This window comes from Panthera pardus, unplaced genomic scaffold (genome assembly GCF_024362965.1).
Source record: "Panthera pardus isolate Hobbes unplaced genomic scaffold, ASM2436296v1 HiC_scaffold_17, whole genome shotgun sequence".
Classification (NCBI taxonomy): Eukaryota; Metazoa; Chordata; class Mammalia; order Carnivora; family Felidae; genus Panthera; species Panthera pardus.
This window is the reverse complement of record NW_026526732.1, coordinates 75,757,660-75,896,523: the sequence shown is the minus strand read 5'-3', so window position 1 is coordinate 75,896,523 and position 138,864 is coordinate 75,757,660. Positions and strand designations below refer to the sequence as shown.

The following is a 138,864-nucleotide window of genomic DNA, read 5'->3' as shown; positions in this document are numbered from 1 at the left end:
AGCAGCTCTGTGTGCACAGAAATGGGGGTGCAGGGAGCCAGCTCCAATTTTCCTGAAAATGATGTGAATAGCTAAATCTTCACTGAATGATATACTCAGGAGAAATACAATAGATTTGCATTCCTGAAATGACAAATACCCAGTTGATGAAGGCGCATGTGTGCAGGTGGCTGGTGGAATCCTTTCCTGTGCCTTCCTCTTCGGTATCCACCTCCAGCCACACTGTCATTCACCCAGGCAGGACAGAGGCGTCCTGAGCCCTCGTGGCTAACACGAACGTTCTCCAGCTTCTGCCTCCCTGCCACCTCCTTTTTCTCCTCTAAGAGAGATCATGAACTCTCTAGGCATGCCTGTTTTGTAGTTTATTAGTAAATCTATCAATTCCACCTCACCCAACAGTTGTCTCATCTTTTCTGTCCTTTTTTGTCTCCAATCCTTTTCTAATGACCTCAAACAAAATCCTGTTTCTTTCTTCCACATTCCTCTTCTGTGTTTTAAAGCAAAAGGGAACCCATAATAAGCATCTTCTGAACCTGTGTGTTCCTTATTCCCAAATTGGAGTCTCTGAGAATCATTGAACTTCAGTATTCCATATCCAGACATCTGGATGCCACATGGATGTTCCACAAGTACCCCCTCCCCCATAATTAACTCCTACCATGGGCATTGCTCCCCAAGCCTCTCCTCTTGCATTCTCAGATTCACTGGGATTACCTTCCACGTAACTGGCTCTTCCAGAACCATTTGGAACCAGTGTCTCTCTTTCCAAACTGACTTCACCACAGCAGCTAACCCTGCCCTATCGTCCCTTAACTGGATTAGGACAGTAGCCTGGTTACAGTCTTGATCTCACTGAAATCCATCCTCCACTTTAGGGTCTTCTAGAAGGCCTTAGAGAGAAAATACCCTGCATAGAGCTTCATTCTCCCATTGTATACAGCCATATACTGAGGGGCACAGGTGGAAATATGGATTGTAACTTCTTTTTTGATCAAACATTAAGACTCCTACATCACATGTTTGCAATAAGAAAAGGGAATTCAAAATCACTTTTGCCTAAGAATTCTGCTTGCTTGCTTTAAAAAAAAATGTTGGGGCACCTGGGTGGTTCAGTCGGTTAAGCGTCTGACTTTGTCTCAGGTCATCATCTCGAAGTCCGTGGATTCCAGCCCCATGACAGGCTCTGTGCTGACAGCTCAGAGCCTGGAGCCTGCTTCAGATTCTGTGTCTCCCTCTCTCTCTGACCCTCCCCCACTCATGCTGTCTCAAAAATAAACATTTGGGGTGCCTGGGTGGCTCAGTTGCTTAAGCGTCCAACTCTTAGTTTTTGGCTCAGGTCATGATCTCATGGTTTGTGAGTTTGAGCCCTGTGTTGGGCTCTGTGCTGACAGCACGGAGCCTGCTTGACATTCTGTCTCTCTCTCTCTCTGCCCCTTTCCTGCTCACACTCTCTGTCTCTCTCTCTCAAAAAATAAATGAATTAAGTTTATGTATTAGTTTTCTACTGCTGCCAGAACAAATTACCACAAACTTAGTGGCTCAAAACAGCATCCGTTTATTATCTCACAGTTTCATGGCTCAGAAGTCTGGGCACAATGGGGCTCAGCTGGGTCCTCTGCGGAAGGCCTCCCAAGGCTGAAATTAGGTTGTTCAATTAGGCTGCACTCTTCCCTAGAGGCTCTGGGGAAGATTGTGCTTCTAGGTCATTGAGGTTGTTGGCCGGATTCAATTCCTTGCAGCTGTAGGATGGAGTTCCCCATTTCCTTGTCCCATTTCCTTGCTAGCTGTCAGCTGGGGGCTGGTCTTTTTGTAAAAGCTGCCCACGTTTCTTCCCGTGCTTTCTTTGTGGCCACTCCAGCACCGGCCCAACCAGTCCCTCTCGGGCTTCAAATCTTCAAATCTCGCCCAATTTCCCTTCTGCCGTATTTTTTGCCCCAGCTGGAGAAAGTTCGCTACTTTTAAGGGCTCACATGATTAGATTGGGCCCACCCACAAACCAGAATAATCTCCCAATCATAAAATCTTGTTTAACAGCTGCAGAGTCTTTTGCTATTTAATGTAACATATTACAGTTTGCAGGCGTTAGGGATTGACACTTAAGGATGAGCATTCTGCCTACCACAGTCTACAAAGAGAACAGAAATTGTCCAAGGTAAGACTATGTTCTGTCTAGACACTGCTATGGGCTCTCACTTTTTACCTCGGCATGATAGAATGGGACAGGAGTGCAGGGCGCTGTCACACTCCAGAATGCTCCACTTCCATATTCATTCTGGAGGCAAAGGCTCGGTCACACTTCTTCTGTGGTCTGCTACCTCTGCCACATAAACTGGTCCTGTCTGGGGCTGTATCTACTGAGGAACCACATGAACCAGACTCCGGCCTACTATATTTAAAATTCTAATAACTTAGAAAAGAGAAACCTTAACCAGTGCCAATCGCTTGGTATCTTTCGGCTCTGGTCTTACTGTGAATTCTTTTCACCCAGGGTTGCCAGTGTGACAGAGCTCAAAACAATACCAGAGCGATCCGTCCAAAATGCAAAAAGAAGGTTTTCTTTCCTGGTCAAGGTTCTCTTCTGCCACCCCGTCACCACTCGTGCATGGTGTGGAGGCTTTATCTGTGAGGCAACACACTAAGACTGGGGCCCTGCTGATGAGGCAATGGTTCCATACCAGGCAAGCTGAGAGCACCGTAGGCGGCCACATCCACGCTTCCCGCAAGCACTCGGTTCTTAGAATGAGATGTCACTCAGAGAAGTTTGCCATTCCCCAGAACAGTCCCTGGTCCCCAGAACCTTCATGTCCAAATCTTTCTGTGGATGTATTTTTTAATTTCCTTTGGACGGATAACGAGAAGCACAACTGCGGAGTCATACGGTAACTATATATTTGACTTTTTTTTAACCCTGTTTTATTCTGTATATATTTCTTAAAAAAAAATTTGTTTAATGTTGATTTATTTTTGAGAGAGACATAGTGCGGTTGGGGGAAGGGCAGAGAGAGAGAGAGAGAGACACAGAATCCGAAGCAGGCTCCCGGCTCTGAGATGTCAGCACAGAGCTCGACATAGGGCTCAAACCCACAAGCTGTGAGATCATGACTTGAGCTGAAGTCGGACGCTTAACCGACTGAGCCACCCAAGCGCCCCTGTATATATTTCTATCTCTGATGTAGAGACAAATACTTACTAGTTAGATAATTGTGCTTTTGAATATACTGTTCCAAACTTTTAAGGATATGCCAAGGTTTCTTCCCGAAAATATTTGTGCCATTTTACAGTCCCACCAGTGTTTTATGAGATTTTCCGGTTTTCTACGTCCTCATGAACTTCGAATTATTAATCTTTTAAATTTTAGAGTGTACTGGTATCTTACTGCGATTTTAATTTGCTTTTGTCTGATGCCTAGTGATGTTGAACATATTATCATGTGCTTATTGGACATTGGTGTGTTGTCTTTTGTAGGGTATCTGTTTAAGTCTTCTGCCCATTTTCATTTTTTTTTAATTTAAGTTTATTTATTTAAATTCAAGTTAGTTAACATACAGTGTAGTATTGGTTACAGGAGTAGAACCCAGCGATCCATCACTTCCGTATAATACCCAGTGCTCATCCCAGCAAGTGCCTGCCTTAGTGCCCATCACCCACTTAGCCCATCCCTCCACATTCTGCCCATTTTTAAACTGGATTGTTTTCCTTCTTGTTACTGAGTTGTAACTCAGCTAAAACTGAGTATATAAAGTTGTAACTTTATATACTCTCTATATAAGGCATTATCATATAGATTTTGTATTTTCTTCCATTGTGTGGCAGCAAATCATGTGTGCTTTCACAGCTATTAGTGCTTAGGGCCAAAATAAGGTTAGAGCTATTTAGATTTGACCAAAATAAAAATGTGAAATAAGAGTACAGGTGGCAACTGTGAAGTTGAACTGTGAGTGACTGAAATTTTAGGAAGAGAACTCTAATGGCAGAGTTGGGGGAGCATTCGAGAGCGGACAGGCTGAGAGGCAGGCAGCGGATGACAATTCTACTTCAATTCTACTTCAGTGGAAAACACATTAAATAAGAACTCTGTCACCATGTAGGCAAGTAAAATCCATATGCAATTTCTGTAAGCTTGGCTATCAAGAGGAACAAACCATTTATATGCAGTACATTCTGTCCATTGCTTTGTAGCAGCTGGACACGTGGAGTTAAATCTGCAAATGAGATGGCAACATTTTTTTCTCCAGTTCAAAGAGCTATGTTCTGAGTTGGGAATTTCTAATCAGCCATGTCAGCCCAATGTTGATTAGAATAGCAAAGGGAGTGTTTGTATCTGCAATACTTGCTGAAGCAGCCCGCGTAGACTTCATTACAATTCCATTTCCTCTCATTTAGACCATGCTGAGAAAAGCATAAATAACTGCTCTGCAGTTGCTCTTTAAACATGTCCAAGGGGAAAAGCCTGCTGAAATTTTTAGTAAAATATATTCAGGTGTTTGTTATGAGGATTTTCCACTTTCTGAGCAAGGTAATATTTTATTTATACAAGAAATGTCACAAGGCAATCTTAAGAAGAGCACATTCTTGTGCTGTTTAGAAAACAAAATCCCAGAAATCATTACACATCTAGATTTTCATCATTACCTTTCATATATTAAGTGTGGTGTTTTTAAACATATCTACTTAAAATTTAAAATCTTAAATGTATTATTGTTAACCTTCGATGAGGTGGGAATTCTGTCCAACGAACCTTTAGAAGAAGGTATTCTCCCAGCACCCAGCTAGGGAGTGGCAAAGGAAACAAAAGACAGGGTTCTCAGTACTCACTGGGGTTTCAGGAAGAACAGGGCACAAGGGTCAAAAGCAACGTGTTGCAGATACCATCAGCTCACTCATAACAAAACCCCGGAGCTCTGCCCCATTGCACTGGACTGACTTCCTGAGAAACCCACTGGTTCCGGGAGTCCCACCATACTAGCTTGGGATGCAGAGGAAGGCCTTAAGTTTGTGTACTGCACGAGGTGTTCTGCGAGATGTAGAACAATATTCTCATGGGAGACATTTTCACTCTTAAAAGTTCTCTTTTTTGTTCTGTTGGTCATGAAATCTTAAATAAGAGTAGCTAATGTTTATATAGTGCTTTTCAATTCGACAAAGCAGCTCCCAACAACACTTGCAGGGGGTGCTAGTAAATGCTTAACAACCAGCTGTCAAAAAATCCACAAAAACAAAAAAACCCTGAGATGTAGAAATAGCCAATTTCTATGGTATAAATCCTTCTTCCATGATGGTCCACTTCAAATGCAGGGCGACTGACTGTGGATTCGACAAAAGATGGGCATCATTGGCTCTGCCCAGAGGGTAACAGTCTCACGGAGGTTACAGACCTGGCATTATGCATGTTTTCATTTATCTCAGACAAACCTGAAGAGGTGGGTATTATTATTTCTATTTGGTGAAGAGGCTTAAGAAAGCCAAGTAATGAGTTGGAAATGGTAGAGCTGGGACTAGAATTCGCTTGGTCTGATGAGCTTGCCCACGGTCACACAACTGGTGGTGGCAGCTATTTCAGGGCCTCAGGGCCAGGTATTCTGATCGGGTAGCCTCCCTTCTCCTGAGGAAGCTCTCTGAATTTTGTCTTTCAGTCTATGAAATTACAGGGCTTTTCTCTATCGTCAGTTCCAGAAACCGTCAGAAGCACTTATTTCATCTGTACTTGTTTAAAAATTATTCAGAAGTGAGAAAGAAAAATAATGGCTGCTCTGCGAGAGGCAAAAGAGAAAGTATAGTGAAGACTCTGGACCCCAGTCTGTCCCTGCTCTTCTGGGTGGCTTTGGGAAATTGCCAGAGTCTCTTGGTGCCATGTTTTTCTCCTATAATATAGTGGGGGTGACTGGTGTCTTGTGCAGGGTAGGTGCTTAATAAGTGTTAGCCACTGATACTATCTCAAAACATTCTGGCTTTTTATGTACTTGATGAAACAAAGAAGCTGAAATGTTCAGAGGAAATCTCACAAGTTTTTGGTAAGTTCAGAAACATGTGGAGTCATTAATTAATGAAGAGGGGCGCCTGGGTGGCTCAGTTGATTGAGTGTCCAACTTTTGATTTCGGCTCAGGTCATGATCCCAGGGTCATGGGATTGAGCTCCACGTTCAATGTGGAGCCTGCTTGGGATTCTGTCTCTCTCCCCCTCTGCTGTTCTTCCCCCGCTTGTGCTCTCTCTCTCTCTCTAAAATAAAAATAAAAAAAATCAATTAATGGACAATGTATGAAGCATTGCTATCTGTTATACCAGCTGCATGTTATGAGTTGTTACAAACACATTGCAGAGTTTTGACAAACATTAGGTTTTGATGATAGTGCTTCCTTATCTTTTTAATAAAAACCAAATATTTCAGACACACCAAAAGGTAAAGAGAAAATGCAATGAACAAGAAAGTATTGCTTACCTAGCTTGAGAAACAAAGCATTTAAATATTGTTGAAGACTCCTGGGGACCTCTCCATGATCCCATTTTCCTCTATACCACTCCCAGAGTTACTATTACTCTGAATTTTGTATTTATCCTCCCCGTGTATCTTTTTTTAATTAAGTATTTAATTTTAATTCCAGTGTAGATAACATACAGTGTTATATTAGTTTCAAGCATACAATATGGTGATTTTACAATTCTACACATTACTCAGTGCTCATCATAATTGTACTCATATTGCCCTTCACCTATTTCACCCATCCCCCCACCAACTCCCCTCTAGTAACCATCAGTTTGTTCTCTACAGTTAAGAGTCTGTTTCTTGGTTTGTTTCTCTGTTTTTTCCCTTTATTTTGTTTCTTAAATTCCACATATGAGTAAAATCATATGGTATTTGTCTTTCTCTATTTATTTCACTTAGCATTATACTCTCTAGCTTTATCCATGTTGTTGCAAATGGCAAGATTTCATTCTTTTTTGTGACTAAATAATATTCCATTGTGTATATATGCCACATCTTCTTTATCCATTCATCTATGGATGGACACATGGGCTGCTTGCATAATTTGGCTATTGTAAATAATGCTGCAATACACATAGGGGTGCATATATCCCTTTGAATTGGTGTTTTTGTATTTTGGGGATAAATACCCAGTAGTGCAATTACTGGATTGTAAGGTAATTCTATTTTTAACTTTCTGAGAAATCTCCATAGTGTTTTCCACAATGGCTGTACCAGTTTGTATTCCCACCAACAGGGTATACAGGGTTGTTCTTCTCTACATCTTCACCAACACTGTTTTCTTGTGTTGTTGATTTTAGCCATTCTGACAGGTAAGAGGTGATATCTCGTAGTTTTGATTTGCATTTCCCTGATGATGAATGATGTTGAGCATCTTTTCATGTACCTGTTGGCTGTCTGCATGTCTGTTCATGTCTTCTCATTTTTTAAGAGAAAGGATAAAAATCATATGATCATTTCAATAAATACAGAAAAAGCATTTGCCAAAATACAACATCCATTCATGATAAAAAAAAAAAAAACTCAACAAAGTAGATTTAGAGGGAATATATATCAACAGAATAAAGGCCTTCTATGAAAAACCCACAGCCAACCTCATCCTCAATGGTGAAAAGCTGAGAGCCTTTCCCCTAAGGTCAGGAACAAGTCAAGGATGTCCATTCTCACCACTTTTATTCAATGTAGTACTGAAAGCCCTGGACACAGCATTCAGACAACAAAAAGAAATAAAAGACATCCAAACTGGTAAGGAAGAAGTAAAACTTTCACTAGTTGCAGATAACATGATGCTACAGATAGAAAACCCTAAAGACCATCAAAAAACTGCTATAACCAATGAATGAATTTGGTAAACTCAATATATAGAAATCTGTTGAATTTATATACACTAATATTGAAGCAGCAGAAAGAGAAATTTAAAAAGCAATCCCATTTACATGTATACCAAAAACAATAAGATACCTAGGAATAAGCCTAACCAAAGAGGTGAAAGACTTACACTCTGAAAATTATAAAACACTGATAAAAGAAATTGAAGATGACACAAAGAAATAGAAAGACATTCCATGGTCATGGATTGGAATAACAAATATTGTTAAAATGTCTATACTACCCAAAGCAATTTGCACATTTAATGCAATCCCTATCAAAATACCAATAGCATTTTTGACAGCTTGAACAAACAATCCTAAAATTTGTATGGAACCACAAAAGACCTCGAATAGCCAAAGCAATCTTGGCAAAGAAAAACAAAAATAGAGGTATCACAATTCCAGACTCATATTACAAAACTGTAGCAATCAAAACAATATGGCACAAAAATAGACACATAGATCAATCAACTAGAATAGAAAACCCAGAAATAAATCCATAATTATATGGTCAATTAATCTCCAACAAAAGAGGAAAGAATATACAATGGGAAGAGGACAGTCTCTTCAACAGATGGTTCTGGGAGAACTGGACAGCTACATGCAAAAGAATGAAACTGGACCACTTTCTTACACCAGACATGAAAATAAACTCAAACTGGATCAAAGACCTACTTGCGATACCTGAAAATAAAAATACTAGGAGAGAGCAGAGGCAATAATTTCTCTGACATCGGCCATGGCATCTTTTTTCTAGACATGTCTCCTGGGGCAAGGGAAATAAAATCAAAAATAAATTATTGGGACAACATCAAAATAAAAAGTTTCTGCACAGTGAAGGAAACAACAAAACTAAAAGGCAACCACTTACTGAATGGGAGATGATCTTTGTAAATGACATATCCAATAAAGGGTTGGTATCCAAAATATATAAAACCTATGTATATCTTTATACTTTTGCTATTTATGTACCTATCCTAAACAATGTTCCCCATGGAACATACATCTTTTGTTTTAAAACTTAATGTGAATGATATTGTGTATGGTTTTCTGCTTCTTGATTTAATAGCATGGTTTAGGAGATTATCGCGTGTTGATAGATGTAGCACTAGTTCATTCATTTTATCTGTGATATAGTATTCCATTATTAGTAGATAATATTTTAAAACTCATTTCTTCTATTGATGGACATTTCATTGGGTTCCAATTTTTTACCATCCTCAAATGGTTCATATTCTTGGACATGTCACCTTGTTCATACATGTGAGAACTTTCTCAGAAATTTATACCAAGGAGTAGAATTTCTAGGTCACAGAGGGTGTGTGCACCTTCAAGTTTAGCAAGGAAAACAACTCCACTTTCAAAATTGGCTGTGTCAGTTTCCCTGCTCACCCCAAGAATGTGAGAGTTCTCTTCATTTCATATCCTTAAAATGCTTTTTAATTGTTTAACTTGAGACGTATTCCAGGTCTGATGGATATGAAATGGTCTCAGTGTAGCTGTAATATGTATCCCCCTGATGTGCTGGGCATTTATTTACCTGTTTGCTCTCAGATCCTTACTCAGCCTTCCCCTCTTAGAGTGAGCTCATCTCTGAAAAACATTTCCCAAGGTCTCTTGCTGACGGGCTTCCATTTTCATTCAGCAAATGGGAAGCACAGATAGGAGACTGAAGAGGAGAAACCAGGCTCTTTCTCCCCACCCACTCTGCTTCTGGTGGGGTCTCTACCATTCCAGCTCCCTTTGTCCAGCCTGGATCATGGCTGCAACTCTGCTGAATGCCCCCCGCCCTTTCCATTCAGTGACTGCTGGGCAGCCGGAGCCCTTACCTTAGGTTCTGAGAATACCATCTCTCTTCTCTTTTCTTTCCCGCCTAGAGGTTCCTGCAGTCATGTCTCCTGGTTGCCTTACCTTTTACTTTTCAAAGCCTCTACTAAATTTGAGTAGTAACTTTTCCTATCATTTAAAATCCTTTTCTACCCAGGAATTTTTGTTTTTTACTTTTTATAACATGTGCATTTCACAGTCACATGTAATATTCTTCACATGTCGGGTATTTAGCTCACCTGAAATCAATTTTCACATGTGATGTGATGTAGAGATCCAATCATTTTTTTTTTTTTTCCATATGTGTAACCAGTTAGGCTCGAATCTCGGTGTTCTGAAGCTGCCTCCTACCAACTCATGAGAGTCCATTGTTAGATCCTCAGGAATTTTGTTAGCTGATTGGTAAACACACTGCTGGCTTGTAGTGGTCACGGGCCAACACTACTACCCAGCTCTCCCCCAAACCCTGGGGAAACTGTTCTTTTAACATACCAGCACTCTACTGCACAGAATTCTTTATCAAGAATGCTTTTTGTACAAGTGCAGATTTTCAAATCGAAGGCGACAACTCTGTCATGGTTATGAAATCAATTTTGTGGGTTGCAGCAGGAATTATTTGTTTAATAAAATGGGGATGAATAGAAAATGCCAGAATGCATGGCAGATAGTCATTGTAACTGTATTTCTTGAATCTTCTGTTTTAGTTGTATGCATATATTCGTGCGTGTACACACCACTGTTTGGTTTGTGATAAAAAATGCACTTGTTTTTTAAATTGTTTTTTATTTTTAATTTTTATTGAAGCATAATTAACATATAGTGTTATATTACTTTCAGGCATACAACACTGATTCAACAATTCTATGTATTACTCAGCGGTCGCTACAATGGTGCAGTCACCATCTGTCACCGCATGTTACTACAATATTATTGACTATATTCCCTATACTGTACTTTTATTCTCCATGACTTATTTTACAACAGGAAGTTTGTGCCTCTTAATACCTTCTGGGAGCCACCAGTTTGTTCTGTCTATTGAAGAGTCTGTTTTTTGGTTTATTTCTTTGTTCATTTGTTTTGTTTTTTAGACTCCACATATAAGTGAAATAATATGATATTTCTCTTTCTCTGTCTGACGTTTCATTTAGCACAATACTCTCTAGGTCTATCCATGTTGTCACAAAAAAGTAAGATCTCATTCTCTGTTTGGCTGCATAACATTCCATTGTGTATATATATTAACATCTTCTTTATCTATTAATAGACCCTTGAGTTGCTTCCATATATTAACGATCTTAAACAATGCTAAAATAAACACAGGGGTGCAGATTTCTTTTCAAGTTAGTGTTTTCATTTTCCTTGGGTAAATACCCAGTAGTGGAATTATTGCATTGTATGGTATTTCTATTTTTATTTTTTTGAGGAAACTCCATACTGTTTTCCACAGAGCCTTTACCAATTTGCATTCCCACCAACAGTGCATGAAGTTTCCTTTTTCTCCACGTCCTCAATAACACCTCTTGTTATTTCTTCTCTTTTCAATTCTAGCCATTTGGACAGGAATAAGGTGATACCCATTGTAGTTTTGATTTGCATCTCCCTGATTGATTAGTGACATTGAGCATCATTTCATGTGTCTGTTGGCCATCTGTATGTTTGGGGTTTGTTCGTTTGTTCGTTTGTTTGTTTTGAAAAATGTCTGTTCAGGCCGTATATCCATTTTTAAACTAGATTATTTATTTTCATTTTTGGTGTTGAGTTATATAAGTTCCTTATATATTTTGGATATATCATTTGAAAATATATTCTCCCATTCAGTAAGTTGCCTTTTTGTTTTATCAATGGTTTCCTTTGTTGTGCAAAAGCTTTTTATCTTAAAGTAGTCCCAATGTTTAACTTTGCTTTTATTTTCCTTCCCTGGAGAGACATATCTAGAAAAATGTGGCGAAGGCTGATGTCAAAGAGATTACTGCCTATGTTTTCTTCTATCATTTTTATGGTTTTTGGTCTCACATTTAGGCTTTTAATCCATTTTGAGATATTATCACGTATGGTGTAAAAAGTGGTCCAGTTTCATTCTGTTGCATGTAGTTTCCAGTTTTCCCAGCACCATCTATTGAAGAAACTGTTTTCCCCCCACTGTGTATTCCTACCTCCTTCATCATTAGTTGACCATTTAAGCATGGGTTTATTTCTGGACTCTCTACATTGTTCCATTGATCTACGTGTCTCTTTTTGTGCCAGTACCATAATGTTTTGATTATTATAGCTTTGTAATATAACTTTAAATCTGAAATTGTGATTCCTCCAGCTTTGTTCTTCCTTCTCAAGATTGCTTTAACTATTTGAGGTATTTTTGTGGTTCCATACAAATTTTAGTACTATTTGTTCTAGTTCTATAAAAATACTGTTGGCATTTTGACAGGAATTTCATGGAATCTGTAGATTGCTTTGGGTAGTGTGGACATTTTAACAATACTAATTCTTCCAAACCATGAGCATGGAATGGCTTTCCATTTATTTGTGGCATCTTTAAGTTCTTTCATCAATATTTTCTAGTTTTCAGAGTATAGGTCTTCTGCCTCCGTGGTCAAGTTTATGCCTAAGTATTGTATTGTTTTTGGTGAGCAGAACCAGGTGCTCCAAGGCGCCCCCATGTGGGCTGTGTGCACCTTCCATTGTGGCTGATCTGCGTTTGCCTTCAGCCCAGTTGGCTGCAATGACCCACTTTGGCTGCTGTGCCGTCCACTGGGAAGTTTTGTCCCTACACTGTTGAAGGGCCTGTCTGAGGCCACAGCAGGCTAATAGCGGGCAGGATCAGCACTCAAGCTAGCTGTGCACTGGTGTGTACAGTTAGTTATCTCCCTTGCTCCCCAGGACAAGAGTCCCTTTGGAGCGGCACCAGCCCTTGCTGGAGCTGCTTTGGAGAGATGCCTGCCTGCTGGGCAGGTTGGGTGAGGCGGCAGGTCCTCAGGGGGAGGAAGGTGGAGCATGTGGTGCTGGCACAATAGGTAGAGGGTGTTTGCACTGGTTCCGCTGTGGCTGGAGGAGGGAAAGAGAAATGGCACTTGCAATACTTTTGTTCTTGACCTTTCCTGAAGACTCTGCCCCTTCAGCTCACATTCTGAGATTAGTAAATAAATCTCCTCCACTATACCCCAGATGCTTTCCAAACTGCTGCTTCTGTACTGTGTCTTGGGCTGAGCTATTTATTATGTTGGCCCTTAAAGTCCCTTTAAGGGACTCAGTGTCCTATCCCCCTCCCCCAACAGCTCTCCCAGTTAAGCCTGCTGACTTTTAAAGTACCCAAAATTAAGCCCCACTGATCTTAAAAGCTACCATAGTTAGCCCGACTGGTTTACAAAGCCAGCTGTTATGGGGACTCAACTTCCCAACTCACGTTCTCAGTACTCGATCTGGATCCCTGGTGTGGGCGCTGATCCTCTTGCTTCTCCATGCTTGTAGTGTTCCCACCATTTGTGATTTGTCTCACCAGAGGTTTGGTTCCCAGTCACATCTCTGCCCCTCCTCCCCTTTTTGGTGTGGCCTTCTCGCTACAGTAGACCTGTCTATTCTGTCAGTCTTCACTTTGCTCTCTTAGTTGTGCAGATGTAGCTATTATTTCGGTGTGTCTGTGGGATGAGGTGAGCTAAGAATCCTCCTACTCCGCCATCTTCCTGACCACCAGAAAACATATTTCTTGCTGTGGGTTGTCAGTAAAACAAGATGTGGAAAACACTAGACTACTTTGTCCTTTGCTTTTTTATTTGCAAAGCCACTCTGTCATTTGCCAGGTTTTCATATATGAATGCATCCATGCCTGAATTCTCTATTCCGTTCCTAGGTCTCTTTGTCTGCCCCTCCCTCTGCACCACACTCTTTCAATTCTTCTAGCTTTAGAAACAGCAACATAGCTGCTAGGATGAAGAAGTTCTCCAAAATTGTCATGTCCACTCTTGGTTTTTTGCTCTTCTATGTAAGCTTTAAAACAATGTTGTCAAGTTCCATAAACAATACTGTTGAGATTGTGACTGAGTTACATGGGCTTTATAACTTATTTTCAGGTAATTAACAACTATACAATATTTATTATTATCATTGAACATGGTCTACATCTCCACTTACTTAGAATTTCTTTAATGTATTCCAATAAAGTTTTTTTTAAGTTTATTTATTTATTTTGAGAGAGTGACAGCATGAGCAGGGGAGGGACAGAGAGAGAGGGAGAGAGAGGGAGAGAGAGAGAATCCAGAGCAGGTTCCACACTGCCAGCACAGTGCGCAATGTGGGGCTTGAACCCACGAACCTGTGAGATCATGGTCTGGGTTGAAACCAAGAGTTGAATGCTTAACTGACTGAGCCACCCAGGCACCCCTTCAATAAAGTTTTATAGGGGATTCTGGCTGGCTTAGTTGGTGGAGCATGGGACCCTTGATGTCAGCATTGTGAGTTTGAGCCCCATGGTGGGTGTAGAGATTACTTAAAAAATAAAAAAATAATAAAAAATAAAGTTTTACAATATCCTTCATAAAGATGTGCACATTTTCATTAGATTTATTTCTAGTACCTTATATTTTGTTGGTCTTGTATATGATATACTTTAAAATATGTATATGTATATTTTGGTATGTAGGAATGCAGCTGGTTTTTATATGTTTATCATATGTCCAGTTTACATTCTAATCTCAATTACTAATTCTAATAATTGGTCTGTTTTTCTCTTGAGTTTCTATTTAGATAATCAATAGTATCTGAGAATAATGATGGTTTTGTTTCTGTCTTTAAAATTCTTACCTATAATTTCCTTTTTCTTTCTTCCTATACTTGAAGTTGACTCCACACCACCTCCCAAAAAAGAGTGATAGTGAAAAGTCTTTAGCTTATTCTTAATTTTAAAGGAACGCTTCTAATGTTTGACAACTTAAGATATGGCTATAGTTTTATGAATTTTATCAAGTTAGAGAAAGTTCTTTTTATTCCTAGTTGGCAAAGAGTTTTCTGTTTATTTATTTATTTATTTATTTATTATTTTTTATTTTTTATTTTTTAAAATTTACATCCAAATTAGTTAGCATATATATATAGTGAAACAATGATTTCAGGAATAGATTCCTTAATTCCCCTTACCCATTTAGCCCATCCTCCCTCCCACAACCCCTCCAGTAACCCTCCATTTGTTCTCCATATTTATGAGTCTCTTCTGTTTTGTCCCCCTCCCTGTTTCTATATTATGTTTGCTTCACTTCCCTTATGTTCATCTGTTTTGTCTCTTAAAGTCCTCATATGAGTGAAGTCATATAATTTTTATCTTTCTCTGACTGACTGATTTCACTTACATAATACCCTCCAGTTCCATCCATGTAGTTGCACATGGCAAGATTTCATTCTTTTTGATTGCCAAGTAATACTCCATTTTGTGTGTGTGTGTGTGTGTGTGTGTGTGTGTGTGTGTGTGTGTGTGTGTATCACATCTTCTTTATCCATTCATCCATCAATGGACATTTGGGCTCTCTCCATACTTTGGCTATTGTGCATAGTGCTGCTATAAATATGGGGGTGCATGTGTCCCTTCGAAACAGCACACCTGTATCCTGTGGATAAATGCCTAGTAGTGCAATTGCTGGGTCAGAGGGTAGTTCTATTTTTAATTTTTTTGAGGAACCTCCATACTGTTTTCCAGAGTGGCTGCACCAGCTTGCATTCCCACCAACAATGCAAAAAAGATCCTCTTTCTCCACATCCTCACCAATGTCTGTTGTTGCCTGAGTTGTTAATGTTAGCCATTCTGACAGGTGTAAGGTGGTATATCATTGTGGTTTTAATTTGTATTTTCCTGATGATTAGTGATGTTGAGCATTTTTTCATGTGTCGGTTGGCCATCTGGATGTCTTCCTTGGAGAAGTGTCTATTCATGTCCTTTGCCCCTTTCTTCCCTGGATTATTTGTTTTTTGGGTGTTGAGTTTGATAAGTTCTTTATAGATTTTTGGATACTATAGATTTTGGATACCCCTTTATCTGATATGTCATTTGCAAATATCTTCTCCCATTCTGTTGGTTGCCTTTTAGTTTTGCTGATTGTTTCCTTCACTGTGCAGAAGCTTTTTATTTTGATGAGGTCCCAGTAGTTCATTTTTGCTTTTGTTTCGCTTGCCTCCGGAGACGTGTTGAGTAAGAAGTTGCTGTGGCCAAGATCAAAGAGGTTTTTGCCTGCTTTCTCCTTGAGGATTTTGATGGCTTCCTGTCTTACATTGAGGTCTTTCATCCATTTTGAGTTTATTTTTGTGCATGGTGTAAGAAAGTGGTCATTCTTCTGTATGTCGCTGTCCAGTTTTCCCAGCACCACTTGCTGAAGAGACTGTCTTTATTCCATTGGATAGTCTTTCCTGCTTTGTCAAAGATTAGTTGGCCATACGCTTGTGGGTCTATTTCTGGGTTCTCTATTCTGTTCCATTGATCTGAGTGTCTCTTCTTGTCCCAGTACCATACTGTCTTGATGATTATAGCTTTGTAGCATAGCTTGAAGTCCAGGATTGTGATGCCTCCTGCTTTGGTTTTCTTTTTCAAGATTGCTTTGGCTATTCGGGGTCTTTTCTGTTTCCATACAAATTTTAGGATTGTTTGTTCTAGTCTGTGAAGAATGCTGGTGTTACTTTGATAGGGATTGCATTGAATATGTAGATTGCTTTGGGTACTATCGACATTTTAACAATATTTGTTCTTCCTATCCAGGAGCATGGAATCTTTTTCCATTTTTTTTGTGTCTTCAATTTCTTTCATTAGCTTTCTGTAGTTTTCAGTGTATACAAAGAGTCTTGTTTTTAATGTTTAATGATGTTGATTTTACCAAATGATTTTTAAATTCTTCTTTTTAAGTATGATTTTACTATTATGTTAAAAGTTTTATTAGGTTAAGGAACTTTCCTTCTAAGTTTGTAAAGAAATGTGCTTTTTAAAATTTTTTTATTTAAATTCTAGTTAGTTAACATATAGTATAATTTTGGTTTCAGTAGAATTTAGTGATTCATCACTTCCAACTTACAACACCCAGTGCTCATCACAAGTCGTCTCCTTAATACCCATCACCCATTTAGCCCATCCCCTGCCCATCTCCCCTCCAGAAACTCTCAGTTTGTTCTCTGTAGTTTAGAGTCTCTTGTGGTTTGCCTCACTCTCTTTTTTCCCCTCCCCTGTGTTCATCTGTTTTGTTTCTTAAATTCCACATATGAGTGAAATCCTGTATGACTTACAAATTCCACATATGACTGACTTATTTCGCTGAGCATAATATCCTCCAGCTCCATCCATGTCATTGCAAATGGCAAGATTTTATTCTTTTTGATGGCTGTGTAATATTCCTATATTCATATATATATGAATATTCATATTCCTATACATATACATATAATATATATGTGTATACACACACACACACACACACACACACACACACACACACACCACATCTTCTTTATCAGTTCATCAATGAATATTTGGGCTCTTTCCATAATTTGCCTATTGTTGATAATGCTGCTATAAATATCAGGGTACATGTGTCCCTTCAAATCAGTATTTTTGTATCCTTTGAGTAAATACCTAGTAGGACAATTGCTGGGTTCTAGGGTAGTTCTATTTTTAACTTTCAGAAGAAACTTCATACTATTTTCCAGAGTGGGTGATCCAGTTTGCATTCCAACCAACAGTGTAAGAGTGTTCCCCTTTCTCCACATCCCTGCCAACATCTATTGTTTCCTATTGTTAGTTTTAGCCGTTGAATCTACTGTTAATTTCAGACATTCTGACAGGTGTGAGGTGGTAGCTTATTGTGGTTTTGATTCGTATTTCCTTGATGATGAGTGATATTGAGGATCTTTTCATGTGTCTTTTGGCCATCTGGATGTCTTCTTTGGAAAAATGTCTATTCATGTCTTTTGCCCATTTCTTAACTGGATTATTTGTTTTTTGGGTGAAATCATAGTATTTTTAAAACATTTTCTTCCATCTACTAAGGCAATCTGATTGTTTTCCATTTTTTATTTTATTTATTTTAAGCTTATTTATTTATTTTGTGTGTGTATGTATGTGTGTGTGTGTGTGTGTGTGTGTGTGTAAGACAGAGAGAGAGAGAGAGAGAGAGCACCCAAGTGAGGGAAGGGTAGAGAGAGAGGGAGAGAAATAAGCCCAATCTGAGCATGGAGCCAGACGTCGGACTCGATCTCATGACCACAAGATTAGAACCTAAGCCCAAATCAAGAGTTAGACATTTAACTGACTGAGCCACCCAGGCACTCTTGTTTTTCATTTTAAATCTGCTAATGTAATCATTGATAAAATAAAATACAGACATATATTAAAAAGAGATTTTTCTGAACTTAACTCATACCTATGTTCTTGGGACCAGTTGGGTCATAATTATTGTTTGTTTTGTTTTTTTTAACATTGAGTTTGCTTTGCTAATGTTTTATTTAGGAACTTTATTGGTCAATGTTCATAAGTGAGATTAGCATGTTACTTTTATTATTTTTTTTATCATCCTAACTTGGTTTTAATATCAAAGTCATACTGGTCAAATAACAAGTGCTTTGAAGTAGACAATGTTTCATCTTTTTTGACTTTAAGGTAAAATCCTTATATGGCAGGAATCTGTTTTTTCAACTGTTGGTAGATCTCATTTGTCAAACTGTTTCACCATCTTTCATCAGCAGATTTTTATATTCCTGCTTGGTTGTCTTTAATATTTTTAAGTGTCTTTGGGGCTGTCTTAGTCCACTGGGTTGCTATAACAAATACCACAGACTAGGGCACTTATAAACAACAGAAATGTATTGCTCACAGTTCTGGAGGCTGGAAGTCCAAGGTCAAGGCACGAGCATGGTAGCACTTTTGGGGAAGCCCTCTTCTGTTTCACAGCCAGCACCCTCTCACTGGGTTCTCACAAGGTAGGAGGGGATAGAGATCTCTCTGGAGCCTTTTTTTCACAAAGTACTAATCTCATTCATGACGGCTCTACCCTCAGGGCTAAACCATCTCCTAAAGGCCCCGTCTGCTAATACTATCACTTTTTGGGGAGTAGGATTTAAATATATGAGTTTGGGAGGAAACACAAACATTCAGACTACAGCAGGGATTCTGTGGGTTTTTTTTTTCCTTTGAGTCACTTTTGCTGACGTATTTATCTACAAAATGGTTGTTTCATCTAACTTTTGTAATTCACTGGGAAAAATTGTTCCAAGTATTTTTCTTATTTTTGATATATCTGTAGTTAATGCCATTTTGTCATTATTTTGCTCTTCAGCTTTGTTATCTACTAACTGTGGCTGCTTCACCATGACTCTTTTTCTTCTTGGGACTAGAGAGCAGAGCTTGAGAGGAAGAAGAAGAAAATGTACTATTCTTGAAATGAAATTAAGCCAAGAAAAATTGAGGCTGGCATTTCCTCTGAGAAGTACTAGACTCAAGTCGTTTTTTAAAGGGAAAGTTTGAAACCCTTCTTCTAAGCTATTTGGAAAGCCCTAGAAGGTATTTTCTAGGGGGATGTAGTCACAGAATGCTAATGTTGTTTTTATTGTATAACAAATTTCTATGCAATCTTAGAGGCAAAAGAAAAAGGATATTCTATTTTATTTACATGCTATGACTCATTGCAGAGCTCGTAAACAATGCATTACAGCATGGCAGGCAAGGGAGAAGAAAGTAAGAGAGCAATGACTATCTATATAATTTATTTGTAAGTCACAGTCTGTGAGCTGAGCTCTTTTAGTATCTGGTATTTTGCCTACCTGAGGAGCCCCTTGGCATATGCAGCCAAGACCCATACAAATGGGTTTCCCTACCTCCACCATCTGCACGCACCCAAATGCTATGGAAGTATTAGGAAGAGTTTGTTTATGCAGTCTTTATTGTCACCTATCAATTTGGTCCCTTTTGTAACTCAGAATTTGATGTTGTTTGAGCCCACGTTGGGCTGATACTTCTATCTCTCAATATAATGGATTTTTTTAATGTTTATTTATTTTTGAGATACCAAGAGAGACAGAGCACGAGTGGGGGAGGAGCAGAGAGAGAGAGAGAGGGAGACACCAAATCTGAAGCAAGCTTCAGGCTCTGAGCTGTCAGCACAGAGCCCAATGCAGGGCTCGTACTCACAAACAGTGAGATCATGACCTAAGCTGAAGTCAGATGCTTAACTGACTGAGCCACCCCAGGTGCTCAATAATGGATTGGTTTTTTTTATTTGAGGGTCTGCTAGTTTAATGTACAAAATCAGTAGACCAACAATCAAGGTGGGTTACAATAAATGCTATGTCAGAAATATGCAAAGGATGCAACGAGAGATAGAAACACAATCCCTCACTCAGCCTTAAGGAGTCATAACAGAATTCCTGGAGGAAGAACGGCAGCTTAGGTTATCAAGCAGATAGAATCTCTTTCAGAGTGGGCATGGATGGGTAAGAGGAGTTACAGGAGGAGGAGAACAGGGTTTGGTAGGGCTGTATAATGGCAGTGAGGCCAGACCTATCAAGGAGCCAGTGTTCCCATCTGCTAAACAAGTCTAGGAATGAGGAAGGAGACATGAGAGGAGAGGCGAAGGGGGACGGGACAGGAGGGGAGGGGAGGGGAGAGAGGAGGGGAGGGGAAGGGATGGGAGGAGAGGGGAGAGGAGAGGAGAGGGGAGAGGAGAGGGGAGGGGAGAGGAGAGGAGAGGAGAGGAGAGGAGAGGAGAGGAGAGGAGAGGAGAGGAGAGGAGAGGAGAGGAGAGGAGAGGAAAGAGTGAAGGGAGGGAAGGGGTGAGTGGTGAAGCATTCCTTTCTTAATTGGAATGGCTGGTGGTGCCTTCCAGCACAGAAGATGCACACCAACTCTTGGGTCTCACACAAAGGGAGAGCAGTGCCACCTCTCTAGAGCAGAAACACCCTAAGAATGAGCCATCTGTTCCCATCTTACCTGCCTGGCTTGCCATCTTTGTGTGCTCTCAGATAACTAATTTGGAGATAAGATCTCTCTCCCTACCTATCCCTTGCCATTTGATGCCTTTTTCTCCTACCTTGTCATTACTAGAAGGGGGAGTATCAGCTAAGCCAGACCAGGGTGGTAGGAGATTGGGGCCCAGACTGACCCAATCAGGAAAAAGCCAGACATTAGGACATGAACACAGATGAGGGCTGTGTTGGCACACCAGCAGGCTGACCACACCATGTGCTTAGGGGCAGCAAATAGAGGACCTGACATTCTCAGAGAATGTTCTATTTCAAAATAACTTCAAAACTATTGCCATAAGAAATATAAGAACATACTGTTAGAATTTCTAATTTTTTTTTAATGTTTATTTCTTTTTTTGAGAGAGAGAGAGAGAGACGAGCCTCAGACAGCATGAGCAGGGAGGGGCAGAGAGAGGGGGAGACACAGAATCCAAAGCAGACTCCAGGCTCTGAGCTGTCAGCACAGAGCCCGACATGGGGCTCAAACTCATGGACTGTGAGATCATGACTTGAACCGAAGTCAGACACTTAACCAACCGAGCCGCCCAGGAGCTCTTGTATTAGAATTTCTTACACTCACATCAGTTTATATAAAGATCTTAATCTGGCCCTCTATGAAAGTGTGGTAAATTGGGACTAAGTCTCTAATCCAAAGGGTTTCTTGGGCAGAGAAGCTGTGATAAGCAGTCCCTGGCCGACCCAGTCACATGAATAACTGAGGTCTGTAGCAAATGATGCAAAACAATTTTGTAAGCCACATCTCCTTTATTCCTCACTAAACCCTATGTACTGCATTGTATTAATAATTCTTACTTTGTGGATGGGAAATCGATGCTAGGGGACATTACATAACTAACCCAGTTCCTCAGCTGGCAAGCGTAACATTCAGAACTCAAACCCAGATCTTCTCTCCTGAGCCAATGTTCCTTTCCCTCCCCCAAACCATGGCCTCGGGTAACTCTCATAAACCTCTCTTCACCTCAGCTCTGAGAGGATGGAGGTGAGGCAGGAAGCCTTGTCCTTTAAGGTCTGACATACCAAGTGGAGCCTCAGGCAAAGGGAAGCACAATGCAAGTCCAAAGCAAGAGCAGAGTCAGAGGTCAGAGGAGCTCAGGCCAAGGCAATAAATTGATCTTCAGCCAAGACCAGAGTCAGGGCAGCGGGAATGTTCAGGTAGGAATGAAGTGGCCATACGGCAGAGCGCAGGGGCAGGGAGGGGGCAGGACTCTGCTGTTTTTATCTCAAAGTTTATTTGCATGCTGCTCGATAACCAGGAAAAAATTATTCCATTTCCCTATTCCCCTAGCTGTGAAATTGAGTATATAAGTGCCTTTTCTGTCAGGATGTAGAGATGGTTCTAGTCCTCAAGGTATTGACATCTAGAAGGAAGATAATGCATTTAAAGGATTCCCATATAAAGCAGGATATTAAAAGAAAAATTTCTATTTCTTTAAAACACAGAGGGGAGGGAGCTATTTTAGATTATGAACACCAACAAAGATTTTGAATGGGTTTGGTATTTGAGTTGGCTGGCCTTTGTCAGGCAGTGGGTTTTGATGAACAGAAGTGGGAAGCCAACACAGTAGCTTGGAAGGGCCAGGGGTACAGTTTGGTTGTCTGTGTGAGGCTGCTTGATGGCAGGTGAAGTCTGTGGCCAATCACGGAGGGTCTTATGTGTCAAGATAAGGGGTTTGTCTATAACACTAAGGGCAGTGGAGACCCTAGAATGATTTCCAGCAGGAAAATGGCATCATGAGAAGATAAGTAGTGATCAGTGATACTCTCCCAGAGAAGAGCCAGTGATTTAGGACATAATGGCAGGGAATCAATACATTTTTTAAACTTTTTAACATTTATTTTTTATCATTTTTGAGAGAATGCAAGCAGGGGAGGGGAAGAGAGAGAGGGAGACACAGAATCTGAAGCAGGGTTCAGGCTCTGGGCTATCAGCACGGAGCCTGACCTGGGGCTTGAACTCACAAACTGTGAGATCATGACCTGAGCTGAAGTTGAATACTTAACCAACTGAGCCACCCAGGGTGCCCCTCGATGCATTTTTTGAAAATCGAGTTTGCTAGGCCCTGGTGCCCAGTTTGCTCAAACATTTAGTTTAGTTGTTGCTATGATGCTATTTTTCAGATGTGCTTAGTCAGTAGACTTTAAATAATATTGATTACCCTCCATAATGTAGGTAAACCTCATCCAATAAATAAGCTGCAGGCCTTAAGTGTTAACACTGAGGTTTCCTGAAGAAGGAGTTCTGCTCAAGGCTACAACATAGAAACCCTGCCTGAGTTTCAAGCCTGCTGGCATGCCCTGGAAGTTTTGGACTTAAGCCTTCACCATCAACTCTTACCTGAATTTCTAGCCTGCCAGCCAGGCCCACAGATTTTAGACTCACCAGCCCCAAGCCAGTTCCTTAAAATACATGTTGGCAGAGATAGTCTCGTGTGCACAGTTTTCTAGTTCCAATTTGGCCAAGAATGGACCTTGGCCTTTGAGATGAAGCTCATCACCTTGTGTGGAAACACGTTTCTGCTTCCCACTCTGTTGACTGCTCCTTTGTTCTGCTTAAGTGTGTTGTAAGTGGCCCTCAGGCACAACCCCCAGCTTCCAGTATTTCAGACTCCACAGGGGATGGGTCAGTGTCCTTCTATCGCGTCAGGAAAGAGAGGCTCTTAGGGCAATTGCCCTGTGTCGGCTGTGCTGGAGGCTGATCCACTTGCCACGAAGAACCAATGTGCACTATTGGAGCTAATCTTGCTCTGTCTCTTCTCTATGTGAGTGAAGACTTGTTCCATCCCAGTGCTTGACTGCGTTGTATTTTCACCCTTGGTACTCTGTTTGACACAGTACTCTGTTTGACGCTAAACATATATATATATATATATATATATATATATATATATATATACACACATATACACACACACACACATATGTATATATATATATACACACACACATACACACATATATATAATTTCATATCCATTCACCTATCCATTTCTATATCTCCTGTTGGTTCCATTTCTCTGGAAAACCCTAATACATGCTCCAACTATTTCCCAAAGTATTTTGAGATGGCTAAGCAACCACCTTTAGCATAATCTGGCTTTACATTTTGTAGGTTTAAACCATTTTTTACGGCAGTCAATGAACCTTCAGTAGATTTGGGTATCTCCTTTATTTCCTCCCAGTTCATGGCTTACTGTCCCCAGGTCACTGCCCCCCATCTGATGATCCTACAGCAAATTCACTAAAAGAATAGAAATGATGGGTCAGCAGACTGACCTCTGGAATCTGGAAATAAGATTTAGTCTGCAATTGATACTAAGAAGTATTAACATAGCCTACCCTGCTGCCCATTCTGCCTTAAGATTTAGGTATTATATGTTTATGAGAATTAGGTGGCATCTCTGAAGGAAACCAGAAGTTTGTGGAGTAAAACAGGATATACAGAGGTCTTAGAAGGTGTGACAAGAAGCTTACAGAAAGTGTGGTGATGTTGATAAGGGAAAAATGGAGAGGAAGAGATGGGACACTATTTCTCCAGGGCTAACAAACTATGGCTGTAATGAGGACTCTGTCTCAGGCCTCCCAGATGACACTGGTCCTTTCCATAGGCACACTCTGAGATTTCTCTGTGACATGGAAGACCTACTTCCTCCTCTTGGAGCCCCGTTGTCTTGTCTGTAACACGACAGCATTGGGCCAGATGATCTGGAAGTTCCTTTCTAGTTCTGGCTTTTTACAACTCTGTAACTTATTTTCCCAAGTCAGCTATGTGATTTGGAAGAGATGTTATTTCAGTGGACTTTGTGTTCTCTTAGTAAATGAAATTGAAATATTTATGTTTCGGTATTCAAATCCACCTTTGTGGGCTTTGATTAGCATGAACATGTTCTCCCTCCAAATTATGTCCAAGCAGACTTACCAAATCATCAAACTAGTCCCATTCACCCTTTACACAACATCCAAGATGTTTGCACAGTGACTAAGGGGAATGGAGGTCCCTCCCGTCAACAAACAAAGAAAATAGCTTTTAAAAGTCATAAATGATACATGGTAAAAAAAAAAAATTGGGCAATATACCAAATATAAGGAAAAAAAGCAAAAAAGGCTAGAATTTCACACATCAGTGATCATTCTAACATGTATTTTCTATGTTTAGATGTACACACATACATAAATTTATGTAAATGAGATCATATATATGTAATTTTGCAATATTTTTAAAAATTTTGCAGTATTTAAAAAAATTTTGAAAACCTATAATTAAAATTTTTATTTAAGGGGCACCTGGGTGGCTCAGTCGGTTGGGTGTCCGACTTCAGCTCAGGTCATGATCTCACAGTCCGTGAGTTCGAGCCCCGCATCGGGGTCTGTGCTGACAGCTCAGAGCCTGGAGCCTGCTTCAGATTCTGTGTCTCCCTCTCTCTCTGCCCCTCCCCTGCTCATGCTCTGTTTCTGTCTCAAAAATAAATAAAAACATTAAAAAAATTTAACAAAAATTTTTTTATTTAAAATTATTTTAGAGTTCAATAATTTTATTGAAAAATTTAAAAAATTATAAAATATTTAAAGGACATTGACATGAAAGGGAAGATTAACACATTTGCTTTCTCAACTCATAGTTGTACCATCCATGTCTAAAGATGCTGAAAAATGTGAAAATTGACACAATGGAGAATTCTCTGACTCTCCAAAGAGACTGGGCAAAACTGTAAATGAAACCAATGACAAAACCTTTGTTTGCCTTGCTTAATAGACATTAATAATTTACCCATTGGGTCTTACACAACGGAAAAATTTCAGATAATACAGAGTATCAACTACGTTGTCCCTCTATATTGCCAATTTAGAATTGCCAGTTTTCACACCAATAACCTAGTGTTTAAAGCAGAAATAATTGAATATCTTAAATGTGGACTTGATGAGCTCTTAAATGCCAAAACTTATGTTACAACTTTTTGAACTAGAAATGAAAACTCCATGGATCATCTTCTAGGATATTATGAGACCAAAGGAGTACAAAGAATAATTCAGAGATACAGCCTTTAACAATTTTACTATCAGACATTGCTCAATGTCTATTGGGTGAAGAGTAAGTCAAAGAAACAGCAGAAGTACCAGTTTCCAGTATTACGGCAACTCCGTGCAGACTTTACTACAGACATAAAGACTGAGTTAACATCTCCTCTGCAGAATTGCACGTTTGCCTTACAAACAAACAGCTTAATTAGCAGATAGGAGACAATGGCGCCTGCTGCTTGCGTCTTCTTACCAATCCTAGGCACAGAGAAGACTTCTTTTATGTGAATGCTTGGCCACGAGACACAGCAGCACTGAAATATTCAAAGTATTGAATAACTCTTTTTGAAATCTTATGGTTTATCCTTGGGACAACCGTGTGACATTTTACTGAAGATACAAAAGCAGTGGTGTGTGAAACCACACCACAGTATGACCTTCACAGAGTGATTATGAGCATTTCATGAACGAGTTTTTGATCTAATCACTTTTAAAAAATGTTCATGTATTTATTGTGTGTGTGTGTGTGTGTGTGTGTGTGTGTGTGTGTGTACGCGTGTGTATAAGAGAGAGAGGGAGAGAGAGAAAGACAGGGGAGGGGAGACACAGAGGGGGAGAGAGAATCAAAAGCAGGCTCCACACTGTCAGCCTAGAGACTGATGCAGGGCTCATGAACCTGGAGATCGTGACCTGAGCCAAAATCAAGAGTTGGACACTTAACCGACTGAGCCACCCAGGCGCCCCTTGATTAATCACTCTATTTTTTTTCGATCTTCATTTATTTATTTAGTTTTAATGTTTATTCATTTTTGACAGAGAGAGAAAGAGACAGAGCGCAAGTGGGGGAGGGGCAGAGAGAAAAGGAGGCACAGAATCCAAGGCAGGCTCTGGACTCTGAGCTGTCAGCACAGAGCCTGACACCGGGTTCAAAATCATGAATCGCAAGACCATGACCTGACCCGAAGTCAGACACTTAACCAACTGAGCCACCCAGACGCCCCGATCTAATCACTTTTAAAGTGATGAAAATGGTGCCTGGCCATAGTAAGCTCTTTATAAATGCTTATTAAATACATTTAAAAATAAATACGGTATGGCTTGTTTTTCCTTTAGAGGCCTGTCTGATTCACAGTGGGGCAGGATTGGGGATCTCCAAGTCCCAGAGTCTCTCCCCTCCAGCACCTGCTTGCCCCAGTGAGCTGCTCTCCGGACCTGAGTCCTGGCTCACCACAGACAGCCTCAGCCTCCCACACTGGGTTGCATCTGGCTACATCTGGAGATCGACCATCCTGCCTAGGAAGCAAAATTTCCACATTCAGGAAGTGGAATGATTGCCTTTCAAATACAACAGGCATATTTTCTGAGGTACCCTTCCACCTGTGTACAAATATCAAGAAGATCAAAAGAAGACTGAAAAGAGCCTCAGAACATTTCTGTTCTGTTCTCTCAGAACAGAAATTACTCAGAGAAACAAAATAAGGGAAGAAAACTAAGTTCAGACTGGGAATAAACATTTCTGAATTATGTTACAAATTTGGTTGTTGGGAAAAATCATCCTGTTTAAAAGGATTAACAAGTCTTCTTTCTTGTCTAGTGTTCTCTTCAGGCACTGTGAAGGCGTCTTGAGAAAGTTTGTCTCCTAAAAGCATATAATCTTTGCCTGCAGTTTGTTCAATAGAAGTGAGTAATTATTATACGCTTGAACCAGTCACATCATGTTGGCTGAGCCTTCAAATTACTTCAGACTGGATCAGTTGCAAACCTTTCTTTTTCCTATTTAAACCATAATATTTGGGGTTTACATATGTTTAATTTGCTATGAGCTGTTAATGAGGATAATGTTCTTCTTCTGAGTTGGAATAAAAGAAAAAATTTCTTAAATAAGCCCCTAAGGCCTAAGAAGTCTCATGGAACTTTTAGGCCCTACAGACAGGAACCAGGCACTGAAGAAGAAATATTTTATTTTATTTTATTTTACTTTATTTTATTTTATTTTATTTATTTATTTTTGGAAGAAGAAGAAATATTTTAAAATAGGTATCTTTCTAGGGCGCCTGGGTGCCTCAGTCGGGGTTAAGTGTCCGACTTCGGCTCAGGTCATGATCTCTCAGTCTGTGAGTTCAAGCCCCACGTCGGGCTCTGTGCTGACAGCTCAGAGCCTAGAGCCTGCTTCGGATTCTGCGTCTCCCTCTCTCTCTGCCCCTCCCCTGCTCTCACTTTCTCTCTCTCTCTCTCTCTCAAAAATAAATAAAGATTAAAAAAAATTAATTGAAATAGATATCTTTCATATGCTGCATCCACCATATTTTTTATACATAGGAACATTCCAGTAACTAAATTCACCTTTAAAGAATGAGTGGTCTTCAATAAACGTTTGAGAAGATGCTGTAATTGCTGCTTGTGCCAAGAGATAACATGAGTGCTAGTCCATCGGCCTGCACAAAGGACTATCGCTCACTTCCTGGTGTGTAGCAACAACAGTGACACCATCGGCTCAGGGGTAGAAGGAGGAAGCTATAACATGGCCTCCAGCGTGCCTGTGAAGAGTGACTTAGGATCTTCGAGTTAGTAGTTCAGGTGCTTAATACACGTTAGTGCCCTTCTTTGACGTCCCTACTTGACTCCAGTGACCAGAGAGAAAACTGGCAGTCTGTGTGATCTGTGCCCACCTGTGGGGACATTAGGGTCCCCTCTACATTCAGTACCACAAGTTTAGGAGCATAAACAACATTTACAAATGTCGTCTCATCGGTAGGCTCTCTTGCCTGGCATCTGACCTAACGTTGAGCAAGAAAAGCACGGTGGTCATTTTCTTTACAGTTCCCGCAGAAGGCTGGAGACATTCTCCAACATGCCCATTTCCCTCTATGCACTCATTATGGCTCACTGTCAAGTTACCCACATCTATCTGGAGTCTTGCAGTCTTCCGCACATTTCCTGCCCCGTGCGCAGAGTTGTGTTTCCTTTCATTTGTTCTGTGACTCCTGTGTGCAGACTTGGAGCGTGGCCTTCCTATCCTACTTGGGCATTCCCGAGCTCAGTGAGCAGATACACTTGCACTGCATCTACGTCCATGTAGTCGGAAAACCTCACCTGGATTTCCTCTCAGCTCTGGTCTTGCTACATCCATGAACCCTAGTCACTGCTCATTCATTTGGGGTTGTGCTCACACATGTTGTTTTTGTTGTTCAGAATATCTTAGTTCTAAGCACATGGGTGGGCCTCAATGAACACTTGTTGACCTGGCGCTGGGTTAGATTAAGTTGGCTTTCTTATTCACTCATCCCATCCATGGTCATGCAAGGCTGTGGTGGAGGCAGGGCGAGATTGTGAAAAAGCAAACAAACGTGGGTTTTGTAGTCAGACATACATAGTTTGCTTTCAACCCTTGCTCCTTGCAGGCTCTGTAACCTTTGGCAAGTTGCCGTAGAATCAGAATAACAATGGCTCTTAGTAGTGTGACAAAGAAATAAGATAATATGAGAGAGCCTCTAGCCCAGTGCCTATATCCTGGCTCCCCTGCCTGCAGCCTCTTCCTATCTCCACATCTTGAACCCAGTGCAACATGGAGGCACTGACTCCAAGCAGCAGGGACATCCTCTGACTTCCTCTGGCTCTTCTCACAGGGGGCTGTGCATCTGCAGCAATGGGCAGTTGACACAGAGGCTCCTGGCAGATTTGATCCCTCTAATTAACAGACCTCATTAAGGACTATGAGGAAAAAAAAAAACTATTTGGGGGAAAGTATTTGCAAGTCATCTGATTGATGAAGAATGTGTCCTGAATGTAAATAGAACTCTTCAAAACTCAAAAATAAGAGAACGCACTATTTCAAAAAATAGACAAATGATTTGAGCAAACATACCACCAAAGAAGATAGATAGATTACAAATAAGCACATGAAAACATGCTCAGCATCATAAGTCATTAGGGGGAGGCAGTTAAAATCATAGTGATACCACTGCACAACTCTGAGTGGCTAAAGTTGAAAGGGCTGACCAGCCCAGGGTTTGGTAAGGATGTGGAGGAAACAAAACTCTCACACACCTAGTGGTGAGAATGTAAATGGTACAACCACTTGTCATTTTCTTAAAAATAAAAGCCTGTCTCTACTGTATGACCTCATCATTCCTCTCCTTGATATTTACTCAAAAGAAATGAAAGCATAGTCACACGAAGATTTGTAAACAATTATTCGTAGCAGCTTTATTCATAATGTCTCCAAACTGGAAACAATACAAATGTCCATCAACAGGTGAATGAATAAACAAGCTGGTATATCCATAGAATGAAATTCTATCAATGAAATAAATAATACTAGCTCTAAAGAGGAATTAACTATTAATACTCATGGTAACATGGATTAAACCTCAAAATAATTTTGTTGAATGAAAGAAGCCAGATCAAAAGAGTACCTGCTGTAGGCTTCCATTTACATAAGGTGCTAGAAAATGCAAACTAATCAATAGTGACACAGCATATGGATCAGTGGCTGCCACGGGGTCTCCAGAGAAGGCAGGCTGGGATTATGAAAGGTCACAAGGAAACTTTTGCTGGTGGTGTATAGTTTACTCTCTTAATTGTGGTGATGGTTTCACAGGCGTATGCATACGCCAAAACTTTTCTACACTTTAAATATGGGCAGTGTATTCTATGCCGATTATACCACAATAAAGCTGTTAAAAATATTTAAAGGAATAAGTGGAGACAAAAAGAAGACTCTGAAGCAGTCAGTTCTGAGTGGCGCCGTAAGCATTTCCAATAACTAAACAGGCCACTGTGTCATCTGGTGACAAAAATGCAAGCACTTTTTAAGAACAATTCCTGATTTTTTGTTCCCACCCATCGGGACTACTCATGGTCCATTGCTCGGTGGCTCTGAGACTGCCCAGCACCACCCGACCCTGCGGGAAGGAGACCACACTCCAAATCGGGCTCAGGGCACCCATTCATTGTAGCCACCATCAAGTTCCTCTTCTCATCTTTGCATTTGAATGAGGAAAAAATGACATACAGTGTCCATTAGCTTCGGACAAAACCAACTTCATCTCCTCCTCTCCCCACAGAGACCTTTCCGTGTCCTTCTCTAACCCTGCCACAATCCTAGTGTCCCAATCCTCATGTGCCACAGTCCTCCGCAGTGTGTGTGCACAGGAAGTCGTTTTCTGAAGATCAGTTTTTACAAACTTTCTTTGATAAATTTAAAAATGAGTAAATTTATGAGCACAAGAAATCAGCCTGATTCGGAAGTTATGTGTGAACACTTGAAATAGTTAATAAGACACATCAAGGACAATTAAGACCAAAGCTTCTTTGGTGCAGCTGCTCAGAGGAAGATTTTGTGACCTCCATTCCAGACTCTTGACAGTAATAATCCTGAGTTCTGGCAAAGTCGACAAAGTCACTCTTCTAGAAGAGAAGCTAATAGTGTAGAAAGTGAATAAAGAAATGAATACAATATATAATGTGAATATCAGAAAAATAATTTCTAAAAATAGGGCTTTGGTTAGAAAAACACTTCAGGGCACCTGGGTGACTCAGTCGGTTAAACGCCCAACTTTGGCTCAGGTCATGATCTCATAGTCTGCGGGTTTGAGCCCGCATCGGGCTCAGTGCTGACAGCTCAGAGCCTGGAGCCTGCTTTGGATTCTGTGTCTCCTTCTCTCTGCCCCTCCCCCACTCACATTCTTTCTCTTTCTCTCTCTCTCTCTCTCTCTTTCTCTCTCAAAAAAGAAACATTTAAAAAATTTAAAAAAGAAAACATTTCAAAAAATAAAGCAGACTAGGTTTTATACCCTTGAGTATTAAGTCCTGGTTCAAAAAACTGCAAAACCTCATAAAGGAGATTCTCTCAGATGTCATACAGCAGAAAACTCCATTCTGGCAATTGTCTGGTACATAAAGAAAGACAAGCTGGTCTAACAGGGAAGAGCAAGGATCTTTGACTCCTGCAACTTAAGTTTGAATTCTGTCTCCACTGCTCACTAGCTGTGTGACCTCAAGTTATTTTTGCTAAGTCTCATTTTCTTCCTCCATAAAATAGGGATCACAATACCTCCTGTCTCATAAGATTTATTTTCAGGTGTGTTAACATAGGAAAACATTCAGCAGTGTTTAGTAGTAAGGACTCAATAAGTATCACCTTTGGTTTTTTTTGTTTTTTTTTTTTTAAATGTTCATTTATTTTTGAGACAGAGAGAGACACAGCATGAACGGGGGAGGGTCAGAGAGAGAGGGAGACACAGAATCTGAAACAGGCTCCAGGCTCTGAGCTGCCAGCACAGAGCCCAACGCGGGGCTCGAACTCACAGACCATGAGATCATGACCTGAGCCGAAGTCGGAAGCTCAACCGACTGAGCCACCCAGGGGCCCCTGTTTTTATAGAATCTAAATGACATGTGCTTTAAGCCATTATCTCCGTTCAGAGTTCCCCAAACTTGCCCCATCACAACAATCTTTTGGGATGCTTGTTAAACATATAGATCCCAGGACACCGCCTCAGACCTACTGAACCTGTATGTCCAAGGGAGGTGCCTGGGAATGTGCTTAACAAGAGCCTCCAAAGCTCCAGGCACATTTGGGAGACATAGACGATGTTAGCAAAATTCCATATTCCCTATATCCTGGTCTCAAACTTGGGGATCTGATTGAAATACAGACTCCCAGAATTCCCCACCCCCAGGAAATTCTGATTTAGCTTTGAGATGGAGTCCATGAAACTGCATTTTATTTTATTAATGTTTATTTATTTCTGAATGAGAGAAAGAGACAGAACGTGAGCAGGGGAAGGGCAGAGAGAGAGGGAGACACAGAATCCAAAGCAGGCTCCAGGTTCTGAGTTGTCAGCACAGAGCCCTACACGGGGCTCAAATTTATGAACCCTGAAATCATGAACTGAGCCAAAGTCGGATGGTTAACTGACTGAGCCACCCAGGCCCCTCTATGAAATCTATGCATTTTATTTATTTATTTATTTATTTATTTATTTATTTATTTATTTATAATTTTTTAATTTTAATTTTAATTTTAATTTTTTTCAATATATGAAATTTATTGTCAAAATGGTTTCCATACAGCACCCAGTGCTCATCCCAAAAGGTGCCCTCCCCAGTATCCATCACCCACCCTCCCCTCCCTCCCACTCCCCATCAACCCTCAGTTTGTTCTCAGTTTTTAAGAGTCTCTCATGCTTTGGCTCTCTCCCACTCTAACCTCTTTTTTTTTTTTTTCTTCCCCTCCCCCATGGGTTTCTGTCAAGTTTGAAATCTATGCATTTTAAATAAGCTTCCCATCCTCAGAAGAAAAGGATCCTCAGCCCACACTTTGAGAAGTGCTGCCCAGTGTTGTCATACCCCATTTAGACTAAAAAGAGAACTCTAAGAATAGTCTGTAATCTTGGGAGAAGTGTCCTATAGCTTTGCTTCTATTACCAATTCACAGAATACATGAATTAGAGAGAATTCATACCAACTTAAATTGATCCCTTCTATGCCAAGTTCTTTGATTTGGGGTCAAAAAGTAATTCAAAGTCTGTCATGCATTTGATGCGTCTGTTCGGGGTTTGCATGGTTGTGCCTACGTAGGCCTTTTTATCTGCTCGGATCACCGAATCTGATTTAATGACTTGTAGGCACCCTGAAGGTAAGGACTGTGCTTTCTTAGTCTGTGTGGGATGCTAGGCATTTCTTATGGGCAGAAGGCTCGAGAGAAGTATGAACAAAAGAGGTGAGAGCTGGCCTGAGCACAGCACTCAATTCCCAGTGAGGCTTTGGCTTTGGGGTGCTGGACTCACCAGCTGCCCCAGCGCCCCTCCTCATAGTTCTGGATTCACCTCATGTGCTGAGATAAAGCAGAAGACAGATCCTTATAGTGAGGTCAGGCTACGTGGACATTGTATATGTGGACTTGATCGCACGACACTGGATCGGTCAAAGAGAAACACACGTCATGTAAGCCGCCAAAGCATAGGTCTGGAAAGATGTGCCCGGATGTCTGAGCTGGAAAGTGTTGAGACCCGGAAGGGAAGTACAACTCTGGCAGAGAATAGCAAAGAGCATTTCTGCTGATCCAGTGGACCTTGGCCATGAACCAAGAAATACTTTCATTGGGATAAGCGCGCAGTCCTCCACATCAAGTTAAGAGCCATAACAAAACAGAATTTAGTGCATAAGTACGATCAAAACTGTGTCACCAACTTGGGGAAGCATCTTGCTAAGTAACTGACATTTCCAAATATGTATTAGTGTGTGTGACTCACAGACCTGAGGTTCGGATCACGTCATCCATCTCCTTTGGAAATGGACCTGCTCTACTCTTAAAAGCCAGCCCAGGCACTCAGTCTTATTTTTCATAACGTTCCAATTCAAAACTACAGTTCTTGAAGCTCATCTAAAATGATAATTCAGGGAGCTTTCATTTCCGTAGCTGTCTTTTTTAATATGACAACATAAGAGCTTGTAAGTTATCTCTGATAAGCAGCATCATTTAGAGAGGATGAAGGATAAAAGTTTGGGAAGCTCTGAAGTTTATTTCCATCTCTATTCCTCATTTGCTGAGAGAATTATGGCAAGTGATTTAAGCTCCTAGTTCCTGAATTTCTTCCCCCCATGGTCCACAACCAGTCACCGGGTGAATCATTTCACACAGCTCTCCTAAGAATGGAGAGTAACATGTCTTTCTACAACTCCACAGGAATCATACCTGCTGAATAATAAAGAGGACAAATAACTTATGTTTAGAATCATAGGTAATGTTGGAAATTATCAGGATGCAGGTCTTCTCACAAAAGTGCTAGGAATTTTAGTGTTCTGAATGAAAGGGTTTTTTTGCTTGTTTTTTAATGGCCACGCTGGTTTACACCAATAAACAGAAAATCTCATTATCCTTTTTCTCCCCACACACCTGCTTCATCTAGCTTAGAGGCAAAAGAAAGATTAATTTGTTTTGTATCATGGACAGAGAGTTATTCAGGAAATTAAACCATGGATCAATTGGAAACAGACATAGTCGGAAGTGATCTCATCATTAAGTTATGTTCCCAAAGACACACAACTCTCCCAACTTGCAGAATTCAAGCCAGTTTACAAACCTTATGTATTTCTTTCTTCCCAAACTTCCATCCATCTCCATTTCCCTAAATATTTGTTAGAAATGTTTTCAGCTGTAAGAAACAAAGCCCAACTAAGAGTAGCTTAAATCATGAGGGTATTTATTATTTCCTTAATAAAGAGTCCAGAAGTAGATGGCTTTAGGGTTGTGTGATATTTCAATAACGCCATTAAAGACCCAGACTACTTAATCTTTTGCTTCACCATCCATAGAGTGTGGGCCTATTGTCCTCTTGTTTGTTGTCATTGGATGCTCATAAAGTGCCCGGTATGACTCCAGCATCATATCCTTTACATTATTTTCAATGGCAGAAAGCAGAAAGATAGGGACAGGTGAAAAAAGAGGTGGTTTGGCCACTGTCGAGTTATACAAGGCATGAAAAGAAGAGGACTTACTCCTTAGCAGGTGTAAGTGAGGAAGAGTTAGAGATAAAGAACAGTAATGACATTGAGCACTTTATGTCAAGCACGGTGCTTTACAGTTGTTATCTTTTTAAATTCTCACAACAATGCTATGACATCAGTACTATTAAAATATGCATTTTATAGAAATAAAAATTTGATGTAACAAAACTAAAAGTGATTTAAAAAGTGCTTTCGAATGACATTTATCCTACCATTCCATGTGCAATGTTTTCATTTTTGTCCTGGATATGAGCATGTGTGACTCATACCCTCTTCAAGGAAGGAACTGTTGGCTCAGCTACTAGGAGCGTTGTCAGTGGACAACCTTCAGATGGAGGCCCCTGCAGGCAGACGATTGCCTTTCCCAAGGTCACCCCTCCCTGGAGTGTCCACATGTCCAATGACTGAGTTGGGTGGGAGTGTGCAGGACAGGTATTCTGGCCCAACAGGGGATAACTGATAGACTAATTTAGCTAGACTTCTCCCTCTGACCACCCTCCTTCTTGCCTTCCCTTTTCCACAGGTGATGATCCTAAGGCTCCCTGAAAAACATCTTAAACCCAATTCGGTCTCAGAGTCTGCTTCCCAGGAAAATCAAACTGCGACAATTTTGAATATCCTTTCTACCTCTTGTCTACAGGCATTGTATTTTTATTTTATATCATTGCAGACATACCCATGTACTTTGAGTTTAATTTTTAAACTTAACATTCTATCATGAACATCTCCTCATATTCATAGACTTTTTAATTTCCTGTTTAAGATGTAAAAATAAAATATAACCATATTACATATGTTTGAAGAAAGAAGAGAAAGTTACCCACAATCCTACTACCAAACATAGCTGATTGACATTTTGATATATTTCCTTTATTTTTTCTTCTGAATAGTTTTATAAGGTTATAATCACAATGTATAAACAGTGTCCTTTTTACATTCTTTAAATTTTATCTATGTATTTTTATGCTCTCCCTTGAGCCAGAAAAAATTAAAGGCAAGTTATTAAATTACATAAATTTAGTAAAATGTAAGCCAGACATCAGCTAGGGCCTCCTATTCTTCAGATATTTTGGTAAACATATCCAATACTTGAACACATGACAAATGAGAATTCGGAGCCCTTCTAAGGTTTTGAGAATTTCCTACTACTCACTTACTCACAATTCTTGTTGCAGCTTCCTGTCTCCCTAAGGGAGACAACTCCCTAAGGGAGACAATCCTGCCATGTCAACCTGGGTGATAAGCACCTTCTCCAGTTGTCTTACACAAAACTCCCACAAAATAAACCAAAACCAAAATACACTTTCAGAAAGCATTCTGTGACTTTTCTCACTTCTCTAAAGTTTGGGGGACCACTGGATGCAAAGCCTTCTGACATCTTGCTGTTCCCTAAGTCCTCTCTCTTCTCCTGGAGCAACTGACAAATTCTTCCCTTCACCTCACATACGACAGTTCCACCCACTTTTGGGCTATTCAGGATGAGCGTCTATACCCCAAAGCAGGTGATTCCAATTCAGATAATTTCCTCAACGAGGGCAGGTCTTGACCTAAAGGAGTTTTCTGTTTTTCCAGGCTAAGAAAAGAGAAATGTTTTTGGATATCTACATTAAAATTAGAGGGTGAGGAAATAGGTCAGAGAGAAAACAAAAGGGAAAGAATATGATACCAGGAGAGAGGACAGGACATAAAGTGTATGTTATAAAGTTTCTGCATTTGAAGACTTGCTAGGGAGGGCTGAGGAGGGGTCAAAGTTAAGCAACATGACAAGGGAGTATTCCAATAACTTAGCAGCTGGTGGGACCTGAAGACCAGAAGAGATGGTGAAATAAAAGGTAACACCAGAGGGGTGCCTGGGTGGCTCAGTCCATTAAGCATCTGACTTTGGCTCAGGTCAGGATCTCATGGATCATGGGTTTGAGCCCTGTGTTGGAGTCTGTGCTGACAGCTCAAAGCCTAGAGCCTGCTTCGGATTCTGTGTCTCCCTCTCTCTCTGCCCCTCCTTCGCTCACGCTCTGTCTCTCTCTGTCTCTCAAAAATAAATAAATATTAAAAAAAATTTTTAAAAAGAGAAAGGTAACACCAGAATTAGGAATCTGGGACTAGGGAAAGTAGCCCCACCTTGAGATAAAATGAGAAACTCTGGAAGGAAGTTCATTTTGGAGGGTAAGGCAATGCATGTACCTTCACAGGTAAGAATCCAGCTGGATTTGTTTGTAAATGGACTTGGAGTATGTATAAACAGGGTACTGAGGGTGTTGTTTGCTCTATTCTGGCTCCTGGCTGAATATAAGCTTACAAACATAAGCGTTTGTGAAGAACTATGGAATGACACTGTATCATCACATCAGTCCAAAGAGAAGGGAGATTTATAGTAAGAGGTGGGATGAATCAAAACATTTTTGGTAGGGATCAGATGATAGGGTGGTGTGGAGAGATGGATTAATGGGACTGGTAGAAAATTGTGTCTATGAATTCTAAAGTATCCACAATTAGGGTTTTTCTTTTTTGTTATTTTGCCCGTCAGAGTGTTGGTGTTATTTTGTGAAAGAGGAAAGCATCGTGCTGGGAATGAAAAACGATTTTCAGCCACTTGCTGCTTTAACTCTGTTACCCTGGCAACCAATTTTCTCAGCCAGGAGGGATGATTTTACTACAGAGACACCCTATATTGGACTATTGTGATTTCAAAGGAAAATATTTACAGCTCTGTCAGTATAGCTGTTCCAGTTGAGATTGTGACAGCATGGCCCAGTAAACTCAATTTCAATGATTTCTGAAGAGTTTTTCCATTATTGACTCCAAGTAACATCACTGTTTTAACCAAGAGCAAACCCCTGCAGCGTGCATAGCCCATATTGGTTGGGGTTTGTTTATCTTTTTCTTTCATCTCTATCAATGATGAAGTTAGTTGATCCCCTTTGAAGTTGAAATCAAACCAAAAGATTAAAATAATTATGTGAGACAGTTGTGGCTGGGCCCAATGGACAGTTTTGTCCTCATCCCATGACCATCTTGGAAGAGAACTCAGGGGGCTTCTCATTTTTCCAAATGAAAAGCCTATCCCTCAAGCATTGGTGATAAATGGACATTCCACTGCAGGCTTGGTGGGGAAGCTGGTTGACATCAGAGAGCTCGGAACCTTTCACTTCCTCCCCATCCTGGGCAATTTTCCTCTTGTCTTCTGCTGTAGCCTGCTGCAGTCTCCCCCTTCTTCTCCCACCTCCCTCCCTCCAGCGTTACCTTCCTGGGGTCCTCTCAACTCCCTCCACATCTCCATTCTTAGATTGACAAAGGGCACTGTAAACTCCTCCAGCTGGGCCTCATGCTCGTGTCCTCCAACTGTCCTATAAGGAAGCCACTGGTCACCATACTGCTGGCTTTGTGCTCAACAAATGAAAGCCATCTCTTACCAGAATCCTTCCTCCTTAGATAATAGGAGGTAATTATAAATTTTTTTTGTCAGTTGTTTGTGTTGAAACTATCTGAGTTGTTTTAGATTTCTCATGTGTTTGGTTTGAAAAGCAAGTTTCTTGGTTTTAGAAGTAAAGCACCTGTCCAGATTCCTACAGTAACAAAATCTGGATGTACTGTTCTGCACCAGAAGTATAAAGAGTGAGACTAAAAGACTGAGCCTCTCAGATCCAGATATTTTTCCTCCTTCTAGTGTAAGATTGCTTCCAATCTTAACTAGCAAGGTGTGGTTCTGATTTGAACTGAACATTTATTTGATGATAGCATTCAGATGATTGCTTTACTGTTTATTATTCTTCCCATCCCATAGTAGTATTTTTTATTTTGAAAGATGATCTTACTAATTAAATTAATCTGAATTGATAAATCATTTGTGTGTGACAGGGAGTTCGAAGGGGGGGTATACTGAGAATTCTTGCATATTTCCAGCCCCATTCTGGAACCAGCCTTACTCCACTCTCAGTGTAGTTCGTCAGAGAATTAAACACATAGAATCAGCTTGCATACCGTCACTACTGAATAATTTTTTACTTTTCTCCCAAACTTTCCTTAACTTCACCTAAAACAGAGGGTCTCTCATTCACTTTTTATTCATCCATAGACTTGTTGAGACAATGTTATACGCTTTGGCCATATGGACACATATTATGGAAAGTACGTTGTTCATGTTGCGCTTGAATTTGCTTGTGGCAGAGCTGACTTTTTTTTTTTTTTACTTATATTGCACTTCAATAAACCCCCTAGACCCAGAATCTGAGGTTCTTTATTTTTTTAAGTTTATTTATTTATTTGGTAATATCTACACCCAACATGGGGCTTGAGCCCATGTCCCCAAGATCAAGAATCATGTGCTCTTCTGGCTGAGCCAGCCAGGTGCCCCTGAGATCCTTTAGATTAACAGAAAACTACCACACTTTTATTTTTTGAGAAAAGCAAAAACTAACTCAGGACTTCAAAAATTTAAATATTTTACATAATAGGGGACTTTCCCTCTGGATTCTTAGTCAAAATACCATTAACATCAATGCTTTCTTTCAATTTTAGCTGTCTGAATTAAAATATTTTAAGAGCCCTTATTTTTACTTCCCTTTGAAATACATGGTGCTAGAAGATACTAGTATAACACAGATGAAGACACAATCTATTTTCTAAAGCAACTTACATTAAAGTAGGGGAGCTAAAGGAGTAAATAAATATTATAGTATAATAAAGGCAAAGACAGAGGTAGACCTACAATGTTAAGGCAGAAGACTCAAGAGTGACTAACTGGCCTGAAGAGGTGGGAGGAAGTCAGGAAGTTTTCTCAGGGGTGTTGACACTGGTATTTAAGGCCCAAGATGAGTTTACTTCATTAAGGTGAGATATGCATGGGCAAGAGTGCTCCACACTGAGGAAGCTGCAAGAAAGTAAATAAAATATTGACTGGCAAATGGAACCATGATTTAAAAAACAACACAACTTATTGAAAATCTATTATGTGCCAGGCATTATGTGCCACCAGTTTCTAGGTTATTCATAATTCAAAGCTCTCTAGGGAATGTTGTTATTATTCCTCCTTTCACAGGTGAGGACACAAAAGTTTAATGAGGATGAGTACCTGCCTAATGCTCAACAGTATGATTACACTGGCTGTTCAGCCCAATTGGGTCTGACTCCAGTTCTCTTGTGCAGATTCAAAATGAAACTGAACTTGCACGAGGACATAGGTATTTCTGCTTGATTCGTTGTCCCAATTAGTGATACAATAATTTATGACAATTATGGACAATTTAATCAATTATGATAAATGAAATGATTACGCAGGGACTTGGGTGTTCACACAAGCCTTTGAATGTAAAATATAGATTGAATTTGATTATTGGAAACTTTGGATGAAGCATAAATTCAAATGTATTTTTCTGACGTGTAAGAGACCATTTCTAAGACCAAGACTTCATAAAGAGGTCTTATTTCTATTTGTTTTATAATTAGAGATATGGTGTTGATGAGCTCAAGGTAGAAGCATTTGTGGACTTTTTCACCTTTTTATCCTTAAGGAAATAAGCCAAAATGCTAAAATAAATTAGTAGTACATTAAGTTTGGAAGTTTTAAAAACACATGTTATTAGAACACACACATACAAGTTATCATATTCTTCATGTAGGATATGCAACTGATGGAGCTTCACTTTCAAAGTATGCTTTTGCACATTTATATTCCAGACGGTACAATCGCATTGATGGCAAGCCCACTGTACATCGTTTGAAATAGCATGTATTCTGATGTATTCAGGATCTATTCAGCACAGCCCAAGGATTGCCTTGGATTTTGTCCCTGACATTGTAAATATAGTAGAGCAGACTAGTAATCATCCCATTTCTTCAAAGGGTTTGAAATATATAGGCACAGAATTACTGTCTGGATTTTCTCATTTCCAAGTGTGCTTTTATACCACACTCTCCATACAGTCAGCATAATTTGAGGTCAGGTACTGTGCTAGTTATAGGCCACAATATAGGTTTCTAAGGATAGAAAGATATATCTGCCAATTTTAATGGGGCATCAAACCTCTATTCCACTAACCATCATGTAGTCTAATGAACAATAAAAGACAGAAATGTGGGCATTTGGCATGGGAAGGCATGGGGAAAACAACAAATTGTGCCACAGAGAGGCTTCCAAAAGTATTTCACAAAGGTCTTACCTTCTGAGTCTCAAGAGTGAATAGGAGCTCTCTAGGAAGTGAAGTAGGATGATATTCCAGGAAGTGAGATGAGTATCAGTAGAGGAAAATGCACAGGTTTTAAAAACAGGAAGTTATCACCAGGCTGGAGGTGAGAGTATGTTGTATGGAAGGAGGAAAGCAGGAATGGCCCAGCAATAGCCCTAGATTTAAAGGCAGGCTGGTGCAGAGTAGGAATGGCTTTGTATTCTTTGTATTCTAAACTTTTTAAAAATGTTTATTTATTTTTGAGAGAGAGAGAGAAAGAGCACAAGCACAAGAGAAGAAGGACAGAGAGGAGGGGACAGAGTATCAAAAGTGGGCTTTGCACTGACAGCAGTGAGCCCAATGCAGGGCTCAAACCCACAAACTGAGATCATGACCTGAGCCGAAGTCAAATGCTTAACCAACTGAGCCACCCAGGTGTGGACCAAAAGCCAGTGCAGGGTATTTTGGCTAGTGAATGAAGGGTTCTGTATTTCAAGGAGTGGTGGGCTTCAGAGAAAGCAAGTCTGTGTATTCTTTTGATAACCTAGCCCTGTATTTGCAGTCTTATTTGGATATTGAAGTGAAATCATTCATGCTTTAACTCTCCTATCTCCTGTTTTCAGGGAAGATGGCAAATGGCTAGCAGCCAGTTTATATGTAGGAGTTCTGTTCTATCACCTCTCAGTTTTCTCTTTTCTAAGCTGAATTATACAGACTCACTCTTCATTCCTTGCGGGGCTTATTCTCAAGTCTTTTGATATTGCCTTTTTAGCATTCCACTGACCTTGTGCCAAGTTCTTTTCCTCTGCCAATCTTCTTCATCTGAAAACTCATTAATTTATTTTTGACTAGGGAACATACTTATGTAATCCAACCATAAAACCCAAGAGAATCTTTCTCTCCCTGTCCTTCATCTGCTCAATTCTTACAGTCCCCTCCCGAAGATAATCACTATTGTTAGTTTCCTATTTGCCTTTCTAGAATTTTTAGCAAATAAAAACTGATGCAATATATGTGATTTCTCTTTTTTTTTAAACAAGTGTTAGACTTCTCTACGTAAAGTTTTGCACCTTGTTTTTTTTTCACTTAATGTCTTGAAAATATGTCCAAAGCAGTTCACAGAGTTTTTCTTTATTGTTATTCTTCCTTTTCTAAATGCAAATTTTAGTTAGTTAACACACAGTGTAGTATTAGTTTCAGGAGTATCTAGCCTATCATAACAAATGCACTCCTTAATACCCATCACCCATCTAGTCCATCCTCCACCCACTTCTATCAATCCTCAGTTTGTTTCTCTGTCTTTAAGAATCTCTTGTGGGGGCGCCTGGGTGGCTCAGACGGTTGAGCGTCCGACTTCGGCTCAAGTCACGATCTCGTGGTCCGTGAGTTCGAGCCCTGCGTCGGGCTCTGGGCTGATGGCTCGGAGCCTGGAGCCTGCCTCCGATTCTGTGTCTCCCTCTCTCTTTGCCCCTCCCCCATTCGTGCTCTGTCTCTCTCTGTCTCAAAAATAAATAAACGTTAAAAAATAAAAATAAAAAAAAGAGTCTCTTGTACTTAGTTTCCCTTTCTTCTCTCTCCCCCTCTCCTTACCATATGTTCATATGTTTTGTTTCTTAAACTCCACATGTGAGAGAAATCATATAGTATTTGTCTTTCTCTGACTGACTTATTTCACTTAGCATAATACATTCTAGCTCCATCCATGTCATGGTAAATGGCAAGATTTCATTCTTTCCTATGGCTGAGTAATATTCCATTGTGTTTATATACACCACATCTTTATTCACTGATCAGTCAATGGACATTTGGGCTCTCTGCATAGTTTGGCTATTGTTGATAATACTGCTATGTGTTGGGGTGCATGTACCCCTTCTAATCTGCATTTTTTAATCCTTTGGGTAGATACCTAATAGTGCAATTGCTGGATTGTAGTGTACTTCTATTTTTAGTTTCTTGAGGAACACCCAGAGTGGCTATTCTCCAGAGTGGCTGCACCAGTTTGCATTTCCATCAACTGTGCAAGAGAGTTCCCCTTTCTCCACATCCTTGCCAACACCTGTTGTTTCTTATGTTGTTAACTTTAGCCATTCTGACAGGTGTGAGGTGGTACCTTCTTGTGGTTTTGATTTGTATTTCCCCGATGATGAATGATGTTGAGCACCTTTTCAACTTCTGTTGGCCATCTAGATGTCTTCTTTGTAAAAGCGTCTATTCATGTCTTCTGCCCCTTTCTTAACTGGGTCATTTGTTTTTCAGGTGTTGATTTTGAAAAGTTCTTTATGGATTTTGGATACTAACCCTTTATTGGATATGTTGTTTGCAAATATCTTCTCCCATTCCATAGGCTGCCTTTTAGTTTTGTTGATTATTTCTTTCACTGTGTAGAAATTTTTTACCTTGATGAAGTTCCAATAGTTCATGTTTGCTTTTGTTTCCCTTGCCTTTAGCAATGTGTCTAATAAGTATTTGCTCCAGTGAAGTCAGAGAAGTTATTGCTTGTGTTCTCTAGGATTTTGATGGTTCCCTGTCTCACATTTAGGCCTTTCATCCATTTTGAATTTATTTTTGTGCGTGGTGTAAGAAAGTGGTTCAGTTTCATTCTTCTGCATGTTGCTGTCCAGTTTTGCCAGCACAATTTGTTGAAGAGATTGTCTTCTTTCCATTGGATATTCTTTCCTGCTTTGTCAAAGATGAGTTGACCATACGGTTGTGGGTCCATTTCTGGGTTTTCTATTGTGTTCCATTAATCTATGTGTCTGTTTTTGTGCCAGACCATACTGCCTTAATGACTACAGCTTTGTGATATAGCTTGGAATCTGGAATTGTGATGCTTCCAGTTTTGTTTTTCTTTTTCAGGATTGTTTTGGCTATTCAGGATCTTTTGTGGTTCCATACAAATTTTAGGATTATTTGTTCTAGTTTGCAAAAAATTCTGGTGGTATTTTGATAGGGATTGCTTTAAATGTGTAGATTGCTTTGGGTAGTATAGGCAATTTAACAATGTTTATTCTTCCAATCCACGAGCATGGCGTGCTTTTCCATTTCTTTGTGTCCTCTTCAATTTCTTTCATAAGTATTCTATAGTTTTCAGAGTACAGATCTTTTAACTCTTTAGTTAGGTTTATTCCTAGGTATCTTATTGTTTTTGGTGCAATTGCAAATGGGACTGAGTCCTTGATTTCTTTTTCTGCTGCTTCATTATTGGTATATAGAAATGCAACAGATTTCTGAACATTGATTTTATATCCTACGACTTTGCTGAATTTATGTGTTAGTTCTAGCCATTTTTTGGTGGAGTCTTTTGGGATTTCTAAATAGAGTATCATGTTGTGTGCAAATAGTGTAAGTTTGACTTCTTCCTTGCCTATTTGGGTACCTTTTATTTCTTTTTGTTATCTGATTGCTGAGGCTGACTTCCAGTGCTATATTAAATAGTAATGGTGAGACTGGACGTTCTTGTCTTGTTCCTCACTATAGGGGAAAGGCTCTCAGTTTTTCCCCTTTGAGAATAATATTAGCTTTGGGTCTTTCGTATATGGCCTTTATAAAATGGAGGTATGTTCCTTCTATACCTACTTTGTTGAGGGTTTTTATCAAGAATGGATGCTGTATTTTGTCCAATGCTTTCTCTGATTCTATTGACAGGATCATATGATTCTTATCCTTTCTTTTATTAACATGGTATATGATTTGCAAATATTCAACCAGCCCTGCAACCCAGTAATAAATCCCACTTGATCATGGTGAATAATTCTTTTAAGGTACTGTTGAATCTGATTTGCTGATATCTTGTTGAGAATTTTTGCATCCATGTTCATCAGGGTTATTGGCCCGTAATTCTCCTTTTTAGTGGGGTCTTTATATGGTTTCAGAATTAAGGTAACACTGGCTTCATACAATGAGTTTGGAAGTTTTCATTCTATTTCTATTTTTTGGAAGAGTTTGAGAAGAATAGATATTAACTCTTATTTGTATGGTAGAATTCCTCTGGGAGGCCATCTGGCCCAGGACTCTTGTTTATTGAGATATTTCTGATTACTGATTCAATTTCTTTGGTGATTATGGGTCTGTTCAAATTTTCTATTTCTTCCTGTTTGAGGTTTGGTAGTGTATGAGTTTCTAGGAATTTGTCCATTTCTTCCAGATTGCCCAGTTTGTTGGCATATAATTTTTCATAGTATTCTTTTATAATTGTTTGTATTTCTGCAATGTTGGTTATGATCTCTCTCTTTCATTCATGATTTTACCTATTTGGGTCCTTTCTTTTTTTTTTTTTTGATAAGTCTGGCTAGAAGTTTATCAATTTTGTTAATTCTTTCAAAGAACCAGCTCTTAGTTTCATTGATTTGTTCTACCGTTTTTGTTTGTTTGTTTCTATATAATTTATTTCTGTTATAATCTTTATTTCCCTTCTTCTGCTAGCTTCAGGCTTTATTTGCTGTTCCTTTTATAGGTCCTTTAGGTGTAAGGTTAGATTGAGTATTTGGGACCTTTCTTGGTTCTTGATATAAGCCTGAATTGCAATATACTTTCCTCTTAGGACTGCCTTTGCTGCATCCTATAGGTTTTGGACTATAGTGTTTTCATTTTCATTTGCTTCCTTGTATTTTTTAATTTCTTCTTTAATTTCCTGGTTAACCCAACAATTCTTTAGTAGGATGTTCTTCAACCTCTATGTGTTTGAGGGATTTCCAAATTTTTTCTTGTGGTTTACTTCAAGTTTCATAGCATTGTGATCAGAAAATATGCATGGTATGATCTCAATCCTTTTATACTTGTTGAGGGCTGTTTTGTGACCCAGTATGTGATCTATTCTGGAGAATGTTCCATGTGCATCCCAAAATAATGTGTATTCTGCTGCTTTAGGATGAAATGTTCTGAATATATCTGTTAGGTCCATTTGGCCCAGTGTGTCATTCAAGGCCATTGCTTCCTTGTTGGTTTTCTGCTTAGGTGTCTGTTAGGTTTCTTGCTGTAAGTGGGGTGTTAAAGTCCACTACTATTATTGTATTATTATCAATGAGTTTCTTTGTTATTATTAATTTATATATTTGGGTGCTTCAAGTTGGGGGCGTATTTCTAATTGTTAGCTCTTCTTGATGGATAGACCCTGTAATTATGATATAATGCCCTTTTTCATCTCTTGTTACAGTTTTCGTGTTTTTTTTTTAATGTTTATTTACTTTAGAGAGAGACAGACAGAGCGACAGAGGCAGAGACAGAGTGTGAGTGAGGGTAGAGCAGGGAGAGAGGGAGAGAGACACAGAATCTGAAGCAGGCTCCACACTTTGAGCTGTCAGCACAGAGCCCGACATGGGGCTTGAACTCACAAACTGTGAGATCATGACCTGAGCTGAAGTCAGATGCTTAACTGAATGAGCCACCCAGGCACCCCATGTTGTAAAATCTAGTTTGTCTGATGTAAGTATGGCTACTCTGGCTTTCTTTTGACATCTATTATCATGAAAGATGGCTCTCCATCCCCTCACTTTCCATCTGCAGGCATCTTTAGGTCTAACACGAGTCTCTTGTAGGTAACATATAGATGGATCTTGTTGGTTTTTGAGGTTTTTTTTATTCATTCTGATACCATATGTCTTTTGATTGGAACATTTAGTTCATTTACATTCAGAGTGATTATTGAAGGATATGAACCTAGTGCCATTGTATTACCTGTAGAGTTGGTGTTTCTGGTGATGCTCTCTGGTCCTTTCTATTTTGTTGTTGTTGTTGTTGTTGTTGTTGCTGCTGCTGCTGCTGCTGCTGCTTTTGGTCTTTTTCTTTCTCCACTCAAAGAGTCCCCCTTAAAATTTCTTGCAGGGCTGGTTTAGTTGCCATAAACTCCTTTAGTTTTTGTTTGTCTGGGAAACTCTTTATCTCTTCTTCTATTTTGAATGACAGCCTTGCTGGATAGAATATCCTTGGCTGCATATTTTTTTCCATTCAGCATGTTGAATATATCTTGCCACTACTTTCTGGCTTGGCAAGTTTCTGTAGACAGATCTGCTGCAAACATTGTCAGTCTTCCCTTGTAAGTTAAAGACTTTTTCCCTTTCAGGGAAACCCTTTCAGGATTCTTTCCTTGTCAATGCGTTTTGTGAGTTTGACTGTATGTCTTGACAATGGCTGGCTTTTGCTGAAATTAATGGGAATTCTATATGCTTTTTGGATTTTGATGTCTGTGCCCTTCCCCAGATTAGGGAAGTTTTCAGCCATAATTTGTTTACATAAACCTGCCCCTCTTTCTCTCTTTGGATCTTCTGGGACTTCTACGATACAAATGTTATCATGTTATAATAAATTGCTGAGTCTGTCTTCGTGATCCCTGACCTTTGTTTCCCTCTTCCTTTCAGCTTCATTATTTTCCACATTTTTATCCTCTATACCACTAATTTGCTCCTGTGCCTTGTCCATCTTCTTTTTTATGGACTCCATTTGGGTTTGCATCTTGGTTATAGCATTTTTAATTTTGGCCTGACTAAATTTTAGTTCTTTTTTCTTTGCAAAAAGTGGTTCTCAGCTGTCTTCTATGCTTTTTTCAAACCCAGCTAGTATCTGTATGATTGTTGTTTTAAATTCTAGTTCAGGCATCTTATTTATATCTGCATGGACTAAATCTCTGGCCATCATTTCTTCCTGTTCTTTTTTTTTTTTTTTAATTTTTTTTTTAACGTTTATTTATTTTTGAGACAGAGAGAGACAGAGCATGAACGGGGGAGGGTCAGAGAGAGAGGGAGACACAGAATCGGAAGCAGGCTCCAGGCTCTGAGCCATCAGCACAGAGCCTGACGCGGGGCTCGAACTCACGGACCGCGAGATCATGACCTGAGCCGAAGTCGGCCGCTTAACCGACTGAGCCACCCAAGTGCCCCTCCTGTTCTTTCTTTTGAGGTGAATTCCCCCATCTTGTCATTTTGGAGGAAGAAACAACAAAAACAATAATAATAGTATGAAATAAATTTTTTTTTTAAAAATCAAATAAAGGAAGTTGGATCCTAGGTGTGTTTTGGTCTTCTTGTTAAGAGAAGCTTGATACAAAAAAAGAGAGGGGCACCTGGGTGGCTCAGTCGGTTAAGCATCGGGTTTCACCTCAGGTCATGATCTCACCACTCTTGAGTTCAAGCCCCTCATCAGGCTCTGTGCTGACAGCTCAGAGCCTGGAGCCTGCTTTGGACTCTGTGTCTCCCTCTCTCTCTCTCTGCCCCTCTCCTGCTCATGCTCTGTCTCTCAAAAACAAATAAACATTAAAAAAATTTTTTAAAAGAGAAAAAAGAAAAGAGAGAAAAAAATTACTAATTAAAAAAATAATAAAATAAAAAAATTTGCTGTTTCTGTATCCAAGAAACAAAAACAACAATAACAACAAAAACAAAAACAGAAGCAACAACAACAACAAAGCAAACAAACAAATGGACAAATAAAAATACCCAAATAAAGCTAGGTCCAGTTTCCCCTATACAGGTGAACATGGGGGCTTGATGGCTCCTGGTGGGTCTTTTGCCTGTGGAGAAGCTGTATCGCCTCCACCAAATGCACTCCAAGCAGGGGAAGCACTTCTCTCTGCAATCCAGGCGATCCTCAGACCTCACTGCTTGATCCAGGGGCTCCACCCTGCTTCCTCATGGGAGTACCACCAGGGACTGACTTCTGAAACTTCAGACTCTGTGCTCCATTGTTTATGAGAAAAAACTGGCAAAAAAACCCAAAAAACGAAAAACACCTTTCCCCCGTCAATGGTTTTGGGGAACAGTTTTCTTGTGCAGTCCCCTGTATGTGTTTTCATTCTTTCTCTCTCGTTGCTTTCAGGGAGTGCTTTCTTGCACAAATCCACTGTGCTGCTCTCTCTCCCCCTTTCTCCTCTCCGCAAAAATGACTCCCTCCCTTCTGTGGCACTGTAGTTCTTTTCTTGCCCAACTTCTCCATACCAGCTACCTGCCGTGTTCTTTCCCTCAAATTGTGAAGATTTTCTTTAATCCCCAGATCGATTTCTTGGGTGTTCAAAATGGTTTGATGTTGATCTAGCTATGTTTGGGGGACAAGACAAGTCCAGGGTCCCTTTACTATTTTGCCATCTTAACTCCTCCCTCTTCATTCTTTTTGAAGATGGTAGTAATCTATTGTATGACTACAACATAATATAACCAACCCCCAATTGATGGACAGTTAGTTGTGTGAAGATATTTGCTACACAATTTCACACCTGCAAACATATCTGGTGGATAAATTCTTGGGAGCGGAATTTCTATGTTAAATGAAATATATATACAATTGTAATTTTAATAGATAATGCTAAACCACACTGTCCCACTATAATAGGAAAGATCTTGTTTCCTCATACACTCACCAGTACAGTGTACTGCCAACATTATGATGTTTCCAGTCAAACAATGAAAACTCTTATGCTGGGGTACATTACATTTGCATTTCTCATATAGGTGAATGTGAAATACTTTCATTTATTTAAGAAACATTTTATAGGCATCATTTTCTTTAACTGTTTATTCATACCTTTGCTGATTTTTCTGTGAACTGTTTATAACCTTTGGCCACTTTTCTAAATCTTATTGACATCTTATGAACTTTTTATATATTTTATATTCATGTTGGATCCTTTTTTTTTTTTTTTTGTAAATTGTATTCGTTCATATCCCCTGTCATGCTTCTCCTGTATCATGGGGGCTGGAAGCTGAAAAGTACATTTATTAGGCTCACTTTCCCCTCTGGATGCAATTTATATTGTATGAATAAAATGCACACCTATATTGCTTTGGAAAGTGGAAAGAAGGCAGAAATCACGTTCTCTTCCAGCAGTGAAGGCAGATGAGTGGGTTTCAGCTGCCAGGAGTATTTGCAGGAACCTTCAGGTTCCCCTCCTGGCCACCTTCCCCAGGACTATAGAGGCGCTGTGAAGTGGACTGCAGTTTCCTGGCATGCATCAACAACAAAAATCAGCTGAAAAATCTTCTATAGTTCAGTAAAGGAGCATAGTATAAAACTAATATTCAAAAATCATATATATATATAATTCTCTCTATATACATACTTATAGTCAATATAACAGAATGGTGGAATGAAAGAGCCTATTAACAATAGTGACAAATAGGGGTGCCTGGGTGGCTCAGTCGGTTAAGCGTCTGACTTCGGCTCAGGTCATGATCTCACGGTCCATGAGTTCGAGCCCCGCGTTGGGCTCTGTGCTGACAGCTCAGAGCCTGGAGCCTGTTTTGGATTCTGTGTCTCCCTCTCTCTGACCCTCCCCCGTTCATGCTCTGTCTCTCTCTGTCTCAAAAATAAATAAACGTTAAAAAAAATTTAAAAAAACAATAGTGACAAATAAGAGAAAATAGCAGAAACTAAAGGTAGTAATAATTAGGCAAAAACCTATATGAATTAAATGATAAAATGCTCCTAAGGAAAAATAAGACTTAGATAAATAGAAAGGCATTTTTTTTCTCAGATGGTAAAACTCATTAGCATAAAGAATTTATTGGGATTTTCCTTGTTACTTAGTCTGGTCAATTTTGGTGACTGTTCGGGAGTCTGGGTGGCTCAGTTGGTCAAGCATCTGACTCTTGATCCCGACTTAGGTCATGATCTCACAGTTTCATAAGTTCAAATCCCACGTCAGGCTCTGTGCTGACAGTGTGGAGCCTGTTTGGGATGCTCTCTCTCACTCTTTCTGTGCCCACCCCCCACTCATGCTTGCTCTCTCTCTCTCAAAAATAAATAAATCAACTAAAAAACTTTTTTTTTTTTTTGGTGACTGTACCATGGATGCTTAAAAATATATACTCTCTATTTTTGTTTTTTTTTTAAATGTTTATTTATTTTGAGAGAGAGAGAGAGAGAGCAGGGGAGGGGCAGTGACAGAGGGAGAGAGACTCCCCAGGCTCCACATTGTCACAGTGAGTCCAACGCAGGGCTTGATTCCACAAACCATGAGATCAGGACCTGAGCTGAAATCAAGGGTCAGGGGCTTAACCAACTGAGCCAGCCACCCAGGCGCCTTTCTACTTTTTGAATATCAGATATCTATTAATTTATCTATCCTATTAATTTTGTGATCTAAGTTTTCTATATTCTTGTCTTTTTCCAATTTATCTCTCATGGACTGAAAGATGGATTAAAGTCTCCTGCTAGAAATGTTTTTGTCCATTTCTGGTATTTCCTATCCTTTCTGAATTATGAAAATGTATCTGTGTTATTTTGTGCTTAAGTAAATATTTCTAGCTGTCACACACTTATCATTAATTGCAAATTTTAGGAGTATAAAATGCCTTTTTATTGTCTCCTTTAATTTTCTTTTTCTGGTAATCCACTTACTCTGATATTAGAGTTGAAATGCCTGCTTTCTTTTGGTTTATATTTACCTGATATGTGTAATTTTACCCATTTATTTTTCATTTCTCTGAATCACTTTGTTTTAGCTTGAAACTGTGTTTTACCTTTTGATCTAGTCTACAATTCTTTTTCTTTTCATAGATGAGTTAAATCCATGTATATTTATTAATTTGAAAAATAATAAATGGGCTTCATATTATTATATTTTTATAATAAAATTTATATATAATTTATAATTTTATAATTTTATAATAATTTATAATTAAATTATATTATTAAAATTTATAATTTTATAATACAAATTTATATATAATTTTTATTATAAAATAATAAGTGGGCTTCATCTTATCATATTTTTTATATTTGTTGGTTTTATTGTTTTAAAAAAACATTTTACTCCATGATTTATTTTCTTTATTTTGATATGGGTGTTTCATTTTATATTTAGAAAATTCAGTGTTTTGTGGTTACTTGTGTAATTATAAATATATAATCCCCTTAGCCCTTTAATTTTTTAGACACGATATCTCTTTTTCCCTGCTATGAACAGATGATTAGCTTATTTGCACATCGTTCTCTCAACTTCCTCCCCCTGCCCTCCCAATTTTGATCAATAATATATTTTTAAAATTTACCTTTGTGCAACTTATATATGCTCGTATTTCTATTACTTCACTTCCATCTTTAAATGATTTCACTCAGATACATTACAGATCATTGTACTTACTCTTCCTCTCACCTTTTTCCCTTATGCCCATTTCAATCTGTGATACTTAAATCACTTTTATACTACTGGGCATACAACATTTACATTTCTCTATTGCAGGGAGGGTATAATGTTTACCATTTTGTTTCTGTCCCTCTAATCTTTATATTGTCTTTTCTTATTCCTTTCTTTTCTTTTCTTTTTTTCTTTTTTTTTTTTTTTTTGTAATTCCAAATATGTGTCGGATTTCCTTAGTCTGTTTCTATATCATTTTCTCCCTAATTCTTTTCAACTTTTTTTTTAAATTTTTTTTTTTAACGTTTATTTATTTTTCAGACAGAGAGAGACACAGCATGAACGGGGGAGGGGCAGAGAGAGAGGGAAACACAGAATCGGAAGCAGGCTCCAGGCTCTGAGCCATCAGCCCAGAGCCCGACGCGGGGCTCGAACCCGCGGACTGCAAGATCGTGACCTGAGCCGAAGTGGGACGCTTAACCGACTGAGCCACCCAGGCACCCCCTTTTCAACTTTTAAAGAAATAATTTTTTTTTGTTTTGATTATTTTACCGTGTTTATTTTATTTGATTTGTGGTCCCTCCAATTTTGCCTTATTTCTATGATTTTTTTTTCCTTTTGATTCTCTGCTTGTTTCCACTAGCTCACCTTTCATCAATACCCATTGATTCGCCATCCCTTCCCTGAGTTCTTACATTGCTGTTTTCTGATCTCCTTATAGAGAGTTAATAGCTTCAATCATTTTTTAAGCCCATGTGGCTTCCTGTCCTGTTTCTCTCTCTCCACTTAATCAATGAAATTCTATGTTTACTTGCAACTTTTGCCATCAGAACAGGGATATATTATCAAGGCAATCTCTGCAATGTACAGCAATTCATGAAAATAGATGGGCATAAATGGAAAGAAATAGTGCTTTCTCTTTAATGGAAAGATAGTGTTTGACAAATATTAATAAAATATAGGGTTAGACTTTATGGAATTTTTGTTGACAAGACATCAAGTTTAAGCTTGTGTTTGAAAGAAGATTATAGTATAGGAAAGCAGTATGAGAAATGACCTAGTAGAAATGTAATGATTGTGGTCCTTGGAGAGAACCTAAGTCAGCAAATTCACTATTGTTATACAACAGCTGGGAACCCATGAGACCTAAATTGTGAAGCAATACCAACCCAAGTTCTTGTATATATGCCCAGGGAGGGATGTAATACCAATAGTTGTGAATAAGATGGTTTAATGAATTTTTTATATTTTTAAAATAAAATATATTAATCTAAGCTCTATAACCATGCTTATCTTGTATTCTAAATTTTACTGAAATGCTCAGGAAAGGAATGTGCTACTTGGACACTTATGAAATGAAATATATCCTCATGGATGTGCTATGCATTCCTCCATAAATATCTCATAGTACTGTATGTGGCCTATTCCACAACTTTAGAAACTGTAGAAATCTCTAGTTAATAATATGCATGCTGAAGTACTTAGGGGGTATGTACTGATGTCTGTAATTTACTTTAAAATGCATAAAAATAAGACAGATTGATCAGTGGACAGAGGGTGGACCAATGGATACTTATATGAAAAAGCAAGTATAGTGAAATGCTAATGATAGAATCTAGGTGATGTGCACTATAAAATTATTTCAATTTTACTGTATACTTGAAAATTTTCATTGTAAAATGTTGGGGGAAATATGGACATAAAAGAGGGGTGCCTGGGTGGCTCAGTCGGTTGAGTGTCCGACTTCGGCTCAGGTCATGATCTCACATTTCGTGAGTTTGAGCCCCGTGTCAGGCTCTGTGCTGACAGCTCAGAGCCTGGAGCCTGCTTCAGATTTTGTGTCTCCCTCTCTCTCTGCCCCTCCCCTGCTCACACGCTGTTTCTCTCAAAAGTAAATAAAGATTTTTTAAAAATATTAAAAAAAGAAATCACTGTAGTTGTTACAATATATAATTACTACAGTTTAGTCGCTGGTTTCATGGTATTTAATTCCAATTGGTAAAGCTGGAAGAGTCAGTCACAACAGCTTGATGATTTCTCTCTATTCTGCCTTTTTCTCAAAGTTGTCTGATTGGCCTGCTAAATTAAGAGGTTGGGTTGTCCTAACTCAAATGTCCATGGTAAGAGGCTCCTGGCCAGGATCCCTTCAAGAATGGAGGGACTAACACCCAGTGGAGCCAATTTCAGTGGAACCACTGCTAAAGCAATTCTCCTATTCCTATTTTGAAATCAGAAAAATTACTTCCCAAGCAATCTTGTCCTGGAATTACACTGGAAAAGCACAAGTTTTGTAGGTCATGGAGGAAACTTCCAAAGTGGGTATCCAGTTTTGTAACCCCCAGTTAGTCATCCAAGATGTGGGTTCCATAAACTCCAACACTCTAAATTTTGGTCTCTTATCATAGATGGTAAGTCTGGATGCTAGATACCAACCTCAAATAGGATATTTCTAGAGCTTGCCCAAATGTAGCAACTCAAATGGGTTGTTTTAATGAGGCCAAAGGGTACTGGCCTAACAGATTTCTTATTTATTTTATTTTATTTTATTTTATTTTATTTTATTTTATTTTATTTTATTTTGAGGGAGAGAGTGTGCACATGTGCGTGCGAGCAGGGGAGGGGCAGAAGGAGAGGGAGAGATAGAATCTTAAGCAGGATTCGTGGCCAGCACAGAGCCCTATATGGGGCTCGACTAAAGATCATGAGATCATGACCTGAGCCGAAATCAAGAGTTGGATGCTTAACCTACTGAGCCACCCAGATGTCCCTGATGGATTTCTTTTAAAAGCTAGTTGCTAAGTTATGGCCTTCTGTATAACATATAACTTGCTAACATCCAAATCTCATAGGTTAAGCCAAAGGTGTACATTTTAGTGGTGGATAGGACCACATTATGGTTACACAAGATGGGTTCTTGGCTTTCAATCACTTTTGTTAAAATCAGAAAGAAAAAAAAAATTCTGACTGTTGTGAGTTGAATAGTGTCAACACAAAGATATGTTGAGGTCATTTTCCTTGGTACCTGTAACTGTGAACTTATTTGGGAAAAGGGTCTTTGCAGATGTAATTAAGATATAAATTAAGATGAAGTAGGGAGGGCCCCTTATTCAATATGACTAGCATTCTTATAAGAAGAGAAAACAGAGAGATAGGTAGAGAGGAACACCGTGTGATGATGGAGGTAGATATTACAGCAATACATCTGCAAGCCAAGGAATAAGATATTGGCAACCCCCAGAGGCTAGGAGGGAGGCACAAGACAGACGCTCCTTCAGAGCCTCCAGAAGGGACCAAACTTGCCGGTCCCTTGATTTCTGACTTCTAGCTTCCAGAACTGTGAGAGAATATATTTCTGTTGTTCTAAGCCACAGAGTTTGTGGAACTTTGCTACAGCAGCCCTAGGAAACTTAGATGCTGACCATACTAAGGAGACCAGTGGATATAACCTCAAGGATCGATATGATCATAAATAATCTCTTCCTGTTTTCTACAATCTCACCACTCATTTCTTCATTTCTTAGAGCCACACCATGCTATCAGTGATGCTTTAAACTTCACTTAGAAAAGATTGTGAAATAAAAATACAAGTAAACATTCACCAGTAGAAACAGGTGACCCCAATATGTGGGTCATGTAGGTGCTTACTGCGACAACACATTGTGGGTTGGATTATGATTTTACATAGAGAAGGAAGCTTATCACTCCCTTGATAAAATTCATACTCTCCCTGCTAACAGGCTTCCTTTCTCCAAAAGAAAGAGAAAATGGAGAAAATAATTTTCTAGAAAGCCAAACAAAATTTAAGGAGGCTCTGGCTTATTTTATTGTTTCTTTTTTTTAAGTTTTTATTTCAATTCTAGTCAGTTAACATACAGTGTAATATTAGTTTCAGGTGTACAATACAGCATTTCAACACTTCCGTACAATACCTGGTGCTCATCACAAGTGCCTTCCTTAATCACCATCACCTATTGCATCCATCCCTCCACCCAACTCCCCCTCTGGCAACCATCAGTTCCCTATAGTTAATAGTCTGTTTCTTGGTTTCTTTCTTTCTCCATCTCTCTGTCTCTTTCTCTCTCTTTCCTTTTGCTCACTTGTTGTGTTTCTTAAATTCCACATATGAGTGAAATCATATTTCTCTGACTGACTTATTTCACTTACACAATATACTCTAGCTCCAACCACATCGTTACAAATGGCAAGATTTCATTCTTTTTTTATGGCTGAATAATAGTCCATTATATTTTTATACCACATCTTCTTTATCCATTTGTCAATTGATGGGCACTTGGTCTGCATCCATATCTTGGCTATTGTAAATAATGCTGCTATAAACATAGGGGCGCATGTGGCCCTTTGAATTAGGGTTTTTGTATTTTGGGGGTAAATAATCCAGTAGTGCAATTGCTGGGTTGTACAGTAGTTCTATTTTTAACTTTTTGAGAAAACTCCATACTGTTTTCCCCAGTAGCTGCACAAATTTGCATTCCCACCAATAATGCATGAGTGTTCCTTTTTCTCCACATCCTCACCAACACTTGTTTCTTGTGTTGTTGATTTTGGCCATTCTGACAAGTGTGAGATGCTATCTCATTGTAGTTTTGACTTGCATTTCCCTGATGGTAAGTGATGATGAATATCTTTTCACGTGTTTGTTGGCCATCTGTATGTCTTCTTTGGAGAAGTGTCTATTCATGTCTTCTGCCCATTTTTTTAATTGGATTATTTAGTTTTTGGGTGTTGAGTTTTTTAGGTTCATTATATATTTTGGATACTAATCCTTTATTGGATATGTCATTTGCAAATATCTTTTCCCATTCCATCGATTGCCTTTTAGTTTTGTTAATTGTTTCCTTTGCTGTGTGGAAGCTTTTTATTTTGACAGAGTCCCAATAGTTTATTTTTGCTTTTGTTTCCCTTGCCTCAGGAGACGTATCTAGAAAAGAAAAAATGCTACAGCAAATGTCAAAGAGGTTACTGCCAGTGTTCTCTACTGGGATTTTTATGGTTTTAGGTCTCACATCTTGGTCTTTAATCCATTTTGAATTTATTTTTGTGTATAATGTAAGGAAGTGGTCCAGTTTCATTCTTTTGCATGTGGCTGTCCAGTTTTCCCAAAACCATTTGTTGAAGACATTGTCATTTTCCCATTGTTTATTCTTTCCTGCTTTACTGAAGATTGCCCATATAATTGTGAGTTCATTTCTGGGTTTTCTATTCCATTATATTGATCTATGTGTCTATTTTTGTGTCCGTACCATGTGTTTTGATTACTACAGCTTTGTAATATAATTTGAAGTATAGAACTATGATGCCTCCAGCTTTGTATTTTTTTTCAGGATTGCTTTGGCTATTCGAGGTCTTTTGTGGTTCCATACAATTTTAGGATTTTTATTCTAGTTCTGTCAAAAATTCTATTGGTAGTTTGATAGGGATTGCATTAAATGTCTAGATTCCTTTGGGTAGTATAGACATTTTAACAATATTTGTTGTTTCAACCCATGAGCATGGAATATCTTTCCATTTCTTTGTGTCATCTTCAATTTCTTTCATCAGTGTTTTATAGTTTTCAGAGTTTGGTTAAGTTTATTCCTGGGTATCTTTTTTTTTGTGTGTGTGTGTGTGGCTCCTGGCTTATTTTAAATAGGTTGTTTCTTTCTGCTTTTGTCCTGATTTTCCTCACTAAACTCACCCTTTTCTGGTCTTAGAAAGGGAGCACAAATATACATGAAGCTATGATAACATTTTTGTCTTTAGAAACAAAAAATGACATTTTAAAAAAATCATTTAGAACCATGGGCAGATTTTCCTTCCCTTGTTGTGATTTGCATGGTAAAGTCTTTAAAATTGGGCAAAAGGATGAAAGTAGAAGAGTAAAACTATGGCAATTTTCCTTTGTCCATTCAAAGAGCCACAGTGCGGGGCGCCTGGGTGGCTCAGTCGGTTGGGCGTCTGACTTCGGCTCAGGTCATGATCTCGCGGTCCGTGAGTTCGAGCCCCGCGTCGGGCTCTGTGCTGACTGCTCAGAGCCTGGAGCCTGTTTCAGATTCTGTGTCTCCCTCTCTCTCTGACCCTCCCCCGTTCATGCTCTGTCTCTCTCTGTCTCAAAAATAAATAAATAAATAAAAAAAAAAAAAAAAAAAAAAGAGCCACAGTGCTGGGAACCTGTATTTCAGGGCATCAGGAAATGAGACAGTGGACTTTGAACTTTCCCAGACTCTAGGGTCACTTGCTATTATTTGGGTTTAACACAGCTACTAATTGGCTAGGAGGAAATAATTTGTATTACCTGGGCATTTCAAAGTGTGTGGCCTAGGATAAGCAAGATCATCTTGAACAATGACAGGAGCTGGATTTTACCTGAGGAGAACTTTTTTTTCAAGTTTTTATAATTTTCTATAAAATGTTTTTGCTCTGTTGCTACCCAGATATACCCCTGTGAATATGTTCTTACAGCTCTCTCAAAGCATACACTAGCACTTTGAATCACAGCATCAAAAATCATGATTGAATTTTTTTCCTTTCTTTTTGTTCGAAAGGCCTCAGATTCAGTTATAAAGAGACACGTGGAGCCCTAGGGTGATGCACTGGCTTGCTTAGGAAGGGTCAGGCTCATAAACACAAGTGTGAGCTCATAAATGTACTTTTCTGCTGGATATAAAAGTGCTAGTGTTGTAGCTGCAGGGGAATTTGATGGCACCCTTACATTGGGTGATATTGGGAGAGCCCTTTAGTTGGGGGTCTATAAACTGCATGGTCTTCTGAATCCCAAACCCTATACTAGTCGAAGACTATGTAATTAATTCATGGTTTTAGGTGTTGCCTCCCCAATCCTTATCTGTGTATCCACTGGGGTTAAAAAGGAAATGTTGAACATGTTTTCCTTTCCCATTTTTCTTTTTTACACACTGAGTTAAAGCCTTCATGTCCCCATTAGAATAGATGTTTTTTTCCCTAATATTTCTTCTTTGACTCTCTAGTCTCAAATAAAAATGACATGAAAACAATTTCTGAGCACATACTGACTTTTCTTTCAAGGTTCTGTACTCTCATACTAATCCCATTTACAAACACATTGCCTATATTTATTTTGAATTCCCAGAATTCCCGGGTCATACAACAATAATCTAGCCAGACATTATTAGGGACATTAGGGAAGGTGGGGGAAAGTTGGCCTATAAAGAAAATATATCTGCCAGCTCCATCAGCATGAAGACTGGGGCCTTGTTTCTTTCTTTGTTTTTTTGTATACTCCATTGCCTTTTAGTGCTGGGTTGTCCAGCCTTATTCTACTCACCTGAGGAGGCATCTCAGACCTTTATTTTTGGAACACAGCTCTGGAAATTGTTTTGTGGTTATTATCATTTACTTCACAAACTTATACATATTGCAGTACGTATAAGCTGTTAAAGGAATGAAGTCTTTCAAAAGGTATCGGGACTTTGCTTAGTGTAAGCAATACTTAGGCTGTAGCTCTCACCATTTTGCTTGGAGCCAAGGTGCTCTTCCAAGAGGAGATAATGGAGTTTAAAGTAAAGAGAAAGATGTTTGCTTGATGAGATTGTTTCTTCAAAACACTTGCTACTTGAAGCTGGATGAAACTAAGAACAGAGAACACAGCTCTGGTAAAGAAGAGGCTTTGCTTATCTAATTTGCTTTATTCTGGCTAGGAAGAGCCCTCTTTCTCTAGGAATGCTTACAGAAATTTATGAAGATTGTAGAAAGAAACGACAGTCCGTTCTAAAAAGAACATGTAGGCTGATTATACTTGAATAACACAATCTGCCAAGACTATAAAGTGGATTCTAGTTTCAAATGCCACTTCTCATTCTTTTTTTTCTAAAATTTTTAATGTTTATTTATTGAGAGACAGAGTGTGAGTTGGGGGAGGAGCAGAGAGAGAGGGAGACACAGAATCAGAAGCAGGCTCCAGGCTCTGAACTTTCAGTGCAAAGCCTGTCATGGGGCTCAAACTTGTGAACCACGAGATCATGACCTGAGCCCAAGTGGGAGGCTTAACTGGTTGAGCCACCCACTTGCCCCACGACTTCTCATTCTTAAGAGAATGCTGATAATTTAAAGGAAGTTGTCTTAGCTGTAGAACCTTCTGAGTTCTTTTTCTAAGGCTTTATTGAAGAAACTTAGAAATCGAGAGAGAGAGAGAAAGAGAGAAAGGGAGAGAAAGAGAGAGAATCCCAAGCACGGTCTGCACTCTCATTGCAAGCCTCATGCAAGGCTTGATCCCACAAACCTTGAGACCATGACCTTAACCACAACCAAGAGTCAGACGCTTAACTGACTGAGCCTCCCAAGCACCCTTAGATTCTTGTGTGTGTCCCTGTGGCTCTTGTCCTCAATATTTCTATTGAATTAATTTCTGCCTTTTGTTCAGGGCACTTATTACTAAGTCTTTGTCTTATTATTTTTTTAATTGAAGTATAGTTGACAAATAATGTTACATTAGTTTCAGATGTACCACATAGCGATTTGACAAGTCTATACATTATTCTATGCTCACCACAAGTGTGGCTACCCTCTGTCACCATACAGCACTATTATAGTACCATTGACTATATTCCCTTTGCTGTATCTTTTATTCTTGTGACTTATTCATTCCATAACTGGAAGCCTGTATCTCCCACTCCTCTTCACCTATTTTCCCATTCCCTTCTACACCCCTACTCTGGCAACCACCAGTGTGTTCTCTGTATTTCTGAGTCTGTTTTTGCTTTTTATTTGTTTGTATATTCATTTAGTTTTTTTTTAAAGATTCTACATATAAGTGAAATCATATGGTATCTCTCTTTCTCTGTATACTTAATTCACTTAACATAATACCCTCTAAGTCCAAAGTCCATCCACATAATCATAAATGGCAAGATCTCATCCCTTTTTATGACATTTCAATTCGTGTGTGTGTGTGTGTGTGTGTGTGTGTGTATGTATACCACATCTTCTTTATCCATTCATCTACTGATGGACACTTGGGTTGCTTTCATACTTTAGCTATTGTAAATAATGCTGCAATAAATGGGTGTTTATAAATCTTTTCAAATTAGTGCTTTTGTTTTCTTTGGGTAAGTAGTCAGCAGTGGAATTATTGGGTCATATAGTAGTTCTATTTTTAATTTTTTGAGGAACCTTCATATTGTTTTCTATAGAGGCTGTACAAACTTATATTCCTGGCAACAGTGTATGAGGGTTCCTTTTTTTCCCACATCTTCACCAATACTTGTCATTTCTTATTTTTTCTATTTTAGCCATTCTGACATGTATAAGGTGATATTTCACTGTAGTTTTGATTTGCATTTTCCTAATGATTAGTGATGTTGAGCATCTTGTCATGTGTCTGTTGGCCATCTGTATGCTTTCTTTAGAAAAATGTCTACTTAAGTACTCTGTCCATTTTTAAACTATATTGTTTGGGATTTTTTTTTGGTTTTAAGTTGTAGAAATTTTTATGTATTTTGGAATTAACCTCTTACCAGATATATTATTTGCAAATATTTTCTGTCATTCAGTAGATTGTCTTTTTGTTTGGTTGATGGTTTCCTTTGGTGTAGTTCCAATAGTTTAATTTTACTTTTGTTTCCCTTGCCTCAGGAGACATATCTAGAAAAATGTTCCTATGGCCAATGTCAAGATATTACTGCCTGTGTTTTCTTCTAGCAGTTTTATGGTTTCGGGTCTCACATTTAAGTTTTTAATCCATGTTGAATTTATTTCTGTGTATGGTATGAGAAAGTTTTCCAGTTTCATCCTTTTGCATTTGGTTGTCCAGTTTTGCCAGTACAATTTATTGAAAGACTGTCTTTTCCTATTGCATATTTTTGCCTCCTTTGTCATAGATTAATTGGCCATATAAGCATGGGTCTATTTCTGGGATCTCTATTCTGTTCTATTGAGCTTTGTGTCTGTTGTTGTGCCGGTACCACGCTGTTTTGATTGCTGTAGTTTTGTGGTAAATCTTGAAATTTGGGATTCTGATTCCTCTAGCTTTGTTCTTCTTTCTCAAGATTGTGTTAGCAAGTTAGGATCCTTGTTGGTTCATAAATTTTAGTATTATTTGTTCTAGTTCTCTGAAGAATATTGTTGGTATTTTGATAAAGATTGCACTGAATCTGTAGTTTCCTTTTGGATAGTGTGGACATTTTAACAATATTAATTCTCCCAAACCATTAACATGGAATATCTTTCTATTTATTTGTGTCATCTTCATTTTTTTCAATCAGTGTTTTATAGTTCTTAGAGTATAAGCCTTTCACCTCTTTGGTTCGGTTTATTCCTAGATATTTTATTCTTTCTGGCATAATTGTAAATGGGATTAATTCCTTAATTTTTCTTTCTGCTACTTTGTTATCGGTGTATAGAAATGAAACCAATTTCTGTGTATTAATTTTGTATCCTGCAACTTTATTGAATTCATGTATCAGTTCTTATAGTTTTTTGGTGGAGTCTTTAAGGTCTTCTATTTGTAGCATCATGTCATCTGCATATAGTGACAGTTTTACTTCTTCCTTACCAATTCAAATGACTTTGATTTCTTTTCTTGTCTGACCACTGTGGCTAGCACTTCCAGTACTATGTTGAATAAAAGTTGTGAGAGCAGACATCCTTTTTTTGTTTCTGATCTTAGGGGAAAAGCTCTCAGTTTTTCACCATTAAGTATGATGTTAGCTGTGAGTTTTTCACATATGGCCTTTATTATGTTGAGGAATGTTTCCTCTAAACCCACTGTGTTGAGAGTTTTTGTCAGAATGCATATTGTACCTTGACAGATGCTTTTTCTGCATCTATTGAGATGATCATATGATTTTTATTCTTGTTGATACAATGTATCACATTGATTGATTTGCAAATATTAAATAATTCTTGAATCCCCACAATAAATCCCACTTGATTGTGTGAATGATCCTTCTAATGTATTGTTAAATGTAGTTTGATATTATTTTGTTGAGGATTTTTGCATCTATGTTCATCAGGGATATTGGCCAGTAGTTTTCTTTTTTTGTAGTGTCTATGTCTGCTTTCGATATCAGGGTAATGATGGCCTCCTAGAATGTATTTGGAAGCTTTCCCTCCTCATTTTTTTTTTCTTGAATAGTTTGAAGAGTTAGGTATTAACTCTTCTTTAACTGTTTGGTATAATTTACCCCTGATGTCATTTGGTCCTGAACTTTTGTTTGTTGGGAGTTTTTAAATCACTGATTCAATTTTGTTACTAGTAATTAGTCTATTCAGGTTTTTTATTTCTTCATGATTCAGTTTTGGAAGATTGTATGTTTCTAGAAATTTATCCATTTCTTCGAGGTCGTCTAATTTGTTGGCATATAATTAATTTCTCATAGAATTTCTTTATAATGTTTTGTATTTCTTTGGTGTCAATTATTAATGCTCCTCTTTCATTTCGGATTTTATTTATTTGTGCCCTCTCTCTTTTTCCAGCTAAAAGTTCATCAATTTTGTTTATCTTTTCAAAGAAACAGCTCCTTATATCATGATCTTTTCTTTTGTTTTTTTAGCCTCTATTTTATTTATTTCTTCTCTGATATTTACTATTTCCTTCTTTCTACTAACCTTGAGCTCTGTTTGTTGTTCTTTTTCTAGGTCCATTAGGTATAAATTTAAAATTCTTTTTACAGTTATGAGTTAAAATCTGTTTCAATTACAGTTTATGCACTGAATCTTTGTCAGTTGGCTTATAAGGGAGGGTTTGCTCCCATCCAGTATGCTATGGCTCTTGCTGACCTGTTTCTCAGGACCTGAGGCACAAATAATCTCTCCCCATTGAGAACACCCCCAATGTGCCCCACCATAACACTGCCTGGGTAACCATTCAATCCCTCCCTCTACCCAGCAATACCAACTCTGGAAATTAAATGTAATTACTTAATGTTCAATATCACGTATTTTCCAAAAGCTCTAAAATGAGGAATTGTCAGTTTGGATAAGAAGCCCCTCAGGATATAACTGCCAGATCAAGGAATCTCAGCATTTAACAAAGTCAACCCTAGAAATGTAATTTAAAGTTTTCTATAATTTACACTTGCACTTATAATTACCTTTTTATTGTCAGCCTTCTCCAAAACGTGTATGTTTTGTGAAGCAGGAACTGAGCTTATTTGGTCCACTAATATGTCCCAGGACCTAGTACAGAGCCAGGAATGTAAAGGCAATTAATAATGTTTGCTTTTCTTCATATTGTCATAGTAGCCAGGACTGGTGCTCAGTAAAGTGGGATGAATCACTGATATTTAGTCTGTCTGATACATACTGGATTAACTTGCATTAACTTCTGAGTTTTCCTATTCCCATTTTTTGTATTTCCAGTCACATTTTATATTTCCACTCACCTAGAAGATGCTTTCAATTGTTTTTTTATGCCAAGAACAGGTTTGGCATCTGGAAAGAGTTTATGGAATGAATAAACAGTCTTGGGAAGGTTATCTGGCATCTATAGGCAATACTAATTTGGAAGCCTGGACATATAACAGAGAACAGGAAAACAAATTTAAGACCCTCCACTCAGACCCAAATGATGAAGGCAGAACTGAGACAAGAGGGAAATTTCCAGGCTTTGGCAAGATGGTTGAATCAAAGCAGCACTTGCTCACTTTGTCTACTGTTTTGTGAGTGACCTCTGCTCACTTTCTGCTGGAGGTTCCCCAGCCCCCATGCCAAGGTTTCCATGCATGTATTTTCTTAGGTAAAGGAATATTTTAATTTTAAGATAGAGAATAATTTGGGGCGCCTGGGTGGCTCAGTTGGTTAAGCGTCCGACTTCGGCTCAGGTCATGATCTCACGGTCTGTGAGTTCGAACCCCGCGTCGGGCTCTGTGCTGACAGCTCAGAGCCTGGAGCTTGCTTCGGATTCTGTCTCCCTCTCTCTCTGACCCTCCCCCGTTCGTGCTCCGTCCCTCTCTGTCTCAAAAATAAATAAACATTAAAAAAATTTTTTAAAAAGATAGAGAATAATTAAATGCTTTTAAATTTTGTGTTTAAAATATTCAAAAAGGCAGCAAAGCAGAGTGGATAAGAACATAGATTCTGGAGCAGACTCTAGATTTGAATTAGGCAAGCTATGTGGCCTTGAACAAGTTATTTGATTCCTTTCTTTCTCAGTTTCCTCATCTGGAATTATGGTAACAATACCTATGCTACTTCATATAGCTGTCATGGGGATGAAATGAGTTAATCTTTATAAATCTTATAAAGTACTCATAATAGTAAATGATATATAAATGTTAAATATAAACAATTGTCTTGGCGGGGAGGAAGATAAGGATATTGCCATGTATATTAGCCTCTGAAGTTTCTTATTCTGTTGCAAATATTCTATATTTCATGTCTTCTCTAGAGTATGCATATATCCATGATATTTTCTTGTGATATCTACTTGAGTTATCAATTTAAACCTTGCATCTGGTGTAGAATTAAACGGCACTTGCCCAATGAGATATCTGAAATGGAGCCCACAGTCAATTGTTCTTTGATAACTCAGTTTTCATTCTGCTTCCACAATCTTGGGAAACATCCATTAGAAATTGGCAGAACTTCTGCTCTCTAATCAGCACTACACCCTGAGTTTTCCTCGGAAGCTGGAGGAAAGACCTGGTTTTCAAACAATGTAATTGCCGTTTAAAGACATACCTTGTTTAGTTTGTCTTGAGCCAAATCATTTCACCTGGTTCTGGCAGTGAAATGATAGCTCAGGTTCTCATCCACACTCCAGAGTTTCTAAGGTGACCAAAGCAATCACAGGAACATTAATATTCTGGATTTAATCAGTAGACATACTGCTTTATGATTCACTTAAGTTGGACAGCAGAATCCTTTCAGGAGGACTGAAGGAAAGTAATTCTCCCTCCGTCATGAGAAAGAAGTGCTTGTGAACTGTGTTGTTGTTATTGTTTTTTAAACAAGCAGGTATCTTACCAAGGTTGAGCCCAGAGGGATGAAAATGAAAATAAGAAGATATGGATAGAAAGTCAAAATGATTGGGAAGTCCAGGGACAAAGGTGGACTATATGACCTTATGTGGTAGGGTTGTTGAGAGGCAGAGCTGGAAGCAAGATGGAGGGATATGTGCCCAGGAACTCAATGATCCATACTCCTACCTGGAAAATATTGGTATCCATACTTGACATGGTTGTCCTGCTTGATTGACTACATTGATTCAAATATTCCATCCACCTGGCAAGATTTGACAGTGTTTGGCAAGACCATCCCTGCTTTGATGTTATGAGCTTAGCTAATTCAGTCAAAGAACAGTTTATAATGAAGCCCTTTAATTTGAATTTGAGAGAAATCTGTTGGATGGGAATGGTATCTCCACTTGGGTTTCTAAATTCCATCCTTTTTCCTCTTAATATTCACCTAAACTATCTCTTTCAAGACCAAGTCCCAAGTCCTTACATATGGCCAATCTCAAAGGCGAGTCAAAATGAACACTTGTGTTCCGTTTATGGAGCCTCCCAAGAAGGAATATCGTTCACTCCACATCCTGATGCCTGCTACTTGAAATTTGAGCTCGCCCCTTTCTCTTTCTTTACTGTATTCCTGGATGATCACAAAAATGGGACTATCACATCAGACTCACACAAATCATAGATCTTACCTAGGGTCAAATTTTATTAATAATTTCAAGGAGACAAGTAATCAAAAGGCATAGCATAAGCATAGGCCAGTCTAGGACTGTCAGTGAAGGTTCCTAAGCCCTTTTTCAAAGTACTGGATTGATTCTGGCCCAGATGAATATATGAGGTCTCTATAGGATGTGTGCTGGTCAAATCACTTACCCAGAAGTAGCTCATTTAAGTCTTGAAAACTCTCCATTTTATATTCAGCTGGTTATGTAGCTTGCATGACTTTTCAGAGAACTCTGCCCCCCAAATTCACAGATGCCAACTTTGTTTACCAGAAGCAATACAGGTAGCCTTGTACTCATGCTAAAAGTTTTTTTAGGGAGACTCTTCCACTAGCAATTCAATTATTTTACCTGGCATAAAACCTGTCATTAGCATCTTTATAAAATTAGACCATGTCACCTTCTTTATTTCCTGGGGATAACCCTATGGAGAATGGATTACAGACCTGCTGTTAATCCTGTCCCAGACATAAAGTGGCTGCTTACTTGGAAAGCCTGGGGGAGCAATGCTCTGGGGAATCCAAGATGAAAGCTAACATCACGGAGTCCACTCTTCTTATCAAAGGAAAGAGCCATGTTATGAGACCTACCAAAAAAGCAGATAGTGGAAACTTTTCCTTTTTATTTAAGTTTTTACTTAAATTCCAGCTAGTTAACATATGGTGCAATATTGGTTTCAGATGCAGAATTTAGTGATTCATCACTTACATACAATACCTGGTGCTCATCACAAGTGCCCTCCTTAATATCCATCACCTATTTACCCTATCCTCCCACCTCCCCTCCAGCAACCCTCAATTTGTTCTTTATAATCAAGAGACTGGGGGCAACTGGGTGGCTCTGTCAGTTAAGTGTCCGACTCTTATTCCAGCTCAGGTCATGATCTCATGGTTCCTGAGACTGAGCCCCATGTTGGACCCTGAGCTGACAGTTCAGAGGCTGCTTGGGATCCTCTCTATTCCTCCCTCTCTGACCCTCCCCTGATCGCACTCTCTCTCAAAAATAAAATAAACATTAAAAAAAGGAGTCTGTTTTATGGTTTGTCTTTCTCTTTTTCTCCCTATGTCCATCTGTTTTGATTCTTAAATTCCACACATGAATGAAATTGTATTGTTTTTGTCTTTCTGTAAGTGACTTATTTCGCTGAGCATAAGCTATCCACATTGTGGCAAATGGCAAGATTTCGTTTTTGTTTTTTTTTTTTTAAGAGAGAGCACAAGTTGGGGAGGGGCAGAGAGAGAGGGAGAGAGAGAGAATCCCACACAGGCTCTGTACTGTCCGTGTGGAGCCTGATGCGGGGCTTGAACTCACAAACTGTGAGATCATGACCTGAGCCAGAACCAAGAGTCAGACGTTTAACTGACTGAGCCACCCAGGTACCCCAAGATATCATTCTTTTTGATGGATGAGTAATATTTCATATATATGTATACCACATCTTCCTTATCCATTCATCATTCAATGGACACTTGGGCTGTTTCCATAATTTGGCTATTGTAGATAATGCTGCTGTAAACATTGGGGTGTATGTCTCCTTCAAATCAGTATTTTTATATCCTTTGGGTAAATACTTAGTGGTGCAATTGCTGGATAATAGGGAAGTTCTATTTTTAACTTTTTGAGGAACCTCCATACTGGAAAACCTTCTGCTTGAACTGAGGACACTATTGCCCAGAGATTTCTTTCCCTCATTGTTTTGCTTGTGTTCCAGAGTTACATCATTTCTTATGAGAAGAAAGCAATCCAGCTCTAGAAAACACTCAGGCACAGAGAGAAACCACAGTATGAACCACAGGGAGCAGCTGCATTGTCTCCCTGGGAGATGTTCTGGTTTCATGGAAAGCCTAGTTGAGGCAAAACACCTTCAGATCTTATGGTGAAGTTGTTTGGAACCAACAAGTGTTGGTTCCACTTTTTATGTGGCTCTGAAATTGAAGCAGAATTAGTTGTTACTTGTGAGGTTTGGATGAGTGATGCTGTGTCATTAAAAGGAACATAAATAGATTCACTGATTTGCCCAGAGTACAAACTTATCTACTTTTGGACTGAACCTCAAAAGTCCAGATTCAAAATCTCATCTTTTCTCTACAAGGTAGAGACTGTGGCCATGTGACTGCAGTATCATGCATAACCGAGAACAATGGCTACTGCCCTCTGATGAGCATTTACTCTGTGACGGACTCCATTGTAAGCTCTTCACATAAGTGACCTCATTCTAGTTGCAACAGTCCTGGAGACAGTGTTTATCCATACTTTGCAGATGAGGAAACAGACACAGAACAAGTTGGCGCAGATCAGAAATTTGAACTGAGGTCTCTTTAACCCTGACCCCTGTTCTCATTGATTGTTACAGTGACTCTCCTCGATAGCTTGGATCCCATCAAACAACCTCATTTCAATAATTGATTTAATTTTTTTCCTCCACAAATGAACAAGAGTGAACAATTCTTTGGCCAGGGCACAGACAGCCATGAGTTTAGACCTGTCTTCAGGACTGAACATTTGTGGATTTTCCCATCTACATAGATAGATGTGAATTTTAAATTATTTTCACCTGATGCCCTTTCCCTTCCACTGAATATTCCCCCTCTCTCATATTCATTTTATTATGCTTCACTTTATTTCACTTCACAGATGTATGTTGTACAAATGGAAGGTTTGTGGAAACCCTGCGTGGAGCATCTATGAGTACAATATTTCCAATGGCATTTGCTCACTTTGTGTCTCTACGTCACATTTTAAAATTTCTTACAATATATAAAACTTTTTCATTCTTATTACATTTGTTATGGTGATCTGTGATCAGTGATATTTGATATTGCTCTTGTAATTGTTTTGGGCCACCACAAACCATGCCCACGTAAGATGGCAAGCTTAATCAGTGACTGTTGTATGTGTTCTGACTGCTCACCAGCCATCTCTCTCCCTCTCTTTGGGCCTCCCTATTTCTTGAAATTTCAACAATATTTAAATTAGGCCAATTAATAATTCTACAGTGGCCTCTAAGAGTTGCAAGTCTTCTTCACTTTCAATTAAAAGCTAGAAGTAATTATGCTTAGTGAGAAAGCACGTCAGAAGTCAAATTAGGCCAAAAGCAAGGCCTCATGTATGAGTTAGCTGAGTTTTAAATGCAAAGGAAAAGTTTTTGAAGGAAATTAAAAGTCCTTTTTCAGTGAACACACCAATGATATTAAAGCAAAACAGCCTTACTGCTGATATGGAGAACATTTTGGTGGTCTGGATAGGAGACGAAACCAGCCACAACATTCCCTTGACCCAAAGCCCAATCCAGAGCAAGGCCCTAACTCTCTTCAGCTCTATGAAAGTTGAGAGAGGTGAGGAAGCTGCAGAAGGAAAGTCTGAAACTAGCAGAGGTTGGTTCATGAGGTATAAGGAAAGAAGCCGTCTCCATAACATCAAAGTTCAAGGTGAAGAAACAGGTGCTGATGTAGAAGCTGCAGCAAGTTATCCAAAGATCTAAGATAATTAATGAAGGTGGCTACACTAAACAACAGATTTTCAGTGTATATTAAATAGTCTTCTATCGGAAGAAAATGCCATCTAGCCCTTTAATAGCTAGAGAAGAGAAGTCAATACCTGGCTTCAAAGTTTCAAAAGACAGGCTGATTCTCTTGTTAGGGGCTAATGCAACTGGTGATTTCAAGTTAAAGTCAATTCTGAGAAATTCTAGGGTCCTTAAGAATTATGCTAAATTTACTCTGCCTGTGCTCTATAAATGGAACAACAAAGCCTGGATGACTGCACATGTCTTTATAACATGGTTTACTGAGTATTTTAAGCTCACTGTTGAGAACTACTGCTCAAAATAAAGATTCCTTTCCAAACATTACTGCTCATTGACAATGTACCTGGCCACCCAAGAGTTCTGATGGAGATGTATGACAAGATTCATGTTTCCAAGCCTGCTAATAGAGTATCCATTCTGCAGCCCACAAATCAAGGAGTAATTTTGACTTTCAAGTCATCTTATTTAAGAAATACATTTCATAAAGTTATAGTTGCCATGGATAGTGGTTCCTCTGGTGGATCTAGGCAAAGACAAGTGAAAATCTTCTGGAAAATATCCACCATTCTGGATGCCATTAAAAATATTCATGATTTGGGGGCACCTGGGTGGCGCAGTCGGTTAAGCGTCCGACTTCAGCCAGGTCACGATCTCACGGTCCGTGAGTTCGAGCCCCGCGTCGGGCTCGGGGCTGATGGCTCGGAGCCTGGAGCCTGTTTCCGATTCTGTGTCTCCCTCTCTCTCTGCCCCTCCCCCGTTCATGCTCTGTCTCTCTCTGTCCCAAAAATAAAATAAACGTTGAAAAAAAAAATTAAAAAAAAAAATATTCATGATTTGTTGTAAGAGGTCAAATTATCAACAGGATTAACAGGAGTTTGGAAGAAATTGATTCCAACCCTCAGGGATGACTTTGAGGGCATCAAGACACCAGTGGAGGAAGTAACTGTGGTGGGAACAGCAAGAGAACTAGAATTAAGCGTGGAGCCTGAACATGTGACTGAATTGCTGTAATCTCATGATCAAATTCAAATGGATGAGGAGCTGCTTCTCATGAATGAGCAAGGAAAGTGGTTTATTGAGATGGAATCTCCTCCTGGTGAAGACGCTGTGGAGATTGTTGAAAAGACAACAAAGGATTTAGAATATAATATAAACGTCATTGATAAAGCAGCAGTAGGGTTTTAAAGGATCAACTCCAATTTGGAAGACGTTGTACTACGGGCAAAATGCTATCAGACACCATCGCATGCTGTAGAGAAATGGTTTGTGAAAGGAAGAGTCAGTCACTGCGGCAAGCTTCATTGTCTTACTTTAAGAAATTGCCACAGCCACCCCCACCTTCAGCAACCACCATGCTGATAAGTCCACAGCCACCAACGCTGAGGCAAACCCCTCCACCAGCGAAATGGTTAGTTTGCTGAAAGCTCAGATGATGGTTAGCCATTTTCAGGAATAAGGCATTTTTTTTAAATCAATGTATGTACATTATTTTTTAGACATAATGCTATAGCACACTTAATAGACTCTTATATAGTGTAAATATAATTTTTATGTGCTTTTGGAAACGAAAAAATTCATCTGACTCACTTTATTGCGATATTTGCTTTATTACAGTGGTCTGGAACAGTACTTGCAATATCTGTGAGGTGTGCCTGTATGTATATTTATAAATGCATATGCTATATTTTTGTTATTTATGTGTATATATGTGTGCTTATCCTTTTCTACTTTAGGTCTAATATGGCTTTGTCTTCAATTAATGAGGACTTGAAAAGGGAGCATGGTGCTACCTTTTCATTAACTTCTCCCTTTAAACAGAGAGCTACTAGAAACCTGCCATGGAAAGATGTGTTTACTTTTCTTAGCTTCCAAGGGTAGAGAATGCCTGTGATGGCACAAGATGATTCTACTTCTGGGTAAATACAACCCAGTGATTATAATGAAGAATTTAGTTAAAGTACTGGAAAACCAAAGGCCAGAATTTAATTAAACAGAACATACTGAAATGCACTAAAAATCATGCTTTAACCAACCAATGCTCAAAATAACCAACCAATGCTTTAAAATGAAGATTAAGGCAGACCCTTGTTTCTCCAAGGCATCAGTCCCACCCACGTCTCAACCAAGCATTTCTATAATCGATACATGGATCCTTATCCTAGCCTTCTAGTTTCTTTAAAGTCATGTGAAATGTAACAACTTTCCATTTCTGAGGTACTATAATTTCACAAGAAGAGAATACTTTATTTTTTTGTAATTTTTTAACGTTTATTTTGAGAGAGAGCTAGAGAGAGCAAGCAGGGGAGGGACAGAGAGGGAGAGTGAGAGAATCCCAAGCAGGTTCCGCTCTGCCAGCATAGGGCCTGGATGCAGGGCTCAATCCCACAAACTGTGAGATCGTGACCTGAGCCAATATCAAAAGTCTGACGCCTAACTGACTGAGCCACCGAGGAGCCCCAAGAAGAGCATACTTTAAAAACACAACATAAAAACAGCATTTGAGGGGGCACCTGACTAGCTCACTTAAAGGAGCATACAGCTCTTGTTCTTTGGATTGTGAGTTCTAGCCCCATCTTGGGTGCAGAGATTACTTAAATAAATAAACAAACCTAAAAAAAAAAAAGAATAGCATTTGATACTTATGAGTTGTGGTTATCCATTCACAAACACTGATAAAGCACATGCTATGTGTCAGGCATGGAGTTTTAAAAATGAGCAAGATACAACATCAGTCTTTGTGAACCTCATAGCTTAGAAATTAAAGTGCATTAGGCTTGTAATGAGCACTGCTTCCGAGGTTTAATCTCTTTGCTACATTAAAAATGCAGTGATTTTAGGGAATTGGGGATGTGTTGCCCACCCTCGAAGTCTGTGGTGGGAATATAGGAGCACAAGTTCCTCTCCGTTGGCAGTGACAGGGCAGTGCTTGGAGCACTGGGGCAGGAGCTCATAGGGCCAGTTTTCATTTTTCTCCCACATGTGTTTCTGGGCAAGTCACTGACCCTCTCTGAGCCCTAGCTTCCTTGTGCATAGTGGGGAGAATCCTTGCTCAGCTCACTTCACCCAATCATCATGAGGTCAAATAAGAAAATACATGCAGAAACATTTTGAAGGTATTTTAAGGTACAAAGTTTTGTCTATTTTGCTCACTCCTATCTCCAGCATTTAAAACAATGCCCGAGGGACACCTGGGTGGCTCAGTTGGTTAAGTGGCTGACTCTTGATTTCAGCTCAGGTCATGATCTCATGGTTCTTGAGATCAAGCTCTGCATGGGACTCTGTGCTGAGGTTGGGATTCTCTCTCTGTCCGCCCTCTCTCTGCTCGTACTCTATCTCTCTCTCTCTCCAAATAAATAAATAAACATTAATAAAATAAAATAAAACAGGGGTGCCTGGTTGGCTCAGTCAGTTAAGCATCCAACTTCTGCTCAGATCATGATTTCACAGTTCATGAGGTCGAGCCCCACATCTGGCACTGCACTAATGGGGCAGAGCCTGCCTGGATTTCTCTCTCTCCCTCTCTCTCTCTGCCCTTCTCTCTCTCTCAATAAATAAATAAATAAATAAATACTTTAAAAATAAGATAAAACAATCCTGAAATATACTGCATGCACAATGCACACCATCATTAAAAAAACATTCACATTTTCACTTTAAACAATTCAAATTTATGGTAATTGATTATTTTGTTTTACAAAAGGAAAAAAGTCATTTTGTGTAACTTCTAACAGTTACCGCCCCTCAGGGCTGGAAAAGATCTCAGGGAGCCCAGCCGTGTGGAGCCGCCTGAGTTCCCTGATTCAGTCCCTGCCAGGCGCTTGCACCAGCCTGTTCCAGATCACAGCCACTAGGGGGCCGCCTCGGGGCCACTTGGCAGAAGTTCACTCAGATGAAACCCGCCTCCACCTGAGGCCACAGATCAAGTCTCCCCAGTTCTTTCACCTTCAAATATTTAAAGACCGTCGTCGCCTCTTCCTGCCCTCAGATCTCTCATGTCCTGGCTAAATTGAGTGGTTTCTCATTTATAAACTCAGGGTGCTTAATAACTACATTTCTTGTTAACAGGATAAGTAGAGATTTACAGTTTATAAATAAAGACCAAACAAAACCCTTTACGAGTGTACATCTGTTACCCACAGCGGCTTTTGCAAAGACAGCCGTTGTTGGCACCACGTGTGGGTATGCATCTGAAAAATGTCTGCAAATGTAAAATGAATATTAAGGTTAGAGGGGATAACTGCTGTGACTTTTGTCATATCTGCCATTATAGAAGATAAATACAAATATTGCAGCAAAACTTATAGTAGAAAAAAACCAGAATCTATCTGAGTGTCTATCAATTATGAGATAGTTGAATGAATTATGGCACATACTTAATGAACCATTACAGTTACAGTAAAGGTGATGCTTACCAAAATTATACAATAACATGGAAAATGCTTATACCATAATGGGATTAAGTGAAATACACATATGTATACACACACATTTTTACATACAATATGATTATTATATAAACAGCCATGTTTTACAACAGTCTAAAAGCAAATGCAAAAATGCTAAAATTGGTAGTTTTATGGTGGTGAAGTTATAGATGATTTTCTTTTCCTCTTTTGGCTTTTCATAAAGTGCTGATACTAATTTAAAAATAATAAAAATTTAAATATTTTTACATTTATTTCAACAGTTCTTTGAGATTTTATACACAAATACACATACCTAGATACATGCATGCATGTGTGTGTGAGTGTGTGTGCACACACACTCACACACACATCTTCCTTCTGTTCCTTCTCCTCATTATTACCTACCTTCCTCACATTGAGTCAATTTCTACAAATAGAGACCTGCCTTTTGGTGGAATCAGAAATATTAAGAATAGTATTAGCAATAATTTGAGGAGAGGCAGAAGTATGCTGAATGCTTTTGCACATAGGGGCACATTTCTATCCTTGTTAAGCCTTAGTTTCCTCAACTGTAAAATGGGAATAGTGGTGATAACAGCAGCTATTTCATAAAATTATTGTAAGAATTAAATGCGATGTCTGCAAAGCACTTGGTAAGGCATGGGGTAGTGCTGAGTGTTACTGGCTTCTATTCTAAGATAATTCTAAAATTGCAATGGATTGAAATTGTGTGTGTGTGTGTGTGTGTGTGTGTGTGTGTGTGTGTGTGTGTAAACATGTTAGTTGTTAAAGAAGGCTTGAGGGAAAGGTGCCCAATGGTGACAAGACAGTGCCTGAGAAGTAGAGGCAGCTGTCTCCAGGGAAGTCCCCCAGGGCCTGACTGTCTGATGCTCCTGGGAGATGAGGGAGAAACAGGAGGGTGTGGAATATACCAGACAGGTTCCAGACCGGCAGTGTTAAGGAGCCTGCAGCAATTCAGTGAAGGCAGGTGGCAGTGAGCTGCCATTGAAGCAGGTAGGACTTTAGGGACTGCATGTTCTGTAATGGCAGGGATATACTGGCTTGGTTGTAAACTAAAACTAGAGAAAGAAATCTTTGATGTAAAGATAATGAGTGCAATAGTCCCCTGAGGCAAAGGGATCAGAGAGAAAAGTGGGAGAAAGGTAGACTTCGTTGGAAGGTGAAGCCATGCAGGGCTGCAAGATCTCATCTTGTCCTCACCTACCTTCCTGCATGGTGGCAGGCATGCAGACAGAGGCATGGATATGTGGGACATGCATGTGGCTATAATCTCTAATAGCAGAGCTAGAGATATGTTTTTCCATTTTGAAATAATTCATGCATGCCTAATATTGGCTGTGATATAATTTAAGGAATAATAGAAAGCAAGGAGCCAGAACAAACCAGTCTCTGCTTTCCATTTGTTGTCAGTGAGTCAGTGAGCCCAGAGCCAATAAACAGAAGCTTCGTCATTATCGTGTGATAGTAAACACTTAAGAAGCCACCAGAAATTCACTCCAAAACGCACAATATGATTTTGAGAAAAAGAAATACAAGAGCGTTAGAGCCTGGGGCTACAAGTTATCACCACGAGGCTATGGTTTCTCCTTGGTGCACTGTGTCTCTCTCTGGTGGTGTAAAATGTATTCAGCTTGACATTTCAGAGAGGCTCAGAGCTCCATCTTCCTGACTGAGTGCCAAACATGAACAAAAATACATTAGATGTTTTGTCTGCTTGGTCCCACGCTCTGTAGGTGGAAGTCTGTGCAGTTCCAGAGGAACAATAGGCAGCAAGAGGAAAGCTCCAAGCAAATGTGCTGGCACTGGAAGGGAGGAACGGGATGGATACCGTGAGGAGCGGCCCTGTTTGTACACATGCAGGTGTATGGTGTGCCCTGGTGTCCTTGCTCCATGGAATAAAAGGAAATGGTTGGCAAGGGAGAGCAGTTTGCATAGACTCAGAAATAATTGTGCTAATTTAAAAACAACAATAGTATAAAGCCAAGAGATGGCAATGAAATACAGTTTATGCAGAATAAGAAAAAAGGTGACAATGCTCAAAGCATCTAGGAAATTAGGTGGAGAGCTACCACTATTAATGACTTGGGAGAGATTCATGATTAGAACATGACCAACTGTAGCCTGAACTGCTCACATCTTAGAAGCCTCAGCATTTCGAAACACGCACCATTCTATTTTCTGAAGCTTAATTGAACAACTATGTCAATGAAGTGAGTTGTGCTTGCTTCTCCCTTGGAGAACTTTGCATGGTGGAACACCTGCGTCCATGTGTGTGTTGTGTGTGATTTTGCCTTTGATATGGGTTGGTGACGGATTATCCTATTCTTTGAAGAAAACAATCAAGTCAGAGAGGTAACTGTGTTATACACTTCAATATATGAGAACAATGTCTATTTTTCTTTCTCATCATTTCCTTTAGGGCGTCCTTGCCATGTTATTGGACTCTCTGAAACTGCCAAATTTTCCTCACCCAGACACATTAGCCGTTAGGGATGTGTCGTTCTCTCAGACAGGTCTGCATTTTTATTGCTTCCTGGCGGGGCCCTTTGGCATGGGTCCTCGTTAACCGGAAAATAAATGGAGCTGTCCCAGGTCCTGGGGCAACACTGAGCCCCCGCCTTCCAGATGGTGAAAGCTGCCAGCCAACCTATTATCAGCAGGTCATGCCAGAATCCACCTTCCTTTATTTCTTCTCTGCGTCCTTTCCCCCATCTCCTCTCCTTCTCTGCAGTAGATTTTCCTAACGTGTCCAGGTTTTCTCTCCATTCATTCTGTTTCTGAATCTTTGTGGGTTTGTTTTGTTTTGTTTTGTTTTGTTTTGTTTTTTATTACTCAAACAGTTGGGACCATCATTGCTGTGTTGCTGTGTTTCATCATTGTTTATCTTTTTCCATGAGAAATCTCTTCAACTAGAAGGTGCCATCCTGAATAGCTGGAAGGAAATAGCTCTTTCACTTTCTTTTGTATCCAACCTCCCTTCCTAAAAGTTCTCCATTCCCAGTAGAGTCCAGGTTATAATTTTTTTTAGTTTATTTATTTGAAAGAGAGAGTGAACTTCAGTGGGGGGTGGGGGAGAGAAAGAATCCCAAGCAGACTCTGCTTTGTCAGTGTGGAGCCCCATGTGGGGCTTGAACTCACAAACTGAGATTGTGACCTGAGCTGAAACCAAGAGCTGAAACCTTAGCTGACTAAGCCACCCAGGTGCCCCCTAGTAGGGTCCAGGATAAAGCAAAGTAGTCACCACTAGATGAATAAATGAATTTCCCAAAGGATGATTCAGATACAAAAAAAAATGTTTGCTTCTAGTATTTATGTTGATTTATTTTCTTACTCTATTCCCTAGTATCTTATTTCATCAATTCTTTCCTCTCTCAAATCTTTCTTCAACTTCTCTCTTCCTTCTGGAAGCTCTCAATCTATAAACATGTTTAAGACTTTTTCATCTGAAACAAATAAATGAAGACAAAACAAAACAAACACAACCTGTCACTTGACTCTGCATTCCATTAATTTATTCAGCATATGTTGCTGTGCTTCCTGGGTGCCAGGTGCTGCAGCTAGTCCCTGGTGGAGACAGAACAGTTCCTGCTCTCACGAAACAAGAGAGGGGGCCCCAAGAATAAACAGATAAAAAGAAAAGCTCCAGCTACAGCTTTGTTATTCAAGGCTAGGCAGTTTGGTGCCTCTGCTAGAATACCTCCCATTGACCTGAAGGCTGATGGGGTGACAGAACGTGGGGCTGGATTTCAGTCTCCTGGACTCCTCCTGTGCTTGCACAGAGGTCCCCAGCAGTCCCACTTCCAGCCCCTCCCCAGCCTCCTTAGAGGAGTAGCCTATAATTGCCGTCCTTACTCTTTAACCAACAGTAATCTGACCTGTTTCCACCACATGACCTCTGTGCAAAGACCAATGGGCTCAAGTTCTTAATCACCTAACCTTGGGTCTTTGACACTAGTGCCCATTTCTCCATCAGGTTCCACCTTCTCTTGTTCATCTCTTATTTCTCTAATCGTTCTTTCTCTGTCTTCCTTCCAGGTTTGTGTTCCATGTTTCTGATATCAACTCTTTCTCTTCTCTTGTCTTTTCACTTCGTGTTTCTGGGAGGCAGTCTCATCCGTTCCCACTGCTTTAGCCACACCTCTCCACTCCCAGATCCCAAATTGTCTGCAGATTGTCACTCCCTTATTTCTAAGACCTGGCTTCAGGGGGATGTGACCAGTGTAGCAGCACGACATTCCATGCTTAGGAAAGCCCTCATTTGAGATTTAATGCTCTGTGGCCACTATACTGAATTTCTTAAAATTTTCATCTTTGAATTTGAATCTATGTTTTGTAAATCTATTAGATGTTTAGGGCTGCCAAACAAAATACCACAGACTTGATGGCTTAAACAACAGAAATTTATTGTTTCATTGTTTTGGAGACTGGCAGTCCAAGATCAAGGTGCCAGCAGGGTTAATTTCCTCTAAGGCCTCCCTCTTTGGCTGGCATGTGGCTTCCCTCTTGGTGCCTCTTGCCATGGTCATCCCTTTGTGTACACAAGTGTCTGTGTGTCCTCACCTCTTCTTCTTATAAGGACACAAGTCAGATAGGATTAAGGCCCATTCACATGACCTCATTTGACCTCAATTACGTCTTTAAAGGCCCTATCTCCAAATATAGTCATATTCTGAGGTATTGGGGGTTAGGACTTCAACATAGGAAGGTAGGGTAGGGGCACAAGTCTGGTGGGGCAATGCACCGAGGGCTTAGAATCTTGGTTCACTGTGGTCCTGCTGTCTGGTAAAAGTTCTGAGCTGTCAGCTCCCTCCTTCTGGTATGTTGGCTGCCCAGCTCTGCCTTCCTTCTGCCCTTGGAGGGGATCTGGGTGCAGGTGCTGAAGGGTAAGGGTTCAGCCATCCTTGCCCAGGGCCGGCAATGCACTCCATGTTTGGAGGTGATTTGGTGGGGTGAGCCTTGTGCCCACCCCCAATCCTGATGTTGCAACCTCCTGGGGGTTACCTGTGTTCTGTGGATTGTGCAGCAGGCCACCTCCCGGCTCTGGGTCAGTCAACCCCTTTGGTAATTTGACTAAAGCTATCAAACCTCTTCCCTGGAAAATGCATGTACGTAGACATCCATGATTTTGTACATTTTAAGAGAGTAGTGGACTCCATGGACCCCTTGTGTTTTGGCTGTGCTTACCTTTCCAGCTTGCCCTCAGTACTGCTCTCACCATGATGCACCCCCCCACCCCGAATCATTGCGGTCATTCCCTGAATGTACAGTATTTTTTCATGCTTCCATATTTTTGCAGATGCCCTTTGTCTACCATATGCTTTTTTTCATTATAAAAAACTATATCCTTCAAAATTAAAATTATATTCTATCTTTTTAGTGAATCCTTATTGTCATTATCAAAGCTAAAACAAAGTGTCCCTTTAGGACCTCTATGCATCTCTTTTATAAGCTATATAACACTGAAGTCTGAGTATTTTCCAATTTGTCTGTCCCTTCTACTAGATTGCAAGCAACTTTGAGTGCAATAACTCTGTTATTGTTCCTTGTCTTTGTTCCTCCAGTTTTATTGAGATATAAGTGACATACATCACTGTATAAGTTAATTAATGACAGAATCACTGTATATATAAACCACCATAATGGTTTGACTCACATGTATTGCAAAGTGATTACCTCGGTAAGTTTAGTTACCATCTATCCTTTCATATGGATACAGTAAAAAGAACAAGCAAAACAGAAAAAAACTTTCCTTGTGATGAGAGCCCTTAGGATCTACTCCTAAATCTCAGTTTTCAAATTCCAGGATGGGGCAAATAGAATTTACCTCAAAGTAAACTGTTGTCAATTTCTACGGACAAGCAACAGCTATAGCTACATGTAACTCAGTCTTGTCACTAAATTACCATGATCTTGAAAGCTATTTTGGAATGAAAAGACAAAAGTAAGAGACACTGAAGTTGCATTCTTATAGATTAATTCACAAAATACTCACTAAAGGTCCACTGACTGCAAGGTACTATGCTAAGACTTGTGGAAAAATTAAATATAAATCAGGCCAGGGGAACCTGGCTGGCTCAGTCAGTTAATCGTCTGACTCTTGGTTTCAGCTCAGATCATGATCTGACAGCTTTGTGAGTTGGAGCCCGGTGCTGGGTTCTACTCAGAACCTGCTTGGGATTCTCTCCCTCTCTTCTCTCTCTCTCTGCCCTTCCCCCCACTCGTGCTCTGTCTCTCAAAATAAATAAACTTTACATATATCTGTATCATCTATATCTATATATAGAGAGAGAGGGGGGTGGCTATGGAGGAATAAGAGGAGACTATTTAATAGCCAAACTCCAGGTAGGAAGATGTTGCTGGCACTGGGGGAGAGGAGAAGGGAATGGGTGTAGCTGTGGGAGGGCAGAAATACTTAGCAGAGAAACAGGAGTTCGACCATCCTACTGACGGTGCTGTTCCCACTGGATGCGGCAGTTCTAGCCTCTGAAACTGATGTTCAGTGGCCTCTGCCACATAGTGCAATGTGCCCCTGTTCTCTGCCTCAGGAGCCATTGGCACTCTGCCCCAAAGCGGCCATCAGATTCTGACTCTGAGGCGGAGACTGGTTTGCCCCTTTGCCTCTCAGCGCCCCCAATTTTGTGGCTCTGCTCTCTGATGTCGTGCTGTGCAGGCTCCACTGCATGGGTGACAGATTGCGTCTGCATAAACAGGAGCAGGAGCGATGCACAGAGTTGGGGAAGGACTCGAGAATCTCATCACAGATGGTCAGATTATGTCATTGAGAATTACCCTGTCTGAGGATGAGGGTGAGGATTATACACACACACACAGCTGTAAAGATGTTTGCAAGATGTTTCATATGACACGTAATAATGGAACTAGCTTTTTCAAAAAAGTCAGTGACACGGGGAATCTTTTTCTGACACTGAGAGATGGAGTTAATCACACCGCCGCCAGCCTGCCTGCCTGCCTGCCTGCGTGCTGCTAATGTTGCATTTTCCCCACTGCCCTGTGGTTCTGGTTAAACCATGGTTCTGGAGCACCAGGCTTCCTGAGTTTGAAGGGAAGCTCCTCCATTTACCATAATCTGTGACCTCAGGCAATTCATTTAACCTCCCTAAACTACACTTTCCTCATTTGTAAAATGGTAATAATACTGCCTGATAGGGCGCCTATGCGTAGTAAAGGAAATGCCTCCCACAATAAAGAACATCTCAGTGAGAGGAACGCAGCAAGGGCTTTCTCCCAGATGCCAGCAGGATTTGCTCTCTTATCTCAGTTCTTTTTTTTTTTTTTCAATATTTTTAAAATATAATTTATTGTCAAAATTGGCTAACATACAGTGTGTACAGTGTGCTCTTGGTTTTTGGGGTAGATTCCCGTGGTCCATCTCTTACATACTCAAGAGCCACCTTCACTTGGGGCCACCTCCGACCACAGCCATCAACGTTCTTTATCTGCTCCCTGAGTTATTCTTTCTCGGTAGCATTTATTGCCATGGCGCATACTGCATATTTTATTTATGTTTATTGAGTGTCTCTTTACTAGAAGACAAGCTCCAGGAGATAGTATCCACAGCACCCAGATCAGCGTCTGGCATGGAATACGAATCCAGTAAAGATTTACTGGAAGGGAGGAGACAGCCACTTCTGCTAACTTGAAACTACTCTTTCTTGGTCCAGTCCTATCCTTTTGAGGCCCTGTTTGGGGGACATTTAGACTGTCCGTTGGCACCGGTACCTGGAAGCAAGAGAAGAAACTGAAATTGAGGTAATTCTAGCAGCTCGTGCTAGAGGAGCCCGGCCTTACTGAACTTGAATCCAACGCTGAGGATTTCTCATAAATCTCATTCATGCTGCCCTCTCCTTGCTCAGCTCATTAGTCAAAATCGGCCTGAGGGACCCACTGCAGAGATGGGGAGGGTAAAGAGTTCTCGGATCCCTTTTCCCTTTCTTGGCGGAAAGCTCTTATCCAGACAGCGAGGGGCAGGGTTCGGCAAAGCTCGCCTCCTCTGGGCCTCGGCATCCCCGGGCCAGCTCGCCTGCAGGTCGGGAGCGCGCGTCCCCGCCGCACCGCGGCGCCAGGAGCGACTCGCCAAGCCCGGGGCCGCGGGAGGAGGTGGAGGCGTTGGCGAAGCTCACGCACCTCGGAGGAGCGGCGCCCGCGGGCCGGGGAGCGCCAGCCGGTAACCGCGGGCGGGACGGGGCGCCCGGGACCACGCAGAGCCGAGGCACTGGGTGCGGGAGGCTTGAGAGAAGGCAGGCAGTCGGGCTCCGTTGGGTTTGGGGGTGGACTTTAGTTGGGGGATGTTTGGGAGGATGGGAGTGGGAAGGAGAAAATTGAGGCTTTGGAGGTGCGCAGGAGAAGAGTGAGACCCCGTGGAGAGCACCCAAGTTTATAACCTTCCTCGCAGCCCGCTGATGTGAGCGTCCCGCCGGAGCCCGTCCGAAAAGGCTGGGAGCGGTGGCGCTCGGGGCTCGGGCTTCGGCTTGGGTGGGTTTCCTCCGCTCCATGGGAAGGCCGTGGAACACCTTCCCCCGCCCGTGAGAAAACTTTCCACGCCCTGGTCTGACTGCCACCTTTGTGCCCTACAGCTGAGAGCCCTTCTGGGCGCGGGGACCCTACGCATCCAGGGGAAGTGCGCTGTCCGCTGGCCCGGGGTGCACGCCCCCTGCGGTGGGCAGGGTTCTCGGAATCAACCCTGGCTTGACAGTTAATTCATTTCGTTTGCGCTAGGGAGCCTGCCTGCAGGTCATTTTACTGATTAGAGGGAAATACCGGTTTCGTTTTTCTTCCTTTTCCATCCTTGCCGCATAATTAATTGAGGAAGACAAAAGATCGCCTCGTTAGAAAGTTGTTTTGAGGCTTTGTGGTTTCCTAAGCAGTTTAGAAGACTCGAGGAATCCCAGCTATTACTCTGGATTTAATCTCATGACATAAGGAAACATTTAATGGTGTCCTGAAAGCAAAGGGGGGTTGGGAGAAATTGCCAATGCTATTCCAGGGAAGAGAGGGGAACTTCCATCTATAAATCCTTATGAAAACCCCAAAGGTAAGTGATAGTATTTCCAGTTTGCATGTGAAAAATGCTTAGGTTGAGATACAAGTTTTCCAACTGAATCCTCCAGTTAATAGTGGGAGTAGAGGCCTGGAAACTAGGACTGTGAAGCTAGTGCCCCTTAGGTACATCACAAGGGGTTCCTTACTAAGAACACAGGTAGGAAAGTGGCCTGGGCCTGCCACCGGTAAGGTCCAGGATGGGAGAGGCCACCATGAGTTGGAGTATCCACATCAAGGGGTTATGCCCTGATCATCCAATGTTTATGGAAGATGACAGGATACCAGCAGGTGGAGGAGAAGGCAGAGTTGCTCCCAGTTTGTTTCTTTCTGGGAGCAAAGAAATAAGACCCCTTTAAGAGGTCTTGAAACCCAGGACTGGGCTGGATTGTTCCAGGCCAAAAAACAGGCATCCTAGAGCAGTGAAAGCATTCACCTAAAGCAGGCTTGAGAGAGGAGAACCCCAACCAGACTTTTCAAAAGAGGGAAACATTGAATCCTGGCAGTGTTTCAGAACAAATTTTTAAAGGAGAAAGCTAAAGACCACCCAGGAAAGGATTTGCAAAGACAATTTATGTCAAACGATTTCTCTTTTCTAGAGACTTACCCGTTTGTAGATTGGAGCATGCCATACCTCGTTGTTTTTCAAATGTGGGTTATAACTCATATAGGGTAATGATATGAATGTAGTGAGTTGCGCCAGCATTTTAAAAAAAGTTTATTTTGGGGGCGCCTGGGTGGCTCAGTCGGTTGAGCGTCCGACTTCGGCTCAGGTCACGATCTCGCGGTCTGTGAGTTCGAGCCCCGCATCGGGCTCTGGGCTGATGGCTCAGAGCCTGGAGCCTGCTTCCGATTCTGTGTCTCCCTCTCTCTCTGCCCCTCCCCCGTTCATGCTCTGTCTCTCTCTGTCTCAAAAATAAATAAATGTTAAAAAAAAGTTTATTTTATTTATTTTGAGAGAGAGGGAAAGAGACTGGGAGAGAGAGAGAGAGACAGAGAGAATGAATCCTAAGCAGGCTCTGCACTGTCAGCATGGAGCCTGATGCAGAGTCAGTCCCGTGAAATGTGAGATCATGACTTGAGCCAAAATCAAGAGTTGGATGCTTAACCAGCTGAGCCACCCAGGTGCTCCATCATCAGCATTTTTTTTTTTTTTAAACGTGAAATTAAATAGCAGGGGAGAGAAAACATCAAGTGCATTGCATGTGCAAGGGAGAGTATTGTTTTATCAAATGTGTGTGTGTATTGTTCTGTGTTGTCCATCCTGCTGCCTCTGTAGGGGTGTCCATACCTATCCCTGGATGTCCCTCTTCATCCTTCTAGGCTACCCCCACTCTGCTCATGGTGCGGTTTCACTTTGCAAATTGTATCATCTGCACATTCTGGAAAATGTAGCCTTCCTCTTCCCCATTTCTCTAGGCCTGATATTTTGCCAATCAGAATTCCTCTATAAATTCCTTATTTTTAACCTTTTATTTATTTTTTTAGAGTTTTTATTTAAATTCCAGATAGTTAACATACAGTGTAATACTAGTTTTAGGTGTAAAGTATAATGATTCCACACTTCATACAACACCCCGTGCTCATCACAAGTGCCCTCCTTAATCCCCATCACCTATTTCACCTATTCCCCCCACCTGCCTCCCCTCTGGTAATCATCAGTTCTCTATAGTTAAGAGTTTGTTTCTTGATTTGCCTCTCTCTCTCCCCCCCCCCTTTGCTCATTTGTTTTGTTTCTCAAATTCTACACATGAGTGAAATTATATGGTATTTGTCTTTCCCTGATTGACTTATTTTGCTTGGCACAATACTCTCTAGCTCTATCCATGTCGTTGCAAATGGCAAGATTTCATTCTTCTTTTATGGCTGAGTAATATTCCATTGCTTATATATACCACATCTTCTTTATCCATTCATCCATTCATCAGTCGATGGACACTTGGGCTCTATAATTTGGCTATTGTATATAATGCTGCTATAAACATTAGGGTGCATGTATCCCTTTGAATTAATGTTTTGTGTTCATTGGGCAAACACCTAGTAGTGCAATTACTAGATTGTAGGGTAGTTCTATTTTTAACTTTTTGAGGAAGCTCCATACTGTTTTCCAGAGTGGCTGCACCAGTTTGCATACCCACCAATAGTACAAAAGGGCTCCCCTATCCCCACATCCTTGGCAAAGCCTGTTTTGTTTTTTTGTGTTGTTGATTTTAGTCGTTCTGATAGGTGTGGGGTGATATCTCATTGAAGTTTTGATTTGCATTTCCCTGGTGATCAGTGATGTTGAGCATCTTTTCATGTGTCTGTTGGCCATCTGTGTCTTCTTTGGAAAAATGTCTATTCATGTCGTCTGCCCATTTTTAAATTGGATTATTTGTTTTTTGGGTGTTGAGTTTTATAAGTTCTTCATAAACTTTGGATACTAATTCTTTATTGGATATGTCATTTGCAAACATCTTCTCCCATTCTGTAGGTTGCCTTTTACTTTTGTTGATTGTTACTTTTGCTGTGCAGAAGCTTTTTATTTTGACATAGCTTAATAGTTTATTTTTGCTTTTGTTTACCTTCCCTCAGGAGACTTATCTAGAAAAAGTTGCTACAGCTGATGTCAGAGAAATGACTGCCTGTTATTTCTTCAATGATTTTTATGGTTTCAGGTCTCACATTTAGTCTTTCATCCAGTTTGAGTTTATTTTTGTATATGGTGAAGGAGAATGGTCCAGTTTCATTCTTTTGCATGTGGCTGTCCAGTTTTCCCAACACCATTTGTTGAAGAGACTGTCTTTTTTCCATTGGATATTCTTCTCTGCTTTGTTGAAGATTAATTGATCATGTAATTGTGGGTTCATTTCTGGGTTTTCTATTCTGTTCTATTGATCTGTGTGTCTATTTTTGTGTCAGTATCATCTGTTTTGATTACTACAGCTTTGCAATATAATTTGAAGTATAGAACTATGATGCCTCCAGCTTTGTATTTCTTTTTCAAGATGGCTATTCGAGGTCTTTTGTGGTTCCATACAATTTTAGGATTTTTATTCTAGTTCTGTGAAAAACGCGGTTGGTGTTTTGATAGGGATTGCATTAAATGTATAGATTATTTGGGGTAGTACAGGCATTTTAATAATATTGGTTCTTCCAATCCATGAGCATGGAATGTCTTTTCACTTATTTCGTCATCTTCAATTTATTTCATCAGTGTTTTATAATTTTCAGAGTATGGTCTTTCACCTCTTTGGTTAGGTTTATTCCTAGGTATCTTATTGGTTTTCGTGCAGTTGTAAGTGGGATGGTTTTCTTAATTTCTTTCTCTGCTACTTAATTATTAGTGTATAAAAATGCAACAGATTTCTGTACATTGATTCTGTATCCTGCAACTTTATTAAATTCATTAATCAGGTCTAGCAGTTTTTGGTGGAGTCTTTCAGGTTTTCTTTATATAGTATCATGTCATCTGCAAATAGTGAAAATTTTACTTCTTCCATGCTGATTTAGATGACTTTTATTTATTTTTGTTGTCTGATTGTTGTGGTTAGGACTTCCAGTACTATATTGAACAAAAGTGGAGAAAATGGACATCCTTGTCTTGTTCCTGATCATAGAAGAAAAGTTCTCACTTTTCCTCCATTTAAGATGATATTAGCTATATATGGCCTTTACTATGTTGAAGTATCCTCCCTCTAAATCTACTGTGTTGAGAGTTTTTATCACGAATGGATGTTGTTCTTTGTCAAGTGCTTTTCTGCATCTATTGAAATAACCATAGGGTTCTTATCCTTTCTTATATTAATGTGATGTATCTCATTGATTGATTTGCAAATATGAACCACACTTGCAACCCAGGAATAAATCCAAGTTGATTATGGTGGATTATTTTTTTAATGTACTATTGGATTTGGTTTGCTACTATTTTGTTGAGGATTTTTGCATTTGTGTTCATCAGAAATATTGATTGGCCTATAGTTCTCTTTGTTTGTACTTTCTTTCTCAGGTTTTGGCATCAGGGTAATGTTCACTTCATAAAATGATTTTGGAGGTTTTCCTTCCTTTTCTATTTTATGGAATAGTTTGAGAAGAATAAGTATTTTATTTATTTATTTATTTATTTATTTAAACTTGTTTTACTTTTTATTTTTTTTAAATTTACATCCAAATTAGTTAGCATATAGTACAAAAATGATTTCAGGAGTAGATTCCTTAGTGCCCCTTACCCATTTAGCCCATCCCCCCTCCCACAATCCCTCCCATAACCCTCAGTTTGCTCTCCATATTTATGAGTCTCTTCTGTTTTGTCCCCCTCCCTGTTTTTATATTGTTTTTGTTTCCCTTCCCTTATGTTCATCTGTTTTGTCTCTTAAAGTCCTCATGTCAGTGAAGTCATATGTTATTTGTCTTTCTCTGACTAATTTCACTTAGCATAATACCCTCCAGTTCCATCCACGTAGTTGCAAATGGCAAGATTTCATTCTTTTTGACTGCTGAGTAATACTCTATTGTATATGTATACCACATCTTCTTTATCCATTCATCCATCAATGGACATTCGGTCTCTTTCCATACTTTGGCTATTGTTGATAGTGCTGCTATAAACATGGGGGTGCATGTGTCCCTTCGAAACAGCACACCTGTATCCCTTGGATAAATACCTAGTAGTGCAATTGCCAGGTTGTAGGGTAGTTTTATTTTTAGTTTTTTGAGGAACCTCCATACTGTTTTCCAGAGTGGCTGCACCAGCTTGCATTCCCAGAGAATAATAAGTATTAACTCTTCTTTAAATGTTGGGTAGAATTCACCTGTAAAACCATCTGGTCCTGGACTGCTGTTGTTGGGAGTTTTTTGATTACTGATTTGATTTCTTTGCTAGGTATCAGTCTGTTCAAATTTTCTATTTCTTCCTGTTTCAGTTTTGGTAGTTATATGCTTTTAGGAAATTGTGCATTTCCTCTAGGTTGTCCAATTTGTTGGCATATAGTTTTCATAGTATTCTCCTATAATTGTTTGTATTTCTGTGGTGTTGGATGTTATTTCTTCTCTCTAATTTGTGATTTTATTTATCTGAGTTCTTTTCACTTTTTCTAGGTAAGTCTGGATAGAGGTTTATCAATTTTGTTGATTTTTTTCAAAGAACCAGTTTCTGGTTTAATTGATTTGTTCTAATGTTCTATTGTTTTTGTTTTTGTTTTGTCTCTATATCATTTATTTCTGGTCTAACCTTTATTATTTCCTTCCTTCAGCTGGCTTTAGGCTTCACTTGTTGTTCATTTTCTAGCTCCTGTAGGTGTAAGGTTAGGTTTTTACTTGAGATTTTTGTTGCTCATAAGGTAGGCCTGTATTGCTATATACTTCCCTCTTAGGACCACTTTTGCTGAAGCCCAAATATTTTGGACCATTATGTTCATTTTCATTTGTTTCCATATATCTTTTTATTTCTTCTTTTATTTCCTGGTTGACTCATTCATTGTTTAGTAGAATGTTATATAACCTCCATGTCTTTCTGGTCTTTCTAGATTTTTTTCTGTGGTTGACTTCTAGTTTCATAGTGTTGTGGTCAGAACAGGTACATGATATGACTTGGATCTTCTTGTATTTGTTGAGACTGATTTTGTGGCCCAATATGCTATTTCTTCTAGAGAATGTTTATTTTTGACCTTTTAATGTTTTCAGTATGGCAGTGACTTGGCAAGCTGCTTCCTAGTGCCCTAGTGCCCACTTTTGGGCACAATCTCCTTTACTTCTCACAGCTAGGTGGATGTTGCTATTTACATTTTACAAATGGGGCTTCCCAAAGCTAGAGACATACAAATAATTTAGTCACTGGTCCCTGCTCCTCATTACAGATGGCCCAAAGAGTGTCCTGCCTTTGCAGAAGCATTTTGCAAAGTCTCATACTATCCCTAAGGATAAAGTAAGGGAATAGAGGATGTACAACAAGGCTCTTTCCCTGTCCCTGCAACTCCTTGGTATTATTTATCAGGAGAAAGCATAGAGGAGACATTTATCAGAGATGTGGCAAGTAAAAATCTGGCAGGATACTCCATGAGACACATTTTATATCTGGGCAAGAGATAATAATACTAGAAGGCTGAAGGCCTAGTCCTGCATTTAGGTTCACAGTCAATTTAAAAAGTAAAAGATGGAGTGACCCCAGTGAGTAGCAATTCATAATTCACGTAAAAGAAAAAAAAACCCAAGGATTTCAGTGGCTCACCAAGCCCTGAAAGGACCATAATGTAAAGTAGCTACTCAGTCGCAAACTTGGGTTGCAATGACAATGACAGGTCTTTTTTTTTTTTAAACGGACATTTGTGTGGAGCTTATTATGTGCCAGGCATAATTATGAGTGTTTCACAATTTTATCTCAATCCCTGTAACAACTTCATGAAGTAGGGAATATAATTATCACCATTCTCCGGTAACAGATGAGAAGGCTGAAGCACGGAAAGATTAAATAATTTGTTTAAGATTACATAGCCAGTAAACAGTAGAGCTGGGATTAGAACCTGGGCCCTTAACTACTACCATCTACCTCAAACCTGTGATGACTGGATCATGGGAGCCTAGGCTCCCTCCACACAGCATCCCCTTCTGGTGGCCCCTTAATGGAGGACAGAAACTAACTTTGCAGCATCCAGAGCAAAGTGACCTAGATGATGAGGATCTGAAGACTAGGCCATGTGAGGAACAATAAGTATGTAGCCTGGCAGAGAGGAGCCTTGGCCAGTTATGAGACCAGTCCTCAGATATCTGGAGAAGAGGAAGTAGGTTTGTTCTCAGTATCAGATCAAGCCAATTTTAGGTGATTTTCTGTCAGGACTGAGAGAGTATTCCCCCCCAGTGAGAGAGTATTGACTTCCATGTCTCTGCCCCTTTCAATGCTCAAATTCCTCAACTTTACTAGATACATAAAAGTAAATAAACTTTAAAAATAATTGGAAATTATAGTCTATGCATTTGTGTGTATGGGTATGTAAGTAGGGTACTGAAGTAAAGTTTTGACTGAGCCACACATTCAAATTATGTGAAATTCCAAAAGACAGTGCTAGACCACCAAGTAGAAATTTTAGTGTATATATTTGAGAACTTTTGCATAACATACCCCACTGGCTGCTTCAAGAATATGAGGATTATGAGAGGAGGCTTTATTAAAGAGATTTATTCAGAAAGATCATTTCCTTCATCCCAAATCCAGCAAGGGGGACTTTTGAAGAAACACTAGTTTCTTGTACAACAAGAACTGTACAGGTGTTTCTTGCATTTGGGGCTCATGTGGTGGCCTGGGCAGTAGGATCACCTGCCTTCGCAGAGTTTGTTAGGGCAAAAGATATCATAGACCTTCCTGTGGGACCAAGTGGGACCATGTAGGAAAGAGGGCTGACCTGGAGCCACTCTAAATTCAGCCCAGGAGTGAGGGCACCCCAGCAGCTAGAGTTTCCAGAAATCCAGAGACTAAGGAAGAGTGAGCAGTCAGCTGAAGGAAAGTGAGTATCATTAAAGTACCCATAAACAGAGGGGCCATATAGTCCTGGCCCCTACTTTGATTTTGGCAGGGTGATAAACTGACAAGCAGTTGCACATAAAGGGGAGAATAAGAAAAGAGATCAATATTCCCCCAATCCCTGCAGAGACTAGCGGGCAGCGGGACCTAGCTGGCATAGGGAAGGAGATTTAATGTTATAACCAGGTTGGAGTTTCTTTTATTTCCAGACTGCAAACTTGAATTCTTTTGGGACTTTGAAGTGGTTGCTTGAGCAGAAACGTCTACCCAAGGATCTACTCAAGTGTTCATCTGAAGACAGGGAGGATGAATCCACTGAATGCATTTTAAGGGGCAACAGAAGAGAAAAATAAAATTGACGTTTGATCAGGTCCCACAGCTGCACCAGCTCAGAGTATGGATTATATATGCTTAGGTCGAAACAGTAAAGAGTAACGGTCTATTCGCTTGATGTTACATGTACTCCAGACTTGGAGGTAGGAGCGTTTAGAAAAGGAAAGAAAATATTTACTTGCCCAGAGTGCAGGGGTGTTAGGCTTCAGAAGATTGACTCATCAAATAAAAATACAATGAATACTTGAAAGAAAATACCCCATAAGATTTTCAGAGTTCTCAAGTGTCCATTAGTCTTTTGTTCATGGTTGAAAGCAACTTTCGCACATGATTACTGTATTCCCCACAGTTATGACTTATCTTCAGACACCCCATAACAAACAATCAGGAGAAAGAAATGGTTTCCCTTAGGGAGCCCAGGCTTATGGGACATATTCAAGGTTTTGTTATCTGGGGGACCAACTTTCAAACAGGATGGTCATGTTATTTTTAGCTTATGTCAGGGTGCAAAGTGATTTTTCTTCTTGACTAGAGAATAAGAACTGCTTAGTCCTATTAGAAAGAGGGGAAAGTATGCATTTTTGCTTCTCCTTCCTTGCAAACATGATTCTTCAATCCATTATGGTGTTGCTGAGATGTGAAGTAAAAAAACAGAAGTTGAGCATCTTTTTATGAAATACTAAAATTATGGATTTTAGTTAAAGTCTGAGTTGAATTGTTGCTTGTGCCTCTGTTACCAAGATCTATGCGATTTTCACCTGACTGGAGAACATTAGTAAATCTTGTAACCCTTCAAGTGAAAATAATTTATAAGCTTCAAATAATCACTCTCCTCAAAGGTGCCTTTGTTTTCTTCATGTCCTTGGTAACAGCAAAAACAACAATTAAAGGCAGAGGTGGGGTAGGCTGAGGGGGCTGCTTCCTACAGGTAGCTCTACAGTTGCCTAGTTGATCAAGAAAGAAAAATTAGAGATAAGTGAGGATATGTGGGTGTAAACAGCACCTGTATTTCTATGAATATTTGTGTAGATACCCCCCCCCCAATATAATTCTCTTGTGTGGAAGAAAAAAAAAAAAAACAAAGCAACAGGTGAATCTGAAGATCGGGATGCTGTATCATGTAAACCGACATATATTCCAACCAGTGCTCCTCTAAAGTCTCCATTAAATTACCTCAGTAGGAGAGGATAGTTAACCCATGTTTCTGGGAGTCTGAAGCATAGGCCAAGGCCACCAGAAGCAAATATGTATTTCTCTTGAACATTCATTTGATATTTGCAGTTTACTCTATAACATATCTGTACTTATTTAATTTGAAAATATAACCTTCTAAGTCTTTTAAATGCATTCTTTTGAATGCATTTTAAGGGGCACTGGAAGAGAAAAATAGGATTGACATTTGATCAGATCCCACAGCTGCACCAGCTCAGAGTATGGATTATATATGCTTAGGTTGAAACAGTAAAGAGTAACGGTCTGTTTGCTTGATGTTACTTACATGTACTCCAGACTTGGATGTAGGAACATTGAACTGGGAGGATGAGCCAGGTATGTCCTGAGACTTGGGGGGCTGATATCCCCAGTCCTCGGCAGGCAGAGCAAGGAGCTGGCATTTCTGACTGTTGCTGTGCAAGGCTCTGTCTGGCTGTCTTCTGGCCAGTCCTTCCTTGCAGTTGAGAAGGCCTGGGGGAGCCTGGAGCCTGGCTGGCCTTGCTCTGCCAGACTCTGTCTGCTTGTAATTAGGGACTGTACTAGGTTGGCAGTGGGTATGGTAGGTGGAAAAACTAGAAAAGACAAAGACATACACCTTAGTTTAAGAATCCCAGACAAAGGAGGATATGATGATCATGAGAAAGTGTAGCCTTCCTATGGTTCGGTCTGGAGCTCTTAAATAAACCACTGCTTTGGTTTAAATTTCCTTTTCCGTGGAACAGAGATTGGAATACCTGGTCCTTCTCCTTTTGGCTTATTTGTCAAAAGAATGATTCAGCTCAGGGCTGTAAAGAACAGTGTGTGCTGTTTGGAGACAGATAGCATGAGCAGTAAATACAAAGTAGGCTCATTTGCCAGATCGTCCTCAAAGTGATTTAAGATATGGCCAGTCTCATTCTCCTTAGCCCTATTATGGCGAATGTTTCACAAACTCCACTAATTAAAATGGAAAGGGTGGTTGTTTCCCTAGTATTGTTAAAATGGTAATTCACCTGGCCATGATGTTTTATAATAACAACTCTATAAATCAGCATGAGAATTCAGGGAGAGGCAAAGTCTTATCCTGAGGGAATCTGACTTATATACTCATTATTAAAGTGAGAGAGTCAGGTAATCCACATGACAGGATTTGAATGAAGGGAGACAATCCTCATGGGCTTGGGCAGGACTCTGGTGGGGGGGACTGAGCATTATTCTCAAAGGTTAGCAGGAATCCAGAGTAGGGGGTAGATGGCAGTCCAGGCTGGCAGGTGGAATAGAGTAGGCAAAGCTCAGAGGACTGTCTTTGAGCCCTCCCCCACCTGGCCCCTTGCTGTAATGAGCCTCTCTTTCATGATAATCCTATTCACGTATTGTCTGCCTGTGTCATCAGGCTTTTGCATTGCACCTTAACGTCTCTGTGTGTGTATTTGAAGGGGCGATATTTAACAGAGGAGAGTTTGGTTTCAAATAGAAGCCTGAATTCTTTCAGGGCATAGGCCTTGACTTTTGAAACCCCACAAAATCTTTCATAATGGAACTCATAGTGTTTAAAATATCCTCGTTGGGCTGAATGGACCCATACTCATTTTAACATGTTCTTCTTGAAGGACATGTTGATGAGAACGTCACAAATTGTTGAAGATGGCATATAGTGGGGTAGGTTAATGACATTTCAAAAAGGGTTTTCTTTCCAGAAATTTTTTGTTGTTTAGTTACAGTAAAAGTGGTTGGTTTAGTAAGTCAATTTTCATGGGCTTTCTAGGACAGTTTATTATTTATCTATTTTTCATTTTTATTTATGTTTTTTTAATGTTTATTTATTTTTGAGAGACAGCATGAGAGCAGGGGAGAGGTAGAGAAAGAGGTAAAGAGAGGATCTGAAGCAGACTCCAAGCTGTCAGTGCAGAGCCCAGTGGGGGGTTCAAACCCACGAACCATGAGATCATGACCTGAGTTGAAGTCAGACGCTTAACTGACTCAGCCACCCAGGCGCCCCTATGACAGTTTAAATAATCAAAACTGTATTAGTTTGCTAGGGCTCTCATAACAAAATATCAAAGATTGAGTGGCTAAAACAATAGAAATTTATTTCCTCACAGTTCTGGAGACTTGAAGTCCAAGATCAAGGTGTCATCAGGGGCTGGTTTCCTCTGAGGGCTGAGGGAAGGATGTGTTCCAGGCCTCTCTCTCTCTGGTTTGTAGGTGGCCATCCTCTCACTGTCCCTATGTGCACAAGTGGCCCTGGCATCCCTCCCTGTGTCCTTATTACTTTTTGTAAGAACACCAGATTGGATTAGGGCTCACCCTAAGGGCCTCATTTTAACTTCGTTCCTTTTGTAAAGGCCCTGTCTTCAAATGTAGCCACATTCTAAGGTTTAGGGGTGGTTAGGGCTACAACATACAAATTTTAGGGGGACACAGTTCAGCCTGTGACAGTACTATATCCATACTGCACTGTATACACACACACACACACACACACACACACATGTGTACACACACACAATTTTTACAAATAGACACACATCATTGAGTTCGTGATGCAAATGGAAAACACTTGATATTTTATTAAGTTACAGAATCATAGATTCTGTAGAAGAAAATCTCACCACATCCCTCTGAGTCCTTTCCTTTGCTTTCAGAGAGGATGGATGTCTAAGCCATTTAGGGCAGCTTTCATGCGAATGCAATGGACCGAGGCAGTGTAATGCAGACCCACGTAAAAGTATCTGCCTCCTATGAACATGTTGATGTCACTGTCAGCTTTCCTTTCTTGCAGAGGACTGCCTTTACTGTGAGATTATCTCATTGTTGCTTGGAAGGTGCTTAAAATGACTTTTTGTTTATGGGATGATAATTATTAATAATAGTTGTTTTCAAAAAATGTCCTTATTTGGCAAAATAAAAATATTGGCAGTCCCGTCTTGCAGATCCATAAATTCTAGCTGGTCTCCAGAAAACATTCCCCAGAGACTGGAGCCCGTTTTAGAAGATTATGGTGTTTCCTCTCTGTGACTTTAAATGCAATCCACAAGAAGGCTCTGGAAGCTTGGGAATAGTAACTTGTAATGGACTTCTGCTGAAATGAGGTTGGCTAATGACAGGGACAACAGAAGGTGAAGCTGGTCAAAAGGAGAGCTTGTGAAGCAATCAGTGTGTCTCCAGGACTGGTGGAGGTAAGGGGACCCGAGCCAGGGCTGCACCAGTATTTTCCCCCACTGCCCATGGCTCTCTCTGGTATGCAGGAGGAGGATTCCTCATATCCTGGATAGAATATTCCTTTTATATGGAAAGGACTCACCACAAGGGCTCTGGAAAAGAACAAAGCTGAATCCTTGAAAGCTGGCCATAGCAGAAGGACCCACACTGAGAGGGATGCCTGGATGTCCCCCGGGGTGGTCTTTTGCTTCAGGAGCTCTCAATTACACTTTCCCCAAGGACATTGGTTGGGAAGTGCTGATTTTTATTATTTTCTTATTAGAAAAATTTTTTTTAGAACTTTTAAAAGTTTTGGCAAAATATGTATAACATAAAATTCACATTGTTGTGCAACCATCACCACTATCTGCCTCCGGAACATTTTCATCATCCCAAACTGAAACTCTGTATCCACTAAATGATAACTTCCCATTCCTGCTTCTCCCAGACCTCAGCAACCACCATTCTACTTTCTGCCTCTGTGAATTGAGTACTCTATGTTCCTCGCGTAAAGGGAATCCTGCAGTATTTGTCCTCATGTGTCTGGCTTATTTCATTAGCATAATGTCTTCAAGGCTCATCCATGTTGTCACATATGTCAGAATTTCTTTTTAAGGCTGAATAATACCCATTGCATGGATATACTGTGTTTTGTTTATTCATTCAACTGCCAGTCTGCATTTGTACTGCCCCCCCGCTTATAGTTATTGTGAATAATGCTGTTGAGGACACTGGTGTACAAATAGCTGTTGGAGTCTCTGCTTTTGACTCTTTGGGGTATATTCCAGAGCTGAAATTGAGGGATTATAAAGTATTCCACGTGTAAATTTTTGAGGAGCTAAGAGCGGCACCATTTTACCTTTCCATCAGCAACGCACAAGTGTTCCAGGTTCTCTCTATCCTTGCTAACACTGGTTATTTTCTGGTTTTGTTTCTGTTTTTGTTTTATAACAGCTATCCTAATGGGTGTGAAGCGAAAACTCATTGTGAAATACTGCTTTGTGATAGTTGGTTTTTTGATTTGACTCTAGTACTTTTAAACATACTTTTTCTGGGAGCACCTGGGTGGCTCAGTCTGTTAAGTGTCAGACTCTTGGTTTTGGCTCACATCACGATCTCATGGTTAGTGAGTTCGAGCCCCGCTTTGGGCTCCATGCTGACAGTACAGAGCCTGCTTGGGACTCTCTCTCCGCCCCTCCCCTGCTCTTGCTCTCTCTTTCTCTCTCAAAAATAAATCAACTTAAAAAAAAAAACAAATAACAAATAAAAAACATACTTTTTTCCGAAGGCTTAGGAATAGAGCAAAAATAGTATTGGGGACCCAGAAAACCTTAACTATAACAGAGTGGTCAACTTGGGATTCCACTGTTTTGTTCAATATGCCTAGAATTTCTTGAAGTCCAGACCAAGGAAAGTGAAGTCCAGAAAGAGGTAGGAGTTAAACGTATGGCATTTCTGTGGTGGGGACCCCAGCCCACCATGGGAGTGGCCTCATTTGTGGCTACAGTAGGATGTCCTATAGAACAAATAGCACGGCATCCTGGCACTTGTGTAGTGGGGTAGAGTAGAGCCCTGTTTTATTATGTTACATAACTCCTTTGCTCTATTCCACAGCATCAGTTAATCTTTGGGTCTTAAAGTTTGTTTCCCAGACCACGTAAAGCATGTTCTCTGGTCAGCTTGGCCATTTTATTCCTTATTGTAATTCACCGAATTGATGCCATGGTTATAAATCATTCTCCTCCACTTGGTTAGTGTTTCCCAGTTCATTACCTTTCTCAGCCCTGGAGGATTGTGAAAACCTAGCTTCCTAAATCTTCAGAGCTGGGGCTGAAGCCCGGTTGCTGGGAGCAGTGTGCCTGCCGCCCCCACACCTACCTCAGAGCTATGACTCGTCTCTTCTCTGGAAATCCTTTCCAGATGGAGGCTTCATGGCTTCTCTCTGGAGTGTGTTTTCCCCTGTGTGGGTATGTTTCTCTTCTCGATGTCCAGCCAAAGTTTCTGTTAGGATGGGAGAACTCTGCTCTCAAGTTCAGGGTCGACTAAGAGAATGAAAGATAATGTGGGGGCTTCTCCACTGTAGGAGAAACTAATTCAACAAGTATTGTATTTCTGCTATGAGTGAGGCCTTGTGGGGGTTGCTTGAAATACAACAGTGAGCAAAGCAGAGGAGGCCCTGCCCTGTTGGTGCTTATGGAAAAGAGACCAGAGGGAAGAGGAGGGCACTGGAGGACTGGTCCATGCAGTCCTATCATAGTCTGTGCTGTGATGCAATGCAAAGATCTATCGCCATCTCCAAAGATTCTCCAAAGGGCTCAGGGATAGTCATTGTGTCCTAGTACCTAGTAGTCATGCAGTAAGCATTTGCTGGATTGAACTAGGGAGACTGACAGAGTCAGGAAATGCTAACTTTAAAAATTACTTTCTAGTCTATTTACTATTATGTGGCTTCCCAGAGCATTAAGGGGAGGAGGTGGATTTAGGAATCCAAACCACTGTCCTCCCTGAGGCACCAGCTGGTGGAAAAGGGATGCCCACTTGTTAATGAAGCATCTCTCCATTTCAGGTGTTGGCTGAAGTTTATCTGCACAAAATCTTAAGTCCTGTTTCTGGTTTTGGAAGTTGTTCTTCTATTGGCATTGATTCTGATTTTAAGGCCGAGGTAGACCCCAGGCTTGAGAAACCTGCTCCATGTTTTGCTCCTGGAAACAAGTTACTGCTGTGCAGCAGAGACATGGGGATAGACAGGAAGAAGATGCACCCAGAATTTCTCTGCCAGCTGTCAGTCACCACATTTTTGAGGTCTGATGGGTAGCTGAGTACTTTCTAGGAAATACCCAAGAACTGCATAAAACTTGATAATGTAGAGAAATTTGGGAATATGTCCATTTCAGAAGGAAAGAGGTGTGCGTGTGTGTGTGTGTGTGTGTGTGTGTGATATCTCTAGGCTGAACTGAGTGGCTAGATTCAGATTTCAAAAGTAAGATGCACACTCAAGTCAAAAGATAGCAGGAAGAGAATACTTCAAGGTCCCAGAAGCAAGATCTCTTTAATTGGAAGAAATAAAAATCCACACCATGTGAAAGAAGTTGCTTACTTAAAATGGATTCACAGAAAAGAAATCTGCAAACTTGAGATTTAAAGTGATGAGTACAAGTAGAAGGTAGTGGGTCACACAGAATCTACAAAAAGGAAAAGTAAACTGGAGAACAAGACCATGTCTGCATTTTTTTAAAGCACTGTCCTTGGAGGAGACTACAGAGACTTTGATTTTGGAAGTTAAGGCATAATTTCTTGCTGGGATATGTTGCTTTTAGAAGTGCTTTAGGAATACCCAGGGACTCTGGTCTATCATGAGCCTGACTCATAACTTTGTAGACTCTCATCTGATCTCTGTGTGATCCTACCCACTCAGGTGTGGGCAAGGTGGGTGCACCATTAGTCGTGACTTGGGGGCCTACTCACATCTCTGTGCAATAAGGGAATTAAGCTTCTAAAGCTGTGATTCAGAAGTTCTGACCTTAGGCTCCCCAGCCACCAGAATCAGCCTAGCCAGGCTTTACCTTTGGTTTCTCAAATGCCTTTGCTTGGAGAGAGAAAGGGTGATGGGTGAAGAGAGTGACTTCTCTGTGTTTCGCTGGGGACGGTTGTTCCTAGGAATAGAAGAAAGAAAGAGATAAGAACACATAACTAATGAGAAATTTATGGCCCAGACCGGAATGGAGATTGGCATCCTGGGTGACATGCCCACTACTGGAGTTTGGGGGTTGACGGGAAAGAAGATAGTGTGGCTGCGGTTGGGAATTTTGATCTCAGATCTGAATGGGTTGTTAGGTCTTCCTCCACACATGCTGGTTACTGTGGGGCTTTGGATCTGTGACATTGGCCAGCAGCTTCTTGGAGTGACTTTCTGGCCATGCTGTCAGGTGTGTGTGTGTGTGTGTGTGTGTGTGTGTGTGTGCACATGCACGCTCATTTTTTAGGGTTTATAAGCATCTTTTGGATCTTTCCTTAATGTTCCAGTCCTGTGACTGAGTTGGTGGTCACTTGGAAAGCACATCTGTTGATGTTTACACCTTAATATGGAAATCAAGGTCCAGCTTCAAGGAAACAGCCCCCATGGGCATGTGAACCCATCATGGCCCTGCAAAGGTATCGATGAAGAGCCTTTATTCACTCCATAGAAAGGTCCACGTCCACATTCATCTTCCCAATTTGAAAGAGGTGGAGAGAATTGCTTGACCTGTCTTTACGAAGGACAGAGTGTGCCCAGGAGTGGTGTGGGAAGCTGGGTTGGAGGAGGGAAGATGAGATAATTGGAAGAAGGGATGAAAGTGTTGGGAATGTGTATGGGAGAAGGGGTGATGTTGACACGGCCGTGAGAGTGTCTGACGCCTGCTAATCATTCTGTCTGTGTTTGGGTTTGAGATCTTTCTCCCTCCTCCAATGCTATGAATTGGCCTCAACTACCACGTGTGCACCTGGAAAAGGTAACTTCCTTTTCAGGTGTGGCTTTGAGGTGCCCTCACAATTCATCACGGTTGCTGTTATTGGCAGGAGTGCTTTCAGCTGCTCAAAAGAGCAATTGGTCTCCCTGCTGCCCCAGGAAGCTCGCTTAGGATTCATTTCCTCTCAAGAAGTTGTTTCTGGTGATGCTAATATTATGAAGAAATCTGACATTCAGGGAATTTGGGGAGGGGGTTGTCAGGAGCAGCAGAGGCACCGAAGGCAGCTGTGTTTGCTGTGTTCCGGAGACAGCAGCTGCCTGCTTGTCAGCTCCCCTGTGAGCTCGCCGCGGTGCTGTCTTCCACACGGGGTGTTAGGGCCCAGACACCGGGTTCCTCACCATGTGAAAATATCAGACTCTGGAGGCTGACATTTGGCATTTCCCAAATGGGGAAATGGGGCCAGCTCGTGTTTCTGCAAAGCTCAGATAAGCAACCCCAGGCTTTGAAAATGGACATTATACAAAACACTGCCAGACTGCAGTCTTCTGTTTCTTTCATGTCCTTGGGGATTTGGTGGCCCAGGCTGATTAATTTGGGATGTGGATGAAAAATGTTGCCTTCTGGGCTTTTTCAAGGGTGCTTGGTGACTGCTTGAGAGGAGAGGCCAGAGACACGGTCCTCCAAATCTAACTGTGAAGTTTAAGAACCAAGATGAAATAGCTGGTGAAAACAGAAGCCTCACCCCTGCCCCCTTTTATCTAAAGCCTAAAATGGTGGCGGCTCTGGGAGAGGTTGTCCGGCTTGTCTTTCTGCTTCCCTGGAGAACCTCTGATAGGCTGGCTCTGCTTTTCACTCCTTCTTGTCTCCAGGTGTCTTTCAGCCCTCTACTCCTCTCTTAAAGGACGGCCTTTCCTCTTTCAGGATCTTTGCACATGTGACTTTCATTATGCTTTGGTCTCTATCCATCCCTAAATAGTTCTTTTAGATGAAGAGGAATAGTGTAAGGGGGAGAAAAGAAGGAATGGGAAAACTCTTTCTCTGTGGTGGGTAAGGGCTTGAGATTTCTAGATATCTGCCTTTTTGTACAGATATAGCCTGTTTGCTAGTTCCTGGCCAGCCCTGTGAGGGTGGTGGTAATGCTTCTTTCTGACTTGAGAGAGTAGCAGGGAGACCTGCTGGGCCTGTGGGCCTGGGCAGCCACAGATGGGGGTCACTGCTGTGCAGATGTGGACAGCAGCTGACACAGAGGATGGAAAACACTCACTTTTATTTCCTTCATTGTTTTATGTACTTTTGCTATTGTTCTGTTATCCATTTTGACACTAGATGAAGCCTACTGCCTTTCTTTGCTCTGCTTAATACATTGGCTATAATGCCTGATTTCCAATAAAAATGAGATGATCAAACCAGACTTCATACTATTTTGCTTAAAAAATTGGAGAGGTTATTACCATATTTTTGACTTGATGGAATAGCGTGAATCCCATGATGTCCCTATTTCTCATTAAAACTTTTAAAGCATCTAAATGAATGCCTTTTGAGTTATTTTTATTATAATCGTGTTCATTTGTGTAGGGCACACAGATCAATGAACCACATAGTGAATTGGATAAGAATTGGCTGACAGGGGAGTTGGTGATGCTTGAAGAAGAAGTCTAGCTTTTCTATCTCAGACTTGCACTTCTTAGCTTATAATAATAGTGCTGGCTGCTATGTATTGATCTTAACTGGGTCCTGGCTACCCATACTTCATGCAACATCACATGTAATCTGATGAAGTTTTGGGGGGATGGGGGTTCATGGGGTCTGGAGCTGATGACCAAGAAAGAATTCTTGAAGACGTCTTTGGTGCAAAAATGTGACTTTATTAAAGCATGGGGACAGGACCCATGGACAGGAAGAGCTGTACTGGGGTCCTGTTGGGTAACTCATTATATACCTTCAGGTTGGGAGGGGGTCAGGGATAGAGTAAGTCTCTAAGGAATTTTTGGAAGTAAGGTTTCCAGGACATTGAGGGGCTAGCGGTTGCTAGGGAAACACCATTAATTACCATTTAATAAAACCTCAGTCATGAGACCCTTCAGATGTACATGGGGGTTGGTGCATAAGCTTGGGTTATGATTGCCAGCATATATCTTGGGAGCAGTTGAGATAAAGGAAGCTGGCTTACGGGATCCTGGAGTTTGGGATAATGTTAAGCTAAGGTTCTTTTTTGCCCCTGGCAAAGTGTCATCCTTGAGGCACCTGAGCTCCTAGAGGGTGGTCACTCTGCCAGTCTCAAGGGCTTATCAATGGACGGTAGGCAGTAAGGGAATTTAATTTTTCATTTGCTTTAGTTTCCCATATCACCATGGTAAGCACTTATACCCCTTTCCTTTGTTCTTGGGTAGCCAGGAGTGTCCGAGGAATATCACACGTATTCTACCTGTGGTGTGTGTGTGGGTGGGGGTGGGGGGAATGTTACCTTGTGCTTTTCCCCTCTGTCTGCCTCATGCTCCCTCATCATAATCTTTACAGCAACTGCATGAAGTAGGTACTGTTATCATCATCATATTCCTGATGGGAAAATTGAAGCTTAGATCTTTTTTTTCCCCATTGCTATAAAGGAGGGTTAGAAAACTTTTTCTATAAAATAGCAGAAAGTAAATATTTTAGGCTTTTTGGGCCATGCTATGTCTGTTGCCACTACTCAGCTCTGCTGTTGTAATGCTAGAGAAACCATTAAAAAAATATAAAACGCAACAAGGATGGCTGCTGTGTTCCAGTAAAACTTTATTTAGGGACTCTTATTTGAATTTGAATTTTCTTTTTTTTTTTTTTTTTTTTTTTTTTAATTTATTTTTGGGACAGAGAGAGACAGAGCATGAACGGGGGAGGGGCAGAGAGAGAGGGAGACACAGAATCGGAAACAGGCTCCAGGCTCCGAGCCATCAGCCCAGAGCCTGACGCGGGGCTCGAACTCGCGGACCACGAGATCGTGACCTGGCTGAAGTCGGACGCTCGACCGACTGCGCCACCCAGGCGCCCCTGAATTTGAATTTTCTTACATCACAAAATATTATTTGAAAATTATTTTCAACCATTAAAAAATATAAAAACATTCTTCAGTTGGAGGCTGTACAAAAACAGTTGGTGGGCCAGATTTGCTGACTCCAGTGTAGATGAGAGTTTGCAGGGAGGGAAGGAGGAATGAGTTAGGATGGGCTGGTAGGAAGCACATTCTTACCAGAGGGAATAGCATGTGTGCAGGGACAGAGAGCATGAAGTCTTTGAGGAACTGCAGGAAATACAAGCACAGTTTGGTAGGGTATGAGGCAAGATAAGAGGACACCAAGACCCGAGTCATGACCTTGTAGGAACTTTCAAGGATTTGGGGCTTTGTCCTTAGGGCAATGGGAAGCCATTAAAAGTATTAAGCAAAGGAGTGACAGGGGCTATTTGTTTTTTTACAAAGATTACTGGCTGATAAGTGAAGAGTAGATCACAAAGGGTCAGTAAGAGTAGAAGCAGAAAAACCAGTTAGGCAGCTCAAGAAGGGGACTGGGTGGGTGATGATGGTGTCTTCTAGGGACTGTAGCCAGAACCATTTCCGGGCAATATATAGAATGGCGGTGGAGCAAATATGAAGACCCAGGTCTCCCAGCTTCAAATCTAGTGTCATTTCCTGCATGGTGTGAAATTCTCCACATTCTTTTTTTTTTTTTAATATATATATATTTTTAATGTTGATTTATTTTTGAGAGAGACAGAGACAGAATGCAAGTGGGTTAGGGGCAGAGAGAGAGGGAGACACAGAATCCGAAGCAGTCTCCAGGCTCTGAGCTGTCAGCACAGAGCCCAAAACGGGGCTTGAACTCAGGAGCTGTGAGATCATGACCTGAGCTGAAGTTGGACGCTCAACCGACTGAGCCACCCGGGGGCCCCTCTCTACATTCTGAAATGGACATGATGTTTATCCGATCTACCATTTATCTCTGAACCCTAGGACTGAAGAGCTACTCTCTCACACAATTCTTTTCCTCTGGAAGAAGTACTCATAAGTGAGGATAGTGTTTCTTATGTTTGAGATGCTAATTTTCATTTCCTGAGGAAATTTATTGAGAGAAATAATCTCTTGTTCAAACGATACAAAGACCAAAGATAATACTGTGGTAATGGTTTTATGTTATTTTTGTGCTGGTGCTAGAAAGGTTACTGAATACTTACTTAAAGGTCAGCTTTTCTTAAAATTTGTGTAGCTTTCTTTCCCAAATGAGAAATGGTACATTCTCATCTGCCTTTGAAAGAATGATTTGTTTGACTGGGCACTCAGTTCTGATACTGGCATGTATTTCTGGATCAGAGCACACCATCCTTTGAACAATATGATGCTGAGGGGTGAGAGTCTATTTCTATGGGGTCCAGGACCGGGGAATGAGGAAGAAAGGAAAAGGGAAAGATGAGACTCATGCCTTGGGGCAGAGGGGTGGTGGTGATTTTGCCTCAGCTTCTCTAGGGGTTGTGTCCTAGAGGCAGCAGTGGGTGATATTGACCCAAGGTGGGTAGGAGAAGGGGAACATCAGAAAGATCTTGGAGGTGAGACCCTGTGGTTATAACTTCTCAGTGAATCTTAGTTTTGGCTGATCTTTCATTCAAATTTTCCCTTATATTACTGCTATTTGTCACTTTGTATTATTTCTTCAATATAAAGCAAGGTCTGTGGGATCTGGGTCTGTATCTCAAACATCTCCTCCCGTCCCATAATGAGTACTGTCTTGTACACAGTAGGTGCTCAGTATTGAATACTGGCTCTGTTGACCTGTCAATTTTGGCATCCATGCTGCACAGTGCAACTTCTTGTCTCAGTGAAGTCAGAGTTTTTAAATCTAAAATCATCACAAAGACACTCAGGACATCCTGAGGACAGGACAAATTTCAGGAGTAAGCAGTAGGAAAGATTCGGGCTTCCACTGAGGATCTTTTCCCATTATGGGACTTTTGGTTGACCACTTCTCTTTTCTCCCCTCCCCCACCCCCAATTTCATTAGACATCAGTTGCTTGTCTATTTTTGCATAGCAGGTGCTCAGTATATGTATACTGTGCTAGTTCACTTCTGGTACTGATTTTATTTATTCTCTGTAGGTTCTTTGTGTACTCATGTAGGTGTAGGTAGGTGATGGGGCTGAAGTTGTAAGCTTGGAGACTTTGGTATACTGTCTCCTTCCTTCTCTTCCTTCTTTTATCAGTTATTGAAAGGGGCGCCTGGGTGGCTCAGTCGTTTGAGCGGCCGACTTCGGCTCAGGTCATGATCTCGCGGTCCGTGAGTTCGAGCCCCACGTCGGGCTCTGTGCTGACAGCTCAGAGCCTGGAGCCTGTTTCAGATTCTGTGCCTCCCTCTCACGGACCCTCCCCTGTTCATGCTCTGTCTCTGTCTCAAAAATAAATAAACATTAAAAAAAATTATCAGTTATTGAAAGTTGGTTATGTGCCAGGCATTGAGTTAAGTTCTGGGAGACAACAACAGAAGACATGGTGTCTGATTTCAAATCCATTCCAATCTAGTAGAGATAAAAGGAAACAATGGCTATTTGGTATGAAGTATAGGCAGCCAGTAAGGACCTCTCCCTGACCTCATGGATGGGACCTCCCTGAGGCCTTTCCCTTCTGAACTTTTAATTTTTTTTTTTTTTTAACGTTTATTTATTTTGGAGACAGAGAGAGACAGAGCATGAATGGGGGAGGGGCAGAGAGAGAGGGAGAAGCAGAATCAGAAGCAGGCTCCAGGCTCTGAGCCATCAGCCCAGAGCCCGATGCGGGGCTCGAACTCACGGACTGTGAGATCGTGACCTGAGCTGAAGTCGGAGGCTCAACCGACTGAGCCACCCAGGCGCCCCCCTTTCTGAACTTTTGAATGTAGGTCAAGAGCAATGAGAGTAACTGTGCAGTTGAGGATGAATTAACAGGTTCTACACTTGCCTTTCTCCATTTTTGCAGGGTAGAGATGTCTGCCCAGAGGTTAATTTCTAACAAAACATCCCAGCAATCTGCATCTAATTCTGATTACACCTGGGAATATGAATATTATGAGATTGGACCAGTTTCCTTTGAAGGACTGAAGGCTCATAAATGTAAGTCTTATATAATTCCCCATTGTAAACATAATGTATTTGTCTTAACTTGTGAAGTTCCCAGTGATGAATTTTCCTGAACATTCTTTTTACACAACTCTGTTCCCCCAAACCCCAGAAAGCACCCCCTTCCAAACAGCCTGGTTGCTCAGAGATGGTATTACATGAGGGACAAAGAACTTGAAAGATTCCCTTAATGGAGGAACATGAATCAGTGTCATTCTCAAACTGAGATTCTATTCTATTTTATTTTATATTTTATTTTATTTTATTTTATTTTATTTATTGTTTAATTTACATTCAAGTTAGTTAGCATATGGTACAACAATAATTTCAGGAGTAGATTCCTCAATGCCCCTTATGCATTTAGACCATCCTGCCCACTCCTGAAACCCCTCCAGCAACCCTGTTTGTTCTCTATATTTAAGAGCCTTTTATGTTTTGTCCCCCTCCCTGTGTTTATATTCTTTTTGCTTCCCTTCCTTTATGTTCCTCTGTTTTGTCTTAAAGTCCTTATATGAGTGAAGTCATGTGATATTTGTCTTTCTCTAACTGACTAATTTCACTTAGCATAATACCCTCTAGTTCCATCCACGTAGTTGCAAACGGCAAGATTTCATTCTTTTTGATTGCCTAATAATACTCCAGTGTGTGTGTGTGTGTGTGTGTGTGTGTGCGCGCGCGCGTGTGTGTGTGTGTGTGTGTGTGTGTATCACATCTTTATCCATTCATCCATCGATGGACATTTGGGCTCTCTCCATACTTTGGCTATTGTGCATAGTGCTGCTATAAACATTGGGGTGCACGTGCCCCTTTGAAACAGCATACCTGTATCCCTTGGATAAATATCTAGTAGTGCAATTGCTGGGTCATAGGGTAGTTCTATTTTTAATTTTTTGAGGAGCCTCCATACTGTTTTCCAGAGTGGCTGCACCAGTTTGCATTCCCCACTAACAGTGCAAGAGGGTTCCCATTTCTCCACATCCTCACCAGCATCTATAGTCTCCTGATTTGTTCATTTTAGCCACTCTGACAGGTGTGAGGTAGTATCTCATTGTGGTTTTGATTTGTGTTTCCCTGATGATGAGTGATGTTGAGCATTTTTTCATGTGTTGGCTGGCCATCTGGATGTCTTCTTTGGAGAAGTGTCAATTCATGTATTTTTACCATTTCTTCATTGGATTATTTGTTTTTTACGTGTTGAGTTTGATAAGTTCTTTATAGCTTTTGGATCCTACCCCTTTATCTGGTATGTCATTTGCAAATATCTTCTCCCATTCCATAGGTTGCCTTTTAGTTTTGCTGATTGTTTCCTTTGCTGAGCATAAGCTTTTTATTTTGATGAGGTCCCAGTAGTTCATTTTTGCTATTGTTTCCCTTGCCACTGGAGATGTGTTGAGTAAGAAATTGCTGTGGCCGAGGTCAAAGAGGTTTTTGCCTGCTTTCACCTACAAATTGAGATTCTTTTCAAAGTATTAATGTTTCCAGCTCTCCCAAACTGTGTGAACATTTGGGCCATCAAAAAGTAGTCTGGAACTATTTTGAAGAACCTTCTTTTCTAACACATGGTCAATAGCATCCTTTCATCTCTGCTGGTTTTCTGAGGCTGCAGAGAGCATTCTGTGTGTGTGTTCATAAGGACAGACTAGAATCGCCTGTGACAATTCCTAACTCTGTGTGATAGGCATGAATTGTGCTTCATGTGATTGGAGCGATTAATGAGCCAGCACAGAGCAAGGAAATACAATTCTGTGGAAGGTTACTGTCCAACTCCAGTCATACTGCATGCTGACTGGCCAACACAAAGCTTCTTTGTTGGCTAAGAACTGCTGCCAACTCCCGGGTCTTGTTGTGGTGACTCCCTAAATATTCCAGAGATGTTAGGTTGTTTCAGAATGAATATCCATAGCTCTATAAAAATTTTAGGTTCTTAACCAGTTCAGTTTCATGGGACACATTAGGAGCTGTAAGAAAGACTAGAAATGGAGATGCAAATGTGGTAAAGGGAATGCTTTTGCTCTGTTAGGATTTCCTGGATGCTGCTATTCTGACCTGTCTTGGTGTTCATGATCCTTCACTTTCACCTGATCCTCCCTCGCAAGGAAGGCTTTTTACTTGTTCTTTCAGCTTTATTGAGGTATACTTGACAAATACAATTATAATATATTTAAAAGGTACCAAATGATGATTTAGTGTACACACACACATTGTGAACGGATTCCATCCATCAAGTTAATTGACACACTCGTCACCTCAGATATTTCCCTTTTTATTTATTTATTTTTTGGTGAGAACATTTAAGTTCTACTCTGTTACAAATTTTAATTATGCACTACATGTTGTCAACTATACTGATCTTGTTATATGTTAGATCCTCAGACCTTATCCCTTTTATAACTGAAAGTTTATAACCTTTTATCAGCTTCTCCCTGTTTCCTCCAGACCAAGCTCCTGGCAACCACTTTTCTACTCTGTTTCTTTCTTTCTTTCTTTTTTAATGTTTATTTATTTTTGAGAGAGACAGACAGAGAGACAGAGCGTGAGTGGGGGAGGGGCAGAGAGAGAAGGAGACACAGAATCCAAAGCAGACTCCAGGCTCTGAGCTGTCAGCACACAGCCTGAGCAGGGCTCAAACTCATGAACCACAAGATCATGACCTGAGAGTGAACTGGGATGCTTAACCGACTGAGCTACCCAGGTGCCCCAAGATTTCCTTCTTCTGAAGGACAACTAATATTTTAGTGTGTGTGTGTGTGTGTGTGTGTGTGTGTGTGCACCTATGTAAGTGATGGACACTTAGGTTTTTTCTATATTTTGACTATTGTGAATAATGCTGCAGTGAACATGGGAATGTAGATATCTCTTCAAGATAATGGTTTCATTTCCTTTGGATATATATCTGGAAGTGAGAAGTCTGAATCATAGGTAGTTTTATTTTTAATTTTTTGAAGAAATTCCATACTATTTATCATAGTGGCCGTACCAGTTTACATTTCCACCAAGAGTGTGCAAGTGTTCCCTTTTCTCCACACCTTCACCAACACTGGTTATCTCTTGTCTTTTTTGATAATAGACATTCAAACAGGGATAAGGCAGTATCTCATTGAGGTTTTGATTTGCATTTCCCTGATGATTAGTGATGTTGAGCACATTTTCATGTACCTATTGGCCATTTGGATGTCTTCGGAAAATATATATTCAGGTCCTTTGCCCACTTTTTAATTGGGTTGCTTTTTGGCATTGAATTGTATGGGTTCCTTATATATTTTAGATATTAACCCCTTATCAGATATTTGGTTTGCAAATATTTTCTCCCATTCCATAGATTACCTTTTCCTTTTGTTGGTGATTTCCTTTGCTGTGCAGAAGCTTTTTAGTTTGATGTAGTCCCACTTATTTAATTTTGCCTTTGTTGCCTTTGCTTTTGGTATCAAATCCTAAAAAATCATTGCCCTGACCAGTGTCATGGAGCCTGGCCCCAATGTTCATGACCATTGTTTTGAACTCTCTATTGGGTAAATCTCTTATTTCCATTTCATTAAGATCTGTTTTTGGACATTCATCTTGTTCATTAGTTTGGAACATATTCTTTTTCTTCATTTTTCTTGACTCTCTGGGCTTGTTTCTGTGCATTAGATAAAACAGCTACCTACCCCAGTTGCGAATGGTCTTGGGTGGGAGATCAACTAAGCTCCTAGTTGCCTCTCAAACGTTTATGATTGTCAAAGCAAACTTCTTTGTTCTTAGGCTCCTAGTAGTTGAGGGCATGTCAAGACTTGCCTGTGTCCTCAAGGGAAAAATCGTGATCAGCACCTACATGTAGCCTGATTAGGAGCCAGATCCTTAGGCAGCAGCTGGGAAAGTATGCAATTAAACCCCTTCCAGGGAGAAATTGGGAGATAGAAGTTTTGTAACAGGGACGCAGGGTGTAAGAGCACCTGGCTCTGGGGGGGCCTGAGTAGACCAGGTTTGGCCACTTGCAGCTGACAAAATCCAAAGGCAGAGAAATGAGTGATAGTAAAACAAGAAAGCAGTTATATCAGTGAGGCCATCATCAGGGAGACAGCTGACTAGCATCTCAAAGACTGTCTCCAAAGTGCTGAAAATACTTCCAGGTTTATATAAGAAAAATGGGGAACAAATGTGGGCAGTAGAGTCAGGTTATCATTGGTTTGGAGTCAATCATGGGCAGGCTCTTTGCTGGCTCAGGGAAGTCCTTATTGCAGAATGGGGTAGTTTCGGTTTCCATCAGGGGACGCTTTGCCCCAGGATCTTTTGCCTGAATTAAGAGAAAAGCTGGAAAGAAATACTTAATTAATTAGAAAGTTGGAGGTCAAAATGGACGTAGTGAAAGTCCTCTTTCAGTTTTTGCCTGTTTCCTCTCTTCTAGACCAAGTGCATAGCTGCGAAAGTGCTCCTGTGCTTGTTAAGAACTGCTTCTTTGTTCACTATAGTCCTGTGGGACTCCTGAATGTGGACACCATTGGTATCAGAGCCAGGTGACTGGGGACCTGTGCCTCGGGCTGTAGCCACAAAAGCTAGGATGTCAGACGTGTATACAAGCTCTTTCCAGGGAGATACTAGTGACTTGGTTTTATTACTGGAGCAGGCTGGAGGGAGAAGGCAGGGGAGGTGTTTGCCAGCTTCCTTGCCCTCTGGAGAAGATGGCTGTGGGTGCCACTAGATGTGTGCTAAATTAGAAGCTTGGCCCTGAGACAACATCTTTTAAAGTATGCAGACAAACCCCTTTCAGGGAAAGAATGGGAAATGGGTGTTTTTGTCTGCTTCCTCTGCACTGAGCCTGGGGGAGGTGGCTGTGGTGAAGGCTTGCAAGCCCAGGAATTACTGCTTCTTTGTTTGCTGTAGTCTGTGGGTTCTCATGGATGTCAGCCCTGTTGGCTGTCAGAGCTAGACATTTTAGGGGTGCATTTCTGTAGCGGGAGCCTTAAAAGTGGGGCTCTAGATATCCTGTCCAAACTCTTCCCTTCTTAGGGAGAAGCTGGAAGTTGGGGGTTTCCTTCCAACTGTGTGTAGCTGTGTGTGTGTGGGGGGGTTATGGCAAGATTGTGTTTCAGCCTTTTCTACCCATTTTCATGTATGTATTTTCCTCATTTGCCACAGGTGTAGGAGTGGCTTAGTTTCCAGATGTCTTTCAGAGGGAACACCTCCATATGTAGCTGTATATTCAGTGTGTTCATGGAAGGAGGGGAGCTCAGGAGCCTCCTAAATCTCTATCCTGGTCAGCTGCCCCCTCCAGCTGACCTAGCCCATGTCGACACTCCCCTGCTGCAGGAAGGAGTGCAAGACCCCAGGCTTCATGAGTGAGTCCCTGGGGCCTGGAAGCCACTGGTGGCGGGTGGCTGTGGCAAGGCTTCCAGTGGGGCAATTAGGGGGCAGTGATCCATGGCTCCCACATTCCTGTCTCCACCAGAGGGGCTGCAAAGAGCTTCAGAGTGACTCATTTACTTAATCAAGGCCTTTCTGTATTTGTTCCTTGAAAAGTCGTTAACTGAACCATATATCCTTCATCCCTAAAGTGAATAGTGATAATTAAATGTTTTCACTCCTTCCTTTTTTGCTGTCTACTCAGTATTTCTTTGTGGAAATTTCAAAAAGTGCATGAAATCCATTAGGATATGCTGTCATTGATTACCTGGTGGAAGGCTGTTGCTGTAAGGGTATGAAATCATCCTCCTGCATTTATTTTAATTCTTTAATCTATTACTTTTCTGGGACAATCTTTAGGTAAGGCTACTTGTTTGTTAAGAATTTTAGTGGAAATCAAAATGACGGGGCAAACTGCCATATATTTCCCTACAATATATGCTTTTACAGCCTGGTGGCACAAATTGTATTTTTCTGTCTGTTTTCTCCTATCTCTTTTCCTTAGTTTAAGGGGCCAAGAAGACAGGCCTGCTGCTATTATTTTGGTTGGTACATTTCTAGAGACAATTGAAAATCTTTTTTGAGGGTATTACATTCTAAAAATGATTATAGCTGGCAGGAATTCTTGCACAATGTAGTCAGAAGTGTGACACATTACATACTTACTTTACCTACTATACTATTAATAAGAAGTGCTTTTGTTAGTTTTAACATTCACATCAGGAAAAAACCAAAATGCCTGGGTGAGTTCTTACTGTTCTGATATGAGAGATCTGATCAAAGTGGGGGTCTTTAGCTTCAGCAACCTGACAATATCTGAGACACCTAGAGAAGAATAAGAGACAAACAAAAAACACAGCCATACAGGAAAATAGACAAGATTAAGCCACCTATCGTCCTGTGTATTTTGGTATACTCTCTTCCATTTTAATATGCCGTGATTCTGACCTTCAAGTGTGTCTCCTTCTTTTGCAGAGCAAAATTCAAAGCCATGTAGGTGCAGTTTCAGAAAAATGGAAGCAAGACCTTTCAAGGGAAAGCATTGATTCAGGATATGAATGACTGTGACGATACCTGTAACGGATCATACTTTGCAATAGTAGCTCCATCTTTAGTTAGACTAGGTTCTTCTACCTGCTGAAATAAAGATTCCTACCTTCAAAGGGTCTTTCATCTGAGAGACAATCTCTGATGGTTATTGTGAATTCTCCTTTTGCCCTCAGTTTTACATCTGGTATTAAACCTTGAAATGTATCAGAAGTGGACCTATGTCTGACATATATTTGGTACCAGCAGAATGGACATTCACTCATTTACTCTTTCTTTCAGCAAATATTTATTGAGCACTGGTTATATGCAGCACTGTTTTAAGCATTAGAGATACAACCGTAAACAGAAAAGACAAAAATACCTCATCTTATAGATCTTGCTGTCTAGTGAGAGAGACAGGTAATAAATAAGTGACATAAACAAACCATGCCAGATGGTGATAGAAAAAAATAATAAATTAGAGAAAGGAGATGTTGGGTATGGAGGTGCAATTATATGTAGACCAGCCATGGAAGGCCTTATTGAGAAGGAGAAATTTGAGAAAATACCTGAAGGGAGTGAGAGGTTGAATTATAAGGTATCTGGGGAAGAGCATTCCAGAAAATTCTCCATAGCAAGAATGAAATGGAACATGCGAGGAACAACAAGGAGACCAGCATGGTGCCAGGGGAGTGATTAAGAGGCAGAGCAGCAAGAGAAGTCAGGCAACAGAGAAGAGGAAAGAGGTAGAAGAGCCTCTGATGTCATGCTAAGGACTTAGGCTTTTTCTGAGGTGCAATTTGGAGAAGAGGAGTAGAATCTGTCTTAGGTTTTAATAAGAACACTCTGAAGCTGGGGAAGGAAGAGGATGAGACTGGAAGCAGAATGCCATTCAGGGGAGCTATTTCAATAGTCCAGCTGTTGATGGTGGCTGGGCCATGGTGGGGACAGTGGAGTGGTGAGAGGTGCATAAATTGTGGATATTTCTTAAAGATAGATCTGATAGGATTTGTCAATGGACTGGCCATAGAGCAAAATAAAAAGTGAAGAGCCAAGGTTGGTTTGAAGTTTTGTGATCTAATTGGCAGGATGAATTGCTGTTAATTGAGATGGAGAAGATGTGGGAGAAGTAGGGACATGAGGAGCTCAGCTTTGGACTTGTTAAATTGAGACCTGTCAGACATCCAATAGGAGATGGTGGGGGAGGTGCTATGAAGGTATGAATTTGAGAGTCACAGCATATAAATGGTACTCAAAGTTAAGAGGCTGGATGAATGAGTATAGATAGAAAACTGTAGAGGTATAAGGAATGAGCCCTGTGGCATGCTAACATTTGAAAGTTGGAGATGTTGGGAGGAAAATAGCAGAGGAGGCTAAATGGAACATACAGAAAGGTAGGAAGAAAACAGGGCAGGTGTGTTTCCTGAAAGCCAAATTAAGAAAGAGTTTCAAGAGGGGCGTCTGGGTGGCTCAGTCAGTCGGTAAGCGTCTGACTTCAGCTCAGGCTCAGGTCATGATCTCGTGATTTGTGAGTTCCGGCCCTGCGTCGGGCTCTGTGCTGACAGCTCAGAGACTAGAGCCTGCTTCGGATTCTGTGTTTCCCTCTCTCTCTGCTCCTCCCCCACTCACACTCTGTCTCTCTCTCACAAATAAATAAACATTTAAAAAAATTTTTAAAAAAGTTTCAAGTGGGGGGCACCTGGGTGTCTCAATTGGTTAAGCATCTAACTCTTGGTTTCAGTTTGGGTCATGATCTCATGGTTCGTGGGATCAAACCCCACATTGGGCTCTGTACTGATGGTGCAGAGCCTGCTTGGGATTCTGTCTCCCTCTCTCTCTGCCCCTCCCCACTTGCTCTCCATCTCTCAAAAGAAAAGAAGAGAAAAGAAAAGAAAGAAAGAGCTTCAAGGATGAGACGGTGGTTTGTGTCAAATGATGCTTCTAGGTCAAGTAAATTGAGGGCTATGATTTGACTGTTGGATTTATAACGTAGAAGTTATTGGCAATGATTTTAAAGCAGTCTTAGTGGAGTGGGTGGGAGTGAAAGGCTGATGGAATTGGTTCAAGAAAAAAAAATGAGAGGAGAAGAACTAGAAATCGTATGTACAGACAAATCTCTTAAGAATTTTGCTATAAAGGGAAGGAGAGAAATAGGACATTTAGGAAGGCCCTGGATAGGTAAGACAGAAACAAAGCCTATGAGTCAGTAGGCTCCTAGGACCCATTTAAGCAGACCATTTGAGCTGTTGTGTTGAGCAACAACTGAAGGAGCATCCTCTTATTCTGAGCCATCAGTGGAGGCCATATTGCATGCTTTTTTTCAATGCCACCTTGCAGATAATGCCAGCCACGTGCATGGATGAGTTAGCAAGAAGCCAGGTCATCAAGATGAGAAGCAGAGCTAGAGCTTGTGAATGCTTAGGCCACAACTTGTCACTGGGAGCACAAAGCAAGTTGTGGAACACCACTGTGGACTCTTTTCCAGGAATTCCCAACAGAAAATTGACCCTAATGCATTAAAGCCAGAAGCAGTGTGAGGACAGTGCTGGCTCTCATATCCTGAACCCTCTCTTTCAAGTTAAGTATGAATCCTTGTTTTTCATACAACCATGAGTTGGAAAGGTCACAGTTTATTCTTAGGTGGTAGGAGGAGGGTATTGGGATGGGGTAGTTGTTCTAGTCCTACCCGGGAGTAGAAAAGAGAATCATGGAGAAAAATGATCACACCAGTGAAAAACATGTCATCATCAGCCTTCAGCTCTGTTTCATTCCATTCATTAATGGTCAGGTTGAAGGAAGTTATTTTATTATGACGCATTCCATTTAGAATTTCCCTTGGCAATTTTCTCTACCCTTTTACTGTAATGATCTCTAAATAGTTCTGGTTCTAGACAGGACAAAAGTGACTGCTAGGCTCTGTTGAAAACACCTTTGGAAGGTTTCTCTTGGCTTCTTTAACCAACTGGCTGCATTGGAGCTTTACTCTATATAAACCTTTATTTTGAGTCCTTTTTAGGAAAGGGTGCTTTGGAGAAGGCCAGAGGCTCTGTTTTCCCTGCCATGCCCATGCCCATGAAACTTGGCATATAAATAAAACTGTAAGAGAGTTTGGATATTCCTAGAATGATATGGGGATCTCTGATGTCCTCTGAAAGGGGGTTCAGGGTAAGAAAGTACCATAGGGTCAAGTCATGTGACAGAGAACAAGGTAAAGGAAAATTAATGGGAATAATTAGAGGAAGCAAAATTCCATTTGAAGGGGAATGTGAATAAACAGAACCATTTAAAGCATATTGTGATAGGAAATGTAGATGGCATGTTACTAAGGAAGTGTTTGGAAATGCTGTTGGATCACTAGGATTCTCAATTTCCAGCCACAGCCCTGCTCCTCCCTAGTCTGCTCCCTCAGGACTTCAAGGGAGGGCCATGACCTTCTCACGTCCCACATTATTGCTGCTTTTTGATCAACTCACTGGGGCACTAGAAGGGCAGAGAGAAGGAACTAGGCTGGGTTGAAGGCACTCCTCCTCCACCTCTGCCCACCCTGGACTAGAGAAGTGAAGTACTTACTGATGGGGATCCAGCCATTGTTTCCAATGTGAAAGCTGTCCTAATGAGAACACCTTCCAATGTGAATCAGGATGACTAGGTTAAACTCTTAACTGAGAATTTCAACATAACTCTGGTGTGACATTTTAGAATTTGCCTTTGGTATCCAGGCAATTGATGAGGTACAGCATGCTGAACTGTCATTACCTGTACGGTGGTGCTTCATAGGCTGTGCCCCCACAATTGATACATTATTGTTGCATTTGGTTGTACTTGCATACATGTATTTTTTGGTACTTGTCCTTTTGTCTTTTTTAGACTTCATTTCCACTATATTATAAGGCAAAGTCTACAATTTCTATTTCTTTGGCACTCTTAATTCAAGGAAAGATTATATTAGTTTTGTATCCAGAGTGTTGAATAAACATTGTTGAACAAAAGTTAACCTCTCAGCAATCCTATACATGGAATGAAATATGAATTATTCAGAGTAAATTGCTAATCTGATTTCTTCACTTTAGAAAAAGGGTTATACACACATAATTTAATTAGTTTTTTTTAATGTTTATTTATTTTTGAGAGAGAGAGAGAGAGAGAGAGAGAGAGAGAGAGAGACAGAGCTCGAGAGGGGAAGGGCCAGAGAAAGAGGGACACACAGAATCTGAAGCAGGCTCCAGGCTCTGAGCTGTCAGCACAGAGCCCGATGTGGGGCTCAAACTCACGAACTGCGAGATCATGACCTGAGCCGAAGTCAGACGCTTAACTGACTGAGCCACCCAGGCGCCCCCACATAATTTAATTAGAATGATGGTTTACATTTAAACACATTTAATGTATAAGTGCCAACCATTTATTTAAAAATTTTTTTGTTTATTTTTGAGAGAGACAGACAGACAGAGTGCGAGCAGTGGAGGGGCAGAGAGAGAAGGTGACACAGAATCCAAAGCAGGCTCCAGGCTCTGATTGTCAGCACAGAGCCCAACGTGGGACTCAAACTCACAGACTGTGAGATCATGACCTGCACCAAAATCAGACGCTTAACCCACTGAGCCACTCAGGCACCCCCCTCAATCATTTATTTAAAAAAATATTTCTAAGCATCCTTACCATAATCTCACGTAGGTAAACTTCTTAGAATAGATCAGAAAATGAAAAATAACTTAACTCTGGTGCTTCCCCCAGATTTGAGACTCTATTATGTGTATGTCGGTTTGTGTAGACAATCCAGTCTTATCCTTGTTCCAAAGATACTTGTGACTATTACCCAAGATAGGATCAAGCAAGGGCCCACTGTATAGAAGCACAAATGTCACAGGGTTCAAAGGAGGGAGAAAACACATCAGTTAGGGAAGTTAGTCCAGACTTTGTGAAGGGGATGATGTAAGGAATGGGCCTTAAAGGATGGATACACTTTCATTAGCTCTATGTTGGGGAAAGTTGCTCCAGCCAAGTGATGGTAAGAGCTCCTGAAAAGGTGTGTGTCTTCAGAAGTTATGGCTAAGAGTCAAGGTAAATACAGGGACACAATGTTCCCTAGTCTAATTGGAAACATGGGATTTAAAGTAGGGGTAAATGAAAAAATTGATGATAATTTTAACAATAATAGCTGACAAATATGGGGTACCTTTTTCTCAGATGTCAGATACCATATAAAGTGCTCTATACATGGAATCTCTTTTAATTTGGAAAAGGTCAGATCCATTTTTGCCAAAGAGTTTTTTATAAAAGGGAAATATTATCAGAGCTGTCGTAAAGTAGATTCTTACAGAGATGAGGCAGAAGGAAAGGTAGAAGACAGGGAGAGCAATTGGGAGGCAATTCGTATGTTCTCCTCAAGAAGTAATAAGGACTTGAATTATTCCAACATGAATGTAAGTGAAAATACACAATGGGTTGGTTTGAATCAGAATTAATTTTAAATTTCATATTGCAGTCTCTGCTAAAAACAATATTTTCTAACTCAGGACACTTTAGTGGAATCATAAGGACCTAGATGGTTTACCTTCTGGCCTGGATTCCTTCACTAAGATATGGAAACCAAGAGTCAGTAAGGCCAAAGTCTCTTAGTGTTATCTGAGACAGAAACCCAGGGGCATGTGGACTCTTCCCTCTCCCTCATTCTCTGTATCTTATTTGTCCCCAGTTGACTAATGGGTCAAGATTGTCTTATCAGATTGTTGACTTCCTCTCTTATTTCATGTACCAGAAAGCTCAGTTTCCTCAAATGGTCAAGTTTTAAGCTGCTGTGAAATACTAATCCCAGTATTAACTGTTTACAGATTCCATTGTGATTGGATTTTGGGTTGGTCTTGCTGTCTTCGTGATTTTCATGTTTTTTGTGCTGACTTTGCTGACCAAGACGGGAGCTCCACACCAAGAGTAAGTTTGGGCCATTCCTAAATGTCACTAAGCCCCATGGGGAACTAAATAGATGGATGTGATATCTGGGGCTGGGGTTGCTTCCAGTGGTGGAAAAAGAGGCTAGTTGTGGATTTGCTGCCTGAACTCAGTTGCCTTTGGGTGAGACCCATCTTCCTCCTGGCACTTTGCCTCCTGCCTCTGCGGTTTTCAAGTGGACCCTTGTGAACCTAAGTTTCATGGTCCTTTCTTAAAGCCTTAAAGCTGCTTCCAGGCCTGATTTTTATTTTGAAATATTTACTAATTAGGATGTATTTTCTCCTTACTCCCAAAAGAATTTAGATGTCTCGCGAGACCAAAAACAGTGAAAAAGAAAGAAAGAAAGAAAGAAAGAAAGAAAGAAAGAAAGAAAGAAAGAAAACAGCAAAATCAGATGAAAACCCGTTTTAAAAGCGTATCATGGAGCACAGAAATAGTTATTACGGGGTACTTAAATGAATTAATTATTGACAATAAACAGAGTTCAACACTGAGCTTCCTTGAAACTAGGATAAAAAGAGAAACCCTAAGGATTATGTAATTCTCATGGCAGGATAAAGAACATTTGAGTTGGGCTTTGGATTTATGGGGGAAATTATGACACGGTGGTTAAAGAACACTGAGTAACATCAGAAGGTATTTTCTCAGTTATAGATTGCAAAAAACTCAGAAATGTTTTAGAGGATTTTTGTTGTCCCAACTCTTCAAACAAAAGGAAAAATAACATGTTGAATCCCTTTTTAGTTAGTCCCAGCCAGCAGAAATAGCACACTCAAATTAGGTAATTAGATGTGCTTTTGATGAAGGGACTATCCACAGGTTGTGGCCAGATGGGAGGATAACCCTACAGGATATTACAGGACCTCCAGGCTAGCAACACTGAGGAGTAGTTTCCACCCTAGATCTGAAGGGGACCCAGGAGTCCTGTGGCCAAAAGGAGCCGTGACTTTGAGTTGAGGGACACAACTAGCCCATGTGACCTCTCAGGGAGGGAGCCTCAAATTAAGTACCAAGACCCTATTTTCCTCTCTCCTTCCCACCTCGCACCAGATCTCCATTGGATGATCACAGTAGCACAACCAGCAGCCAGTCTCCATCAGAGGTCAGCTTTCTAGGGCACAGAGCACAGAGCAGCATGGGGAATGATGGAGAGCCACCTGCGAGAATAAATCGAAGAAATTTGGCGCAAGTCTGAACATTTCACATTTGGTAGCTCACTTCATCCTCATAGCCTGGTAACAGGATTCTCATTGTTCTATTTCGTTACACACTCTCCAGCGTCTGTTCACTCTTCCGCCTGCACTTGCACTGTAACAAATGCCTGGCTAGAGAGAACAGTTCTGCCCTTCACTTAGCTATTTCCAGACATTAAGGTGTAGAAAAAAATTAAACAGTTTTTAAATGAAAGGAAAATACCATTTTATTGAAGTATATGGAGACATATGGTTGAAAATCTCTTTAACAGCCATTAAAAAGCCACTAAAAAGACATGGACCTTTGGGGTGCTAGGGTGGCTCAGTTGGTTAAGAGTCTGATTCTTGATCTTAGCTTGGATCTTGATCTCAGGGTCGTGAGTTCAGGCTCCATGTTGGGCTCTGTGTTGGGCATGAAGCCTACTTAAAAAAATTAAATAAAAAGACCTGGATCTTTGCTTTCTTCCATGTCCTTATAAAAATCTGTACATGCCTTTGCTTCTATTATATTGGTCCAAGGAATTTGAAGATATAGTGCAGGTTGCAACAGTAGTAAGAAAAGCTGAGGATTAATTCAGATTAGGGAACATCTCATAGAGTGGTCAGGGAATAACAACGCTATTATCTTCCTTTTCTTCAGAGGGACAGATAGATTTTTGAAGGACTATTGGGATGTGTTTGTTTAATATAGGATGCAGGTGATCTTTATGGTTGAGAACACCCTAACCCTGAATAAAACGTGACTTCATGTAATGATTAATTTTATGTGTCAAGGCCATGATACCTAGATATTTGGTCAAATGTTATTCTAAGTGGTGTGTGTTTAATGAGATAACATTTTATCCCATTTTTTTAAATGAGTTAACATTTAAGTCCATAAACTCTGAGCAAAGCAGATCATCCTCCATAAAATTAGTGGCTTCATCGAATCATTGGAAGGCCTTCCTTGAAAGAGAATGACCTCCTTCAAGCAGAAAGAAATTCTGGCAGAAGGCTGCCTTCTGACTCAAACTGTAACTTCCCTGGGGCTCCAGCCTGTCAGCCTATCCTTCACATTTTAGACTTGCTAAAGTCACAGTCACATGAACCACAGTCACATGAACAATTCCTTAAAATAAATCGGTCTCTCTCTCAGTAGTTGGATCAGCAGACAGACAGAATACATCTCTCTCTCTCTCAGTAGTTAGCCACACACACACACACATGCACGCGCCTGTTGTTTTTCTTTCTTTGGAGTCCTGGCTGATACATTTCCTTAATATGTCGTGGTGACCCTGGGTAGCTGAGACTTGGATTTCCAATCTTTCAGTTGGCAGTTCAGTCCTATTGCTACATGGTTTTTCTTTTGATGGTGGTTCTGAATAATCTCAATCAAAGAACAAGGGTCATTGTAACTCTATGCTTTTAATGAGGTTAAGGAGAAAGTCTAACCTACTTTTCCTTTAATAAAATAATGGATCAGCCCTCAGGGCCACATTTGAAATGCTTTTTTGAGTCTGAGGTAGTATAATATCTGGCATTTGGTTGCAGTATATCATAATAGAAAACTGAAAGAAGCAGACATGGGGCAAAAATCCCTAAATTGATCAGTTAAAAAGGCTTTTAGATCTTAGTAATTTTGACGTTTATCTGGCAGAAATCTTCTCTAAAGGAGACATTGTTTTTTCCACCCAGTCAACTTTAATATAAAACAACCAATTTAAGCTTGCCTGTGTGATAATTAGGCATGGAGGAAAGAATGATAAATCATTGAAAATAATAAGAGCTTTTTTTTTTTTTAATGTTTACCATATGCTGGGGTCTACTAATCACTTTATATGTATAATTTCACTAAGTCCTCACAGGAAGATGAAGTAAATCCTGTAAGTGTTCCAACTGTACAGATGAGAGAAATGGATCATTTGTCTGAGGTCTCACAGGTAAAAACAACTCTTGGCCCTGGCCTCAAACTAAAGCCTCTTTGACTCTGAAGCTCCTGTTACTAACCACTACATTAAATGATCTCATATCTGTAATTTTTAATCTCTTCCTTCTATTGAACCAAAGATACTAGCAATCAGATTTGCTTTCTTCTAGCACATACTGGGCTATGCATGGGCCTTAGAGTCAAACAGTTCCAGATTTACCTACTGAGACTTTGCGCTGAATTCTTAACCTCTTTTTGCTTGAGGTTCCTCATTTGTACAAATAAAATAGTATCTGTCTCCTAGCATTATTGTAAAGATTAAATGAGCTAATGCCTATGGAACTTCTGGATTCACAGTGGTACTCAGTGACTCTTACTCCATCCCTGGGGTGCTGGTAGAGGTCCTGCTGAGAGCTGGGAGTCTAAGTGAACAGTAGGAGGCAGAAGAAAAAGAAACCCATCCTCCCATGGGACATCCAGGCCCTAAGCATTCACGTTTTATTTGCACTTGCCAATATTCCACTCCAGCCTCACTTTGAGTATGTCTCTCAAACAGTGAGATGATTTTAGAAAGGAGACTAAGTAGAGAATCTTGGTGTTGGGTTGGAAGGACTGACATGTCTGAATTCTGACTGCTTTATATAGCAGGCTCTCTGGATAATTGGTCACAGAGAACAGTCATTTCCTCAAGTAGGTATCAGGCAGCATCCTTTTGGAATATGACTCTGTCACTCTGGGTAAGATACCTGATCTTATCCAAAGGATACAAAAATGCTGATTTGAAAGGGCACATTCACTCCAATGTTTATAGCAGCCTGTCAACAATAGCCAACTTAGGGTAAGAACCCACATGTCCATCAACTGATGAATGAATAAAGAAGATGTGGTGTATATATGTATTGGAATACTACGTGGCAATCAAAAAGAATGACATCTTGCCATTTGCAACAACATGGATGGAACTAGAGTGTATTATGCTAAGTGAAATAAGTCAGTCAGAGGAAGACAAATGTCATGTGATTTCACTCATATGTGGGATTTAAGAAACAAAACAGATGAACATAGGGGAAGGAAAGGAAAAATAAAATAAGATAAAAACAGAGAGGGAGGCAAACCATAAGAGACTCTTAAATACAGAGAACAAACTGAGGGCTGCTGGAGGGGATGTGGGTGGGGGCATGGGCTAAATGGATGATGGACATTAAGGAAGGCACAGGATGTTATATGTGAGTGTTGAATCACTAAATTCTACTCCTGAAACCAATACTACACTGTATGTTAACCAACTTGAATCTAAATAAAAAACAACAAGAACAAGAACGACAGCAACAAAGGTACCTGATCAAGTCTGCGAGCTCATAATGTACTAGTGCTGAGTCTACTGCTTAATTCTATCTTTTTCTCCGTGGAGGTGTTTCAGGGAAGGATCTCATTATTGCTGACACATGCAAAGAATATGTGCCTCTGTGAAAGTAGAGAGACACAAAGACGGCAGATACCACAACCCGCGGCTCTACTCCTTGTGCCATGCCCACAACAGACATCACTAATCGGCGGTGCTATCTACCTGCATAGCCAAGACTTAGCCTCAGAATTGTTTTCAAAACACTATTTTAGGCATCCAACAGGAATTGATCACAAGTTAGCCGAGAGAGTAGATGTAATTGCCATCCCTGGCTGGACCTTCACTTAACAATGTTCGACGGTAGGAGTTGAGATCCATTCACTACACTGAGCCAATGACATCACAATAAAATGGGCAAGTTTCTTCCCCCTGACGACTTCAAACTGGGATCATATTGGCCTAAGAACTTCAATTCTGGAGTCACTGACCTTTCAATGGCTTTTGTGAAGAGAGGGATCGTGTAATAACCAGATGAGTTTATGAGACAGTAACGAACAACTCCTCAAATCTTAGTATGACACAACACAAGTTTATTTCTTACTCAAGCTACATGTTTGCCGTGGGTGGACAGAAGCTTCTCCTCTTATGTCTGCACTGTCTCCAACACTCAGCCTTCTGGGTTACTGTAACGGGGAGAGCACCTGTGGAGATCTCACACCTGCCCTTCTGTTCTTCAGCCAGGAAGTGGCACACATCCCTTCCTCTCCCAGCTCATTGGCCAGAACTAGCCACACCCCCTGACTGCCCAGGCTGAGAAGGGTAATCTGTGTGCCCAGAAGAAGAGAACCAGATACTGGTGAACGCTAGTAAAGTATACTGCAGAGAGAAAAAGACTATTATAAAGCTGACATCACCTTTCCTAAAAGCTTTTAGGCCCAAGAAACAGCTTTAATGGGGATTATTTTCCTCCTGGAATATTCGCTATTGTGTGTGTAAGGAAAAAACCCTCTTACCTGGATCCTTTATGGACAATGAAGATAAAAGAACCATTTCCCCCTGCTTTCTCAGCTAAGGAGCCATTTACTCTGGCTGTCTTGTGAAAGCATTATAGCCCCATTATCATAAATCTGCCAGAGAGAGAGCAACAGAAAAGCCTTGGATCACATTTTTATGTTGAATGTTTTGAACTTCCCCCCAAAAACTATCAAACTCCAGATATCATATGTCTCAAATACCCTCCTTTTGTAGCCTTGGCTAAGTGCATCTTGTCCGAGTGGGGATGTACTTTTAGGCCTGAGTGCAGAATTGCTCATGACCTTATAAAAATGGAAATTACATTTTACTTTGAGTTGCAATTTACCTGAATATGACACTCACTAAAGGATAGGTATAGTACATCTAAAAGCTAATAGCAAGAAATGTCAGTGCTTAAGGTTTCTGATAATGACCAAGGCCACAGGAACTAGCTGGCAAAGTGCAGACATAGTGAGTGGTTCCTGAAGAAGTGCTGACATTTTGAGAGGTCTACCACTATCAACAGGTAGAAAATATGACTATTTTATGTATCAGATTCAATTTATACCCCCCTTTTCCAGGAGTCACTTTTAATTTCCCATCAGTGAAGCCATGGCTTGCCCAGGACTGCACTGAGGGTTGTTCTAATGTAGTAAACTCTTCTTACCCCAGAGAGACTGACACCTTCCTGGTAAGTGAGAACTAGCAACTAAAGCCATCAAAGGCACTGCCACAAACAGACAGAAGGGTTGGGTTGCCACCTCTAGGCCTTGTTACATGACATGAAGCTTTTAGCACAGGCTATGGCTCCATAAATATTAGTGGTTATTATTATTTTCTCAGTAGTTGTGGTCACAGAGGTTTAACTCTTAGTAGGTCTTTGTTTAGCCTAACACATCTCTAAAGGACCACTGGAAATGACTTCTAGAAGTACAGGTGCCCACAGGCTGAACTGCCCACCACTTTTCGTGAGTAGGGTGGACCTGAAGACAATGGTGGACATACTAAGACTCAGCACACCAGCAGGCACTTCGTTTGCAAAACATTGTGATAAATCTGAAAAATTTCTGGAGGAATAACCCAGAGAATTACAGATGTTTTCCTTCTCCAAATGGAGGTGGGAGGGGTCTGTCCTCCTGACCTGATTTGTCTCTTGGGTCACAGAGGAAGGGTTCGAGAGGTCTACCACTATCAACAATGCTATACACTGGGGGTGGCTAAGCTTTTCATGGGAACCAGGGCTTTGGGCCACCAGCAGATACAGCTGTTCAATGCGCTCATTGAGGGTCTAATGACTTCAAGGCCCTTTGGGAGATGCAAGGATGAACATAATCCAGCACCACAGTGCATAGGAAGAAACGGGCCATACACAAATAGTTCTGACACGAGGCAGGAAGGGATGCATCTTGTAAGAAAAGGTCAGTGAAATACAGCAGGAGCACAGAGAAGGGATAGATTCCTTCTCATTGCAAGATCAGACAGTCTCCCTAGAGGCAGTAACATTTGCATTGGACAGTGAAGAAGGTATTTGACTTTGACAGATAGAGAAGCATGGAAGGGCCCATCAGGAAGAAGGAACAGTACAAGCCTAAGAGAGGGACAGTCCTGAGTGCGTTTGGTGCCATGTGGCTGGGCCATAGGGTTAGCAAGAGGACTGGTGGGAGAGCACACCAGAATGACCAGCTGATGTAAGGGTGGGGGGTCTGAGCTATCAGGCAGAGAGTCTGGGGATTCAGTGAAGGTTTGTGAGCAGGGGAGTGTCATGGGAGTAATGACAATCAGTGCAGGTGCCAGAGGACTGCAAGTTAGAGGCTGTCTGTTCAGGTACAGAATATTCCACAGGTACAGAAAATACATGACACATCCCATGGTAAGAAGAAGAAAAAAAAAACAGGAATAAGAACAGTCTGATCAGTCTTTTTATTCTGGCTGGGGGATTTCAGTAATGTTGCAACAAACAGATTAACTCCCAGTTGTATTTCTTTTATTTTTTATTTTTTTAAATTTTTATTTATTTTTGAGACAGAGCACAAGTGGGGGAGGGACAGAGAGAGAGGGAGACACAGAATCTGAAGCAGACTCCAGGCTCCAAGCTGTCAGCACAGAGCCCAGTGTGGGGCTCGAACTCACTAACCGCCAGATTATGACCTGAGCTGAAGTCAGACACTTAACCAACTGAGCCATCCAGGCGACCCCCGAATTGCATTTCTTTAAAAAAAATTTTTTTTAATGTTTTATTTATTTTTGAGAGAGACAGAGACAGAATGTGAGTGGGTTAGGGGCAGAGAGAGAGGGGGGCAGAGAGAGGGAAACACAGAATCTGAAGTAGGTTCCAGGCTCCAAGCTGTCAGCACAGAACCCGACATGGGGCTCGAACCCAAGAGCTGTGAGATCATGACCTCAGCTGAAATCAGATACTTAACCAACGGAGCCACCCAGGCGCCCCCACCCCCCCCCCCCCCCCCCAGCCAATTGCATTTCTTAAAACAAGATGAAAATGAGGAATATAAGGTTTTTTTAAGTTTATTTATTTTGTGTGTGTGTGTGTGTGTGTGTGTGTGTGTGTGTGTGTGAGAGAGAGAGAGAGAGAGAGAGCGCACGCACACGAACAGGGGAAGGGCAGAGAAGGAGAGAGAATCCCAAGCAGGCTCTGTGTTGACTACGTAGGACTCAAACTCACAAACTGTGAGATCATGGCTTGAGCTGAAACCGGGAGTCAGACACTTACCTGACTGAGCCACTCTGGCATCCTGGGATACAAATTCTTAAAACAAATAAATGAAATAAATGATTACAAGGTTCAATTTCCTCTCAAAATAAACTCTTGTAATTTTTAAAAAGTTAGGATGACACAGGAGGCCTTCTCTTGAGCACAGTAGCTAGATCATCAATTTCATAATGACAAGATCTAGAATGTAACAAAAACAATTTAAAATGCTAAGATTATTGATGATTCTAAATTTTGTGGCAAACTGTCTTCATTTGTTCAGGCTGCTATAGCAGAGTATCATAGGATAGAAAGCTTGTAAATAATAGAAATCTATTTCCTACAGTTTTTGAAGGCTGAGAAGTTGAAGATCCAGGTGCTAGCAGATTTGGTAAACTTAGTAAATTTGGTAAATCATAGACTTGGTAAATCATAGATGGCAAACTTTTCACTGTGTCCTCATATGAAGGAGGGAGCAAGGGATCTTCCTGGGGCCTCTTTTATAAGGGCATATTCCCATTCATTAAGGTTAAGTATCCTTTTCCAAAGGCCCCACCTCCTAATACCATCTCAAGAGGGAGTAGATTTCAACACAGCAATTTTGGAGGGACACAGACATTCAACCTATAGCACAATATTCTTCAGTGTTCTCTCCTTTCCTCGTGATAACTTATAACATGGTATTAATTGCCAGACCAGTCAACATCTCAAAGCTTCTCATTCTTTCAGTGTTTCAGTTTTTGAAGCTTCTGGCTTCTGGCTTTAACTGTAATTTTAATCAAGGTAGAATTTAAGATGTTTGGCCCTTGTAGTTTTTAATTTTCCCAAGTGTAACCAAAGCTGTAGAAGAACAAGTTGACTTTAAACTCTTTTAACTGATCTAAAAGGTGCCATTAAGCATTGTTTTTCCCTATGCAGCTGAATTTGAATGAGAAAGTTGAAACTTGCTGTCTTCTCTTTTTCATGGGAGCATAACAACCCACAGAGCGGTACCCAGGCCATCTACAGGCTGGAAAGGCATCCTTAACAATACGGCATGTGTTTCTTTCCTAAAAACTAAATTAAGACAACATCCAAAGGCACCTGGGTGGCTCAGTCGGTTGAGCATCCAACTCTTGATTTCAGCTCAGATCATGATCCCAGGATCATGAGATTGAGCCCCACCTCAGGCTCCATACTGAACGTGGAGCCTGCTTGAGAGTCTCTCACTCTCCTCCTGCCCCTCTCCCACACTCACTTACTTCTCTCTCTCAAATAAATAAATTTTTAAAAAGACCACATCTGGCTGCAAACTTCCCATGCCTAATTAGTGAGAATTCTTTGATATTCACTGCATTAAATAAATAAAAGTATTTTTGGTTGTTACTCATTAGGGCTATGCTGTTTTAAAAAATGGGTAGCCACTGAGGGGCAGTATTTTCACTGGCTTTCCTTGAAGCCATTCTTACGAATAAGTGGCAGGAAATCTTCCCCATGGAACTTGAGCCCTGCAGCCTCCAAGGCTGGCCAGTTGTAGAAAGTACAAGATACCCTTTCAGTAACTCTTCTGTATATGAGTTCCAAGGACCTATGTGAGAGACACCATGGAAGAGTATGGAACAGAGCTTGAGGGTGTGGAGACCATTGTAGGGGGCAGAGGTAGGGTGTTTCCTTGTACTGAAAGTAGGTGCAGGGCAGACCTGGGGGTTACTAGTTTGCTGGACCTCCTGTATCTCTCACTCTAGAGTCCACACTCAGGATCTATTAATGGACCATCCCTTATTATTTTTTTTAAATTTTCTTCTAAATGTTTATTTATTTTTTTGAGAGAGAGAGAGACAGAGACAGAGAGCAAGTGGGGAAAGGGTAGAGAGAGACAGAGAGACAGAGAGAGAAAGAGAGAGAGAGAGAAGGGAGGGAGACACAGAATCTGAAGCAGGCTCCAGGCTCTCAGCAGTCAGCACAGAGCCCGTCACGGACTTGAACCCACAAACCGTGGGATCATGACCTGAGCTGAAGTCAGACGCTTAACTGACTGAGCCACCCAGGTGCCCGCCGATAGACCATCCCTTATTAAGGCTCTCTTGCTCTTACTTTTTGACCTTATTTGGGTATGCTGCCCTTGAATTAATTTCTGACCTTGTAGAAACTATAGAAGAGGCTGCCTGCCAAGCCAAGGGTTGATTTAGTTTCAAGATCTCTTCATCATTAAGTCATTTAAGAGAAATTTATTGAGCAGCTATTATATGCCCAGTACTGTGCTAAGTATTAGGAAATAGGCAAGAAACACATGATACCTGCCTTCAAGAGATGATAATGTTAATGAGGGTGCCAGATAAGAAAAGAGTATAATACAGAGTGAGAAGACAGATGGAGAGAAGCACCAGTCTTCCAGGAGAACATTCTAACTCAGACTGGAGGACTCAGGGAAGACTTCTAGCAGGAGGTGACACAAGACATAATTCATGAAGGGCCAAGAGGTGATAGACAGGTGGGTTCCAGTTCCAGTAATGGCACTCACTTCCTGACTAAGCTTAATCATTTCTATCTTTTGACTGAAAGTGAGAGATTTGCAACTCTTCCTTTCACTTGAACACTTAGGGCCATTGTAGGGTTATTAACTGGCATAATTTCAATATTGCTATATCTCAGGAAATAGGGAGACCCAAGGAGAGGAAGAGAGATGAGATGGGGAGTGGCTGGTCAGTGAAGCAGTCAGAACACACAAAGCATTTATTGTTTGCCGTCCTGTGAGGCCACAGTTCGTGGTGCCCCCAAAACAATTAAGAGATAGACATTAAAGACTAATGGTTGCAGATCACCATAACAAATATAATAATAATGCAAACATTTGAACTATTGTGAGAATTACTGAAATGTGACACAGAGACACAAAGTGGGCAAATGCTGTTGGAAAAATGACACTGATGGACTCACCAGATACGGTGTTCCATAAACCTTCAATTTGCTAAAAAAAACAACAACGCAGTGTCTGTGACCTTGCAAATAAAGCAAAGGGCAATAAAATGAAGTATGCCTGTATTCTACTTTTTTGATGCTATTGTGAATGGATTTTTTTCTTATTGTCTATGACTATGTCTAAGGTCGATTGAAAGGAAGGTCTCTTAACAGTGCTGGGTCAAAAGGATAAACAAAGGGGTGCCTGGGTGGCTTAGTCGGTTAAGCGTCCGACTTCGGCTCAGGTCATGATCTCATGGTTTGTGGGTTTAAGCCCCGCATCGGGCTCTGTGCTGACAGCCCAGAGCCTGGAGCCTGTTTCGGATTCTGTGTCTCCCTGTCTCTCTGCCCTTCTCCCACTCACGCTCTGTCTCTGTGTCTCAAAAATAAATAAACATTTAAAAAAAATTTTAAAAAAAAGGATAAACAAAGAAAGGAATCTTGACCCCTATTTCAACATGGTTCATATACCCACAGTAAAAGCTCCTAGAACAACTCTGTCCAAGAGCAGTTTTGTGATGATGCAACTGTTCTCTGTGATGTCCATGCAGGTAACCCCTGGCCATAAGTAGCTCTTAAGCACTTGAAATGGGAGTAATAGAACAGAGATTCTGATTTTTTTTTAAATTCTACATAATTTAAATTTAAATAGCCACCTGTGGCTAATGGCTATTATATTGGACAGCATAGTTCTAGAAGAAAGCATGGGAGAATATTTTCATGAATTTAGGGTAGGCAATTATTTCTTAGAGATGATATAAAAAACATAATATAAATTTTAAAAGTTGATAACTTGAACTTAACTGAAATTTAAAGCTTCCACTCATCAAAAGACACCTTCAAAGATATTTATTTTGGAAGAGAGAGAGAGAGAGAAAAAACACCCATGGGATGGACAGAGAGAGAGGGAGAGAGAGAATCCCAATCAGGATCTGTGGTGTCAGCACAGAGCCTGATATGGGGCTTGATCTCACGAAATGTGAGATCATGACCTGAACTGAAATCAAGAGTTGGATGCTTAACTGACTGAGCCACCCAGGCACCCCTCAAAAGACATCCTAAGAAAATGAAAATGTAAATCACAGATCAAGAGAAAATGTTTACAATGCATTTGACAAACGGCTTGTATTCAAAATGTATTACAAAACTGTCACAAATCAATAACAAAAATAACCCAATTTTTAAAATGTACAAAAGACTCATACAGAAACTTCACAAAAGAAGATAAACCAATAACCAATAAGCACATGCAAAGGTATTCAACATGACTAGACATCAGAGACATGCCCATTAAAATCACAACAAGATGCCATTTCCCTCCCACTAGCATGACTAACATTGAAAAGACCGACAACACCAAATGTCGACAAGGATGGGGAGTAACTGGAACTCTGATACTTTGTGGTGAGGTTGTAAAATGGCACAACTACGTTGGAAAAGTGCAGTTTCTTATCATGTTAAGCACGTGTCTACTCTGTGACCCAGGAATTCTACTCTTAGGTATTTACTCAAGAGCAATAAAAACATGTATCTACAAAGAGACTAATTAAGAGTGTTCATAGCGGGGTGCCTGGGTGGCTCCATCGGCTGACCTTCCGACTTCATCTCAGGTCATGATCTCATAGCTGTGAGTTCAAGCCCCGTGTTGGGCTCTGTGCTGACCACTCGGAGCCTGGAGCCTGCTTTGGGTTCTGTGTCTCCCTCTCTCTCTGCCCCTAACCCACTTGCGCTCTGTCTCTGTCTCTCCCAAAAACAAGTAAACATTAAAAAAAAAATTAAAAAAAAAAAGTGTTCATAGCTCTACTCACAACAGTGCCAAGCTGTCAACAAGCCAGATGTCTTTTTTTTTTTTCATTTTTAGAGAGACAGGGTGAGTGGGGGGAGGGGCAGGGAGAGAGGGAGAGAAAGTATCCGAAGCAGGTCCCGCGTCATCAGCAGAGCCCAATGAGGGGCTCAAACTCGTGAACCATGAGATCATGACCTGAGCCGAAACCAGACATCAGAGGCTTACCCAACTGAGCCACCCAGGTGCCCCAAGCCAGATATCTTTTAACAGGAGAATGAATAAACAAATTGTAACAAACTTATATGATGAAATATCACTAAGCAAGAAGGACAAACTGTTGTTATATGTAACAACATGGATGATTCTCAAAAAACATTATGCTAAGCAAAAGAATCCGGCACAGAAGGTTATATATTATATGAATTTGTATGAGTTTTAAAAACAGGCTAAACTAATCTGTGGTGATAAAAATCCACACACTTTACCTACAGGAGGTGGAAATTGACTAGAAATTCAAGAATAAGCAAAGCTTATCCATAGAGAGATCAAGGCAGTGCTACCTAAAGTGGGTAGAAATTGAATGGAAGGAAACTTTCTAGGAGAAAGGAAACATTGTCTATCTTGGTCACTATCAGAGTGATAGTTATATGGATGTTTACGTCGGATTTTGCTTTTATGATCTATGAGTTCCAATATGTAAATTTTACCCTATAATGGAAGAAATGGAATTGAAGCAATCTGTGTCTGTGAGTACATTTTTTCACATATAGGTTCTTTAGTTTACCAGTCAAAGAAAGAAAAGAAGAATAAAGAATAAAATAAATCTATTGAGTATTTAACATTTACCAAATTCTAAGAGTACAAAGGTGAACTTTTGCCTTGTTCTCAGGGAGGGAGAATCAGACAAATTGCACTGTTATCACACCAAGAGATCATCAGGAGAAAGGTCAGAAGAGCCGGGTGGGGCAGAGAAGGCACCTCCAGGGCCTGACTGTCCACCTCCTGGCTCTGCCCTGCAGGAAGACAAAACTCTTTTGGTCTCCTCTTGGTTCAGCAAGGATGATTTTTTTTTAATTATTAATTTATTTTTTTTTTTAATTTTTTAATTTTTTTTTAAGTTTATTTATTTTTGAGACAGAGAGAGACAGAGCATGAACGGGGGAGGGTCAGAGAGAGTTGGAGACACAGAATCGGAAGCAGGCTCCAGGCTCTGAGCCATCAGCCCAGAGCCCGATGTGGGGCTCGAACTCACGGACAGCGAGATCGTGACCTGTACTGAAGTCGGACGCTTAACCGACTGAGCCACCCAGGCGCCCCTTAATTTATTTTTTTAATTTACATCCAAGTTAGTATATAGGGCCACGATGATTTCAGGAGTAGATTCCTTAATGCCCCTTACCCATTTAGCTCACCCCCCTCCCACAATCCCTCCAGCAACCCTCTGTTTGTTCTGCATATTTAAGAGTCTCTTCTGTTTTGTCCCCCTCCCTGTTTTTATTTCTTTTTGCTTCCCTTCCCTTGTGTTCATCTGTTTTGTCTCTTAAAGTCCTCATATGAGTGAAGTCATATGAGTTTTCTGACTGACTAATTTCTCAGCAAGGATGATTAATGGAGCCACTTCTTAATCCTGAGAAAATGTAGCCTAGGTTATGGAAGAGCTGCTGTCCACAGCTGGGTTTCTGGGTCTGCTTTCATACTCGGTAGATGCTCCAGGCAGGCAGAGAAGCCTCAGCTGCTTCTTAGCCCTGGATTTGCAAAGTGACATAAGCCCCAGCATTTTAGTCATGCATTTCCAAATGTGTTAAGCCCTTCTTTCATAGGTGACATTTTACCTTATTTGGTCACAGGTTGCCGGCACACTCATTCCTACTCTCAAACATCTTTTAAACCTGGGTGAAGTGACAATTAGGGGAAGAAAACCACTTACTGAAAGATAAGAAGACCTCTTAAATGTGCATTAAAGCAGAAGTTGTCAGTCCCCCTAAAGTGATTTTTCTCTGAATTCTGAATACGTGACTTGGTGAACATTGTACTCTTGTATAAATCATTGAGCTTCACATCACATTCGCTCAGTAGGCTATGATATTTATTCACCTGATTTTTTTTTTTTTTTTTTTTTTTAATTAAAAAGGATCGGGGCACCTGGGTGGCTCATTCGGTTAAGCTTCTGACTTCAGCTCAGGTCATCATCTCACGGTCTGTGAGTTCGTCCCGCATCAGGCTTTGTGCTGACAGCTCAGAACCTGGAGCCTGTTTCAGATTCTGTGTCTCCCTCTCTCTCTGAGCCTCCCCTATTCATGCTCTGTCTCAAAAATAGATAAATGTTAACAAAAATTAAAAAAAAAAAAAAAAAGGAAAACTCAGGCTTCTGAGAAGAATGCCTTGTCTGATGTCACCCAGGTAATCAGGTTGGAGAGCTGGTATAAAGTCCTTCAGCTGCTGGATTGCAAAGCTTATAGGATAACTGACCTCCAAAATCCAGAGGTCTATATGGAAGTAATATATGGAGTCCATACAGTCAGATTTTCCAGACTGTAAATTGCATCCAGGGACCCCTGCGTGGCTCAGTTGGTTAAACATCTGACTCTTGATTTCAGCTCAGGTCATGATCTTACAGTTTGTGAGTTTGAGCCCTGCATTGGGCTCTGTGCTGACAGTGTGGAGTCTGCTTGGGATTCTCTCTCTCTCTTCCTCTCTCGCTGCCCCTCCCCCACTTACTCATGTTCTCTCTCTCAAAATAAATAAAAATAAACTTAAAAAAATTGCATCCATGCCCTCTGCCCCATGAGAGCTTGGTCATAAGAACTTTATCCTGAGTGATAGGGTGGGAAGGAAGAGATTTAGAACTAAAATCATGGAGATCACATGCTTGTTAAACAGACTCTAGAATCTAATTTTTGTCAGCTTCTATTCTGGAGTTGAAAATGTGCTCAGTCATGATTCTTACCCTTAAAGAATCACTACCTGTGTGTGAGCAACCTTTGTAGAAACCTGGAAAGGATGGTGATTAAAATAGATGGGTGTCAGGTTATTCAAAGCTCTAATGGGGTTAATCGACACTTATTTTATTCATTCATTCACTGACTTATTACCATTGAGTTGCTAATTGGTTCCACATTAAATAAAACAAGGAATTAGGAAAGTGGGTTTTATTCTCACTGCCATTACTAACTGGTTTTGTGACTAAAGGGGGCAATCTGATGGCTCTTTACCTTAGCTCATGTATTTGTGAAATGGGTATCATGATTCCTGCCCTAAGTGACTGCACTGGTCAGTTTTGAGAATCAAGTGAAATACATGGACATGAAAGCACTTTGACAAATATGAAACTTACCCTGTAAGATAGCACTGCTGTTCAGGCTGATCTGATGTAGGTCAAGGGTCCTAAACTTGACCATCAGTGGTGATCCCTGGGGATTCTATGAAAACACAGCCCCTACCTCTGGAGATTCTGAAGGTCTTGACCCAGGATTCTGCATTTTTTTAAATTACGTTTCTTTATTTTTGAGAGGCAGAGAGAGACAGAGCATGAGTGGGAGAGGGGCAGAGAGAGAGACACAGAATCTGAAGCAGGCTCCAGGCTCCGAGCTGTCAGCACAGAGCCTGATGCAGGGCTCCAACTCACGAACTGTGAGATCATGACCTGAGTCAAAGTTGGACGCTCAACTGACTGAGCCACCCAGGTGCCTGCCCTGCAGGATTCTGCATTTTGAGAAGCACTTCAACTAATTCTGATGCAGGTGATCCAAGAGTCCCAGAGAAGCATGGCTGTTTGATCCAGAATATTGGGGGATTCCTCAGCAAGGTGTCTTTTCGGGATGGTCCAGTTGTCTTGGGTTTATTTACATGTTCAGAAGTGATATCTCTCCATTGTGGTATTTGTCTGTCCTGTACAGAGGCACGTGCTCAAGGCTCAGTGGAAGCATGCTGGTCTGCCCAGCATGCCAAAACCCACAATTTCTGTAGGTGAACAAGCTGGTATGTAAGCACTCTTTTATTTTCCTTCTCTCTACAGCAATGCAGAGTCTTCAGAGAAGAGATTCAGAATGAATAGCTTTGTGTCAGACTTCGGAAGACCACTGGAGCCAGATAAGGTGTTTTCTCGACAGGGCAATGAGGAATCCAGGTCTCTCTTTCACTGCTACATCAATGAAGTGGAACACTTGGATAGGGCTAAAGCTTGTCACCAGACCACAGCCCTTGACAGCTGTGTTCAACTGCAAGAAGCCATTAGAAGCAATGGGCGGCCAGAGGAGGAGTTGAACAGGCTCATGAAGTTCGACATCCCCAACTTCGTGAACACAGACCAGAACTCCTCCTTTGGGGAGGATGATCTTCTGATTTCAGAACCACCTATTGTTCTAGAAAATAAGCCAGTTTCCCAGACCTCACACAAAGACCTGGATTGAGAAACATACTCTGTAAAGTGTCTTCCTGGAGATGTTGGATCCGTCTTTGTAAAGCAAGAAATCTCCACTGACCAAAGTTGTTTGTGTGTGTTGGGGGGAGACATGGGAGACAGAGATAGAAAGAAAGACACAGAGAAGAGAGCCCCTCAGAAAAGAGCTGAAGAAGCTGAGCTTCTGTGCCTTTAAACACAGTTCAGGCTTTTTTGAGAATAAAGTATTTGCATGGTCTCACCTTCCTTGTTGTTGAAAAGTTTGGCTGCACAGAGTGTCAGTGTTCTTGAATGGGGGTTAGCATGCTGCATTCCAGTCTGGCCCTGCCACCACCACGCTCTATTTTTAGCAAGTTGCTTTACCTCTCTGGGCTGCCACATTGTTCATTGTAACATGAGGAGTTTGAAGTAGATGACTCATCCCAGCTCTAATATTTTGTGAATTTGTGACTTTGCATCCAGAAAAAGCTGGAATGTACATAACGCAGTATAAACCAGGGCACTGCCTCCTATCTCTTGTAGGATGCCCTATGTCAGTACCTTCCACTCAGCCCTTAACTGAGCCCAGCTTTTGTCAGAGGTCCAAGCATCTATGAGGAGGTCAGAAGACACATCTCTCAGTCACCATGGCCATTTCTTTGATTGTACTGAAACAGCTCTTCTGAGAACCTCCAGCCACCCATGCTAAGAGCTAGGGCCAGCCCTGCCCCTCTTCTCCCAGAATCAGTACCAATTCATGGTACATCGCATGGCACTCTTGTTCCCAGAAATGTAGAGAAGGTTGTCAGCTCAGTGAGAGGAGGTGCCTTTCGTATCTCTGTGTTGGTGTGCGTCCGTCATAAGAAGAGTACTTGCCATGCTATTTACTTGGCAGATGTGTAGGTGATAGTCATGTGACTAGTGTATGGACTTTGAGCTGAGATGGTGAATGGGTTGTAAATCCCCACCAACAGATATACAGGGTGGCCTGGTGCAACACAGAGTTAATTTCATGAAAGAGTCCAGTCTGCACGCTGGTATTGGAAACAACTTGGTTTTGCACACACAGTTGCATGCATGGCCAACTGCTAATCTCTGGGTGGCATTTTCATTATGAATTTGTTTACCACCTGTCTTGCTAAAGCTAAAAAATAAATGCATTTGCACAGGAATTTTCTCTGGTTCTTTGTTCTCACACATCCAAATTTTTCATTTCCTTTAAGAATTATTCCATGTTTATAATGCTTCCTAATTTCTGTCATCTCTAGGAGCCCAGTTGGTCTGAGTCATGCACCAGATTTCATTTGGGAGTTATCCCACCAGAAGAAATCCCTTTTCTATAATATCTTTTGAGGAAAATATTATTCTTTAAGACTCTAACATTAAACAGTAGAGCAAAGCATGGAACATTTCTTGTAATTAGCACATTTTTGCAAATAGATACTTGCTATTTTCATTAAAGAATGCTGATTTTATTAACTTTTACTAATATGAATATTACTATTCATCATTTAAACAACCAAATATAAACCATAGGCTATTTCTTAAGATTCAAAGCTATTTAAGTGGTATCTTATTTAGAAATAGATTCATTAGAAGAGTGTTACTAGAAGTTGGAAAAATACCTATGACCATGCCATCATTCTTATTAACTAAATGTCAAAAACTGTGAAGTGTATAAGACTTTACACCTCCTATAAGCTATCAGAGTAAGCCAGGTCCAGTTTTGTGGATGCTGGCAGAAGACATGAGACTCCTGGCTCAGAGACAAAGAACTTCTTACAGCACAGCAGGCAACATGTTCTTCATGGTCATGTTGGATCCTAAATTCATTTCCTATTGCTACTGTAGCAAAGTACCACAAATTTAGCTTAAAGCAACACACGTTTATTCTCTTACAGTTCTAGAGCACAGAAGTCCAAAATCAGTGTCAGTGGGCTAAAATCAAGGTGTCATCACAGCCGTATTCTATCTGAAAGCTAGAGAAAAATCCACTTCCTTGCCTTTTCTGGCTTTCAGAGGCTACTCACACTCTTTGGCTTAGGACTTTGTATCACTCCATCCTCTGCTCCTACTTTATACCTCTGTCTCTGACCATCCTGCCTCTCTCCTATAAGGACCCATTAGGACCCTTATAATCCAATTGCATTAGATTACCCGTGATAATCTCCCAATTTGAGATTCTTAATTGCATATGCAAAATTCCTTTTGTCATGTATGGTAACATACTCACAAATTCAAGGATTATGACTTGGACATGTTTTGGGAGGGTGTTAGCCTACACAGTCTTCCCTTTGGCCCCAAAGATTCATGAGCACCTCACATGTAAAATACATTCACCTCATCCCAGCATCCTCCAAAGTCTCAATTATAAAGCAT

The 138,864-nt window shown here is 40.5% G+C and overlaps 1 protein-coding gene and 1 pseudogene across 2 annotated transcripts; both read left to right on the top strand.

Annotated features, from left to right (window-relative positions):
* Positions 1-37,374: 37,374 nt before the first annotated feature.
* LOC109263240 (tigger transposable element-derived protein 1-like) lies at positions 37,375-74,607 on the top strand (annotated as a pseudogene).
* An 8,379-nt stretch (positions 74,608-82,986) lies between these two features.
* On the top strand, positions 82,987-137,657 carry MRAP2 (melanocortin 2 receptor accessory protein 2). 2 transcript variants are annotated; one of them, XM_019442770.2, is made up of 4 exons: positions 82,987-83,214; positions 106,726-106,859; positions 119,102-119,201; positions 136,123-137,657. In XM_019442770.2, the coding sequence occupies exons 2-4, from the start codon at positions 106,733-106,735 to the stop codon at positions 136,514-136,516; spliced, it is 621 nt and encodes a 206-aa protein (XP_019298315.2). In that variant the 5' UTR covers positions 82,987-83,214; positions 106,726-106,732; the 3' UTR covers positions 136,517-137,657. The 2 variants fall into 2 exon arrangements, with proteins under 2 accessions (XP_019298315.2, XP_019298316.1); XM_019442771.2 differs by lacking the exons at positions 82,987-83,214; positions 119,102-119,201 and having other exon boundaries at positions 106,747-106,859.
* Positions 137,658-138,864: the final 1,207 nt, after the last annotated feature.

Coding starts and splice junctions, on each gene's coding strand:
- MRAP2 (XM_019442770.2), top strand. CDS start 106,733: ATGTCTGCCCAGAGGTTAATTTCTAACAAAACATCCCAGCAATCTGCA. Junction 106,860..119,101: donor AGGACTGAAGGCTCATAAAT/GTAAGTCTTATA, acceptor AACTGTTTACAG/ATTCCATTGTGATTGGATTT. Junction 119,202..136,122: donor ACGGGAGCTCCACACCAAGA/GTAAGTTTGGGC, acceptor TTCTCTCTACAG/CAATGCAGAGTCTTCAGAGA.